The sequence below is a fragment of the Aquila chrysaetos genome, chromosome 18 (genome assembly GCF_900496995.4).
Source record: "Aquila chrysaetos chrysaetos chromosome 18, bAquChr1.4, whole genome shotgun sequence".
Lineage (NCBI taxonomy): Eukaryota > Metazoa > Chordata > Aves > Accipitriformes > Accipitridae > Aquila > Aquila chrysaetos.
The window spans coordinates 25,363,184-25,496,151 of NC_044021.1; the positions used below are offsets into that span (position 1 = coordinate 25,363,184).

Here is a 132,968-nt window from a genome sequence, read left to right on the forward strand (position 1 = left end):
CTGGTTTTCACCTCTATGTTTTCCAGTGGAGGTGAGGGGAAAAAAGTTTCCCATCTGTACATTACTAGACAGCAAAGTGTCTTAATCACCATCCATGGACTCGCCAGCCCCAAAAGCCTGCAGACCACAGGCTGGAAATCACCACTCTAAAGTTCTGCAGTCACAAACAGCTTCGGCTATCAAAATCACCTGTCCTGTCTGGTTGATGGCCCAGTCTAGAGCTTGAATGAACTTCGGTTGTTATGGCACAGGAATCTCTGTCATCAGCTTCTCTCCTGAAATGAAAATATTTAGACATGTTCTCCGAATGCAGAGGAGGGAAGGGATGTTAAGTCGTATGCATCCCTGTTAAGGAAAGGGAGAAGTGTTGATTCATGCTTCCGAGTCATGCATTTCAAAACTACGTGGGCTTCAAGATGTGAAGCATGACTGTGAAGGCACTGTGGGAGTAGCCCCAACAAAGTAAATAATGGCTTACTTTTTGCGTAAGGACAACTGCCTGTAGGGTTTTCAAGGGCAGGACCAAAAGGATGCGTCTGTGCTGGGGTACATATGGGTAGCCAGCCACACGCATGAAGGTGTCCATGTGGTAATCTCTTGTGCAGCTGATCTGGCATGAGCCAGTTTGTACACTGCTATACAGAAAAAAGTCCATGCAAAAGTATTTTCACTGCTGAAAATACACCTGTGCAGATCCATCAGTGCAAAACTAACCCCACTCATAGAGAAGGAGCTGTGGGGGAAAAGTAACTAACTTTCACAAATGATTTCTTTTTTATATCCTTTTCTTTCAGGTTGCCCAAGAAAAACAAAAATTGAGAAGCTAAATTAGTCTCTGCGATGTTTCCACTGAGGAGCACAGAGCTTTGCCAAAGATATTTGCGGGGGGGGGGGGGGGGGGGGGGGGGGGGAGATCCACTGCTAACAGAGCATTTTCAAACACAAAGAGCCAGGTGGTGTAAAAGTTGGTGACAGCACAATCGAAACTGCCTGCTGATTGATTATTGTGATGCTAAGAATTTGCATCGTCTCCTTTTGAAGGCAATGGACAACATTTGTGATAGTTCAGTGCAAGTGGCATCAAGCCCCAGATATGTGTTTTATTGTATTCTGTGTGTTAAAGTCATTCCCTGAGTTGCTTCTGTAAAAGCCAGCAGAAACCCTGGCAGAAGGTACTTGGCTGAGAAGTCAAGAGTCTAGAAACAGGAAAGGATTGCCACAATGGAAACTACCCAAACCTCTTTTACACAGGGCCCTCACGTACAGCAAAAGCTGGTCTGGTTTCTGAAGGTAAGTCCTGCCGTCTTTTGAGGAGGTGGTAAAGCGTCCCTTCCTACTGGAAATGCTCAAAAAACGGGATGAGGTTCTTTCACTTTCCCACGTGAAATCTGTCACTGGTTATCCCAGGGGATCCAATGAGGTGTCTGGGCACGGAAGAGCTCTGAGAGCTTTTGAATGTCTCCATATTTTGTTGTAATATTTCAATGTGATACTGCCTTGCAGACTTCTTGCACCGAGGAGTTATATATAAATAGCTATAAACTCCCTGCCGTAGGGACTGGCCAATCTGTGACTCTTGAACGACTTTTGCATCACTTCTGAGTAGCGCAGATACAGCTCTCACAACAACATTACATCATGTAATTGGCAACGGGGCTGTCTAGCACCAGGACGGCTGGTTCATTCAAATCCCCAGCCACAGGGGAAAGCTGAGAGTGACTTTGCCCAGCCACCCGGCACCGCAGCTGCACGCCCAGGCTTTGGGCCGGAGCGGGGTCCGCGCGTCGCTGGTGAGCTGCCGTCACGTCCTGTCTGCGAACCACCCCGCGGCTCTCCCGGGAGCGGTGAGGTACATCGCGTGCGCTTTGTGGCTCTCGCCCATTTGCAGGTTTCTGTAAGCTGCTTGTCGATTTGGGGAGGCTGGCCACCTTGTGCTCTACAGCCTCCCGAAAATCACTATGAAACAGGTATTAGTGTGGATTAAGTATGCTGTGACAGGCTTACAGCATCGAAGTCATCAGTCTGAATAGGAAATTACTCAGCCAAGTCACCTTTAAGAGGCATTCTATAATGCATTTTGAATTTTCATTAAAGCTAGAACACCCAAAGCAGGGTAACGTGTATTTTATTTTAAAAGAAGTTTTAGCTAAGCATGTTTCAACCTTAAGTAAATAAACTGCAGATTATCTCCTTTATCTTCTTGGAAGTCAGCCATACTGAATATATGTATTTTTAAAAATCTATCACTTTCAAGAAACGCTTCCCCACAAGGCTGTATCTACCACCCCAGTGCTTTCACTCGACAGTTATATGAAGCTGATATCTACAGCATATGCTTTTGTTCATGCTACGTATTCAAATACAAAGGCGTGGTTAAATTCTGATGTCCTTTTTGAGGGTAAGGCTGGGGAAAACATCTGCCTCTTGATGGAAGCCATCTGGTATAACCAGACATGAAGTCAAGCATTTTAACGCAGTGTGTTCCTTAGAATTATACTTACTTAAGAGAATTACAGATTCTTCCCCTAATGTTCTCATCACACACCATCTCAGGGGTTTTCCCTTGCACCTACCTAGGATTGATCGGTGCAATTATTTTGTAAAGCTTTGTCTCAGTGCAATCAAAGTAACCAGAAACAATAATAATTATTATGTAGATTTCTGTTGTTATCCTCCCGGCTGAGCTTTTCATCTGCACAATTACAGGTGCAGAGAAAATCACAAAAGATTTTCTGTGGAAGGAGGGGCTGCAGAGGCTTTCTGAGATCAGCAGTACTGTAGAAGCTGCAGCACACCCTCGGTTTGTTCCAGAGATAAGAGTTAAGGTATCAGGGTTGGTAAGGTGAGGCGAGCTCTTCTTACTTCATCCCCCTTACTTGTAACATCACCAATCCTAGCCCTCTGTGGCCATGCAGTGTCAGACTTCGCTCACCCAATTCTTACCTGCATCAAACCTGCTGGTGAGGGATCAAATATTGTCTATCCTGATCCATCCAAGGAGGTCTGGTAGGACAGATATGATGTTGAAATATACTAAAGCTGTGTGGTAGGCCAGCTATCAAGAAAACAGCAGGTGTTCAGAAAGCGGCATGACCTTAAATGTATGTCTTTGGGTGAGGGGGATTAGCAACAAAAAGGAAAACAGAGTAACCATCGGTTTGAGATATTTGTAGGGCAAACAAAGCCGCATTGTTTTTATGACATGGTTCCGCTCTGCTGCCAAGACCATGGTCTCCATATACAATAAGGGGACGTTCAGTACCAACAAATACAGTTTGCTTAACTGACCTAATCTTCAAACACAGGGCAAGATTACACTCGGGGACTCTGGAGAAAATTTGCAGGCTTTTCTGGTTTCCTTGAAGAGGTTACTCCCTACAGCAGAAATGGAAAAGAAAGACATTGCATGAATATGAAGCTGGTCCCTGGTGCTTTGTGTTACGCTAGGAGTGTCCTGTCACCAGTTACCCACTCACTAGTGGTTTGCCCAGGGGCCGATACTGTTTAACATCTTCATTAATGACCTTGATGATGGGGCAGAGGGCACATTCAGCAACTTTGCAGGAGATACAAAGCTGGGAGGAGTGGGTGACAGGCTAAATGGTTGTGCTGCCCGTCCAGAGGGACTTTGACAGCCTGGAGAAGTGGGCAGAGAGGAACCTCATGAAGTCCAAGAAAAGGAAATGCCAAGTCCTGCCCCTGGGGAGAAACAACCCCGCACGCCAGGACAGGCTGGGGACCAAGTGTCTGGAAAGGAGCTCTGCAGTAAAAGTCCTGGGGATGCTGATGGACACCAAGCTCACCATGAACCAGCAAATGTAGCCCTTGCAGCAAAGAAGGCAACAGCACCCCGTGCTGCATTAGGAAGAGCACTGCCAAAAGGTTTGAGCGAGGTGCTCCTTCCCCTGTGCTCGGCACTAGTGACACCGCATGGGGTGTGCTGGGTCCAGTGCAAGAGAGGCATGGGCATACTGGAGCAAGTGCAGCAAAGGGCCACAAATGTTATTAAAGGTCTTGGAGCATCTGTCATATGAGAAGAGGCTGAGAGAGCTGGGACTGATCAGCCTGGAGAAAAAAAGGCTCCAGAGGGATTTTACTGATGTGTATAAACATCTGATGGAGGTAGGGGAGGGTTGATAAAGAAGACGGAGCCAGGCTCTTGTCAGTGGTGCCCTGTGAAAGGACAAGAGGCAACAGGCACAAACTGAAACACAGGAAATTCCACTTCAACAGGAGAAAAAGTTTTTTTCACTGCAAGGTTGGCGGAACACTGTCACAGGTTGCTCAGAGAGGCTGTAGAATCTCCATCCTTGGAGATATTCAAAACCCACCTGGACACGGCCCTGAGCAACCGGCTAGTTGCCCTGCTTTAAGCTAGGGGATTGGGACTAGATGATCTCCAGACGTCCCTTCCCACCTTAGCTAGTGTTTCAGTCTTTCCTTGCCTATCATGACTACCACTCTTGATGGAACTGAGTTTTGCCAGACTTGTTAGTCTATAAAAGTTTTAACAATGGGGATATCCCTGATGAATTCTCCTGCTCCTTCAGGCTCTCTCTTTTCCTTTGCACTCTTGAGGCAGGCCTCAGCCTGCTGCCCCGGAGCAGAACATTATCAATCCGCCCCGCAAAAGAAAGAAGCCTGGGTGCGAGCTAAAACCACTGGTCAGATGAGAGTTGAGGAGAAATGCCGCAAGTCAGCACTTCCTGGTGGAACTCCGCAGTGGCCTCGTCAGGGGTCACTGGTAGCGTAAACTTCAGTTTTCATGTGCAAGAGGATGTGGACATGTTTCTTCAGTGCCGATTATTTTTATTTCAGATTAAGAAAGAGCAAATAGAGCAACATATGTAGTAGAGAGATACTACTAGTCTCCCCAGTGAGAACTGTGCAGCCTCGTAAAGGAAGGAATAGTATGCAAAAAGGAAACGACACACCTTTTATGATGTAGCTTTACTGCATGCACACAACAACATTAAGAGAATATTATTAAGAATAATACATGCTAGGGAACATAAAAATTAAGGCTTCTAGTCAAGATACAAAGAACAGCTGGGGCTCACGTAGCTAACGTTCAGTATTTAGTTTTAAGTCCAGTGTTCAGTGTGTGGCCTCTCCTTATCTCCCACTCTTCAAACCCTGTTAATTGCTATAATAACAAAATTTCTTATGCGTAAATCCCACCAATAAGGGCAAGGCGCTATTACTCTGTCCTGCAGTGTGTGAGGAGGGCGTATGTACACAAACACTTTCTTAAAACTGTGGCTGAAGACACTTGCCTTGGACAAGAACTCTGGAGCAGAAAGAGTAAACGCCATTCTCCTAAGCAGCGTCCAAATGCCTTCACCGCGAAACCAAACTATTCCTCTTGCAGTTCCTTAGTCTAACTCATAACACACCTTCCAACCTCTGCAGCAAACGAGCGGAGGACTATACAGTCAAGAGCCTCCTTTATTATGTAGCCTTGAGGCTTCCCAAAAAGCAGCTCCCTTCGGTTCACCGTACGAGAGGGATCTAGAAAGCATATGTGCTCGTGCAATGTGTCATTGCGCCAGCGCACGAGGAGCTGACAAACGATGCATGGCAACTTTCGTTCAAGAATTTCCCTCCCTCTGGCTGTGGGTGATGGTGGCTGCCTGACAACCCAACCTTTGTCGTGAAGCTCACAGCAGCGTCTTGCAGGCCAAATTCCCAACCGGTCCACGCCGTTCTCGTTTTAAGGTACCTCTACCGACACTCTGGGAGGCAAAAACCCCAGAGAGCCTGCTTTTTAGAGACTCTGTGTGCTTCTCCCGCCAAAATCCTGGCTGCTAGCAAGTCAGTCAAACGCTCTGAGGGAAGGCCCTCTCCTGAAGCCCCTTCGGCCTCCTGCTCTGAGCTCCGGGGCCCAGCAGCACCAACGACGAAGAACGAGGATCCGCTGCCCTTGCCGCGCAGGTACCGGAGATCCCGAGGCCGGGGTTGCTCCCAGCACCTCGTCCCTCCTCGGCCACCCTCCGCCTACTCGCCCGCTCACGACCCGGGGAAACGAACGGCGAACAGCGGCGGAACCGCCGCCGCCGCCGGTTCCCCGCTCTGAGGGAAGCGGCTCGGCCGCCTCAGCCGCGCCGCCACCTTTCCCGCTCGCCGGCGGGGAGTGAAGAACTACCGCCCCCAGCATGCCCCGCGCGTCCCCGCTCCCGCCTCCTCCCCTTCCCGCTCTACCTCCGCCGCGCCGCCCGGGGTGCGCCTGTCCCTTTAAGCCCGGCCGGACGCCCGGTGACCGGCGCTTGCGCAGAGACGCCGTGACCTCGCTGCCTGTCGGTGCCGCCGGTGACTATTGGGGTTCCCCCCCCCCCCCCCCCGCCTCGGCGGCAGCGCGGGGCTCCGGGCCGGCGGCGGGCGTTGCCATAGCGACCCCCCCCTCAGCCCTGCCCCGGCCGGGACGATGGAGGGGCCGGCGGGCGGCGGGCCCGGCTCGGAGGGCCCGGCGGGTGTGATCACGGAGATCCGTGCGCCGGGCCCTCGGCCGTTGCGGCTGCTGGAGTGGAAGGTGTCGGTGGGGACGGCGGTGCAGATCGGGTCGGTGCTGGCGTTGTGCGCCCCGCTGCCGCCCCCGCCTCGTCCCTCCGCCGCCACCCCGCCGCCCTCCGCCAGCGGCGCCAGCACCCGGCCGCAGCGGGCCGGCCCCGAGCGCAAGCTGAAAGCCGAACGGCCCGGTGTGGTGAGGGAGCTGTGTGCGAGGCCCGGACAGGTCATCGCGCCCGGGTGAGTGCGGGGCGGCGGGCTTGGCGCTTCTCCTTCGGGGGGGGGGGGGGTCCCGCTTTCCCTCTTCCCCCCGGGCCGCCCCTGCGGGCCCTGCTTGCGGCCGGCCGGTCCCCATGGCCTCCGTGCCGTGGAGTCGGAGCGGGGGGAAGGCACGGCTTTCTGCCCCCGGTGTGTAACGGGCGCCTTGTGCCGTCCCTTCGCGGGGGGTAAAGCCGTGGCCGTGCCTGGGGGGGGGGTCTGTGTCTCGCTGCCGGGAGGGAAAGGCCCTTCCTCCGGAGCTGTGCGCTGGGCTGCCTGCGGGAAAGAGCCCGAGGAGGAGGAGGAGGAGGAGGATGAAGCCTGAGCATCAAGGGAGGCGTCGAGGAGGAGGAGGAGATCATGCTCCAGTCCCCCGCTTCAGAGCCGAGCGCTTCGCTGTGAGCTCTGCCTCCGAGAGCCGGGCATCCCCTTCGCGTGTCTCGGGGTTCTCTGAAAACTGCTCTTACTGGCAAAAAACCACTTGGAAGTACTTTCCCCTTCGCGTGTCTCGGGGTTCTCTGAAAACTGCTCTTACTGGCAAAAAACCACTTGGAAGTACTTTCCCCTTCGCGTGTCTCGGGGTTCTCTGAAAACTGCTCTTACTGGCAGAAAAACACTTGGAAGTACTTTTTTTTTTTTTTTGTAGTTTGGCAGTTCGCTGTTAGGTTGGTGCAAAACTCAGGTAGCAAAGGGATCACTTCCTGCGTGATAGGAGGGATTCCAATGGGAATCGGCGCTGCAGCAAGACATTTTTAAATTACTAGATACCGTACGTATAATACTGGCAGCCTAAACGCTATTAATACAGTAGATGTTTGAACGTATAAGGCTTCGCAGATATAAACAAGGTGGTGTCGTTTGAACTTTCAGAAGAGCAAGCGGTTAAATAAGAGAGGTTTTCCATTGTTTAACGACGGCTTTGTCTCGATAAGACTGGATGTCAGTCGACTTTCAGACTCTTAAGTGGCTAATAGTTAGGTAGGGCCTCTCAGATTTCTAGGTGAAATTGGGCTAACAGCTTGCTACCCTGGACTTCAAGCAGATTTTTTTTTCTCAACAGGAAACCATTGAAACACTCTACTTCCTCTGTTTTATGACAGCAAGTTATTTTCTTTTATTGCAGTTCTCTTGATTTTTTTTTTTTTTTTTTTTTTTTTTCCCTGCTGTGGGGGGTGGGTGCAGCCAGGCCTAAACTTTCTTGATTGAAAATCACCAGTACATGCAAAACATCTGTGTATGGGCGTGCTCTGAAAGGTTCAGGAAAAAAACAATCTGATTCTTTTTTTATCAGTCAGTAATATAAGGTGCTACAGAGGAGATGTAAGCTGTGTTTTTCTTCCTACAGAGAGTATTAGTCTTTCTGAGATAAGACTGTGGCTTTCCTTTCGTGCGACATCAGCATTCTGCTATTGCATCTGGTGCAACATGGACAATCTTTTATATCTGATTTAGAACAAAGGTACCGTAAATGCTAGGTCAGACTAAAAACATCTTAAAAATACAGACTAAAATTTTAAAACACCATATGCGTGATGAAACTCATCTTGATAGTGCTGAGTAGAAGGGGAGATAAAGTTATCGAGTTATCTTTTCATTACATTAGCTAAGTACTTGGGAGGAAAACGAAAACAAAAAAGATTTTAAATGGTAAAAGTAAACAATTTAAAATATGCTGGGTCTGATGTAGCAGCATTTTATGTTTAGCTTTGCTCAATGTGAACTTTAGGAGTTGAGTGCACCAATTTTTATGCAATGCTTTTATTAGATTTGTCTGGTCTTGATTCACTCGGATTATAATTAGCAAGTCCTTGCTTTGAGACAATTGGAAAATAAATACTGTTCTTTGTTGTTCTTGGCTTCTAAAACACTTGTGTCTTATACCGCTAGAAGTTAGTTCTTAATACTGACCATTGCTAGACGTTACGCTTCTAGAATTCTCACTTTTCAGCCTGTGTTCTCTGTTGCGTGCTGTAATGGTATTTACCGGGTGAATGTAAAAGAAAAGTTCAAGCGAAGAGGTGGAAGAAGCATGACCTAAGGGTAGTAGAGCTGGTCAGCAGTTGGAGACATAACTGCGTTTCTTTGGTCACTTAAAAGGGGGGGGGGGGGGGGGGGGGTTGGTCAGCATTTAATCTCTCGCCTGTGGCTTCCCGTTTTGTGGAATGGAAATAATAACATTTCACTACCTATCAGCAATATTTAAATATATGTCAAGGTTGTGCAGTATTAAAATACAGGTGTGATAAAGGTAGATGACATAGCTGAAATTTATTCAGCATCTCCAGAAGATACACTTTTTTTTTTTAATCCAAACTATGCAGGGTGGTAGGTGCCATTTGCTGCCTTCAAAAAAGTGGGTTTGATCAGTTTAGCCCCGAATTCTCTGTAAACCAAAGATATGTGCAAATATTTGTCAGGCACTTAAACACTGTTTCTATTCCAAATATTTTTCCTTTTCATTAGAACATGAGAACATAAGTTGATGAAACCTTTTTATTTGAGGATAAATAATGTGACTGGCTAATTTTTTTTGTTCTATGTCAATTTGGTCATCAATATTTCTGAAAATAATGACATCTTTTAGCAAAAGTCTCTCCCTCTTAAGAAGACACATTCTAACTTGGGGTTATTTTTTCTTTTAGATCAGGCATGAGATGAAATCTTTTGGTACATGAAAGTAATTTTCCACATATATATAGTGCTTAGTTTTCTTGTAGGTTTATTACCCACTTTTTGGTATTGGCAGTGGTGTAAATGGCCCACAGGGGATGGGATGGGATGGGGGTGACAGCCTGAGGCAGGCAGCAGGTGGCTTTTGCTTAGACTAGCAGGGGTAGGCTTGTACCAAATGTCAAACCAGGACTCGAGAAAGGAAGGTGTTTGACCTGTTAGGACTGTAAACAGCAGGGATGACAGTAAGCAGTTAATGAAAGGTCTTTGATGTTAATGAAGCATAATTTCTATGGGTGGCAGGAGCAATAAATGTCAAAAACTGCTGCGCTGCTCTGTGTATTATTAATGCCAGTTGCCCATCAAGGTTAATCATTCCGAGGCTGCTACAGGTATGTCAGGGTTCTGGGTTGGGTCAGTATTTTGTTGCACGTGAATATTTACATGAGTGTTTCTAATATGAAACGATTGTCCCCTTTCAGGCCCTGCTGATGGGATAGACTACTGAAAGTCTTTTGTTTGGATCACATTGGTAGAGTCTTCCAAAATATTTATTAGCTATATGTTTAAACTGGGTATCTTTGTGTTTTACTACATAGCTTTAATAGCTAAAACTTGTGTTCTTCTACAGAACATAAAGTATATGAGTGTTGTAATAAAAATCTTGTTTAAACCTACCTGGATTCTAGTGAAGCAAAATTTGTATTTTCTCTTTTTGGAGAAGACAGCAGGAAAGAGGTGGGAATTTTTGTGTTGTTACTTGGCATTTTTTTTGTATCGGAAACTTGATTGTATATTTAAAAAACATATCTTCCTTTGGCTATATAATGTCACAGAGCCTCAGGGCCTAGTTTACCACCCAAGATGAGGACACTTAACCCTGGACCCCAATACCTTTCATCTTACAGTCTTCAAGGGGAATAAAATGCTGATGAACTACAGTTTATTTTGAAGTGATGACACTTGTAATAAACTACAGGAAAAAAAATTTGCTGTTTCAGTTAGACACAAATGTTTCATAATATCCTGTCAAATATTTAATGAGCTTATTAGAGTCTACAAAAAAACCTTACTGCCAGACGCTGAGGATTGTTGAATAACACTTAACGATCCCAGCTTACTACACCTCTCGCCTAATTCCTTTTTACCCTTGGATTCATTCCATTATTTTTTTTATAGTAAGTTTTGGTATGCATCTTTCCGAGCTGCTTCCTGTGTGTCTTTTTCCACCACCCCCCCACCTTGTTCCCATCATATACTGTGATACTAAGGAAGCCTCCTTTTTAATGCATCTGTCTTGTGTTTGGTTCAATTTGATATTGAAAAAGATCCAAGCTCTAAATGAGGGGTTTCCATCCTTCATTGCCTTCTTTTTCTCCTCTTCCTAGTTCTCCAGCACCTAACAAGTTGGGAGCTCACACTATAGTTAATAGTGCTGAATGGTAGAGTACAAGATCTCCTTTCTTTATGTGACCATCTGTTTTCACAGAACTTGTAGGAACTTCCTTATCTAAGAGAATCAAGCTGCTCAGTCAGGTTTGGTTGGAAACAGGCATCAGGCTCAGAAGTTGCCAGTAGTGTGGTTGTAGCAGCCTTGTGCCTGCAGTTCTCGGTGCGGCTTCCTTAGGCCATGGTTTCGTGATTCCTTCGGGCCAATGCAAGAGTTGGCTGGAAGGGATGCTCACGCTTTGGTGTGTCTCCAGCTTGCATTGAGCTGGGTGTTGGAAATCATGTAGCTAAAGATGGTTTGGTCTTTTTTTTTTTTTTTTTTTTTTTCTTTTTTTCCTTTCCATCCTTCCCACCCAGCCTCCTGTGAAACGGTCCATACTGATCAATTCCCTCATGTTGCTCCAACAGGAGTGTAGTGCAGGGAAGGGGAGGGTGACTTATCCTTTCAGCAGTAGCCTGTATTTAGGTCAGATCAAAGTGGTTGTGTAAATGCCAGTAGGGTCATTAGGGGGATAAATGACATGTTAACACCAGGAAATAACATTATTGAGGTTGTATATGTCCCATATGGCATTTTGTATGATAGTCTTTAGTAACACATTACTTTTATCCTTACAAGGTTTCTCTCAAACCAGGGGATTTTCTGCTGTCGGAGTTCTTAGTATAAGTTGCTCATCTTATTTGAGCACGAGGACTTTGCTGCTGTATGTGAGTGTATACAGAATCCCATGGGCCAGCAGACAGAGTGAGATAGCTCATGGAACTATTTGATGCATCCCGTTGTAGAACTACAAGCTGGTTATAGCTGTCTTTAAAAAAAAAAAAATGTGTATGTTTGTAGATGTCTGTGCTGGAAATTGATTTTGCTTTTACCCAAGTTGTAATGGATTTTTATTTAATTGCTGTCTTGTTTCTTTACTGTATTTTTGAGCTTTACTTCAATACTAGAGTTGTTTAGAAAACCACGGTCTTTTTCAAAGGCACACGTGCATGTTATTTCTTCTTTGAAACTGCTGCATGGTTTTCCTTAATTGTAAAACAAATAGCCTTCTGAAGAGAAAATGTATGGACAAAAATTCTGACTGGAGGACTAGAATGAGACCTTTAGTTTTGTGCTGCATGATACCTAGCCCTTTGAACTGGAAGGGATTGGAACAGTTTGAGGAAGGAAGAGGGAGGCAAGACTTTTGCTTTGAATTGTCTTAGAAGTTTCTATCTTGACCTAAGAGGCTTCTTTCCTTTGAGAAATCTTAATAGTGCAACTTCCATGCCTGCCTAGACCTTTCCGATTTGATGACTGCATATATGGTGTTAAGTTAAGGGCTGACCCTAGTAGGGATCCCAGCTGTTCAGATTTCCAAAGTCAGTCTTACCCAGTGGAAGACACCCCCCCCTTAGGTAATCTGATAACCCAACATTTGAACTCGCTAAATAAAAACGAATATGGGGCGATGGTATTGCAAATTCTTAAACATTACCAAAAGTATATAAAAATAGTTCCAGTTGGGACTTTCTAGCCTGAAGGTTCAGTAAAGAGCTACCAGCGTTTCATTTTGGGATCTCTTTTTAAGAATGATAATAGACAATTCATTGCAAGTTGTCACTTATAAAATATTCTTATGAATATCTGTTTTGTGTAGTTAAAATGTTAATTAAAAGTTAATATAAGGTCACCTAGCACATGTGGATAGTTGAATTTGCAGCAGTTCCCTTTTAAAATATATAGGGGAGTGTAAAATGACTTCCTGGAAAGCAGGTAGTATTGCATTACCGGTTACAGTTCAAGGATCTTGATTATACATTTTGTCTAGGTTTTGTTTTGCTGAACCTAGACTTAACGGAATTGGAAATCTCACGCTTGGACTGTAGGGGAAGGATGGATACCATCACTAACAGAAGAGACTTACTGGTCTTCAAAAGACTTCAGAAGATGGAAAGGTTCCTCTTTTTTGGTGTGGACAAGAAAGTGCTGCCATATGTAGTGTGTACTGTGAAACTTGGGTGAGAATTTCTCACCATATTTTGTAGGATGTTACAACAGTGCTCAACAACTGTGTGTTTTCCTTCCGAATCTATATACCTACTCCTAATGAAGAAGTGCTTCTTGTCTGAAAGGATGAACCATTGTTTCCAGTCAGTAGAAACTACTGTTGGCCTCAGACTAGTCTGTTGATGAAAAGGAATTAGCCTGAGTGAAATACATATGCCGTTTGTGAGAGCACACTGTATCTTTTCTGATGTTTTCTGAAACACTGGTCCTATTGAAAAAAAGAAAGAAAAAAAGCGCCAATATAAAAACCTATTTTAGAAACAAAGAGCCAAGGTTTTGTGTTCTTTCCAGTGCAATGGGAAGGGAATTTTTCTTTAGTCATCTGATGGGACTGAAATGATTTAGATTGGGGTAACTGGGCTGATGCCGGATGATTTATACAAGATACCATTCAAGAGAACTATCTAAATCCAGAAGGACTTTTCTACCTTGTGCATTACTGTATGAAAGGTGGCAGTATACCATGTAGATTACTTCTTACAGACACATCAACTTTTTTATAGTATGTCCTTTTTTACAGGAAGGATGGGATATTGCCAGGCCACTATTTCACTAATAATCTTTAAAAAGGAAAAAAAAAAAAAAAAAATTGCCTTTCTACAAATGTTTTGAGAAAAACTGTAGAATAAGGCAGCGATTTAGACATTTAGAGTAGAAATGAATAATGCCTATTTGTTTGCATTGTAGTGCTTTTGCATTGTAGTGCTTTTGCATTGTAGTGCTTCCTAGTTTAAAAATTACATCTAAAACTTCGCAGCATTCAGCTGGTGTGTAAGGCAAAAGGTCTTGGTCCAAGCTTAGTGGAGTGAACTGCGTGAATCCTCGTTCACAGGAGAGAGGGCGGGTGAGCAGTTGCAGCCAAAGAAGGCGTTGCTGAACAAGGAGGGAACTTAATTAACTTTCCAGGTAACTTTACAGCTATTCATAATACTTCCCCTTTATATGCTGAGCAGCCTTCTAAACTGTTGTTCTTTGCTTTCAGAGCATTTGTTGGGATTCTGGGCTCGTTTGACGCTGTTGGGTGTCCCGACAGCATGCGATGCCACGTGGCTGTTGCTGAATGTGGAGCTGCTGCTCCTTGGTTTGAACGCTGCTGCGTAACTTATGATGTTCTTGTTCTTAATTGCTTTTAAGGGTGTTAAGAGTTATTACATTTTCCTGTATAAGTGTGTTCGTTTGGCTTGACAGCAAGTCCCAGAGGAAAACATATGCAGAAGGTAGCGTCAAGATAAAAGTTTTTTGGATTTTTTGTTTGCCACAGTATCCAAATAGGGAAAGGAGTGGAGGAAGCTGTTAGACTTGAGGATTCCGCATCCTGTGGTAAACCTCTTCCGATTTTATTTGTTGTTTGGAAGTAGCAGACAAAGGGACAGTGATTGCTTAAGTGTCTTGTTCTAACAGAGAAGGTGATTAAATGTTTGGAGAAGGTTTAATGTTCTCTATTAAAAGATGCAGCTTTCTAAGGCAGAGGGGGAGAGATCACAGGATCCTCCCAGATTTCTTAGGCACAGGAAGAAGCCAAAAATGCATATATAGCTTTGCCAGCTCTGTGTGTGTGTGTCAAACTGTCTCTTTCTCAGTCATCTTTCTCTGCTTTGGTGTCCGGGCTGTTTTGGTGTTCATCTGTAGCTGTTTCTCTAGATGCGGGCCTGCAGATGCAGAAGGCAAACCAAGTCTGTTCAGGTAATCACAGGTGATCTTGGCTGGGGGTGGGAGGAATGCAGTGGTAAGTTGGTCTGAGATAAGGGGAATTTATGTGCCTTCACCTGAAGGAGAGGTAGGGGATTTGAGAAGTTACACACCTGAAAAGGACAGAACAGAGTCAGAGATGGGATTAGTCCAAGACTGTTGTCACCTGGCCTTGCAGCAGTTCAGCTGTGACTACTGTTCTTTAGTAACTGATGTGAAAATTGAAGTGTGGTTTGAGAAAACTGCAGTTTTAGGTTAATTATTGTTCTGTCAATTAGAAGGATGTACAGTCACCACTCTCGCACTTCAACTTTTTGGATAAATGCCAATTAGGTTGGCAGTGTTCATCATATATATGTATATATATGCCATATATAGATTTGGATGACTTAGTTTTTTGATCCTGCTGTTAGATGGATGTTGCTGAACCAAGGAACTCGTCTTGAAGTGTGTGTGTGCACGCGCTAAAAAGCTACACTTAGTGGTTTAGAAAATGGACCCTGGAATAATGTAAGCTTGTAAATATGTTTCCTTTGAAAGCTGCAAGTAGATTTTCTTAGGAGCTGTACCATGCCTCATTCTTCCCTTGCCAGCTTTTTTTGTGAGTGAAGTAGTTTCCTTTTTTTTAAACCCATATCACTTAACTGCTTTTGCCCTGTGATTCTTATACAAGCAAGTGCTGATGGCAGGGGATTCATGAAATGCTAAGAGAGGGGAAATCATGAAAAATGAAATACCTTCTTTAGTGTAACAATGAAAATCCTGGGTATTCATATTAAAACCACAGTTATGGCTCACGGTTCTTAAATTTTTATAGTTAATCTTTTACACCCTGCATAATTCCTACTTTTCTAGATGTGTTATGTGGTAAAAGGAAGCTGGCTATGATATGTGTTATGTTTCCAGCTGTAACTGGCATTGATTAGACTATTGCTGTGATGTTTGTGTGTAGAATTTGTAAATACCTCTTAGAGATGCTGTCAGCAGTTTGAAGTCCTGTGGGGCTCTTCCAATAATGCTTCTGTAGTTAGTGTAAAGTTCTGATGTTAAGTGTAGTCGAGGAGTCAAAGGACTTGTGTTCACTTTGATTGCTACTGCTTCAAGTGATAGTGATCTCTTCAGTTAAGAAAATGTAACCTGTGTGTGAACACAGAAGTAATTTTCCAGTTTTTCTGGCCGTGCACTGTTAGATGCAGTTCCTCAACTCTCAACTGGAGTTGTGCTGCATGCATTTGGGAAGTGCTGCGTGACTGCTAACACTGCAGTCGGAGAGAGGTGGCAATAGAAACGCAAATGCATAAAACAGTAATGTCAATAGTTGACAATAATGATTGGGGGGGACAGACTGCAGAATCATTTGCTGCTTCAGTGAATTACTGAGACGTGACAGCCTATTTTCTTCTGCTGTTGTTAGAAGTACTACTTAATACTAAAGAAACAAGTTAGAAAGACGTGAGCTCTTAACTCTGTACTTTTGAATTCATTCTGTATGAACTTCGTTGTTTTGAGGGGGTTTTCTATAAAAGTATGGAGAACTATATTCTTACCTTTACCTTTAAAAAAAAAAAGTAGTTTTGAATTCTCCCAAATAATAAGATTTTAGTTAAAAATGTTCTAAATAAAATAAAGTAAGTTCTAAATCATCTTCAAAAGATTTACTAGATTTTATGTAAAAGGCACTGCAAACTGATCTGCTTTTTTTTTTGACCTTTTTATTGTACATTGTTAACTTTTAACAGTGGCTTTTTGAAACACGTAAGAAGCTGCCCATAGCGTTGCGCATGGAAGGTGGGAGAGGGTCACCTCTTTCCTTGTAATGCCAAACTCTTCTCCAGAAATAAACAGAAATGCTTCTCAAAGGCTTGCAAATCATGGAAGTAGTCTTACTTTGCGCTTAAGATATCTTTTGGATTATAAACAAAATCCGGAAGTTCTGGGCCTAAGTTTCTCTTGGCATTCATAACCCACGTCTATCTAAACCTGAACAGATACCTTGCCTGAAGAGTAGAAGAAAAATGACTTTTCAGCTTTTCTTCTCTAAAATGTTTTGAAGTTCACGCACATTTTAACTCATAATTGTGAATAGTTTGTGCTTAACAGAAAAAAAAAAAATCTCAAGGCCCATGATTTCCCCATTAGCTTTGGAGAGTTGAAATGATGCCTTGAGGTGTGAACTATGCTTTCTATGACCTACTGCTTGCAGCAGTTGTTATTATATGGTTGTAATTACAAATGCGTCTTTACCCTGATGTCTGCATCATGCTAGGATGGGGTGTGGGTTTTGGAGGTTTTGTGTTTGGGGGTTTTATCAAAATGGCTGACTTGGTTGGGTGAGGCCTTTGGGGCTTACATATATTTGAAATACAGCCTTCTCTGCTTGCTTGTCCTTGAGTGTAAGTCAAGTGGCTTCTGTACAGAACTGATGAGACAAGTTTCTTGCAACATCTGGAAGAGGCTGTAGGCCACGGGTTGCCTGTAGCAGCAAGGGCCATCTGTACTTGTCATCCTTGGTATTTTTAATCAATTATTCAAGGACTCTCTCTGCTTCTTCACAGGTATTGATGAGTGTTAAATAAATAAATAACTCCAATGGTTAAATATCTTAAGGAATTACTTACTCTTACATGGTGATTTCAAGGTGATTAAGGCTTTGAAAAATCCTTGCTATGAAACTGAAGTCCTGTGTAACAAAGGCTGTGGTTTGATGTAAATTGGGCTTGAGGGCTCTTTGTAGTGGTTCTAAATGCTGCAGCCACATACCACAAAATGTTGTTCTGGTATAAGCCAACAAAAATGTCAAGTGTTTCACAAATTTGAGTAAATTTAAACTGTAGAAGCAGGCTTTAAGTTGAATCGGACTTAATCTGTCTGCCGTTCTAGTCTTATGACAGCTAAAAGATTGTGTACTTGTATTTGTTCTAGATCAGTTGGTTGATTAAAAAATAGTTGGTATTAATAATCATTGATCTGAGATGTGTTCATTTGGTATTTTTACCCCTTGACAATTTGCCAGTAACACTCCCTTGAGCATGCTGCAGAACCTGGGCAGTGGCTTTTGTTCACCTGTACACCAGAATCTCATTTTGCTGCATTAGTACGGTTTTATATCTTCTAATGCTAATTGTAGGGGCATATGGCATGAGATTGAGGACAGCGGCTTTAAGTGATCACAATGACAAATTGGGGTATGTGACTCTTGTGGTATTTGATATCTTTATCCCAAACAGATCTGAGGAAATCCAGCAGTCTCTTGGCTTTTGGCAGATACCCGTGAGATACAAGCGCAGGGCAGTAGCTTTGTCTTGTAACTTTTGTCTACTTTCCCATTCACACATTTGGAAAATTGTACTGTATTTTCTATGCCAGTGCATGGTTCCTTGAAACAGACTTTGTTAACATAATAAATGATACTTATGTATCCATGGATGGAGATGTTCAAGCTAGTCTGGAACACATAGATAAGATAAATGCTAACGAAGTGGCCTTGTTACAATGTGGGGAGAAAATGTGACTTGTTGAAACTGCCTCTGTCCTCCCCCAGTCTTAGCCCTGTTTGTAAAAACATTTGCACAGTTGGTCTTTTCCCATCTGTCATGGTTTAACCCCAGCCAGTAACTTTGGCAAGTGCTCACTCACTTCCCCCCCTACCCAGTGGGATGGGGGAGAGAATTGGGGGGGGTGGGGGTGGGAGTGTAAAACTCGTGGGTTGAGATAAGAACAGTCTAATAGAACAGAAAGGAAGAAACTAATAATGATAATAGTAACAATAATAAATTGACAATAATAATAAAAGGATTGGAGTATACAAAACAAGTGATGCATAATGCAATTGCTCACCAATTCCCCACTGATGCCCAGTTGGTTCCTGAGCAGCAATCCCCACCCCTGGCCAACTCCCCCCAGTTTATATACTGGGTATGACGTCACACGGTATGGAATACCCCTTTGGCCAGTTTGGGTCAGCTGTCCTGGCTGTGTCCCCTCCCAGCTTCTTGTGCCCCTCCAGCCGCCTTGCTGGCTGGGCAGGAGAAGCTGAAAAATCCTTGACTTAGTCTAAACACTACTTGGCAACCACTGAAGACATCAGTGTGTTATCAACATTCTTCTCGTACTGAACCCAAAACATAGCACTATACCAGCTACTAGAAAGAAAATTAACTCTATCCCAGCTGAAACCAGGACAGTCCATCAGTCACCCTTGCTGGACTCCTCTGTCAGCTGCTTTGACTCTATAAACCCAGCAGCAAACCTGGATGGGGCTGGTCAGCTCTTCTACCTCCCAAGGTACTGAAATAGTCCTTTCTGTAAGTGCCAAAGGAAGGGCTGGGCTTTCAGAGGAAATGAGAGGGTGGGGGCAAAAAGAAAGTAAGCCATTGCCTTTCTTTGGCAGCAAGCCGTTGGAGCAGTTGCCTCTGGAAGTGGAGCCAAGCTGTAATAGAAGGCCATGGCTAATGTACGCTCAAGTTAGACTACTTTTGAATAACGGAGATAACCTATCTGTTATCATGTTTTGCTGGGTACCCTTAAGGTACAGTTCTTTGTAGTTTTCTTCAGAAAAGCTATCTCATGGCCATTGTACTTGTGTGCTGCAGCTGGCTGACCCCCCCAGCTGCAGGTAGGTGTTCTCCTCCATGGTAAGCTAGCTCAAAAAGTTCTTGCTCCTGTGACTCCTGTAACTCCTGTGCTTGCTGCCATCATTCTTTGGTGCTGGAACGGTTAGATCATGCTGAAAAAACAGATTTAAAAAATAATAAAACCTTTTTGTTCGTCGTGGGTTGATTCCAGTGATCCATTTAACTGGTTGCTACAACTGAGGAGTAGCAAATTGTAGCATAGATAAGAGAACTTTACCTGCTGGCTTTCCCACTATAATTAACCTACTGGGAACCACAGCCCTAGTTGTGCTTGATCCAAAGTTCTTACATTTGGAGTCAGCACTAATGACCAGGCCTTAGAATTAGCAAAGGCATTGACTTCCTCTGTTAATAAAAGCAAAATGCTCGTATTGGATTTCATGAAAGCTTTCCTTTTTTCTTTTTTTTTTTTTTTTCCCTTTCCCATGCTGCTGATTAAAAGCAGATATTGTTAAAAGAGTTGTGTTTGAAAACGGTCAAAATGTGGAATTGCTGGGAGAACAGTGATGGTCTTATGGTCATCTGCATCCTGAGGCTGTTAGTAAATGTCTGTCCCTATCCATGGTCATTGCAACAAAAATTAAATTTTGCTATAGTGGCACACCTAGTGTCTCTGTTTTTTATTTACAAGCACATCTGGAAAGAATGTGAATAAGATCCTAGAGTGGGTTGCCTTATTTACTTGTTCAAGTTTCACTTAAATCCCATTGTATTTTGTTACTTAAAAGAAACCGTGTGGGCAGTTTCCTGTCCCGTTGCAGTCCTTTGGCTATCAGGGTGGGTATTGCGATGACCTACCCCCTCCATGGCCACCCCCCAAAAAACGTGTGCCTTTCACAGCCCGACGGCTCTTCCCCAGTGCCTGGCTCACTTGCACAGTTGTGACAGTTTGTAAAACTGGGGAAAGATTTGCATCTTTTGTGGCAGTTTTCCTTGGAAGATTATTGTTGAAGTAGCTGATGAGCTCTGCTTATCACCAAGTGGGTCCTGGAGAGGTTTGGGGAGAAAGAGGGAGATGCTGTTAATGCCGCCAGCAGTAGAATGCATTGTAATTCTTCAGATTGGGGGGTGGGGGGAATCTGTTTCTTCTCTCCAGAAATGGAGTAAATGGAGTAGGGAGTGGCTCTGCTCTTTAAGTGGGTTTCACTCATGACCCAGAGAAGAGTACAAGCAGAAACCTGAACCCCTATTTGGTATATGCAGCCATTTAAAAATAGACATGCACGCTTTGATTCAGCTTGCTCTTGTCTGATAATTGTCTTGGATCTTGGCCATTATACTTTGAAAATCCCTCATTTCAACAGTAAAAGGAGTGTTTCCACTTCTGAAATGTACAAAAGTTGTTTTACTTTGAGTTCCATGCTTCTTGTTCTACAGTATAGTCCTTTTTAGGAATTAAAGCATATGTGCTAAAATTGAAGTGAGTAAAATATTTAAGTATGCTTAAACCTTAGTAGAGTTCAGGCCTTTCTGCAGCTTTAAGTAGTATGTCAGTTGTTTGGGTTTTTCCCCTGGGAGAAGTCTGCTAAAGATTCCGACAGTTGTACTTAAAACTTGACCAGCTTAGTTGTATGGTGCTCAGAAGTCCGCCGGTGCTCTGGAGTTCTTCTTCTTGTCCTTTGGGTTAGATATCACAGAGAATGGTATGACAGCGGGCCTGGTATCATGTACTTTTTATCTCCAGCAAGCATCATAAAATTAGGTGTTCTGGTCATATTTAAATGTGCAGGGGCAGAACTGATACTTAGCAGTGCTGTTTGGTATGTGCCAAGGTATAGAGGTGCTGTTTAGGAATAATATGGATAAATAATTTAGAACTCTAATTTTCTTGTAAGAATCTCTGCTCTGTTAAAATCAAGAGGATGAGATGATGTGTACCTATACGTGAATGGAAACTCTTGCATGTCCTAATTTGAATCATACCTCAGCCCAGGAGTATACCAGCTCCTCCTGTCACATTCCTGGAGTGTGACGTTACCTCGGATCCAAAGTAGAGAATGCCTGAAGATGTTTTGGCTTCTAAGCTGGCATTGAAAGACTTTTTTCCTGAACTGTCGAAAAACAATTAAATTGGGGTAAAAGCTCAGTCATTGTAAACTCTTGTGCACATTTCTGTAGCTTGTATCATGGGGGTTTTTTGGCGTTTTAGGTGTCTCTAATTTCAGATTCATACACTGAACGCAGGTTGAAGATGAGAAATTCTGACGTGGTCCTTAGTGTGAGTTGGCAGCCTAAAAAGGAGCTTAGCAATGGATCAAGGTAAAAGACAGCAAGACAGACGTATTGTCAAAGGGAGGGAAGAGAAGAAGAGTTAAACGAAATAACGCAAATGTAGCAGGATGAGAGGAGAACTATATCAAAGAACGAATTGCCAATAGTGAAGGGCCACAAAAATAGCTTGTCTCTTGTGCAGTTCTTGTACAAAAACAAGACTGACTACTTATTATTTGTTTTCTGTGAAATACATACTGCATTTAAAAAGGAGATCTAAAATGCTTACACAGAAAGAGGAGGTGTAATTTCCAAGCAGATGATGACTGCCAGTCAGAAGGAAATAGATCTGTACTTTTGTAAATGGGAATACTGGTAGTATGATAGCTTGTGGAGACTTCTCTTTAAACCTGACCTGAATCTAGTTTTTACTCTCAAAGAGGAAAAAACCTTCCGCATGGCATCAACTGCAGTTTTGTTAGTAGAGTCATCAGTCTTCTGGTCATTGAGAAACAAATGACACACTAGAAGTAAGCAGTTGCAGGTGTCATTTGGAAAGTGGATGAGAGATTTGAGCGTGCGAAACAGTTTTCTTTCTGGTGCCGTCTGCTTATTGCAATGCAGACTTGAAGCCAAAGAGAAACACTACAACCAGTTTATGAAAGAGCTTGGATTTTGGGTTTTTTTAGCTGATTGACTTTTTTATTTTTCTAAAATATTAGAGAGATGCTGTAGCTCATGGTCACAGGGCTGGGGAAATTTTGTAGTGGTTGAACTATGTCTACTTATTAGAGTTTAAAAAAAAAAAGCTTAGTCTGAAAGATCAACTTCTTCAACTGTATTGAAGAAAATGGAGGAAGTGTCTTGTCATGACTGTTCAAGTAATTGAGAGAAAATAAATGACAATACTTTCAAGACCCTGGATTTTGAGAACTGAATTCGAACAAAGGAGCACTTTAGTTGGATCATTCAACTGAAAAGCAGACTTTGTCTTCTAAGCAGTTTGGAATAGTAAATGTCACACTTCTCTGCATTTCAAGCTCTACTTTCTGGTTTGTTTTGGCCATTGTTTGGAAGAAAGAATAAAATATCCTTTTGCATATCTTTATTTTAAAATGTGGCAATCCAAGACTTAAGGATCAAAAAATTAAATACTTTTCTGAGAAGACTGAAGCAACATATGTTTCTGCCCTGACACAAGAAATAATAAAATAAGATTAAATCACTATAGAACCTGGCCCCCTGTATTCGGTGCTGGCAAGGCTGCACCTCGAGTACCGTGTTCAGTTTTGGGTCCCTCACTACAGGAAAGACATGGAGGTGCTGGAGCGTGTCCAGAGAAGGGCAACCAAGCTGGTGAGGGGCCTGGAGCACAAGTCTTAGGAGAAGGGGCTGAGGGAACTGGGGTTGTTTAGTCTGGAGCAGAGGAGGCTGAGGGGAGACCTGATCGCTCTCTACAACTACCTGAAAGGAGGGTGTAGCGAGGTGGGTGCTGGTCTCTTGTCCCAAGTAACAAGCGATAGGACAAGAGGAAATGGCCTCAAGTTGTGCCAGGGGAAGTTTAGGTGGGATATGAAGAAAAATTTCTTCACCAAAAGGGTTGTCAAGCATTGGAACAGGCTGCCCAGGGAAGTGGTTGAGTCACCATCCCTGGGGGTATTTAAAAGATGTGGAGATGTGGTGCTTGGGGACATGGTTTAGTGGTGGACTTGGTAGTGTTAGGTTTGTGGTTGGACTCGATGATCTTAAAGGTCTTTTCCAACCTATACGATTCTATGATTCTAAAGTTTCCATATTTGATTTTCATTACTGTGTAGCTCAGTAGCATATTAATGGGGAGTTGTATCTAATTGAACGTAAGCTGTTTCTGGACAAACAATGCTTGTTTTGTTAATACGCTGAACTTCTTTGCTACACTAAGGTTAACAACTGACATTAATATATGTTTTGGTGACTTTTAAAGGTGTGAAATTGAACAATTTGAATACTTAGTGTCTTTTTCCCCATGTTGTGGGAATGTATCTTAGGGTGCTGGCACTCAAATCATAACTGGAAATTATTCTTTGAACTCTTTTCAATCTGCAGTCATTAATCAAAGTGTCTGAAATCAGCCTGCAATAAATGGGATGCCTGCTTCTTTTTCAGGGGTGTCTTGGTGAGACTGGAAGGATGCAGCCATCCTGTTGTGATGAAAGGCTTGTGTGCGGAATGTGGCCAGGACTTGACTCAGTAAGTATTCTCAGCTCTCTTTTCCAGCTTCTCCTTGCTTGTAGTTAGGGATCCAAGCTCTTCCTTCTGTCATTTACTTCTTTGCTTCTCTGTTCTCAGTTTTGGTAGTTGTGAATCATACCTATAAGGATATCTGTGAAGTTGTAGATACTAGTAGGGAGGGAGAATAGTATTCATACCGCCTAACATAAGTAGGTCTACTCAGAGTGCTACTATAAGGAAAATTGAGAGGGCGTTTCCTCTAGAAGTTAAATTTCAGCATAAAGACTCACATTTGCTTTAAAAGTATATATATATATCTCTATTGAGATTGGCTCATGAAATTGTTGTTTAAAGTTGAGTGGTCTGAATATATTAATTCTTGATCACATTATTGATAGTGTAATCATTTAATAAAGTGTATTTCTCTACTGAAAAATTGCGGCTTGTAGGCAGGAATCTGTGTTCTTTGTGGATAAAAGCAACACATGAAGAGGAAATAGGCAAGATCTGTGCTGCTGTTGCAAAGTTAATTTACTTTTGCTATTTACACAAGGCACTTGTTTTGTTACCCTGAAATTTTCAGGTATGTGCCCTCTTTCTCCTTATATGTCACTGTAGTCACAGATATATTATTTAGAATTATATTTCCTTTTAGCCATTACAGGGATTCATAACTAGGAATATGGGTGAATAAGATGCTATGAGGGTACTTGAATTACAGTTCATGTTACAAATTTATGACTTAATAACTGCGCACACTCTCTTTCTGTGGAGATAAATGTAGGGTAACTTACTACCTTAAGTAGAAAATGTAAAGAGCATGCATACAGACATAAATTATCATCAGAGTGTATCCGACTTTGCTTTCTATGTACTTATAACTGAGGTTGAGAGTTGTAAGGTGTGACAACAGTGACTTAATAAACCTAAGAGTTTTATCTGTGCAGGTGTAAATAGCTGTGAGGTAATACCAGTCTCATTTATGTGACCTTGCTTCATTTGTACTGTGTCTGAATGGGAGCTAGCTTGTCTCTAGTGCTTTCAATTTAAGGCTTCAGTACTGTTTTCAATTTTTTTGTGAAATATTCTGCTGTGGAACTGAAGGAATTTAAGCCTCTGGCCAAGAAGATAGCAAATGCAAAAGATGACTGTATTTCTTTTTTGCTCTGCTTCATTGCTAATACAGTTGGTAAAGAGAATGTTTCTTGGGCGTATCAAATTACTAATTCAACAACTGTTTTCCAAAATGGACTGTATAGTAGCCTGGATTTTAGAAATGAATGTTGCATGCTCATTTCATTTGGAAGGAAGTACTTTGGTTTCATTTTAATTTACAGTCGTTATTAAGAATTATTTTGTGAACTTTATCGCATAAACCAGCACAAGTGGACTGAATATCAAAAATGTTACACAATATGTAGCCCAGTTAATGGTTGGCTATAACCTTTAATGAAAAGTTGACTGTTAATATTTTGTAAACAAGCATTATTTGGCAAAGCAAAAAACCTAACAAAAAGCTAGGATAATACTGAATAGGGCTTTGCCTGCCCTGAATGAATACTTGATTTGAGGTTTGAATACAGGCGCATCTAAATATTGCTATACTGCTATTATTTCACTAAAAATCTAAATAAATTCAGCGTATGTGGTGAATTCAGTTTTCTCAATTAATACTACTCTACTTCAGATGTCTTCATTTATACAAAATGGCTTATACATCTGCAAGAATGTGTTAGGTCTGCTGAGCCTGTATCAGAAGACAATTCAAAAGCATCAATGCTTTTCTTGCTTGAAGAAAAGGAAGTACAGCCAGTTCACTGCCACCTTGTTGGGTGTTAGTGGTACATCCTCTCCGTTAAACAATTCTTATGCTCATTCAACAAATGGTCTGAAAGCAGGTCATCTTTTTTAAAGGCTCATTTAAAGTACCATTCAGTATTATATATAAGAAGTGTTCTGAACTCTGAAGCAAAGGATGCAAGATGCTAAAATGTGCATGTAAACTTTGGACCAAATGAAATCCGTCTTTTGTTTCTGGGTATCAGTGCTTCCAAACACTACGGTACAATAAAAGCATATCTGTCTGTGATTGTGTCTGCCTCAACACAGCTCAGTAATGTTTTTTTTCTCAGGAGCTTGCTTGTCATGAAGTGAAAACTGGGTGAAGTTTAACTCTGGCTGTAGATCCAGTACCAAATTTTGTCCTTGGTAGAACAAGTACTTGGGAGAATTAAAAGATGTGCATGTGTCACAGAAGACAAAATTTGTACAGTAGTATTTTTAATGTTGGTGAACTGTAAATAATGTCTTTAAAATTGGATATCAGAGTTCACAATGAATTGATCTATGTAAGCTGGAAGCTAGCGATACTGACACTATGTGGGGTTACTTGGTCAGTTTTCAATGAATTTCATATTTGTGTGTGTACATACACACAGACACATTCTCTCATATATATATTTATGAGGATGGTACATATTCTGTATGTATTAAAGTTTATCTGTATATACCTGCATCTATATATCTTATAGGTATGTATATGAGTAAGGCTGTATGTGTGTATAATATACACATAAATAAAATAAATACAGGCACACACGTAGTACCTCATTCTGTTTGTGCTGAAGGGAAAAGCATGTATGGGGATTTTTTTGGATGCTTTTCTTGAAGCGGCAGTCACATGTAAGTCTCTGTTATGCGTAAAGAATACCTTTGCCTGTCCTTTGCTTAAATTTATTTCATAGTCTGGCTTGGAGAAAAGTAGATAATTGCATGCTGAGTGACTGCAAAAAAAGCAAAGGAATACTTTTAAATTTTAACGGTTTAGTAGTTATCTATGCATTGATTGGCATTAGAAAACGCTTATAAGCTGTCTGTTTCATCCTAGTGTCATTTTTCTTGAAATAATTATATGGAAGCACAACTAATTACAGTGACTTTTTGCAAGGTTTTTATGGTGAGCTGCTTTGATCTCTTTCTCCGTTTTGTTCAGTAACTTGCATTAACAAGAATTTGAATTAATGTATTAGTCAAAATAGCTCTTTTTAATGATAGTTTTTTGGTGGTGACTAGTTTGGTACTACAGATTTTAGCGTGTTCAACTTTTCACTAAACTATTGCTCTCTTTTGATGATGCTTTTCCCTGCGTGGTTAGGATACGAAGCAAGAATGGAAAGCAGAATGTGCCATTATCCACAGCAACTGTGTCTATGGTTCACAGTGTCCCAGAACTGAAAGTTAGCTCTGAGGTAAGTACCATCATGCTTTCTTTATTCATACGTTTCACTGTAACTCCACAGTTGAGAAGCTTAATTATAGGAGTTTCTTTGATGTTGTATATACTTCATACAGAAAGTTTGGCTTCCCTTTGAAAAGGAATTTGGTGTTGAACATCAGTAGCCCAGGGTTTTTGTGTGTTCACCCTAACGCAGATTGGTTGCTAATTAGGTTTTATAGTGGTTTTTTTAGAGCTGTGCACTGAAAAGATGGCACTTCTGTGACAGCAGCCTGAAAACTTAGTACTTTAATGGTTTTGTCTCCAAGAATGAGCAGTTTGTGGAAAATTCAGTTTCCACTAGCTGAAATGTGTTCAAAGTTTGTAATGTCTTTGAACCCTAGCTTCACCCTTCACCTTGAAATTGGTCCCACTAGATATAGTAAAGCTAGTTTGTTTGCAACTTACCTGTATGTTAAACTTATTTCATGATTTTTCAAATATTCCATTCAGCTGAGTTATCAAAATACACTTCATCCTTCAGTTTGTTTAGAGGAAAAAGTATGTTTATTTTGACGATAAACATTTTATTTATCTTCCTTACCAACTTGATCCTTTTTTTTACCTTTTTATGTTGCTGCTTGTTCTGTTCTTTTTTTTTTTTTTTTTGTAACTCTTCAGAGAACACCAGTGAGAAGAAATGTGAAAATATAAGCAGCTAGAAGTGTCCCCATCATAGAGGAGTGTTTCAAAGGGCAGTTTGCACTTGACTCCTGCTTCTTCGTAACGCTCCACTTAACTTTCCCTTTAAGTTTACCTGCCTCATGGGTAACACTGCAGCTTGCTATCAGAAGTGGTTAAAGTGAGCACAGAGCTTACTGTGGTACTTCAAAAGTTTGTAAATATGCACAAGAGGGGTAAACTTCGGCTCAGGTTTACTGGAGTATAAGGTCTTTGATGTCAGTGCCCACATAGAACTACATAGTCTAACTATGTCTGGAGTCATATTCTTTCATCTTAGGTTGACAGTTACGGTTATTTCTGTCTTTAGCAGCTTCAGTTTTATATGCAGCCTAGTGTTGTCAGCCGTATTGTACCTAACTGGTACAAAATTGCTGAAGACAGCAGCCAAAGTTTTCAGACCTGCTGATGAACTTGTCCTTTGTGTACCCCAAAGCTACTGCAATTTTGTTTCAAGACTCTTGGCCTTCAATTAGTTCAGTGGTTACTTATTTATTAAATTTGGAAGTTGTTGTGTTGAGTTTATCATTTTTAAGAGTTACTAGTGTCACAAAGATCTGAGAGTAGACTTTGGGAATACGTTTTTTTTCCTGTAGAAAAATTGCTGACAAAGCTGCCATCACTACAGTTACGTTGAAGCATCATTTCTTATGCAGTTAGTTTGTAGCAGAACTTCTCAAGTTTACAATACACAAAAGGCAGTAAACCTGATTTCATTTCTTCTAAGCTAAGCTTAGTTGTGAATATTTTGTTATAGCAAGCTGAGCAGCTAGGAAGAGAAGATCAACAGCGACTACATCGAAATCGAAAACTGGTGCTCATGGTAGATTTGGACCAGACATTGATCCATACTACAGAACAGCACTGCCAACAAATGTCTAATAAGGTAAGTATTTGTTACTTTGGCTTGAAAGTTAACACCGATAGCAATATTTCTAACTATTTAGATGATAGTTCTTTAAGAAAACATTCTGTGGTTAGGTAAAATTGTAGTTGAAGAATAACAGAAAATGAGAAATAAGTCTTCTGAAATATGTTCCTTTTTTCTCTACATTTACATTGACGGTTTGTTTTCTTCCATTTATGCTTTCCTGTACTTTTCCATTCCAGTCACTTTAAGCGAGAAGTTTCAGGTAGCTATTGTTAATCTCTGCTTTCCTTCCTCTACGATTCACAAGCTGAGCACTCAGTAATGAGACTTTTTTTCCCTCCAAGTCTGAGGTGGTTATAGTGAATTAGTGTTCAAAGTCCCCTTTGGGATAATCCTGTGTGTTATTACGTCTGTCATTCCATGAATATGTCTAGTGAATTTTTTTTCTCTTCAGTTTTGTTTTTTGGGGGGAGTTTGGGTGTTGCTGTTTAATTTCTTCATTAAACACTTGTCATTGAACTGATAGGGACTATTGGCTTGTAACATTTCCAATTTAGAAACTTTAAAACAAGAAGCACGTTGGAATGTGTCTACAGTGTCTTGTACAGGAGGATGCAAATTCAAACTCCGGTGTCATGCAAACTGCGGTTGCTTAGTTCCTCTTTTTTTCCACTTGCCATTCTCGCATGTCCAGTACGTTCAGCGTGTGTTCACACCTGCTAGCAAAAATCAAACTGTAAATGTACTTTGCAATTGAGAGGAAAGGGAACAGTGAATATTCAGTTTAAAGATTAAAATACCTTGTGTATTTGAAAGGCTACATCTTCATCTGTATAAATGCATGGTTTGAAGAAAAACATTTTTTTAAAAGATTTTGAGATTTTTAACTGGGACCTTTATCTGCAAACTTCCTTCCTGGTTTGCTATCTGATGGTGTGCTTCCACAGACATAATATTTTTTCATCCAACAAAGTCTTTATCTGAGCTCAATATGTACTGAAGCTATCTGAGTGAAGTAGACTGAGTAGTACTGATTGGAGTGAGATCCTGAACTTTCTAAGAAATTTCTCAAGTTGCTTTTTTCAGATTGGTTTGATGTAAGTAAAGATTTGAATGAAAGTTACCTTGATCATAAACTTTTCAACAGTGCAGCTTCCTGCATTTCAAAAACTTAGTGTTGGACTGCCTGGCACAGAGCAAGAATGTGCTTTGAATTTTATTCATCCACATAATCTTTGTGGCTGAAACTTGCTTTAGCCTAGTCAGACAAAATAAAAGTAGTGGAAGTGATGGAAGAGGACACTTCTGGAATGCTGGCATTTTTGTTTGGTATTTTGGTAATATGCAACATGCTTTTTCTTCTAGGGAATATTTCATTTCCAGTTAGGTCGAGGTGAGCCTATGTTGCATACTCGGTTGCGTCCTCATTGTAAGGAATTCCTGGAAAAAATTGCCAAGCTGTATGAATTACATGTTTTTACTTTTGGCAGCAGACTGTATGCACATACAATTGCAGGTGAGTAGTATATTACATTTAACAATATTTACATAATCAGCCTTTGTACTCCTATAACTAGTTTCCTTTCTGTGGTTGTTTACAAGTATTTGTTCTTTGTTTTGTGCAAAAACACTTCCTAAATAGTCCTGTAAGCAGAATTCTTGGCTCGTTTGCAAGGCAGTGCCTGTATGGCCTGTAATTTTAAAAACAATCCATTTTTTCCCATCAGACGTGCTTTTTTTGCTTCCCTGATGGTTGCAGAATCAGATTGTGGCATGACAACTGGTGCATTCCTATTGAATCAAGTAAGAAATTATGCTGATGGGCTCTGAAAATGATTTCCAACATCACTTGTCTTAGAAATCTAAAGCAACAGTTCCATAAAAATCAACAAAATGAAATTATCTCCCCCTGTGGGGAACACTACCACCACCACTTGCTGTTTCCTTTCACCAAAGGAAGTTTGGCTGCTATAAATCAATTCACAGCACTTCTTTTTGTATCCTGGAGCCAAGATGCACTTATTTGAGAGAGAGCACAGATCTAGCAGTATTTTAACATATTCTTCTCAAGAACTTAGAAATATTTTCTCCTCGTAACTGAAAACTTGCATTAAATTATAGCAATAGTAGACTATGGTGTGGGTCACTGGCTGAAATGTTTTATTTTTTCCAACAAGCATAAAAGAAACCTACCCTGTTATGCAAGCATATGGGTCAAATTCATGTTAGGAGTGTGACCATGTGTTTAAACTGTAAAATTGGCTTTCATCCCATCTTGAGTCTTCCTTGACAGAATAGCATTTTCACCTCAGACTTTCCTTTATTAAGTCCTGTCGGACTGAGACAATATAATTAACAAGGTTTTAGGTTATGACTCTGCATGTCAAACTGTCGTTGCTGCTGTTCCATGTCTCCTAACTTTAAGTTGTCTTTCACATCTGCTTTTTTTGTGTCATGTTGCCATGCATGCCTTGAGCAACACTATGCCAGCGATCCCACTTCTTGGCAAGAAAGGAAGATTCAAAAATAGTTAGGGAGCTAACTATCCTAGTTAGCTGTAGAACAGTTTAGAAAAGAATTGTGTAATTAGAGAATTCTTTATGCATGTTAAATAAGCCACAGAAGATGTTTGTAATGGCAAATACAAGAGGCTTTTGTAATCAGAAAGTGATACCTATTTGTGGGCTCCAACTAATCTTGAAAGAAAGTTCAGGAGAAGCATGTCCTGTCCTGCCCATCCAAGTGAACATTTCTACATTAGTCAATATTTATTGGCTGAGTTGTTTGAAGAATCTTCCTAAAGCTTTGTCAGTCTCACTGCTGGATTAGATATTGTGTACTGCTAATGCATGAACACTTTTTGTACCCTGCTGTCCTTAAGAGTGTTGTTATTTCTTGTGTAGCAAAAGGCGAATGGTTTTCTAATACACTAGGTCTAAATACCTGGTAGTAAGAAATTGGGTGGGCAGTCTTCCTCACTTAGATCCATGTGCCAAAATCTGCATGTGGCCTAGGGTCAGAAGATGTATAGCAAATATGCTTTGGAGGCAGGGAGAAGAATGAGTTGCAGAGGTAGTTAACTCATGATGTGTAAGCGCTTTCCAATGGTTGATCTTCTCTCAACATGCGATTTGGTCCTGTCTTTGCTCATTTTAATCTCTGAGCTAAAATTTGGATTACCCTGCAGTCCTCATGCTGGCACAGACTGATACTTATAATGTGACAAGCCTCTTTGTGGGCATCATACTTGAGCTGCTCCTTCTGTTCCGTAGAGGAAATAACCACCAAATGGGCAAATTAGGGTATTGCTGCTTCCTGACATCCCCAGACTTCTGGATTTTTGCCTGAAGCTATCTAACCTCACCAAAAGCATTCAAACTACAAGTGGATTACTTGTACAGTGATGATGATAGGTTCAGCTGAAATATGTTGGTATGGAGAAACAGTTGATAGAGCCTTTGGTCCCCATACTTACCTGTGTGACCAAGATGCAGTAACAGAGAAATATATAGCTAATACATACAGAGAACACTTGATGGCAGTATTGGTTAAATGATTTCTCAAAGAGAGCTGTCAGTTTGGTATTTTACCGTTATCCCTATGTTACATAAAGGAAGGACTTGTAATAAAATGCTGGGAATCTCTTTCATAAGAAAAAGGTTGTTTTCTTAGGCTCTCTGTATACATCCTATATTTCTTTGTGAAATCTGAACTCTGAGCTGCTCCTTCCATGTCCTGGAAGGCTTTTTCCTCATTTTGCAAACGGATGACATTTTGTCAGTCCTTTTCTCTCTTCCCACCTGACTCCTATCAGCTGTTAAGTGGGATTAGCTGATATTTGTAAACACCATTTATGTCTGCTGAAGTCATTTATCCTAAACCCTTTCTTATTCTAACACATTTACAAAGTAGTATCTTGTAGTATGTTTATGAAGATGAGTTCTAGATTTTGTAATCTAGAGCTTCCTATAGTATTTCTCTTCTATGTAATTATTTTACCCATTGTTACTTAATTATTTTTTTTTCCTACTTTGCATAAGAGAAGTTTGGTGTATTTAATACCGAAGACAGCTTAAATGCTGGTTGTAAAAGTCCATGCCACTGTGAATTTTGAGTTCAGAGGCCACTAAGCAACTTTAATGCAATGTGAAATCACTCTTCAGATTTATAGTGGAATTTAGAAAGTAGGGCTAAGTTGAGGGCATTGATATGTATGGTTTGTTACAGCAAGTATATTACAGTATGTATTTCAATAAATAATTGACAGAATATGTGCATATACAGAATCGCTGGTGTGTGAAGGTCTCCAGTGCTCTTGAAAGATGGGGTCAACAGCTCTTTCCAGGTTCTAAAGTAGGACCTAAAATAGAACTGGAGGTGACCTGATTCTTCAGAAATTCAGGTTTAGATTTATTTTTAAAAGGACTTCTTCAAATTCACATTGGATCCTACTGTTATATCACTTCTAGGAATTGCTATTTAACTCAATCTGTCTCTAAGATTTGAGACTTCCCAAGTATGAGTTAGTTACTTTTAAGCATTGCATCTTATGATGTTTTTTTTTTTAATTTAACTTTACAAGTCTAATTTACAAGTTTGCTTTTCGAAGAGAGTCTATGTAAGATCAGGTAACACAGCTTGATAAGAGCGTATGTGCAAAGACCCAGTCTGAGATACTGGAAAACAAACAACTGGAGGGAATAGTCTCTGCTAGGTAAGTCTACTGAATAGTCTCCTTTGTAGTATGGCAGTCAAAGGATAATGATAGTGTCTTCAGTTTGTTAAAGAAACTACTTAGAGGTGTACTCAGCACACTGTCTAATTTATGATAATAAATGGAAGCTCAGTTTTGCTTTGAAATAGCAAGTCTTTGTCTTCAATCTTTCTGACTTCTACAAAAGGCTTTAATTTTTTTAAACATGCTTACAAAATGAGAGATTCATCAACGTATATCCTTCTGCTGGAATGATTTGTGCAAAGTGATGCTTCAATAAAAAAAGTTCTGTTAAGAAAAAAATCATTATCAACACTAAGGCAGCAAACTGTGACCATGATAATATTTCAGGACATGGTGGTGGGAAACGGATAGGGATAAATAAATAAATAAAATAAAGTTAAGAGGACATCTCGGGAACACTTTCATGTTTCTGTTTACTCAATGAGTTTATACACAGACCTTTTCATTGCTCTGAAGTCACACAAACTTGCAGCAAAATGCCCCCACAGAAAAGTGATGTCATCTAAACAGAAGCTTTTTTGGTGGTCTGTTTTGACTTTTCTTAAAGAAAAAGCCACCAATACTTTGGAAGGTATCATGAATTTGAAACCTTCATTATTAAAGGTTAATATCCAAAGTGTACTATCATAAAATTCTAAACCTTGCAATACGTAGGTTCTGAAAAGATTTTTATTTTGAAGGTAGTAGAATTTTTCATAATGAGGGTTTCCCATTTCTTTTTGTTACTGAAAGCAGTATAATGATTAATTTTTTTTAATATAGAAGTTAAATCTTAGCCTTTACTTAGTTTTATCTTGGAGGGTGTATTTGCAGCTACTTATTTTTAATGTAAAGTTTTTATTTCTTCAGATTTATGTTCTATTTGCAATCATAATTAAAAGTTAATGTTTTAACTAACAGTATGTGATCTAGCCACTTGTCGTCTTGTTTGCTCTTGCATGGAGTAGAAGGCGAAATAGGTTAGTGAATAGCCAATATAGCCTTTTCAAAGATGTAGAGATTATATTAACATACTGTTGAAGAAAGCGAATGAAGTGTTATCTGCCATTTCCCTGAAATGTCAAAACATTAGGATTATGTCTGTTATATTGATTAAATTGGCTAGGCAATGTCCAAAAGAAACCAAACAGTTTAAATCATGTAAAGAACTTAATTCTTTAAAAGACTAGTGCTGTTATCCATATTGCTATTCAAGTAGCTTAGCTTTGAAAGACCCAACTCTCTTAAGATGGTCTTTTATCTTTGAGGGTGCATCTCTGGTGACCTGTATCCTCACTGTATTTTTAGTGAATTATCTAGGGGGAAAAAATATTAAAATTATTAAGTCTTCACCAAAGCATTATTCAAAAGCTCCAGAACACTACTTCATCTCTAATCCCTAGCAGCCAGGGTTTCTGTGTTTGGGCTTCCTTAGTTGAACTTCCCTTTTCTTACAGTTTTAGCTAGACAACTCTGCAACTGAATGCCTCATTGTGGTTTTACCATTTAATCAGTGCGCTCCTGTCCAATTTAGTGTAGAGTCCCTGAGTATTCAGTTAATTAGTAGAAGAGAAGTCGGTTGGGCAGAGCAGCAACTTGTATGAGAGCTTATGTAGTTTGTCAAAATATCTGTGTGTACAGCAATAAACCTTTGTAGCTAATTCTCTCAATTCATTATGCCTAGGTACTGCAAGGGTCTCACTACAGGGGATGATTCTACGAGTTTGCAGCAATTCTTAAGCATAGCCGGGTGAGTTAAGGTTGAACCTCTGTCCTTAACTCGGAATTTTCTTGCTTTTATGGGTTTTAAGTTATTCCAATTACACATTAATATGAAATACATACAGGATCAACTTTTCAGAAGGGATGACTGATTTTTTTTTAATTTTTTTTTAATTTATTTATACCCTCTGTTTTTGAAGACCCAACTGAACATGCTCCTGGGAGCTGGACTTATAAAAGGAGTTGAACATGTGTTCTAGGCAAATCTCAAAGCTCCTTGAAAGAAAATTAAAGATGGTCCTTAGAGTCTGCAGTCATTTTGAACTCTGGTTCTGGCTATAAGATGGCCACCATTTAAAATGAAATAAAGTAAAACTTTAAAAAATTGTTCCCGGATAAGTATTGACTGCCGTGTATTATTTATAAGAATAATGAGAAGTTGATGCTAACTTCAACACAAATTCAGTGAAATGAAAAATTCAGATTAGCATGTAAAATGCCAGTTTCTTTCTAAGCAATTACGTGGCTGTCATCTGCTCATGAAGATGAACTTCATTATTGGAGGCTAGGTTCAGAAGCATGTGCATGTGTGTTTGTACACCCAAGTTACCATTTTCCTAAATAATGGCATTTTATCTTGATTTAAGATCAGCTAGCACAGCTTCTCCTGTTTTGGTTTTGGTTTGTCCTTTTTTTTTTTTTTTTTTTTTTTTTTTTTTTTTTTTTTTAAGAGTGCAGTCAGAAAAGCTACTGCAACTGGGCCTAAATACTTCTAGGAATCCCAGGATATATTCATTATATGTAAATATATTAAAGTAGTTGTTAGGGGTTCAACTTAAAACCTACAAATGCAAGAGCTCCGGCTGAAACTGTCCCTTAACTTGCCCATTGTGCTTAAGTATTGCAGCACATTGCCGACTCTTGTGAGACTTCTCTGCAGTCCCTAGGCATAATGAGCTAAGGAGAGCATTTAGCTTTAAAGAACCACCTGTAGAGAGATAAATGTAAGTTGCAAAAATCACGTGTATCTATCACTTGCTGTATCTCTTTCAGCCTAATTTATTCAGCTGTCACAAATTTAGTTATTTTAATTTCAATTTTGATGCTGTGTTGAAAGAAAATGTGATGGGATTTTTAAAATTAATTCCACTGCATTAGTTACAAATACTTGATCCACTGTACTTACCCTTTCCCTCATATAATATCTCTTACCTTAAAATGGTCTGTTAGTTAAACTGCTCTTGCACAGATTAAAACAGCTAAATTATATAGAACATAAACAAGGAACAAACATCTTGAACATTAACTTTTTAATTTCTTCTTTCAAAAGGATTTTTGGACCCTGAAAAGAAGCTTTTTTCCCACCGGATATTGTCAAGGGATGAATGTATTGATCCGTTTTCTAAAACTGGGAATCTTAGGTATGTATGTATGTATGTCTTTAATGCATTAAACAAAACAGGACAACAAAGACAGAATATGTTAAATATAATAAAAATTACTCCCTCTGTACTCAACATGTTCATAGTCCTTCTTTATCTGCCTCTTAAGTATCAACACCATCTCAATAAAACTGACAAGTTAGGCATTGCAGCATTTCATCTACTTATGTTCTGTGGTACTAGAACAGTAAGAATAGGAAGCAATGGCATCATGTTTTCTCTTACATTTTTTATTCTTCTAATAACCATATTTCCACTTTATGGCTTGTGATCTTGTATAATGACTTGTATGTTGTGGTGTTTTTTAATTAAACCAAAATTCTCAGTTTGAGGCTAATTAATATTATAATATCTAGTATTCTGGCTTTCAAATGTGCTATACATCTAGCAGCTTCCATCTAGAGACTTGAATTCATATTCTAGTCTAAATTCAGGTTCTGATCTTTTTCAGAGAAGAAAGCCAAGATTTTTTTCTAGAAGACAGATATGTTTAGTATTTCATAAAGCTAGATTAAAAATGATTGCCCCCTCCCCATCTGACCATAACAAATGAGAAGCTTTTTTCTTCTCTTGCTCGGTTTTCACATGCATGTGTATATCTTAAGTAGTGTACCTCCTCCTTCTAGGTAATACAAGTGTTAGTACTTTTTGCTTCCTTTGTCTTGGATTGAATGAGTCTACTCTTCAAAAACTGTTCTTGTGTCTTTTTCTTCTGTGTGTGTGTATATATATATATATATATATATATATATATATATATATATATAGTGTATTGACCATGTGATAGCTGGCTTTGGGCTGTTTGTCGACATAAACTGTGAAAACTAGACCAAAGTGTTGTAATGTTTTGTTCTTACAGAGGTTTGTTGGTTCCTACTTCTAGCTTTTGGGATAGAGATTTAAAGAAATAACTGTTTCCTTTTTTTATTAACTTAAGTTAGTTTGAATATTGGAGTTTGAATTCTGTAATTTTAATACTGCTGATTTTTTTGGTTTTTTTAAGTTCATATATAAGCATGTCCTGCAGACATGCTCATAATAAACCAGAACATCAACAGAAACTATTCTCATTGATAGTATTAATTTCTAAAACTGGGTTCATTTTATCAACTGTTTTGTCTCTTAGAGATCTCTTCCCATGTGGGGATTCCATGGTTTGCATCATTGATGATAGAGAGGATGTTTGGAAGTTTGCGCCCAATTTGATAACTGTGAAGAAATATGTATACTTTCAGGGGATAGGAGATATTAATGCACCTCCTGGATCAAGAGAAATTCAAATGAAGAAGAAAGGTAATTATATAGTTTTTAAACCACTTTTGCAGCCTTTTCCACTTTTCAAGTGTGGTTGATATAAGACTACCACAATGACTTATTAGTATTGCTGTTGTGCTTAGATGAGCAATCCTAGACTATTGTGCTCCTGCAGCATAAATGCAAGTAGCTTAGTAAAAGTGGACTATTCTTGTTGATAGCTTTCCTTTTGGTGGGTGACCACAGCAAAAGTGGAGTACTGGTAATAGCGTTTTGGCTGTTACGGCTGGAGATCTGATTTGGCAATACACCAAATTGTTCAAGAACATGTAGAGGAGGACAGTTTCTGTCTTCCCCCTCTCCATGTAAAACAAGGCAGTTTTTTCTCCTCTGTAGGTTTCCCCTCTTCAGTCCTCTTCCCCGCCCCACTTTGGAGCAATAGTTAATAAACTCTGATCTCAACATACTGCTGAAAATGAATGTTTTGATCTCTGCTTACCTCCCTGCCTAAATCATGCTCGTAAAATTAGTGTGGGATTTTTAGCATCTACTGAATGTGGTGCTCTGGCATTTGACACGAGAACCTTATGTTCAGCAGGCTCAGCAGTGTAATACAAATGGTGGATTTAGAAGGTATACATCACTATGCTAGTATTAATTTGGGGGCAAAATATATTTAAAAGAAAATGTCTGACAAAGAATTGTAGGGCTTTTTCCAGTTTAGCCAAGGGATGTTTTTTTTTTTTAAATTTAATATGTGACATCACTCTTTTTCCCTTGTCAAACTAGAGGTGTCCAATATGGAAACCATAATAATGTACTCAAAATGGATCAGGCCACTATGATGTGGGACCTCTACACTTGACTGGTATTGTTACTTGTAGGGCAGGCACATGCACACACAAGAGAGACAAAGTAGGGTGACTTCATCCAGTGTTCTGATGAATGTCTGTGTGCAAATTTCTGGATATCTACGGTTTCTTTAATTGTCTCTCTCTTCTTCTGCAGACATCTGAAGACACAACCTAAAACTGTTTTTCTGCCTTTGAGTCTATTAACCTTTTCCTTGTATTCCAGCAGACTCTCAAATGAAGCTCAAACAGCGTCTTTGTATTGCTAAAATGTACATTTTTTCAACTATTCAAATACAGTTATTTTCGCTATGAAAAATAGGAAATACATGAAAGCCATGGCGTTTTATAAAGGAAGTTTTTGTAGCTGTAGTTCTGGATTGGGACCTTCTGAAGTGAATTCAGCTCTATTTTTATTTTTTTCTTTTTTTTCCTCCTCTGCGGTGGTTTCATTGCCCTGAGGTGTAATCGTAAGACTCATGCTACAAAATAAATCCTTTAATGTTTGTGTAGTTAACAAATAATTACTTATGACCAGTGTGATTTTAAAAATGAAAAAAAAAAAAAGCTGTTTACACAGCTTCTTTACAAAAGTAAAGTTTCTTAGGTTTGCCAGTTCTTTATAGTAATCATTGACACCTGAAGTATCTTAACAACTTTGAAAAGCCTAGTTGTCACTTCTAAACAGAGTGAAGTCTAACTGCATATGTAAACTGTGTGTTTAAGGAAAATTTTAAATTTTGATTAAGCTTTAAAAAAAAAAAAAAAAAAACACTGAGAAAATTTCTTTCTTTCTTTCCTGTGTCTTAGTAAACCACTCTACAAAACCAGAGGCACTGGATTCAGCAGTGACATCAGCAAAAGATGCTGAAGAAATAAAGAATGTTATATGTGTGGAAGAACAAAGCAATGGCCTCAAGAAAGCAACAAAGGACACTTGCACTGCAAATGGAAGTACTTCTGTAAGCAGTGAAACGTCTGACTGGGATGTGAATTCTAGCGATAAAGTTAATGCCCAGGACTCTTTAAGTGATAGCACTGATCACAAAATGGACAGTGAGGTCACTAATGATTTGACAAATACAAAAGAATCTCAGATTTTTTCAGAACAAGTTGATAGAACAGTGATAGAGAAGCAGCAAACCCAAGACAAGATGACAAATGACTTGGACTTTGAACTGTCTAGTGACAGTGAAAGTGACGGTGGATTGGATACCAGGAAGTCATCCACTTCTGTATCAGATAGTGAGAATGAGGAAAAGAGAAGCTGGAAGAAATCCAAACAACCTCTTCAGGATGAAAATTTGCAGAAGGGCAGTTGCACTGATGTGAGTGAGAAAAAGGATGGTCTGGTGAACCATTCTGGGGACACGCAATCTCTACCTAGTGAAAATATTCACGACAAAACTGATCTTGAAGCACAAGAAGAAAGTGAACAGGAAAGCCTTTGTGATTTAGGAAATGGCTGTGCTGACAAGAAAGAAGCTGAAACAGAGTCTCAGAATAGTGAACAGTCTGGAATTACAATGGGTGAGTCCTTAGACCAGAGTATGGAGGAAGAAGAGGAGGAGGATGATACAGATGATGATGACCATTTAATATACCTCGAAGAGATCCTTGTGCGGGTTCACACTGATTATTACACAAAGTATGATAAATACCTGAAAAAAGAGATTGAGGAAATTCCAGACATCAGGAAAATAGTACCAGAACTGAAAAGTAAAGTGTTGGCAGATGTAACGATCATATTTAGTGGACTCTACCCAACAAACTTCCCCATTGAGAAAACACGGGAACACTATCATGCCACAGCACTTGGAGCTAAAATTGTGAAGAATCTAGTACTAAGTGCTGATGATCCTGACAAAGCAACACATCTCATTGCAGCAAGAACAGGTAGGTATATGAGATTTGAGTTTTCCATCAGCTTTTTTCCTGTTACAGTTCATTCATGCCTTGAGCTGTTTTTTTTTGTATAACCTACAGGCTTTAATGTAACTGAGATTAGAATTGAAATTAAAGGGAAGATTCTTCTAAAACAATTTAGAAGCCTTTTTAAAAGGCTTTTTTTGCTGCTTTTTGACCAAGTGTGGCTTTTAAAAATTAAAAAGAGGACCTGCTAAATAACCTCTGGTATAATGTGTCATGTCTCACGTTTTGGTTAAGAGTTGGTGATACTGAGTCTTTGACTATTAAAGATGTTGAATAGAAACTTTAACATTTGTCAGAGAAAAGTTTATAGTGGTCTTGCTATAAAGTTATATCAGTGCTTTCTTTCTCGGTTTCTCAGATTTCACCTCTCATGGGTCAGTTTCACTTTGTATGGAATTCAAACGAATTATCTTAAGAGACTGGAATCTTATTATACCCTGTCACTGCTCTGTGTGTAGCCTGTATATCTTTGTCTTGGGAGATGTAAGAGAGCTTAGCCTAGCTTGATATGTCTTTCACAAAGCTGCCTGTTTTTACATAGCTATAATGGATAGGAATGTACCATTGGGTAGCTGCCATAGAAGAGCTAACAGGGTACCCCTAGCTTCTAGTGCAATTTTTTGTGTGCACCCTGACCCTTGGTTCTCTCATTGTTGGCCTTTTGCAGTTGCATGGAATCTAAATACCTGATAATCGAACCCATGAAAACCAAAAGTAAAACTGTATGGTTTAGATCATCTAAAACTCCTAGGTAGTTTTAGGACATCTCAAGATGTCCTAAGCAAAGAAATGCGCATCTGCCACCCATTGGATTATTTTTTTCTTGACAACTTGCTGTTCATGTAAGCTTTTAGTACATCAGAAGCAGCTTTGTTTCATTGGCTTGTATTATAAAAGGATGGAGTATATTTTCACTGGCTGTAATATAGACAAGTAATTTTCTCAAAGTGTGTGTGACTTAAGAAATGGAACAAGCTATTTCTTATACAGCTGACCAGGAATCATTTCTTCCTGTTGAGAAGGGAGTGATAAAAAAACCTCCAATGTTTAGTGACTAAAAGGAGAATGTTACAGTTCCTTAATTTCTACCCCTCTGAATATCAGTAGTGTTAAAAATCTATGGATTAAAACCAGCCAATTTATCACTATATTGTGATATGCTAATAAGCTATTTTTTTATTTATTAGCCTAAATAACAATAAGGCTGTATATTTGCTAGGCTAGTGTAAACTTACCTCACTTGTCAGTTATCTCAGTGCACAGTTGTAGTGACAAAAAGCACAGGTAGCGTTTATTAAACAGTTGGTAAGGCCAACTGTAGCAAGAAGGGGCTGCAGTATTGACCTTGTCAAGTGGAATCAGAATGAGAACTGTACCAACGGACCTGCAGTGAAGTAGCAAGTTTGTATTAATTGTCCTGATGTAGATATGCATTTAAGTAGTAAAAACAACCTAAAAACCGGAAGAGGCTGGAGTGAGTTTCGTTGAGATTAGTTGGGATTCTGATTGTGATAGTTGAAATAGTGAATGGGAAGTGTTAAAATCAGTGGATGCATCAGTTTGGGACTCCATCATTTTTTGACACTTGCTGAACAGCTCTTTTAAAACTGCAGGAATAGCAATACTGTTATCAGCAAAGAATTCCACAAGTTTGTCATACTTCATTGGAGACTTAACAGCTGTCAATATAACTTTGATGTTTTTCCAGTTTCAAATCTTAAAATGCTTCATTTCAAAGTTGCTTTGTCTAACTTGCACTAGATGGCTTCCGAATGAGGTTGTACATTGGATGCAACTGTTGTGTGATGTGGTAAAATTGGTAGGATAAATGTAAATGAGACCCTCCCAAACATACGCATTTCTCTAGAGGAACATATGTTGAATAACATTATGTTAAGGTACACAGCATGGGATGAGAAGCAGTTGAGACTTTTTTTTTTTGTGCTTGTTTTTGGAATGTACAGTTTGAGGGGGGTTGTATGTTTGTATAGATACATATACACATCCTTGTGTTCTACTTTTAGAAGCAAATTCTTCACTATCTGCACATTCTTAGTGAATCATCCACTAGGGTGATCTTAATAAGAAAAACTATTTTAACTTTAGGTTTTGATTACATTACATTAATGTGCTTTTACAGTATTTGAATTGAGTTTATTAACACATTTTCAGTGTTCTTTTGAAAAATAAATGAATTTAGGGGTGGTTCATATTTTTCAGACTTTTTGTCGAGACCTAGACTGTCCTTCAAAATAGCCATGTAATGTTGGTTTTGCACTTGATACTTAAAATATATTCAAATATTGCCTGCTAAACAAAACAAGAAATCACAAGAAGAATACTGTTCCTGAATTGCTGGGGTGAAAAAACTTTATTGTCAGTATGTAGAAGCTGACCTCTGCTTTTATTAAGAAAAAAATTGCACTAATTCTAAAAGAGGTAACTTGGCAAGTCTTTTCTGCCTAATGAGCAAGACTATTGTCATCTTTCATCATCACTTAGTTAATTATTTCTGTAACACTGGCAGTGAAATAGGGGGATTTAGAATGAAAAAACTACATTCTCCAATAACCATTTTTTGTTAGATTCTCATGGATTGCTTGTGGTTCTGGTTTTGTGACCGGTTTTTGTTTTTTTCAGCCGAAGACTATACTTTGAGAGACTATATCTCTGGTTAGATGGGAGTAGTTATGCTGTATCATCCTGATTTCATGAGGGAAAATCTGAAGTTTAATCAGAGATATTAAGGATATAAATTGTGTCCTGTCACAGCTGGATTTGTAATAATTCAGCTGTCAACGTGATTTTCATACTGATTCTCATGTGGTTAGAAAGCAAATTCTACAGGTCTCTAGTACTGCCGGTAAGCCATACAAATACTGCGTCTCTGGCTCCCTTGGCAAACATCTGAAGCACTGTTTAATGTCTAATTGCTGGTGAAAGGGGGAAACAAAGGCATGTCCCTTCTTGAGTTTTATTCAGAAGTCAATGACCTAAGACCTCTTTCTCTCTTCGTTCGTGCTCTCGTTTGCGCTCTCGTTCACTCTCCCCTTCTCCAATGTGCTTTTGAAAAGGTGATTTTAAAACATACCTGTCAGTTCAGTGTTTCTGGATGACCCCACTAACAACGGCAGACTTGGGACTCAAACAAGCAAGTTAACTTACATGTTTACTTTGCGTTAGTTGAGCTGTTGTAAATGGCATATATTTTATCTGCAGCAGCGGTGGGGGTACATACTGTTAGCTTTTGAGTTTTGAAGACAGAGGAAGAATTTGTCAGAGGAAATAAAAAGGGAAGAGGTCAGTGTGAAACAGAGTATATCCCCTAGGTCTTGGAGTGATGGGTTTTCCCCCTGCGAAGTGACCACATCATAGCTTGGTGTATGGAATGAACAGCTAGTGAATACCATTTTGGATTTTATTCATAGCATCCTTGCCAGCCTATAGCAGTAAATAATTTAAAATTTCTCTTATTCTCTGTATATACTTGTCTCTCTGCAGATAGGCAGCTTGTTTCTCTGTAGGCACAAATACTCTGAATTCTGAAAATAAATAAATCCTTGTTATTAGGATTTTTTTCATTATATACAGAGGAAAATACTATCTACCTGAATTACTGTAAAACACAAGGATCTTTGTATCATCTAATCAGCTTTCAAAAATCTGAGTGACTGAGAAAAGGCTACCCTGTAGTCCTTTCCGCTTACCTATGGGCTGCATAAATCTTACTTCAGTTTTTGAAACATCTGCTGCTTGCTTTAAGCAACAGTAAACTGCACTGGATGATGAGTTGTTATAGCTGTGTACAGACTTGGCTAAGCAGTTACCACACTATTTCATAAACCTTGTTATGTTCCTTCCTGAACAGATGAAAGATACTGTCGTTGATTTTTGTATTGAGTTTTTGCTGGTGGAGCAGATAAAGCTGTTCAGGTCACTTAAAAATTATTGTAGTGGGGTAGGAGTGGAAATATGTCAGTTTAAGCCCTGCATTTTTCTTTTTTTTTTTTTTTTTCCAAAATATATTTAATTCTGTGTCTTTTGCTATACTTTGAAAGCTATATGGGAATAATTTCCTTACTTTTGGTGACTTTGGTTGCTTAATATCATAAATATCAGGTTGCTTAAAATACCGACTTTTATTATGAACTATGGCTCCTTCTATTCATCCTCATCTACCTACTTAAAAAATGCTTACTCCTGAGTCTGGCTTTGAGGTACTGAGAGAGAAGAGAAAGCTGCCAGCTGATGATGTCTTGTTTGTCTGTCCCATGACTTGGTGGGAGGTCTTCACCAGACATAGCTATGATGTGTCCACAGGTGGTTTTGTCCGAAGAATTATTTTCAAGGGCCATGTCTTTAGAGCAGTGCTTAGTTGGATAAACTCAGGCAGTGAGTAGGTAAGCTCGTTGCTTTTGCTGGTAAAGCACAGTGCAGCGTTAAAGCTGAACTCTAGCCATAGCCTCGGAACAGCACATCTATCACCATTTTGTGATCACTCAATTCTTGTAGGACAAAACACTGAGGTCTGTACAACTTGTCTTAGGCTAACATTGTTGGAGAAGAGCTTCAGGATTTGATCATAAATCAAGATTTATATATAAAAATGGTCTGAAGAAAAATCAACTTTTAGTGATCAGATTTTCCAAGCAATGTCTGGCAACCAGGTTACAAACTGCCGTAAGGATATGTTGACTTTAGTGCGTTGGAATCAGGAGAGTGTTTGCGAGCGACTCCGGTGCTCGCTCCCCATCGTGTACTTCGGTTCGTCCTGGCACAGCCTCCAGCATGCGCACTGGGTTCCTCGCGGGTGAGACTGAGTTGGAGGGCACCGTCAGCCGACTGCTCACGGGCATTTGGCCCGCAGGACTGGGCAGAGCTGATCCAAAGCAAAACTCCCCGAAATCCACATGGGGTGGGCATCGCTCCTCCAGCACCCTTTTGCCCTGCAGATCTCCCTGTTGGGCTGCACTGCTTGGTAATGTGAACCTAGCCAAATACGCGGTGTAACATTTCTTTTTAGTCTTCGTAAACATACAGCTTAGGTCTCATTTATCTATGTTGCTTAAGCGCCTAGTGTGCTCCGTACTTTGGATAAGACAAAATAAACTTGCTGTAGTGAAATTGTATGTCCTGGAGAACAGCTGTAGAAGTTTATTGTTGCATTACTGATTTTGGTCACTTTTTTAGTAATGACTTGTCAAGATTAATAGGAGGCTTTTTTTGTGTTTTCAACCTTTGTTTGCAAGTTCAAAAGTAGAATTGATGAGTCCCTTACCCAGGTTTGAAAATAACCTTTTCCTAATATTATGTGCTTTAGGCTGTATCCATCAGAGGGTAGATGTGATGAATTTGGACCCTACACGCTTCATGTGAAAGGCTTGTGTGCCTTTTTAACTTTTTGGAACGATTTTAGACTAGCATTTGAATTAAGGAAAGGTGGTTAGAGGAGAATAATGCAAAAAAGTAGTCCAGAAAAACAGTTTTTCTCTAAGTGATTCTTAGCCCAGCTAAAATCTGGATGATTCAGATGTTCCTAACTGCATCATAAGTACTATTGCTTGGATGGATTAAAATTTTTCTGCTGTTTCTTCTTAATAAGCATACTTCCAAAAGGGGAAATTACAGTGGAGAAAGGGAGAGAAGGCAAGGATATTAAGTATTGCAGTACTGTTTCTCCTACCCAGCTAAATTTGGTGTTCCACCAAATCTTGCTCTAAGAACATCGTACGTGTGAAATCTTGATTTGTGAAGATGTCAGCTAGAAATAGAAGGCAGCCCCTGAGGTGACACGGTTGTATTACCTCATGCGATTTTCAGTATGCTGGAGCGTGCAAGTGGCAGCTGTGCTTTAGAAACGGGGAGTAAGCAGAAAGCGTTGGTGCTGCAGAGGTGAGAAAGGGAAGGCTTTTGACCCTGGGGAGGTGGGTTTGGTTACACACTGGTCTTCATGTCGCCGACTTTAGTTTTATGTTAATGGCTTATACCTTTCAGAGCTATTGTTTCAGAACCATAACAGTTTCATACGAAATAGTGCCATTTTGACTTTCGTGTTTAAAAGGCTTCTGTTGCAATCCTGTTGACTAGAAGATGAATTTACTTAGCTCCTCAGCATACCTCGGGTATGAAAGGATCAGATACGCGTGAATGCAGAATGTGTATGTGTGCGGAACGGGCAGCAAGATGAAGCACCCGACAAATCATCAATGCAGAAATACGCGTTTTAAAAATAGTTGGAGGAAGCCATCTTCTCATACAACTTCACAGATTTAAGATGACATGAAGGTCCAGTATTATGGTTTTGTTCAGGTTCCCCTGATGAAGTCCAAAAGGAGCAGCAATATCTTTAGTTGGGCGAATGGATGTACTACAGTATCAGATAAGCTTTTCTTCAGGGTATTACAAGCACAGTCCATCTATGCAACTCTGGTTAACTGTTCTGTATGCTTACTAATGAAATCACATGCTATTGTATGTTGTATTCAATCAGCTCCAGAGTGGTTATGTGCAGGACAGTATTGCTAGTCATGTCTGATATTTGATTGAGTATCTAATAGCAGGCACAAGTACCTGAACTTCCACTGGACTTCTTGCTTTTTGTTGCCTTTTCCCTTATGAACCTGATTTCAGCATCCTCTTTTATAACAACTGTCGTCTTACCTCTTTGTTATTATGTTGTCATTGCTTTTCTCCTTTATTCTCAAAAGAAAGCATTTTCCAAGCCAAGTCTTTCACTTTTTTTTAATCCTTTTTCCCCCAGATCTCTTAATCTCATTCTCCTTCAGAACCTCTGCTTTCTTTCCTCTGAAACATACCCTGTGTATAAATTCAATACAGCTTTATACTTAGCTATTTCTAAAGATATTTCTACAGTTCCTACTGAGATTATATAAATAATAATAGTAATACCTCCCGTGGAAGCCCCCTCTGGCACTGTAAACTGGCTCATTTCCAGCAACTGTTGCATGAAAGTACTCTGGGTTGCTGATGACTTTTGTAACTGATGATTAATTGGAAAACAGATTTCTTGTATCGGGGGATGAATGATCTGGGTGCACTGACCTCCCTTCTTAAAGAGTTTTGCTTTTTAGCCGCTTAAAACCTCTTGAACTGCAAAGGTGTGCTGGAATTAACACGGTTGGAGTTCTAAAATTGTTCTCATTGAGTCTTTGTTGGACAGTGGTTTTATTTTTATTTCATGGCAAAATTTAAAATATGGCATTTCTAAATCATTTGTGATTTGGGAAGGGCTTTATCTTTAAATACTCATTTTTGTGCTTGTGTTTATCTTGGATTCTTAAATTAATGCTTTTTTATTGCAAAGATACTAGTGTGGAGAAAAGCTTTACATTTACTGTACAGCTCTTTGTCCTAGTTTCGGCTGGAATAGAGTTAATTTTCTTCCTAGTATCTGGTATAGTGTTATGTTTGGGGTTCAGTATGAGAAGAATGTTGATAACACACTGATGTTTTCAGTGGTTGCTGAGTAGTGTCTAGACCAAGTCAAGGATTTTTCAGCTTCTCATGCCCAGTTAGCAAGAAGGCTGGAGGGGCACAAGAAGCTGGGAGGGGACACAGCCAGGACAGCTGACCCAAACTGGCCAAAGGGGTATTCCATACCATGTGACGTTAAGCCCAGTATATAAACTGGGGGGAGTTGGTCTGGAGGGTTCGCTGCTCAGGAACCAACTGGGCATTGGTCAGCGAGTGGTGAGCAACTGCATTGTGCATCACTTGTTTTGTATATTCCAATCCTATTATTATTGTTGTTGTCATTTTATTATTGTTATTATTGTAATTATTATTTTCTTCCTTTCTGTTCTATTAGACTGTCCTTGTCTCAACCCACGAGTTTTACCTTTTTCCTTCCGATTCTCTCTCCCATCCCACTGGGTGGGGGGCGAGTGAGTGAGCGGCTGCGTGGTGCTTAGTTGCTGGCTAGGGTTAAACCATGACACTCTTAAATCCTGAACTGTGTGGAATTGCTTGCATTTGCTGCTGAAAATAGAATAAACGTATTTGTGCACAGAACATCTTAATCTAAATCCAAGAAAAAAATGTACTTGTATCTAAAGATGGAGGAAAAGGTAGTCCTACTCCTATATTCTGTTGGGTTTGGGGGAAGAAGAGTAGGGAAAGAGAGGCTTTCAGCGCTTTGGTAAAGGACAATGATCTTCTGCCCTTTCTGGTTTAGTCTTTTGAATTTACCGAAGTCTAGAAACTGAACTGTCTAACTAGTTAGGTCAATCCTCAACTGCATTTCAGTTGATCTGTCTACCCCAGTGGATTCTAGTTCATTTTGTACACAGGCCTTTAGGTATTTGCTGTTAACTGATTCCTCTCATCTTCATGATGATGGGAAGTATGATTGATGTGGAGAAGTATGGGTACTTCAAGACTTTCATCTTAATTGAAACAAGTAAAGTCATGTTATTAAATGACAGTCATGCAGATAAAACTCTAGGGAACTATGTTGAAACGATCAAATTAATTTATTGTTCTTGCCTCCTTGTCAGAATTGTTCTGAAAAGTGATTTTTTTTAAATTTTTTTTTCCTGGAGTCTTCGTCCCTCAAAGCACATGTGTGAAAATAGACAAGGGCTCATAAATTCTAACTTTAAATAAATTTTTTAAAAGTTAAAAACTTTACTTAGAATTTTTAATTTTTTTTTTTTTTTTTTAAGTTAATAAGGTAAACTAGACTGGAGTATTGTGTTTTTATATAAGCATCTGCAGGAGGAAACCCTAGGGTCTTTGTGCAGAATTGAAGGGTTTCAACAGGAGTGGGTAGTGTTTGCAATGATGTATTCTTCACCTTCAGCTCTGAGAGCTCTGCTCTTAACCTGGAGGAGAGGGCTAAGTTGTTCATAGAACTCCTGCCTTTAGTTCTTGATGGTCTCCTTTTGCATTTCTAAATAAAAAATGTAGTGCAATATTAAGGGTATTTAAATGTCTTTGCACCAAGACACAATATGGTCAAATGATTTGGTTTGATAAGCATTTTAAATAATGTGTAAATAAGATGGAATGCTATAAATTACAGGATATAACAAAAGGGAAGAGTGATGGCTTTCAGCTATGAGACAGACTGTCAGATTGATGAGAGTTCCTTTATCACGTTCCAGCTACACCAGTATTTGTGCAGTGTAAAAATACCATGTGTACGTGTCAAGCATAGATATATCAGGTCAGGTTTTTCTCTATTGCATATATATTTAATGATTTATTGGCAGATTATACAATTTTGTGTTGTCTCCAACTGTTCAGTTGCTCCATAGATCCCTCTGATAAATGCTGAAACAAGTACCACAATTGGCAATACTAATTTTTCCAATCAAATAGAAGAAATGCATTCTTGAAACATTTGGACAGTCAGCTGTTTCTGGGAACAGACTACTTCAAAGTTCATTTCAATCTTTATTTTATTCGCTTCTTTTTGCTTACCGTTTTTGATGCTTCTTGGCAAAGATTTATAGCAACTTTACTGAGTTTCTTTCTTGTTCTGTTTTCTCCAGAGGGTGGAATTTGAGATCACATGTTACTTGCAGGCTGCATTGTTGATGGTTTCATGGGGACTTTGTGCTAGCCTGACACATTTAACTTCACATGTTCCCTTTTGGCACAAAATAATCCATTTGTCTTCTTTGACCCTGCTTCTGGCAAATGGAGGTTGAGTGGGTGGCTGGCTGGCTGTTAAATGGTAGCATACTGTGTGTACAAGGGACTGTGCGTAAGAAAGTAGTTATGGCAAGTTAGCGTTAGGCTTTAATGGCATTGAAGAGTTGCTGCTGCTTGGACTCTGACAAGTAGAGATGGAGGAGATGAAATACAAAAGTACATTTGTATTGTTTGTTCAGTTAACACGGAGACGTAGAGTTTTCCATATGGATCAATTTTAGTGGGCTACTTCCACGGTGCCAGTGCTTTGAGACATTACAAATGCCTTCAGCTTGAGATGGAGGTTATTGCATCTTATTTAGAGTCTCACTTTTATCAGTTGTGATTGTTTTGTTGGATTGGGGAGGAGTGTTTTGTTTTTTCTGTAAGACTGATCACAGAATGTTCTTCTTAAACCAGTGTGTACTTAAAGTTACCTCCTCTGTTTCTGGGAACACTGTAATGTTATGTTTGACTTTGTAATAGGCACAGAAAAAGTACGGCAAGCTCAGGACTGCAAGGACCTGCATGTTGTAAACCCCGACTGGCTGTGGAGCTGCCTGGAGCGCTGGGACAAGGTTGAGGAACAGCTCTTTCCCTTGAAGGATGACTACATCAAAACACACAGGTAAGTGGGAACTTGGGGGAGTAGGGGCCATGAAAATAGGTTATTCATACAATTATGCTGATTTGTGAAGTCAACTATAAAATTGGTTTCTGACAAATTCAGAATGGTGTGCAGTGCTTACACATCTTAGGAAAGAACCCTCCATTTTTATCTATGTCTCTGCTGCTTGAACTGAAGACTGTTAAGGGATCAGGAGGCAGGTCAGCAACTAGCAGAATCAGGAGAAACCTGTGGTACTAGTAGTTTCTTTAGCAGTTGTCGTTGTTAGCCATTTTCAGCTGGACCAGTTGACCTTGTCAGTTCATCCACAAACTAACATAGGGAATGCCACCAAGCCACAGGATTGTTCATGCTGCCAAGTGAAGAAAAAAATGTACACACTCCCGCAACATGAAAAACTAGTCAAGTATGGTGCTTTTTTTTTCTGAGACTTGGTAGTGAGGAGGAAGGGAGAAACAGAAAAATAGAGCAGAAAAATCTAAGAGGGGTTGGAAGGCAGGAAGACAGAAGCACAAACTGGAAGAAAGAAGGTAGTGAGAGAAGGTCTTGGGGGGATAAGAAAAAGTGTTGAAAGAGAAAGGGTTAAAAATAATTAGTGCACTAGGATGCCAGCAGATAGAAAGGGCAGCCAAAAACTTTATTAACACAGAGGAAGTCAGAGGGCTATTAAGAACAGTCCCCTTTAGGAAAGTTCCATAGATAAAATAACTCACAACAAGATACTGTAGAGCCAGCTTCTGCTTCTTGACTTGTTACCTGTTTGGACAGACTCACACTAATACTGTCTTGCAAGTCTAACAGAGGACCTTCCCTTCTGTGTTTAGACAGGGAGGGCCATAGCATATCGGGTTTTCTGTATTAAACTGATACTGGTGTGATCGACTTGAGTAGGCTAGAGATTTGCTTTCTGCTTAGAAGACGCTAGCGCTTTGAGGGCAGAATGTGCATGTGTAAATCCTCATATACTCTGAAGACACCAAAAGTAGAAATGCCTGGAAGTGAGGTCACTTATCAAATGGGAGACTCTGCAGAGACCCAGGATCCCTAAAACTTAGAAAAGAGGTGTAGCCTACTTATGGCTTGACTGGAATACTTTGTTTTTAAAAAGTGCTATCAGATTTTTTTAATCAAACTTTGGAATATTTCTACGGGATGTTTAATTTGTCTCAGAGTCCTGATGCTGCCAAATTCTCAGTAGAAATCTGGACAGTGACTTGTAAGCATAATTTTTTGCTGTCTAGATGAATGTTAGTCTTTCTACCTATCTTAATTCACTCTGCCATTTTATTCAAACATAATGGTAATGTTTTCTACTTCTGTGTTTCAAATACAACACACCTTAACTTCATACTTTCCCTCACCCCTCCCCCAAACATCAGTCAGTAAGACATCTATCTTAATGCAAATACTTTTACTTTATTAACCCAACATGTGCAACTTCTTTGGAAAAATATTTTCCTCTTAATGAAGCTGCTTGATATAGTTATTACTGGCCCGAAGCACTTATGAACTACGGGAGGGATGAACTCTGAGAAAATATTTGCATATAAAATGAGCTTAAGAATAGCAAAAAAGAATAAGTAAACTTGAAATTGGTTGACCTTAAGTGTTGATGCTGCAAGGCTACTTCAGAAACGTCCACAAAGGCATATGGTAAAAACTCTACTTTTGTGGCATTTCTGATATCTGTTACAATATAGTTAAATTGCTTTTTCTATAGCATTGGTTTCATGGTGCATAATATGCTGGTCTATTTGATTTTTTTTTTTTTATTTATTTATTTATTTTTTTTTGGTGTGGCACTTCATCATAATTAGGTAGTATGCCATAATGGTGATTCCTGCAGACTGATCTCTGAATGTTTCTGCTGACACTTCTAAAATTATGTTTTAAAATGCAGCAGGGTGATCATAGGTGGCTTAGTATTTTAACAAATTAGTTTGGATGACTTGCAAATTAATACCGTGTGTTCATTTTCTCTCAGAGCCAATTTGGAGAGCAGATACTAAGATCTGATACAATAGCATGCTTTTCTCTTTGTTGCAAAAATGCAGATTATCATGCTACTCTAGCTGTGCAGTTGTTACTACCTGGAAGCAATTTCAGTAACTTTAATTTAAGACAATTTTTAAGGTACATTGAATAATTTTTTTAATAATGTAAATATGACATTACCTGTGTCTTTGCATTTTTCTGTTTTAAATTCAGTGAGGCTTTAATGGGGGTGGAGGAGAAGAAATGTTTCTTCAGAAATCTTCCAAACCATTTTTTTTTTTGCCCCACCCACTTCCTCCTTTAGAAAAAAGGAATGCTTGTTTTATACATTCTGGTTAGATAGCTCATTTAAATTTCTAAAGCAACTTTTTCTGAACTTCTTCCAACAGAGAGAATAGCCCTGCCACGTTTCCTGACACACACAGCACATTTCAGACAGCTCTGTTTCACCCAACACCCATTCATCCAAAGTCTCAACCTGGTCCTGAAGTTCGACTTTATGATCCTAACACTGGAAAGCTAATCAGGAAAGGCACCCAGACCTCTGGCCAGTCGATGTACATCCAGTCTCCAGCTCCTCCCATCACCTTACCAGTCCACGGTGAACACTCGTCCTTCAGGTACCTAAAGCATAGCTAAGAGTCACTTCAACTATATTTTCACATGCTGTTGTAAATCTAACTCTTGTTATCTTTGCATTTGATCAAATTGTCATCTTTGCTTTGGTTACTTTGTTTGCTTTCTAAAAAGCCAAGGAAACGAGTGGAAGTGAGTAGTTAGCTGAAGCGAAATCAGGATGTTAGTATTCCAGATGCTTTTTGTGCCTCACCTAAGTGTGACTAGAAACCTCAAAACAAATAAATGCAGCGTGTAGTTTGTGCACTCTACAGAATGTTAAAATAACTCATCTCTGAAGCAAGGCAGCCTAATGTTTTTTAACAAATCTTAGAATACTGGATTGGTTTTTTGTCTATAAATACATCTGATAGCATTTGGCTTTTGTTTATAAAATTTTCCTCTTCACCTAATTCCTTCAAATGGGACATTAGCTTTGTGTTTTGTTTTGAGGAATATCAGAAGTGGTGGAAGAGGGGTGTAGGTCACTGAGTATTATTAAATAAGGCCATATGACTGAGTGCTAGTTAATTATCCTTGGATCACTAAAGCAGCAGGAGGAGGAGGCGGCCTGCTTTTTGAAGTACAAAGGCTAGCATCTGGACTTTGTCAAAATTTGTGGATTTGGTTTAGCTACAACGACAACACTTGTCTCTTAAGGATGCATAAAATATCTAAAATTCATCCCTAAGTATCTACATAAAAGATCTAACTTTCTGGAATGCTAACAAGTTTAGCAAGGCTTGTTGACTCCAGTGGTAAAGAAGTATTCAGTCGTGAAGGCAAAGCTTTTCTCTTTGTAAAATGTGATCAAAATTCCTTTGCACAATGTGATCAGAGTATAGCAGTTGTTATAAAGCAATTCAGTTTTCCAAACAACCACAAAAATACAATTATAAACGCACACAGTTTTCTACCATTCTTCTCCCTCCCCCGCCACTTTTGCGGTGTCACTTGTAAAGGTTTTGTATATTAGTGTAGCTTGTTATGTTTCCACTCTATCTTCCTGTTGCTAAATTATTTCAACCTATGTCTTTTTCAGTTGTCATCTTTTTATAGGCTTTTTCTTATTTCAGCTTCCTTGTTTCTGTCAACACAGGGTTTTTTTAGTCTCTTCTGTTTGTGAGGACGTCTTGTTCTCAGTTCCTTTTTAACTGTGTCTTTAAAGTCTGTATGTTACTTTACTATGACATGTTAAATGAACAGGAAAAACTTTAAACTATCAAGACGCAGTATGTATCCAGAGAGGAGCTGAAAAGCTTTGGGGTTTTCGTCAGGTTTTGTGGATAGGAATTTGTCTAGAAATAAGTGCTGGGAAGGTTTTACATGTATATAATTGTCATGACACTTCTAAGATGCTTCAGTATGATGGTTTATGTTGATACTAATGCATCATTCAGTGCTTTAAAAAGAATAGGTTTTGATGTTTGTTCTACATTTGTCAACAACTTAATGAAGAGTTTTGTCCATGCCTAAGCCTGTTTTTCTTTAATGTAGAGGTGCTTCTTCACTGGAACATCCTGCAGAAAAAGAGAAATACACTTCAGTTGTCCTCTTAGTTGAGTTTCTCAGAGCCCCAGGCAGGTTTTGGGGGTGGAGTGAGACTATCTCCTTTCTACTCCCTTATTTTATTTTGCTTAAACATTTTTTTGACTGTCAATGCTCAGGGTTGAGATGCTTTAATCTAAGAAAGTGAATCCAGTTACTCACTGCTGCAACTTCACCCCATAACCAAGCAGCTGTAAGAAAAGAGATTAGCATAAGGTATATGCTAGAAAATAGTATTTTCATCATCATTTCCTGTTGATTTGGTTCTAGTGGTAAAATCAGTGACCTGTAAACACTGATCTCTTAATTGGGGCATGTCTGTATTCCTCAGAGCAGTTCCATTATCTTCAATTACGATGGTGAGGAGTGTCTTGGTAAAGTCTAGGAGGAAAGCAGCGCAGTGATCAAATACCACTTTAAGTACTTTTAATGGATAGGAAGTACAGTGCAGGCAGAGCATGAAGGCTGTAAAGAAGTAACAAAAAGCCAAATAGGAACAGCTTTGCTGTGTTTTGACTGAGCAAGAGCTGAGGCAGAAGTACTGTATCGTTGCCTTGCTTTGTCTTAATGCATACATCAGTGATAGCTTTTAAAGAAAGCTTCACATCCAATTTAAAAATTGATGTGATACTTGACTTTACAGAAAATTACCTTAGTGCAGGACAGACTTCATGTGCTCGTATGTTCAGCTCCTACAGAAAGATGAGAGCATTTGTAACTAAGCCATTGAATTCAAGCAGAGTTAGATAAAGCTTTTAACACTCACAGCTGTTCCTGTTGTGGGTAGATGTAGTCAAAGCCTCCAATAATCTTCTTTGATTAGTTTCTAAAAACTTCATCTGATCCTGAATTTCAGACAGCAGGCAACAAAACTGCACTTCTGCGAGAGGAAACCCTTGGGTAGATGGTAGCAGCACGTGGCATAGCAATGGTACTCGGTCTCTGACTGTAAGAATAGACCTTGTTGTGCTTAGAAGAGAGTCTCTTGCAAGGCTGGTTATTAAAAAGGGCTTCAAGTTGTCCGAGTACCATTTCACAAGAACTGTTTCAGTTCTCACTTTTTTATTTTAGGTTCAACATTTTTAGTTTCTTTCTGGGACTCAACTGGAAACATAATTTAAAATAGAATATGATTAGTTTAAATACCTACACGCAATTTACAGTGAAACTGTCACCAGTGAATTACAGGTGGTTCAGTTAATTTGGTCAGCGTTTCATGCGACAGGCATAAATCTTGCTATTGTGCTTGGCTCTGTGAGACTTGAATACCTGCTTTTTGTCATGGCTGTTGCAGCCTCAGCAGGAGGGTGGCAAAGAGTTTGCGGCTGTGCTGGAAGGGAAGGGAATGCGGTGCTGCTTTTGGTGGCTGCTGGCAGCAGGCAGGAGCTTTTCTCTGAGATCAGGAAGGATTCCGCTTTAAAAATAACCTGCGTGGCAGAGCTTTGACACTCTGTATGTATCTCAACAATTTGCATTTTCATATGGAAACAGTACTCTACAAACATTATGGTAAACACTACAGTTGTAACAGGTCATGAGATGTGTAATGTAGTGTTGTCCAGAAAAATGCAAATGCTAATGGCATCTTGGACTAGAATAAAGAAAAAACAGTATTCTAGTGAACGCTAACAATACACTAACAGATGAGGCAAGGCTTAAAATATGGATATAATTTACATGTGAGAAGTTAAAAGTGGCACTCTGGTTTTAACTAATGCTAAGATGCACCAAATGTTTGGTTTGAAAAGGTGTGTCAAGCAGGTGTTGTTGGCTGAAGCAATTCTTTAAGATTTGTATAAATTAATTTCACTTATAAAATTTTTGTGTCTTAATTTACATGTTCATTGTTACAATTTTTCCTACCTAATGTTATCAGTCGTGTTATGACAGCAAAAATATGAAGTACCAAATTGAAGTCATGAATGGAATTTAAATATTTTTAACATTTTCATGATGATAATGCTATTTTAGCTTTTGCCCTGATGCTGTATCAAAGAAAGTGTTAAGATGCTTGTTACTTCCACAAATGTCGAACCCACCCTGCACGTGCATGTCCTTGTGCGTTCAACCTGTGCAGGGTTGAATATGGTGTTATTTTTGAAAAAGTACTCATGAATCTCATCTAATTAGAAATAAATGTAAATTCCTGCATTTGTATGTCTTTAAATTTTAATTAACGTAACAAGCAGCTGAAAATGTAAAGCCTGAAAAATGTCTTTGATAAAATAAAAATGTTTCTTACAAACCTTAAAGAAGTCTTTGTTTTATATTGCTTTTTGGAATGCTTTGGTGAGAAGTCCCAGTGTTTTTTATCTAGTAGCAGTTGGAAAATACTGGGAAAAAAAAAAATCTGACAGAAGCCTTTAGAAGCTATTAATACAGTTATTTTACAGTTAATATTTGTGTATAATAATGTGGTCAAGGATGATATTGCATTGTATTCTGCAAAAGGAGGAGTTCTCACTGTCACCAGTATGATAATAAGTTCTTAAAAAATATACTAGATTTATTTCTAGTCTAAGAAAATCTGCTGGCTGCCTGCTACATATAACTTGTGTATAATTCTTGGCATGGTCAAGATTGTCATATTTTTAATACAGTTGTGTAAGATGCTTATCCCTTTTGGTCATTCTCTGTTTTACTAAGAATGCAAATAGCATCACCACCTTTCTCTTGGCTAGGGTATCTATTAAAAAGGCAAGGAAATCATATTTTAAAAGAACTTTTTGGAAAATATAGTGGAATGCTGTATTTTTTTCCTCGTTTACCTATGAAAATTATTGTCTGAGAGCAGTTTAATAGCAAAAGAAAACTGTGTGGTCGTGTAAAATAGAAAACATTTGGGGGGTGACGACAACGAAACAAAAAACTGTTAAGCTGTGATGAAAAACTTTAACAGAAAAGCAGTTTGGTTAGTTCATTTCCACAACATTCAAATTGTTGTTTTGGCTTCATGGGAAATTCCACTGTAGAGAAATGACAGCCTGCGAAGGGGCACGTTTCTGCTGTGTTGCTGAGTAGTGCTGAGCTGATGGGGGTCTTCTGCAGCAGATAGCGCAGTTCTGGGTAGCACAGCAATGGCTTGGCTCTCTTCCCCCACCACCCCAATTCAAAAAATGAATTCACATCTCTTGCACCTACCCATGGGATCTGAGAGGAGAGAGATGTGTATTTAGGAAAATGTGAGCCCTCAAAATGAGCTTCATGTGGCTTTCAGATTTCTTACATTCTGGGATTGAAGTACTGATGTAGAAAAAAATCTTGATATTTAGATAACCTTTTTAAGAAGCTGTCAAGTTCATGAGAGTAGAAACGATTTTGTAGAACCTTACCTATGACTGGATTACATAATTTAATAATGGCTTTTTTGGGTGGGGCTGCTGATCTAAAGCTGTTTTTTGAAAATCCAGGCTTGACGAGAAACAGCCATCCTGCGCTGAAACTCTTGTCAGCAGAGACCACACTGTACCCTTTCTGAATCGCCACCACCCACAGAAACAGCTTGATGGTATCTCACCTGGTGGTTACAACTTGAAACGGCTTGTGATTTCAAATACAGTCACTTTTATACTTGCTTGTGGTAATCATTCCCCACACACGCAATCTTATGGGTAACATAAATAATTTGAGACCCCTAAGCTTTATGACCTGAGATCTTTGAATAGGATTCTGGGTGGTGCTGAGCTGCTATAAGGTGTTCCAGGAGGTTAGTGTGACAGCCCAATATTCGTAGTTAAACTGTATGGTGTAGCAGTTTTAGCTTCTACAAGTCTTTAGTAAAGTAATATTGACAGAAAAAGTTACCCAAGAAAGGTAGAAGTCTCCTGCTGTCGTTCTAGATATAGTCTATCTTTTTATTACTATTATAATGCAATTCCCATGAAGTTTTGATTATTTTATCTATTTTTATGAACATTTTGACATTCCTTTTTGTATCTGCATGTTCTGATTAAATACAGTACCTAACAAGGTAATACAATACAAAGAGAAAATGCTACCATATTTGAATACAGTAGCCAAAAAGAAATACGGTCTGTTCTGCGTCTTGTCCAGGCTTAGCAAGTGGGAAGTGTGTGAAGATTGAGGCACAGAAGTGAGCTTTCTACTTGCAAACATCTTGTCTGTAAGGTTGAGAAATAGAAAAGTATACTTTGAAACTCAAGAATACAAGCTTAACATAGGTCAGGAAAAATATATTAGCATGTAAGGGTTGTTTCCTGAATGATAAACGTGTCAAGTGATGGACGAATTCCACTTGAGCACAAACCTTAAAGTATTTTAAGGGCAATGCATCTGCAGCTACTGAACCTCTTGGCTTCAAGAAAGGCATGATGGTTACTTACAAGAACAGTGGGAAGGCAGGAGAGTGAGTACCTTGTTAAAGGTAGAATAACAACTTAAGAAGCCATCAGGGTGAAAATAAAAGCAACCATTGGGAGACTTGATCTTTCCTCCATTGATGAATACAGAACCCTATTAAGCAAAGTTGTAGATATTCAGCAGTCATAAATTGTTTATAGGATTTTATTTCTAGAGAAGCTGTAAATCAAGTAAATCTTTCTTATGTGGGACCCCTGAAATTTTTCAGAGTTGTTCAACCACATCAGCAGCAGATGTTCGAAGAAGATGACCTACCAGCAAGTGAAAATGAGGAGCAGCCTGGTCCATCTAAGCGGAAACGCCAGCCAAGTATGTCTGAGACAATGCCCCTGTACACCCTATGTAAAGAGGATTTAGAGAGTATGGATAAAGAGGTGAGCTTAACTAATTCTGACAGGTTTCTAACATAATGATTGTTAGTTATGCATAATAGTTTAACTTCTGTTAAATTATGCATGTGTGTGAACTGACCTTGTATGCCACTACAGTAACTTCAGATAAAAGCCATAGCAGAGTAAGAAGTACAGTTCAGGCTAAAAAGCAGTTATGTTTGGCAAAGCAAACTTGAATTAAGGAGTGGGAGTACTCTTGTGTGTAAATAGGCCTTTAAAGTAGAACTTCATTTATGCATAGCTTTGTCACATGAAACGTGTTATCACATTTGCTGTGTGTTTAACTTTGCCAGGTGTCCCTTTTTTTTTTTTTCTTTTTTTTTAAGTAAATCTTCAAATAATCTGGACAAAATCAGTGGTGGGATGGGAGAAGAGAGGTCTGTGGATGTAAAAGGCACAGGCTGCAGACAGGATCAGAGAGCCAAAGGGGAGCATGGGGCCTCATTATCTGTAGACATGTAATTGCAGTGCTGTTAAATCATAGCGATCATGGTTCTGCAGCTGAAGGGAGCTTTCTGTTGGAGAGTGAACTGTACTTTTTTCATACAAAACCACATTATTTGAAATTCATTGTGAACCTCTAGCAGCTGCCTATTTGTCACTTATCCTTGTGTGCACTTTTTTTCAAATGAAGCCACCATCTTACGTAATATTAAATGATACATAGAGGAAAAAATACATATCATTGCACACCATGTTTTCATGAATTCCTTACACTGTGCGTGACTTTACTATAAAACCTAGCGACCCTGGAGCTTGAATTCATCTTTGAGCTTAGATCATTCACTGGGGTGGGGACAGGAGCGTAGAACTTCCTAGCTTCTGGCAGTAAGCCAATGACAAGGTTCAAGCTATAAGACATCTCGAGTTATCTTCAGAAAATATAATAAAAGTGTGAGAAGGAAACTGCATATTTCACCAAGGATAGAAAGAGTTTATGTATACGGCATAGCGTAATTTTGAGATATGCTGTTGCTAGAGAGGTCCTGGAGGAACTTTGAGCTGGTATTCTAGGGAAAGGTCCAATAACTTTCAACTGCTGTGGTGATCTAATCTGAATTTCAGATGAGTGCAAGCTTATAACTGTACCTGGTAACTCTTGGAGTTGATGACTTTTGATTTCTTTTGCTTTTTCATTCCAAAGTATTTTGTCCATTTGATCTCAGACTTTCACAAGAAATAGTATTTCTTCTTGTCGTGATGCCAGCCCCTGAATCCATCTGTCTCTTCCTTCTGTGTTGTCAGTGGTACTTAAAGCAAATTGTTGTTGTTATGGGTTGTTTTTGTGTACTAACATTTTTCTAATTGTATGGCTTTTGGAAAACATTTAATGAATTGCTGTTGCAGTGTGTGCACTGAGCCAAAAGAAAGTGTGCATGTTTTCCAGAATTACTGCATAAAGTATTTATTGTTCTGTTTTTAAAGATACTATTTAGGGACCTTGTTAAAAATCTGAATGTTCTGGCACTGTTCGTTTTGTGACTGATTGCTCTCTAGGCTGCTACAGTTAGACCAAAGAAATTAAAGTTTTTCTACCTATCCTGCAAATATAAACAACTTACATTGCGATGATTAAATTACGCTTTTACTTAAGCTGCATCTTATGTTTGGAAATGAGACTACATGAACTTCAGAACAAATGAAGCCCAAATTCCAATGGATTTTTTTTTCATAGTTGACTTAGCTTTGGTTCCAGGAGTATGATTTGAGGTTATAGTTGCTGCCAAAAGGTTTTCCTTCCATCAGCCTCTGTTCCCACCCCTGTCTTTATTAAATTCACATTTCTTTGATCGTGGGGCAGCTGAACCAGTAGAAACTCTTCACTTGGGTTTGTTTGGGGTTTTTTTTTTTGGGGGGGGGGGGGGGGGGGTTACATTGGTTTGGTGAGGAACGGGGTTGGGAGTTTCTGGTATTATAGCTCCCTGACATGGTTTGATCAAGGATCAAATGTTACCACTGAGACATGGAGAAGGGGGCACACGGGACATATATTGGGGAGGTTGAACTGGACACGGTAGTGCCAGCAGGTCATCATCTCCTGGGAGCTGACTGTAGAGACAGTCAAGGGAGACTAACCTTTGTGGACTAGCCTTGGGACTGCTGGCATCACCTTGGTAAAGATAATGTATTCATGTACAAGTAATGTAAGTAATAAAAGAGGATTATATGGTGTTGTGTGGGAGTACGCTTATGAAACAGAGGGAGGACGTGTGGTAACGTAGCCCATAAAATATAAAAGTTTAGTGGAGCATACAGAGGAGATTCTGCTGTCAGGAACGTTATCAAATTAAGTGAAAATAAGCTTGATAAGCATTGCTAGTTGGTGCTCAGTTCACTCTGGTGACACTGTGACTAGTTTAACTTCCACAGAAGGGTGTTTGCCTGTATCTCATTCTTTATTAAAACATGTTAAAGGGTAATAACCTTTCTGCAGTCATGTCACTAAGAGATGTGAAATTTCTGCTTTTTGCCACAAAAATGCTTTTGCTTCATTTGCATCCATTCTCGTGGCTATGCCAGCTGCAAGATCTACAGCTGATTGCAGACCACCTTGGTGGAGTGATGGAGTCTGTTTCAGTCACAACGGTGATGTCTTGCTCCACAACTACCACACAACTACTACTAGCACTACAAGGGCTAGTGCTAAGACTGTTTTGGTTAGGAGTACCTGGTCCGAGAGGAGTGAAAGCAAGTTACAATGGGACTTTGCTGCAGTATAAGCTGACCCAAGTCTCAACTGCTGAGTTCGGGCCCCTAAGCTGCTCTTGATAATCATGGGACCGTACAGCAAGCAAATTCAGGGAGCTGGTTTGGTCAGAAAAGATCACTTTCCAGGTTAATCTTCATCATCACCAGCTTCCTGAAATAACTCGCCGTTGCTGCTGCATGAGTGCTAGTGCCAGGAGCAGGCAGAAGATGCAAAGAGCTGGGAGTGAGCGGTGAAGGCAGAACTGCAGCCCTCTAGCTTTAAAACTGCATCCTCGGTATTTCTGCTGAATTCCCTGGCAAATTCAGATAAGGACTTTTACTATTCAAAAGGAGTCTTTTAGCTTTAGGCACTGGGATTTTTTCAGTGAAATAGGAAATTCAAGTGTTTATGTATACACTGTTTCTGTGGACATAACAAGCAATAAATAACTCCTTTGCACTTAACATTGAAAGGAAATCTAGCTTTTTCTTTGCAAAAATCTCTGAAAAGGCCACACAGCCCCAAGCAATACAGAATTTGCATGTAGTTTATATGTGGGAGAGTTTTGTTAGAAGAATCGAGATGGAAGCTGATAAAGAGAATTTAATTATGCTTTATTCCCAAATTAAATCCCTTTCCATCCTTAACCTATTTAAACATCTGTTTGTTGCTTTTCCTAGTAAAAAAACCAGTATCTGTTCCAATATTCCGTGGGGAAGAACTGCCATGGATAGGCATCTCTACTAAAATTTGATCTTGCATGGATTTTTACCTTATCTTATTATTTTAGCTGTAGTTGTGCTATGGATACCAAATAAGTCAAAGGAACTGAATAACATCCCAGCTATTGGGTTGTAGTTTAAGGTCATTTAGCCTTTTGTATCTTTTTCAGTGCCAAAGATCTGGGAGACCAGATCCAATGGTAGCTTCTTTTCCCTCTGACATGAGGGACTGTTTGAACCTTAGGAAAGTGCAAGAGCAAGAGTGTTCAATGTAATAGGACTGCTGTTCAAAGGGCAATTGCCAAATCAGAGTAAGTACATAAGGAATGGATCCCTACTTGAGAAATACAAAGCCTGCTAATGCTGCTGCCTCACAGTTGAGAGAACGTTTTCCTCCTTTCTTTTCTGTGCTAGCCAGACACAGAGGCTTTGCAACTGGCTGCTGCTGTTTCTCTGCTATGGCATGGTAAAGAGAAGCAGAATTGAATGCTGCCAGTTTAATTAGCTTGTTTGTAGTCATTTTTAAAGGCCTGGATAAATTTTTATTTCTAAATAACTGGTTATCTGATATATAACCTGCACAAGCTTCCTCCATAAAAATGCCGTTTATATTGGATTGTATCTAGTATGCTGTAATCTTCATGGTATGTTGCTGGTTTCACGAAAGGGCAAGGATTGAAAACCATCTTTAAAGAGGAGGTTTCCAAACAATTAAACACAGTCAGTAATAACTAACTAGAAATCTCTCTTGTCCATAATACCTGTTCCAGGATGACTTTTGTTTTCTCAAAACCAACAGTCTCGTTTACAGGGAAGGTATTTACTTTTCTTTTCATTGACTGCGTTGGAAAGTAACTGTTGCAGAAGCCTGTCCTGTAGGGAGAGCAAGCTGGGCTGTCTGCAGCAATTCCCGTCCCCCGTGACAGCAGCGGTCCCCTTGCTCACTCGCTTGCCATAGAGGTACAGGACTGTTCGTTGCGTGCTTTTGGTGCGATTGTGGGGCATCATCGTCCTTCCCCTGGGCTAGGTGGAAGCTGCTGACCTGCCAGTCACTACAACGTTGTGCAGATCTGCTGTAGTTTACTGACAAAAACCAGAAAGTGGAATCCAGGCTTCAGATGACTCTATTCGTTTCCAGAAGTAAGATTTATTAGCTAAAGCAAGTTGCGCAAAGGAAGGTAATGGCATACAAATCATGTGAAGACATACACATGTCTTTCCATTCATAATTGATTATCTCAGTACAGGGTGACGTGCAGTTCTCCCTCCCAGAGGTTACTTGTGGATCATCTTGTGAGGACATTTCTTCAGAATTCATTGAGAACTGCTCCTGTGAACTTCTAGCATCTTGATTCCTTTCTGCACTGATACAATTACTTATATGTTTAAAGAAGGCCAGCTAAAATGTCCTATGATAGATATTTAATAAATTCTGTTAATCTTGCTGGTTTAGAAATTAGTTTTATTTCATTTAAGCTATTGTTAATTCCTTTTTATTAAGGATGGTTTTCTTCGGAATTTGTACTCCTAAATGATGTTTGGAGAGAACCTTACGCAACTAGGCTAGTGCCATGTACAGTTACCTAGTCAAGTTGATCTAATCTTAACGCTGTCGTGTCCTGTGTGCTATAAATAAGCTGTGTTTGTTTTTACATACTAATTGCTTCCTGATGGACCCCAACTTTGCTCTTCTGTAAAATTTATTCTTTCTTTGTGGATATCTGTTGCAGACCCACAAGGTGATTTTTAGCCCTGTGCATTGTGCTAACTTCTTTTAAAAATGTTTACTTGAATCAGCTTCGTATAATCTTAAAGATTTTCCCTTTTGTAATCAGTCTCCCTTTCATAATTAGGTTGACATTCTTGTGTATGATAAATCACTCGTCCATGAGAAGTCAGCAAGATCGAGACTTTTCATTCCTCTCTTCCTTTTGGCTGTAAATTATTCTCTTGTCTGTTCCTTTAAGAGCTGTGGCTGGCAGTACAGCTCCTTTTTTTTATTTTTCAGGTGCTTTCTAATTCACCAGTCTGTGTAAACTGTAGAAACGCATAGAAAGATTCCAAGCTGCTCCCTTATAAAATGCCAGTGACAAACGAAAAAGAAATTACGCTCTTGTCTCCTTTTTGTAAATTATGAGCCTGTGCTGAGCTCAAGATCCTGTTCTCTCTTGCTTACAGAGAGGCTGCTGCCACGTCCATGGTAGACTGGCCGTGACGGCAGAAGACAGACGGCCATAGGTACTCGTATCCGTCACTGTCAACACTTGCAGGACCAGTCTTGGGCAGATACCCAATATGGGCTTCACTGATGGGAAGCTCAAAAAGGAGCTTCCAGGAAGGCAGTAAGATTTCAGTAAGGTTTAAGTAAGCTCAGTAAGGCAGAAAAATTTCTAATTACGTTTTGCAGTGCCTTCTCATCCAAGATGGCCTGGGATTACTAATGTCCTGGAGCGGCTGTGCACACGTAGTCTGCTTGTTGTAAGATCCTTATGCTTTTGTGTTTATTACCGTGTTTTTGTCAGGGTGTTTTAGAGTAGCATCTGTATCTTGTCAAGTGTCATCATCTCTGCCATCTAAGGTAAAATATTTTGCTGGTTTAAATTCTTGTCAGTTTGGGACTTGGGAGAGGGGAAGAGTGGGAGTGAATCTGATACCAGTCAGACCTCCATCCAGCTTTCCTAGCTCTCACTTCAGTTAGCGGAGCTGCAAAGATTCCTATCATCTGGCTGGATATGTACTTAGCAGCTGCAAAGTGACCAGATTGCAAAGCATGTTCTGTGCATCAGTGCGTTTAAGTGTACAGATTTTTCTTGAGTGGGAATTGCCTAATGAACTACTTTTGCATCAAAATGGTTCTGTTGATGTGGTATATATTCTGCACATTCTTTTCCTTTTAACTAATTTGGAATTTGTGCGCCATATATAAAGACTGAAATTACAACATTCTGCTTGTACATAAGGCCATTTTGTCACTGCATTTTGCTTTCATCATGCAGATTTATCCCTTAATTTCTGTTTTGTATTTTAAGTTAGTGGCTATACCGTGCAGTGAATTAAGAGGTGGTGTTTTTCTCCTTCAATTCAGTGAAAGCTATTGTCTCAGTAAGTGGTTAGCCTCTTGGTTAGTTTAAAAATACTAATTTAATGTGGAGGATGCGGTCTGTAGTGCAAAACAATAGCTGCCTGGGGCTCACTTGAACACTGCATTGCACATTAACAGTTCTTTGAATTTCCACAACTACATTTCTCATACAAAATTTCTTGTGCGTCACCTTAATATGTAGCATGTCATAAATTGTACAGGTACTAGATTTGGTTAGCGGCCTCTTCTTATAAATTGTAGCCTTTTCTGAAGTTAAAAGAATGAGCCTGTGTGTACACTTGCTGTCGCCAGTGATCGTCACCCAGGCACCTTGGCCCTTGGAAGTTACGAGGTCTGTTTCACGGTTGTTAGACCGCTTCCACTCGAACTGAACGTCAAAAAAAGATAATTTTCGAGGTAGCTATTGGTGAAAGTGTACATTTGGAGAAGTATCAAAGGGAAATGCGCTACTCGTGAGGCGGTAAGAGTCTGCACGAAGACAATTTGCCGGAACGCCTTGTGGCGTAAGCAGACCTGAGGACGCTGGGACTGGCCGCCCCGGGTCCGTTGCGGGCCTCGGCGCTTCCCGGCGCTGTCCCTCGTTCCTTATCTACGTCCCTCTTATCACCTTCCCTCACGCGCCGGTCCCCGCTGGCCCCTGTGCTCCAGCAGCTTCTCCCACACGGACGAGCGGGCGGCGTGGAAGCTGCAAAAAACTCCCAATTCGCCGGCCCCGTCGGCTTTTTATTTTCGGCGTGGGGCGCTTGTTACGGAATGGCGTAAGCCAGCGAGGCTGAACGTGTCGCTTGGTTTCTTCCACTCAGAGATTAGTTTTCCGGAGAGAAGCGGTGAGCCTGTGGTGCTGGGAATGCGGGTGCGGGTTTATCTTCGGGGGGCACTTGCTGTGGTGTGGTGGCTGGCTGATGCACCAAGAAATGGTACTTTGTTTTGTAGTGAACGTAGCTTAAAGCTGTTGTAAAACAAGGAAACTTTTTACTGCTTTCCCCTGTTTAAGATTTTGACGTTCATCCGTCTCTAATATGGTTAATAACACAGAAGTAATTGAACATTAAAATACTATAATGTTAAAGCAATTATTTTGCCTGTATCTCATCTGATTAGTAGAGAAAACTGCGTAAAGTTGTCCAGTACTATTTTCAATAGTTTGGTGATGAGAATCAGCAGTGTAGAATTACAGTATCAGTACAGTGGGATGGAGAGAGCAAAGACAAGCACTTAAAGGAAACTGGATATCAGTCATTTGCTTCTGCCTTTCTTTGTTTTCCTTTGAAGAATTCATTTCCCACTGAAAAATGGAAACAAGTCTAAAAAGTATCAATGCATCTCTATTTGGTTTTAATTACAGAAGATATAAACATATTTAAAAAAAAAAAAAAATCAATATTGGTCACATTTAAGTTGTAGGTAAATTATCCTGACCAGAAACATTGACGCTCTGACTGAACTCTGACACTCTGAATTCAGCTAATGCAAAGAAAATGCAGTGAAGATAAGGCTAGTGAGATTGGAATGGTTTATCATCATTGATATTTATCGGCAGACCATTTATCTATGCACTAGTTACATACAGCTGGTTATCTGCTAGTTTTTGTTTATTAAGAGGGCATCATGGTCCAAGCTTGCCCTAGCAGCTTTTTTAAGTGTTTGGAAAGAGTTTTTTATGTAATAACACGTTTTACAAGGAGACAACTGATTACCAAAATAGAAAAAGGATTTTTATCTAATTTGATATCTTAAGTAGGCAATCAGTTTTAGACCGCTTCTATTTTTCTACACTGGTTGCTTAGAAAACATTATTTAAGCACAGTTTCTGGTGTACTTGGACATCTTATTTTAATTTTAGATTTATTTTTAAGAATTTATATGCTATGAGGGAATATGGGAAACATATTGGGACCTTTTGACATTCAGATGGCACACTGCATAAAAATCTGCATTTTGTAGATAAAAAAGGAAACTACCAATATATGTAAGGATTAGTTTGATGGCACTCATGACAAGTTGTTAATTAAAAGGTGATATTATTATATAGAATTTTGTGCCAAATGAACACAATCAGTCAAATTCTTGGCTGGTCAGGCTATTGTTAGGAGGAAAAAAAAAAGAAAACGTATGATTGAGACTGATTAACTTTTATTATGCCCAGATATTTTAACAGGTAATTTATCATGAGATAAGTACAAATGGTTGTGCTACAATAGATTATTAATGGGCTGCGCCAAAAGGACATAAACGAAAGAAGCAGCCGTGCTTACTTCAGAGCTGACCTCTTTTTGAGGAATCTGATAAAATTTATAGTAATAAAATTGACTGCCTGCATTTTGTCTGGATTTCCCTGTTTATTCTATTGACAATCCATCAAAGATTGATTTTATTTACTTGCCAACAAAGGTGCTTCTGCCATCTCACATATTCTTCATCCTTTTCTGATGCAATTGACAGTTGATCCAGATCCTCTGCCATTCTTCCAAAGAGGTTCTCAAAATTGTTTCATTGCAAGTAATCTTGAGTTTTTGGACAAGTAGCTTCTTTTTATGTGTTTCTATCATTCTGCTAAGCATAGAGTAAAAATTATTATGCAAATAAGATTAAATCTAAGCTCTGTGTACTTGTTTCCGCAGATGATGAACAACTTCTTTGGCTTTTAAAGTATGCCTGGTTATATAGCAAATGTATTATTCTAATGTTATTCCATATGAAATGGAGAGTAGGTCTATAAAGCTTCCACCTCTAGAATTTAAAAAAGTGAAGGTTGGCTATTCTATAGGGAAGAAGGCTTTTCCATACATTCTGTTTGGTTTTTCTACCAGCACTGGTAGTGCATTAGGTATCTGCAGCCTTCTCTGCTTGGCCTTAGTGAAGAGAAGCTGTAAGCCCTTTTCGACTGCTTGCTTGCTCACTGAAAATGCAGCAAAAGTTCTTTAAATAGAGTTCAATAACCTCATTTTAACATATATGTCTACCTCCATATGAGAAATCAAATGCAGCTAGGCTGTCAACACTAATTGGCCACAGTTAAAAATGAGTTGTCTGAGCCATGTTAAACAATTTGCAAGCTGATCCCTAACATAATTCTGAGCAGCTGCACATAGGGCCTGACTGAGCCTCATCACAAGTCTAACATGTTTTTTACATTTAAATTCGAGCTGATATTCTCTGTGATTGGTATTTAAAAGTCTCTGCTTGAGTCCTGGTCTAAGTCTGAACTGTTTCTTCATAACTATTTTTTTTTGTTTTATTGAGATGCCCTGATACTTGTATTTCAACATAAGAATAAATACAGCTATGCAATATAGCATAATATATGTTAAGCGCTATGGAGAATCTTTACAAACACTTGCATAATGCTAGTCTGCTAGCAGATTTAATTTGTGTTTGGAATTCTGGGGTTATAAAAATGCAAGTCCATTTTGGTGACATAAAGGCCAGGTTATTTCTAAATGCAGCATTGAATGACAGTTTGTACCATTACTCTTTAATCAGCTGCTCTTGATCAGTTATCATAAGGTGACTTATTTTTAAATTTAAATTATGCATAATTGTAATTGCTGGCTTTCAAGACAACTTTGAGATAAAATATCTTTCCTTTTGCTTTGGTAGTCTTCATTGTTGTCAGGCACCAGCTTCAGGGAGCACTGAATATAGCCACTCAGCTCTGCCTATCTGTGGTAGTCCTGCAGCTGCAAGTGTTCTAGCTCCTGTGTCAGCATCACTAAGAAGTATTTCCATTCCATGTACAACTTCAACAGAGATTATGAAAAGCTACAGAACTAGAGCCCCCTACTGATGTAAAAAATTCCCTGCTGCAATGCAGTCACAAAATGCATAATTACCCAAATGGCCATGCTGCTGTAACTTTTTCGAGTCTACAGCAGGGGTATTAATTTTAGATTTTGAGAGAATGTCATTGTTACTCTATATTGTTACGGTTTTTGTATATGAGCTTGCACTTTCTCTTTGCCAGGGTCACAGCTGTAGACATTAGTGTCTCTGTCGCTCCTCGCAGCAAATATGATGATACTGCTTTCTCTGAGATGAACACAGACAGCTGCCTATCTCAGATATTTTAGTGCTCCAACATCAAACTTGCTTCATCACAGAGGTATTGAGGACTGGATATAGCTGGCATACCACGACACAGAGATCATATCAGAACCTGCATAGTATTCATCACCTTAATATTGAGCTTGTTGTAGAAACTGACCACTCTTCAGCTGCCCGGCTTATCTTTCACTGTGTTTGGGATTGGGGTTTTTTTCTTTTTTCTTTCTTTCTTTTTTTTTTTTTCCTTAACTTATTCCACACAGACAGTGCTCATTCCTTCACTACCTCACTTGAAAGCTGCGTGCTTGATTGTACGGAGTCTGTTTGCAGTCCCATTGCCCAGTTCAGCAGAAATAGTTTCTAAACTGGCCTGTCTTCACTGCCATCTTTAAATTTCTAGTAAAGCCAATACAGAAATAGTTTTCTCCAATGCTCATTATTTGAGGTGGCTTTGTCAGCTTGAGCACATTGATAAATGTCTCTTGGCTCTTGTGATAATGAGACCAAACTAATCAGGCTTACTGAAGAGGGAAGTTCATTGACAACCAAGCAATGCTTCATGAAGCCATGAAGCTTTGTCTGGCAATGCTAATGCTAAACTTAGGTTAAAATTAGTAAGTTGTGGCAGATCCAAGCTGGCTCTGCTTACAGCTAGCTTGGATCAGGGTGGGTTTACTAGCTTGTTCATAGTAAGTGTGGATAAATCTATACTGAACACAGCATATCTGTGTTTATAGAGTGGTGCTTTTGAGCTAGTAAGCCCTACTGTATCCCAATTGCTCTACACAGTGGTAGTTTAAGTTCCTTTGCAGCTGTGATACCTGCAGAAAGCCTGCACTTGCAGATAAATGAAAGCAGTTTTTTGCCTGTCTTTTGTTCTCACCTTAATATTTTCAATTTCACTTAGTAGACTATGACTTCTGAACAGCTTTGTATGCTGCTGAACAAGAAGTTCAGGAGTTCAGCCTTTGAAATGGAAAAAACCTTATTTTTCTCCGAAATATGTATGTAGCAATGAATATTTATTCAGTCTAAGTGAAAGATATGCTTTCAGTTGACCTTGGGATGGTAGAACCTAGCACTGTGCTAATAGAGTTGTTAAAACATCTGGTAACAAGCATTCATTGTGAGAAAGCTTTGAAACAGTTGAGATGCAAAAAAGATGGGGGTTTTTGTGTGCATATTATGTATACCAGAAACTCTTTGTTTATACTTGTATATATCTTCTTTTTAGGGTGAGGATTATTTGGGCTCTCATATCTATTGGAGTAAAGTCCATAGTTGTGACTGTCATTCTACAAAGGCAATGTTTTCTGATCATGACACTGTTAAATAACAGACTGCATGTTTGGTTGCAGCATTTCGGAAGTTTGGTGTTTGTCTCAGCTGAAGCACATTAGAGCCTTAAATGTAATCTAAATAATCTGTAATTGAGGTTGAAGTGATTGGAAATTAGTTCAAATCAAGCTCCCTCCCACTCTTGAATTTCTTATGTTAATGGAATTACCAAATGGGTTAAGCCCTAAATGTTTCTCAGAAGTTTTCAAGGATAATATGCTAAGTGTACTTGCAGGTTGGCTACAGCATTAGCTAAAGCCTTTGGGGATGACTTGAAAGAAAATATGTAGATTAATATCCTGGTGCTTTTTTCATAAAAGCTGAGATTTTCTGTTTAGAAATGCAGGCTGCAAAAAACCTGTATCGCTTTTCATATTTTAAAAAAAAAAAAGGATTATTTTAAACCTCTTCTACCAGTTCAGCAGATGTTGCCAGATAAAATAGTGAGTATGTGGAGAGAGCTGTCCCATCCTCTTTTTAAAACCAATTGAACAGACAACAAGCTGGATTGATGGAGGAAACCTGCCCACACCTGTTCAAAGCTGCCTCTGCGTGTCAAGAAAAATGATATCAATGGGGTCAGAGTGGCAGTGAGTTTTAGCACTTTATCCTAGTCTTTGTTATCTAGGAATAACATTGCTTTTTAGGTTTGGGCAATCAATATACTATCCTCTATAAAATGCTCGTGAAGGTAAACAGCATAATAGATGTGTTCAGCATCTATGGATTTTTTCTTTTTTTTTGTTTTTAAGTGGAACTTCACAAGAGCAGATGCTGTCAAGAGGGCACTTGAATATATTTTGATGATCAAAAGAATTGTTGTAAAATGAAGCTTATGTCCAAAGAAAACTTGCTCTGATTGGAAGCAATACGAGTAGACTAAATATTTTTTTTTATGCTAAGTGATTTGTACCCAAATATCTATTCTTTTTTTATAACATAAATAATATAAAACCAGATTAGGAGCTCAGAAATTATACAATTCCTTGATACTAATGTACTGATACTGTGCTGCCCTCAGCACTTCATTAGTGTCTTGCTACAGATGTCTCCCCTTGGCAGTGAAATGTGTCAGAAAAGATCACTCAGAGCCTAGGCACTGTGCCCTCTGAAATTGCCATGTGTCATTTTTAATAGTATGTTAAGATTTCTAACTTATTATGTCAGTGGTATTTTGTGATAGTATTTAAAACACCTTTTGCAAGTGTTCTTTCATTAGCAAATTAGATTAGTTTATGTTCAAAAAAAAAAAAATCTTGATCACTGAACTGTTTGTGCATGTCTCTTGCTAAATCTCTAGGAATAAGAAGAAAGTTATGATGGCTTCTGGCAAAACTGTGCTTCAGTTACTGGCCAGACTGACAGCTCTTAGGAGAGACTAGCAAAACTGTAAAACAGAGCTGCTTCTTGCTGCACATCAGCAAAATATACTTTTTTTTAAAGTAGAGAGGATGGCTTTGAGAACAAACAGTATCATGATACTGTCTTGTTTTAAAACAAGGGTGAGCAGTACTTCCATAAACTGTTACAACTTTTTAACCCATTGCTATAAAGGTTTACAAGGTGGGAGCTATCCTGATACATGTTTGCAGCAGGCTGAAATCCCTGAAGTGTCCGCCTGTGTTACCTTTTTTTGTTTAACAGGTATGGATACTTCTAGTCTTTACCAGGCCTTTTTGTTGGCTGGGACAAAATCACATTGATGTTAGTCGTTGTTCATTTTATACACCTGAAAGATAATTTCTATGGATTAAAGATCATTGAAGGTCTGTTTGTATAAGAATTTTCTCCTTGTGCCTTTCCCTTCCCTCTATGAGTTTGTGTACATTAGTATTCCATTTGTGTAGCATCAACAGACTCTCTAGGTTTTCCAGTCTGGATATTTAGATAGTGCTTATCTCTACAAAAAGAGCGTTACGGAATTTAACTACAACAGACTATTACCTGTGGATTCACTCACTAGCTTGTTCCTTTAAGATGAAGGTTTGTCTAAGGTGAGATCAGGACACCTAGTGAAGCGTGGCACTTAAACTTGAGCATGCAGCTTGAGTTCCATTTTGTTCCATTGCAGATATTTTGGTTTTGTTTTTTAAGATTACAGGTGTGGAAAAACTTGAAAGATTGCCCAGTGACACAAGTTTTACTATCCATAAGAGAATCTGCTCATAGTGCCAGTAAGCAGCAATAGTAGTGGATGGTTTGCTTCACCAGTTTATGAAATGCTATATTGGCCAAGAAAGAGCATATGTTAATACTTTTAACATTACTTTTCCAAGTCCTCGGTCTGTTTCCTGTTGCAGACTTCCACTATTCAGGTTGTGGCTACACATTTAAGAGAGATGCTTATCCAAAGTCTATTCCCTGTGGTTTGTTGCTGCTGTCATGTACTGTTACAGCATGGGTGTTTGTGTAGACGTAAAATGAAGTGGGACAGGGAACTAGTGTAGCTGAACAACCCAGCTAAAAAGGTAGTCGGAGATAATTAAGCTGTTACTGTCACTGAGATGTTGTTTATCGAGCAATGAGATAGTTTTGTTGCACATAGACCAATGTAGCAGCAGGATGCTGAAGGTGGCAGTCCTCCTTCCTTCTTGTTTCTGCTCATCTTGCAAGACCAGGAAACCCTGCAGTCAAATTTAAACGTACCCCCTATTTGTTTGAAGGTGTACTCATTCGTGTTCTGCTTGATGCTGGGCAGTGTTATGCAGAGTTGAAGTGCTGTTCTTGTTTTTTAGTGGTTCCAATCAAGTCTATCGTGCTGGATAGGTGAACAGCTGTATTCTGGCCATAGGTGGTGTGGTAATTTTGATTTTATTCTCAGACTTCACCATTTAAAAAAAATAAAAATTACAGTGTAGATTTCCAGGCCTATTACTATTTAACGAACTTTTGGCAGAGGGTTTCTTTTGAAAACAGAATAAAGGAAAGGAAGATTAGAGGTATGGATGGCTTTATAATTGGATAAAATCATAGCTTCCAGGCTGCAGCGATGTCAGTGACTCAGGAATTCTTTGGAGAAATCATCCCATTATCTCTGTTGAGACATTTTTTCTTTAGAGACTGAATTAAAAAATCATCGTGAATTTTACAATTAGTAACTTTTAGTCCATGTGAATTTATTTTATATTTCAGAAATTGGTAGTTAGGAACGGGCTTTTTTTCCTCTTTCCAACATCACGAAGTGTTACTAATTTAATTGAAGAAAGCAATTTTCCTTATAGTAATAATAGTGTTAATGTTTTAGAGGGACTGCCTAGAATCTGTAAGTCAGCACTCGAGGCACCCTAATTACCAAGGGAAGACTTGACCTCATGTTTCTTTTAGCTCTTTCAAGTATTTGTCCTAAAGATCTCAAGAATGTTTATGAAGTTTCTACTCAAATCTAGGCATTGCTTTTTAGATGGGAAAATCAAAGATATTAAGAACCTCTAAATGGCATTCTTTGAAGGATTAACGGTCTCACTCGATCATAAGCAAGGATACAGGATTGTTATTGGTGTTGCGTTTTAATAACGATATCGGTATGTAATCTCTAAGTGACACTTTATTTCATTCCTAGTCTAAGTATTAACTGCAGTAGTAAAACCCAAACGTAGTGAATTGTACGGCTGCAGTCACAGTTACCTTACCTTTTCAGTTGCAAAAGTTAAGTGGTCAAATTAATATAGGCAACCTGTTTGGTTTTCTTCCCCGCAGTATCTGCCTTTTAGGAGCACGCACTGTTGTCCAAGGCCGCAATTAAAGTGCGTGCTGGCTTTCTAGCCAGTGCTGTGCAGCAGCGCTGTGTACTACAGGTACTGGGACTGGCGTTGGCCGCTGTTCGTTCCCCGGCAGGGTCCCAGTGCAGCCTCCAGGGACTGGAGGTGTTTTTAAACACCACGAGGTGTTTTTAAATTGCTGTTTTTCAAATCCGAGCATAGCAGCTGTGCTCAGCATAGAGCGAAGGCTTAAAGGTTTTTCTTCTCGCGTAATTGCTTTTCATCCTAAAACTTGTAGGTCTTTACCATAGGCTGCTAATATTTCTATGTGCTATTCAATAACAGTAGATGAGCAGAATTCCAGACCGCAAGTGCCAGGAAGCACGCGTTACAGGTTTGGCTTTGCTCTCATTCCAAAGGCCCGACTTCTAATATAACTCAGAAATCTGTTCACTGCCTGAACTAAAAAAAGCTATCCGTGGATAATGCCCCTTCACAGAGGAAAAAGGCAATCACCTCCCACTCAAAAATATACCATAAGATATTTAGAAAAGCAAGGTGTATTTTAAATAATAAATTCTGAGAACGAAGATCTCTTACTCGGGGACTTCTGCTGCTGAGGAACAAAGCAGTAGTGTCTTTGATTATTTCATTAATACTGTTGTATTACAAAAACACAGTAAAATGTTTTAATGATTCTTTACTTGCTAATGAAGAAACTACTGGTTGGGGGGGTTGTTTTGGGTTTGTGGGTTTTTTGGGGTGAGTCTTTGCTGAAAGGTAAAGAGAAACAAACAAAAAAGTGTGTTTATGAATCAAAGAACAAGAATAATTAAATACAGTAGATGGTAAAAGTTATGAAGAAAAAGTAAGTTCCCTTATTTTGAAACTAATTGGGTGTTCTGAAAGCTTGTGATAAAACCATTTGTAAACCATTAAAAACAGATTCTACTTTGGTTTTTTGTTATTCACAGTGTGAATAACTGGTTGGTTGTAGTCATTAAGATAAATTCACTTGACTTCAGGTATTTTTTTTCTCTTCCTATAAAAAGTTTGTTTGCTTTTGGAATTTCAGTGGAACTCTGTATTTAGGTACAACTACGTTTTCTTTACACTAAGGTGTTGATACTGCTTCTTTTTTGCTCTTTGGCTTCACTAGAAATGAAAAAGATTTTATAGGTATATTCCTGAACTCAGTCCCTTTTGTCAGGGATACAATGTAACACAAATCAGGTGCCTTTTAAAAGATACCTAAAAAACTGTATTTGGTGGAAGACAACATTGAAATAGGCAGCCATCCTAGAAACTTTAATCTGACATACAAAGTTGCTTAACTAACACCTGATCTTGCTTAAGTTTTGCATGGGGGTAAAGTCTGTACTATGCTGGTTAGCATAGAACCAAGCAGGATTTGAAATTAAAGATGACTGCCTGCAAAAGTTAAATGACCCTGTGCTTGACTTTCTGCCGCGTGCTCAGGAAGGTGCTTTATCAGTCCCGTCACGGCCTCTCACTCTTCTTCTTGGCAAGCGTGCTTTTTTGTGTGTGCCAAGGGGTTAAACTTTCCAGGTCAGCTGCATGAATTTCATTTCTCCTGCCCTGCTCTTGATAAACCTTTCCTTGCTTTACCAAATGCCTGGTGTATGATTTGAGGAGCCTGAGGAAAGAGAGGAGAAGCACTCGTGAAAGTGCTATAACAATAACGTGTCGGGTCATTGTATGCTGTGTCAGGGTCGGCAGCTAGGCAGCCTTGCTTGAACCTGTTGAAGAACATTGCTTCTTTTAAAGAGAGTTCTCATTCTTACCTTCTTTGACTGTGATACTTAGCCAGTGAAATATTCTCAGTGACCCGCGCTGCCGTGGGACAGCGTGCGGCTTGTTTGCAGGTTCAGAAGCGTTGCTGCCAAATCACACGTGCCTTTCGGCTGGTGTCGCGTCTTCCAGGGCTGCAGCACGGTGGTAGAGCACTATGGGGTGACCTCTTGTAACCTGGGTTATGGGAAGATGACTGCACCTTCTTTTAGAGTTAGCAGTACTGTATTAATTCCTGCTAACTACTTAATAATGTGATATTATTTCCATTTATTTTGCCACTGCCAGAACAGTTTTGTTTTCATACCTCTGTGCTGGAAGGTTAGGAAGTTCAGTGCACAACTCCAGGAAGATGGAGCCACCACTGTCTCTGATTTGATTTGCAATTTAATACCATTGTTCACCGTTAATTTCACAGGCTCAGAAGTGCTTTTTAATTTGCAATTTCTAACGTCACTTTTCCCATCTACTCTTTCTTTGACTTCTCGTTTTACTGCTGTGTTAAAGTTCCTGAAATAGTCTGCTGATTTCTCTAACATTTCATGTAAAATATATGTAAAAACTCCCCTGATCTACTAAAAAGCAATAGTTTGGGACAAAGCAGAAAGGAATGTTGGAATTGGAGACAGCGGTAAAGATGATAGGATCAAATACAGAATTATGGGAGCTTATAAAAGCAAGCTTTCTGTCCTCTAGGGAAACTGTTAATATTCCACAAACAGCACGCCCACCGGTTCTGCTGGAGAAACAATAAATTTACATGGAAGAGCATCTTTTGGCAGTATTGCTAAGGCACTGCAAAGGAATTTGGATGTTAGCAGCATTTGGAAGGTGCCCATGTTTCAGGGACAGCTTTCTAATGTAGATGTGGCTTAAGATACTTTAGAAGTAATTGAGGATAGAATTAAAAAGCACTGTCTTTCATCTTCTCTGCCTGTTTATGGGCAGAGATTATGTTCTCTGCACATTTACTTGATAATTTTTAAAATACATTTAATTTTTTGCGGTATATTTACAACCTTGAGCAGTTTGTGTCCTGCAGTTTAGAAGTAACCTGTAAGACCAAAACACTAGCTTTTTACTTTTTTAATAACAAATAATAAATCTTCATATACGTCATGCAAACATGTAGGAGGTCAGTCCCAAAATATGTTTTAGTAAAAAGAGAAAATGTCAAGCAAAAACAGCCCCAAACACCGAACTGTTTTGGTTCTTAGGAACAGTTTTGAGCACACTGGGATTTCAGGATGTCAGCAATGTGTTTAAGTATATTTAAAAAGGTGTGGTATGCATTTCATGATTAATTTTTTCAAGACTACTAGCCTGTTACATTTCAAGTAATTGTACACATACAGTTTGAGATACACATTAAAAGAAGTCAGTATTGATCGTGTTTACAATGCAGGTATATCATCCTGACCAGAAACACTGAGAGTCAGACTTACTCAGCTGATTGAAAGAATACTAAAAGAAATGCAGTGCAGATAAAGCTAGTGGAATTTGAATTGACGTGTGAAACATCTATTTGCCTTTTTTAGTCCGGTATTTCTTTGCAGAGCATCAGTTTACTCACTAATTGGATAGAGCTGTTGGTCTGATAGCTTTTTATGTTTAATAACTACTAAGAGGGCATCATGGTCGCTGGCACCAGACATGGCAGCATTTTAAAGTATTTGTAAAGAGTAGGTTGAGGGAATACCATGTTTTACATGGAGATAACCTGCAATTACTCCTCTACTTAGCCATCTTATTTTCATTTCAGAGTTATTTTTTTGAAAAGTATGCCATGGGGGGGTTATAAGGTACATGTTGAAACCTTTTGGCACATTCAGATGGCAGATTATGTTGGTATCTGCAAGTTCTTCCTAAGATGCAATGTATTTAACACAATCTCAAATATGTGCTTAGGAGACACCGGCTTTATGCTGAAAATGCAGTTGATTTTTAATCTGTGCTTACTGTCAATACCAGTTCAATTGTTTCCAGTGCTAACAATGAACAGTCATTTTTGTGGCAGTGGAAACAAACCTAAAGAACTCTTTGTAAATACTTGGTTTTCCCAGAACTTGTACAATCAATTGGAGCAAAAGTATAATTGGTCTTTTAGGAAAGACTGGGGGGCGGGGGGTGGAATGTGTGTCTTCCATGCAAAACTGAAGAAAAAAATGAACAGCTGTCCATCAAACCTATTCTTTTTGTAGAATTTTCTGTAATTCCGGTGAATAATTGATTCAGAGCATTCTACTGCTTTTAGGAGAGATCATTTATGTAGTTACAGGTGTTGTCCTGCTGCTGTCTGAGGTAGTTTCTCGGTTCTGTTAAAACTTGAATTTTTAAATACTTGCTACTTTAAAAACAAGAATTAAAGTTTATTCATAGCTCTTTTTTTTTTTTTAATACGTAGTTTACATTACTGCATATATAATTGCTTCTTCCAAAAATGTAAAGCATCATGGTAGGTCTCTGTCACATCCATAATGCTGTCCCAAAACATTGCCTTTAAATTGTGTTTCTAACAAATTGGGGCTGCTGCTGACAGTTTCTTTTTTGGTGTTTTCTCAGAGTCTTGATTAATTTTGAATGTGTAAACTCAACTTCTAGAGTGAGAACATTTTCCAGCTGACCTGGTTTGTTAATACTACAGAAGGTTTTGGCTTTCTTTTTAACAAAGCTTTAGGTACTTTACAGCTCATGATTGGAGAATAGGAGACTGAAAATCTCATTGCTCTTTGGTCTGTATACTTTGTCTGCATGAGTGTATGCTGTGTTCCTCCTAAATGAGAAATAAAATAGCTTTGTCAGCTGAGGACTTTTTCTGGCTTTTATAATAGGGTGTTTAAAGGAATTGTCAGACTTTTCATTCTCTTGTTAAATGGAACAATTTGTCGTCTTCAAGGGATGAATCATTTTTCTTTTTCAATGTTAATCATTCTTGCTGTGTTATAAAAGTCTTTAAGTATTTTAAAGATAGCTGCTATGGTACTGTTTAAGCAGTAAACATCCTCTCACTGTATCTTATCAGTAAGATTTGGTATTAGCTGGCATTTTCTTCTGAAGTGTTATGTGGTCCATTTGTATTAATCATATAAAATCTAATGTTATAAGCAGAAGTTGTAGTTGGTACATCAGTATCTGTCTTGGTCTGAACCAGATTGAAAGATTCCACTGTTCTTTAAGCTTTTTTATTTATTTAAGGTTAGTGATGTGTCTAGATAGATAGCTGCTACTTAAATTTTAATGTGCTTTTTTTACCTATTAATTAGTTCAAGTGAAGGGCTTAAATCTCACTGCCTCAATGAAAACAGTTTGTTTTCCATTTTTTCTGAGAATTCTGGAAGATGAATATGGTAATCTTTTTATTTTTCAGCATGATTTGCAATTTAGTCTATAGTTAGGCAAGAATCCATATTTTGGGTGCCTTTCTAGTTAAAGTGGTTTGTAAGGACCATCCCACGTTAATTGTTTTCACATGCAGTGATTTTCAAAATCTGCTGTATTTCTGTGATTTATACATGCATTTTAAATGCCCTTCCACAGAAATGGGACATGTATGTGTACAAGTACCTTAGTAATTCTAATATTAAATGGCATTCCAGACTTCAAAAGAATAACGTCATGTTTGTGCAGAATGAAAGAAAAAAACACATGGCAATAACTAGACTGCTAGTCCGTCAAAACTGTTCACACAAGTAGATTTTAAAAGACTATAAAAGTTCAGTTTGTGAGACATCTGTAACACTGAATGTTTATCAACCGAACTTTGTCCTTTGAAAACCTTAACATGTTTTGTAGTAAGAACGTAGTTTTAAACATACGACTTTCTGGAAAAGCATTGCTTTTGGAATGAAAGAATAATTTTGAAGACTTTTAAAGACTTGCTGGAAGGGAGTTGTTAGAGCTGTAGATCTGTGCCACCGCTTGGCTGTCAGTTGCTGGCCATGTTGGGTACAGCGAGTATCTTCTAACAAAGCGATTACAGGCATGGTGTTCCTGCCATCCCATCCCAAACTGTAATACTTAAAACACTTGACGCTTTCTGCATATTCTGCACACACCGAAAAATCCCTACCCTGTCTACTTTCCACACTTTTACCAGGCTCACTGTTGGCTTATCTCTAGCCATCTTGTCAGTCTCCCTGACTCTGGATTGCGTTCTGTGATTCTTATTTTCCACACGTATGACAACTTCTGGTCATGGGAGAAGTATTTTTGGACTAATGTAATTTGATTTGATGCAGCAATTCCTACAGTTTCTACCTGAAACTGTCATCTGTGTTTACATGCACTAAGCTGGTATGTGGTTCCTTTTTTGTTATGGTCTCTTTACAGCTTTCACAGTGAAAGAGCTGGGCATTAGACAGCAATGGTTCAGGCAGTAAAAATAGACCAAGACAAGGGCCAATGGAAAAACAGCTTAAATTGTAGATCTAAGAAGCTTTCAAGGTACTTTTCATTTTGTATACAAGTCATTCCATCCAAGGATAGTATAGCCTGGATTTTTAAATCCAGTTTTAAAGCTTGAGTTGTAGAACTCCGAAACAATTTCATATTTAAATATATTGTTTTTCACAAGTATACTTTGTAACAAAATGTCCTTGCTTTCCCTTGTGCTGGCAAGTCTCCTCAAAATTATTATTTTAGGATGTTTTGAAGTACTTTGTACCTTTTTTTTTTCTTTTTCATTATTATTGTTATTCCTTCTATGTCATTGTTCTTTTGCAACAACATAGATTGGTAGAATCCTCAGTGGAAAGTAGCACAAGATTAGGAAGAAAAATTATTTGCTACTACCATCAAACAGGAATAGCTGAGAGGCTTGTAGAAAGATAATAAATCCGTCAAATCCATCTGTTTAGCAGAGGCAGCTTTGACTTTCCTTCCATGCATGTCAAGGTAAACAAAGAAATTAGAGGTGCATTTATGAAGGACCAGATATAAGTGACTTCCTTATAGCTTTCTTCTAGCGTTTCAGATTATCAGTGTAAAAGCAGTGGATAAGCAGTGTAAAATCTTTTGGTCCATGTTCATATCCAGAGTTTTTCTTCTTGATAAAGCAGATGTGGCATTAGTGAGAACAGAGAGCAGTTGTAAAGCATATTTTAACTTAGGCTGAGATAAGCTGATTTTAGGAAAAATTCTTAAATACAGTAGAGAAATACTGTCACATGGCTTCTTTCCATGTCCTCTGCCATTCACAAAAATAGAGAGACCATGGGATCTTCACCTATGTTTTCTCATGTGTTTCATCTCTTTCTGAGGGTTGAATGCCGACTCAAAGAGAATATAACCTTTTGAAGCTCAGCAGGGTAGCTTGTGAGTTTGATTTGCTTTTAATGATGGTTTCAGCAGCTCCAGACCTGTCAGAGAAAATTAGCATGTTCTTAGAGGAGTATCAAATCCCATGCTAACTTTCCAGAAGCAAAGGGCAAGCAACTATTTAATGAAATGTGTAAACGTTTTGATAGATTTGCCTTTATTCATTAGCGTAAGCAGACAATCTGTTTAGAATGGGGTTCTGCATGTTCTGTTCCATTCATACTGTATTATTTAGGAATACACTTCTTTAAAGTTACATATCTATCAAGGAATACCTGTAAATACAAGAATACTTATTAGCTAGAAATTTTTATATGCCTTGCCCAAGTGATTCGATATGTTACAATAGTATAAAGTATGTATAGTATAAACTATATGCTATTTTATGCTACAATAGTATAAAACATCTATCCCTTTAATTTCATAAGACAGCACTTTTTCAGTTTCTCGTTTACAGCTGTTCATGTTATAATAGAGTGCAAATACCTTCAAATGTGACTATGATGTATGTGAGTATGTATATCTATGTTAAGTTAAACATAGACAAATTATATTCAATTTGAATAGAATAGTTCGAGAGCTGTTACAGAAACTGCATTGAAGACATTTGGGGTTAATCTGAACTTTCACAAAGAAGGTCAAGGAAAGTTGAAGCATATTCTTAATGATTATTTAAGAGCAATCCAATAATTATGAAAGACTGATTATAGAATAGTCTGTTAGAGGGTACACTTACTCTCCACTCTTTGGCAGGTGGATGACATCTTAGGAGAAGGCAGTGATGAAAGTGATAGTGAAAAAAAAAAGCCAGAAGAGGAAGGTGAAAAACCTCAGATGAGTGCAACAGAGACTCCAGGAATGAAAACAGATCAAAGACCTGGATCGTCATCGTCATCATCATCATCGTCAAGTGAAAGAAGCTTAACAGGCAGTGTACCCAGGTATGAGTTTTTTAAATGTAAAAAGAAGTGTTAATGATGTTTCATTGTGTTTGTGCACTATTCAGCATGCTTTTTGACAATGCAGTCTTCATGTCATTGTTAACCTCTGTATGTAGGTAACTTTTTTTTTTGTAACTCTGTGAAATTGTCACGCTTACCTCTGCAATGTTTTGGGATTGATTAAAGGAAATGGTCATAGTAAATTTCTGTTGAGAACCAGGATATCGCCTGTTTTGAAAGAACTGAAGGCTGCTGAACTGCGTTTATTTTAAAGTAGTCTTGATCCTGAGCCAGAGACACAACAATGTCCTCTGCAGTGTTACTTAAAGTAAAATAAAGCATGGTTTTGGAAAGCTATGTTTTTTCATCCTGAATTTTTGAGATGCTTTTATATGGGACATTCATAAAAACGAGGTTGTTGAGATGGTTTTCTGCTTAGAAAGAAATTTAAACTTGCTAGTCTCTTCTGGAAAAATTATTTTAGTGTCCCAGCATTGACTATTGGATGACTATCAACCAATTTGGTAGTAAACTAAAACTGGATAAACTAAGTGCTTATTTTAAATATGTTAGGGAATGGTTCTCAGTCTGCAGCCTTTTAATAGCTTTTAAGCTGAACAATATAAAGAGAACAATATAAGATGGAGATTATAACAGTTTTAATTTAGAATTGCTGGAATCATCATCCTGTAACACAAAGTGCTAAAAGTGCAAACATGACTCAGATGTGTGTCGTAGCTCCTTTCTGCTCTCATAACTGGACTCCGTTCTCAGTCATAAGAATTTAAGCTCCAATAGTTTTTCCTTAATGGAGGATAATGTAAGTAGTAGGACTTAAGCGACTTATTTACATTATTTTAACTTCTGTGATCTTTCTTCTAGTGCACAGAGAATGTATAAGAGAAGTGGCAAAAAACACTGCAGAATGCGATATATAAATATTCATGAAGAGATTTTGACAGGGGTAGCAAGGTTGCTGTGTGTCAGGGGTTTATTGGAGAAAAAGCTACATGGGAAGCTTGCACGGGCCTTTTAGTTTATTGTGGGTATCTCTAATCATTGAGCATCTTCAGAAAAATGTTAGTCTAAAAGGTATGAGAATTTAATCTCTCTCAAATACCGAGAAGAAAAATTCCCTCCTAAATGAAGTTTGGAAGAGGTAGGGCAAGCCAGTGATGAATACTTCTAGAATACCATTTGAAGCAGCAAGGCATGGTGGTGGCTTGTCACTGTTAATCCATCCTAATACTGTGATGTTTTGTTGTGTAGAAAATGCACCAAATTCTGAAAAACAAAAGGCAAAAATAATTGTATTAAGAAATATTGCTTAGGGTTATTGCTAAATACTGTTCCCCATGTATGGTTTACAGTAGAGCAAGTACGTTTGTAATTAACTTTTGCTCCGTATAGGGAAGTTCGTAAGTAAGCTTGGCAATACTTCTGCTCTCAGAAGCCATGTAGAGGTAGTCATGTTGTTGCTAGAATAAAGTCTTTGAGCAGCTTCTTAAGTAACTTTTCTATTTTTGACCTTTCTACCTCTTGAGAGTTTCCCTGTCAGTTTGTTAAATTGCATCCAGGATTGAACCTGAATGGAGTGCTGGAAAACATATTCACAAAGTGCTGACCCAGTGTCTGCTAGGCAGGAAATTCTGCATGATAGATAGAAAGGAGCCCTCCGCCCATCATCCTCATTCCATTTTAAGTTTGAAGTTTTAAACTGATGTTTTTGTGGTCAGTCAGTGTTGTATGTGCTAAAGAGATACCGTACCAGAGGGGTAATGCAAGAACAGTTGTTAAACAGCAGGATTAAAATCTCCAGGAGCTTAATCCACTCTAACACAAACACCAGCTACAGTTTCTGAGGGCCACGTTTCTAAAAGTTAAGTGCTATACAAGCATATACGTCCCAACAAGATCTGAAGTTTCCGTTCTGAAAATTGGAGTCTTTACGGTGTCAGGAGCATAATGAGGCTGAAATTGTATTTAATAATTTTCAATTATTTCTGCTCCCTCATATAGCCTGAAGTCACAAGTTATTTGTTACCATGAACACCATCACCTCTTGGCACATTAAGAAAACAGACGCTTTGTGTTCTAAAGGCCAGTCGCAACTATTCATTATGTAAATCCACCCTGGACCAGCTGTTTAAATCATTATTTTGCAACTTGTTATGGTCACCCTGATGTCCATATTTTAGTTACTAATGTTTCCGGAAAAGAAAAGACGAACAAGAGGAAGGCAGTCCAAATATAATCCAGTACGCTCATGTTCTGGCTCAGCTCATTCTTAGCAGAGATGAGGCCAGCAGAGGCAGTAGCTTTCTGGTAAGCAATGCTCCATTGCTCCGTTACACCTTTCCAGTAGTTACTGACACCGGAACCATGGCACTTGGAAATCTAGCACTTCTGTTTAATGTTAGTCCTCAGTCTTGAAATCTACAGCATACCGTGATCATTTCTCTGGTTGGTGCCACTTCTCAAATTCTCATGGATGGAGAAAAAAATAATCTTTGAGAAATCTGATAGCTACTAGGGGAGGGGAAATGCAGCATCTTTCCTACATCTGTTTACTTTTATGACTTTTGGTAGCTACCATGCAGGTAGGTTGCAATTGGACAGCCACGAGATGTTTTAAAATCCTAGCTGCTTATGCAACTTAATAAAATGCTTGCCTTTATCTCACAAGTGTCATGTTAAAAGGGTACTGCATAGACCAAACAATGAATGCGAGTTTCATACTGTGTAAAAAGATGAAATAGAAATTAGTAAATTAAAAAAAATAGTTGTTTATACTATTCACATTTGATCAGCCTCTTGTGATTATGACCTGCATAACAATAAAATACATTTGCAGCTTACTTTTCTTAAGAAAATCTGAAGGAGGTAAACAAGTTCTTATTCTTAAATAATCTTGATCTTTGTGTAGTTAGTATTTTTCTGAGATGCTTCTTATCTAATTTTTCTTAAATAAAAGAATTGCTGTTTAGAGCTCTGATCCAGCTTTTGTTGAAGCAAACAGGAGCCTGACGTCAGCAGGAGCTGGACTTGAGCCCTGTCACAGTTCTACTAAAATTTTCTACTTGGAGTGAAATTCTACTTAATGTAGTTGAAACATGTCACACGTGAAATTTATTGCTGTAAGTTATGAATAAGGAGTTATAAATCATGAAAGTGCACAGGTGGTTTTTAAAGCGTTAGTAACAATTAATGGTGCATAATATGAAAAACCTTTTGAGACCAGTACAAGTAGAATTTGTTCATAAGAGAAAACTGCATGTTTAGCTTCCATAGCACAGTATATACCTAGCAACAAGAGGTATCTCATTAGTTGAGATATTTCAAGCCTTAAGTTGTCACTGCACAGTTTGCTTTATTTTTCAAGTGTATTTTGATTTCACTCTGCTGTTTCCACTGAGACTTGAGTGATAGTGAACACATTTGCAGTTCTCATATTTCCCCTTATCATCTTAAACATGCATATTGTGAAGTAGTTGCCATAATAATAAGTATTGAACAAATATATTCCATGTTGGTATGCTTTAATACTGGTCTTTGTAGGAAGAGGAAAAATCAGCTGAAAGGCTATAGCAATCTCAAAAGAATATATTTGGTAGAAGGATGGACAGGCACATGAAACAAATAATACTGTTGAGAAAATCAGTCAAGCAGTATGTCAAAGGTTGGGGTTTAGCCTCTTTCAGTTTGTAGATCCTGGAAATTTGTAGTGGAGATGTGACGCCCTGTGTAAGTGTGCTATGCATCTATTGACTTACCTATTTTCTGATGCAGAGCAGACTTTGAAAATAGTTAATGAAATGGTTCAGTTGTATTAGTGAAGCTAGGAAATTGAGTGCACTTCATTTAATAAATTGAAATGTTGAAGGAAGTGGGGCAACAAAACAGAAATTTGAGATGTGCTGTCTCTATTGCTGTCTTCCAGTGGCATGGCATATAGCTGTGGCATGTGGTCTTCTATAATACACTTACAATTTCTTTTAAGATATTGGAAGTATTTAGTGGTGAGTGGGAGTTAGCAGGGGAAAAAAAAAAATCACATAATACTAATTTAGTTTCCGAGTACTTATGTTCATGTGAGATGCTGAACTGATAGTCCAGATGAACCCTTCCATTTCTGTGTTCGTATGTTCTAGGACAGGCTTTGCAGTCAGGTTCTAATTCTTGAGGGAAAGGACGAGATGGGAATCCTCAGATTTTTGAAGGATAGCTCGTGCTGCAAACACCCCAGTATCCAGTACCTCTTACGTGCCTCACTTGTGCCTGAGGAACTGCAGTCCAAGCAGAGTGCAAGCAGTGCTTTAAACAAGGGGAAATGAGCCCAGCAGTGACACTGAAGTAAAAAATAGTGCAGTTCTTTTACCTATGCCATGATATTAGTTTTCATAGAATCAACGTGTTGTAATTTTTAATAACTTTTAAGTAGGAAACTGAACTGTTGTAGCAGTATTCTATCTGCTGTTAATAGTCACTGTGATATGGAGAGTCTTCCTTGGAGGTCTCCAGCTTCTAATAACCTTAAGGGCTTGTTATACTGTGGGAAGTTGTGGGGAAGTAAAGGAGTGCTGCTGAATTGCGGGAAAGACTATTTGGGTATTGGGACTACTGAAAGCTTCCAGGTCTCGTGTGTGAGGCCTCCCTGAAGCACTGAAGACCTGTATGGATTTTTCATTTGATTTTCATAGGTTTTGTTCAGGTTCCCAGTGCGCTGTGGTTTGGTTTTGGTTGGTTTGGGTTTTGGTTTGTTTTTTTTAATAAACTTCTTTCTGAATGCTCTCAATTCATAGTGCCAAGGCCAGTGCTTTTACAGTGTTTAGTTCCAGTCTTGGTAATTTCAGCTTGTGTAAATCTGGTGTAAGGGCTAATGGTTGCTCTGCTAAGAATTTCTTTACTTTGGAATGGAAATTTCAGTACTTGTGTTAAGACATGTTTTTCTGCTTAAGAAGGAAGTATTCTCCTCTGAATAACTAGTGAGAAGAAATCTAATAACTAGAAGTGATATCTAATCTATTAACAACAAAATTTTGCTTGCAGGATTTAAACTTCCTTTATAAAAACGTAGCTCAGTGAAATGTTTTCTTTAGCAAAACTTCTTACTGATAATTTCTGCATCAATCCCAAGTAGATTATATTTTTCACTCGTAGAGCAATTGTAATTTTAAGAACAACTGTGTAAATTATAAAAGATATATGTGAAATGGTACTTTATGCTTGGACTTAAGCTTATTTTCAGAACATCTGAAATGCCTTCTGCTTTTGTACATTCACATTGTGAGTTTCTGATACGTATTTCTTACTAAATTCAAGAAGGAAGCTTTTAAAGTTATTTTGCCACAGAGTGGTATTGATCTGAAGTCTTTCAGGGAGCCTCCAGTCTTTGAAACTCTACATAGAATAAATCTTTGAACTCTGGTTGAACTAAAGCAAATTATTTTACTCCTTTTGGCTGTCTGATCAGAAAGAGTCTGCATATTAAAGCTGTCCTTCGAGTTCTTCCAAAACAGGTTTTGTCAATGTGTCTATTCTTTGTTGTCTTAACAAATGAGAATAGTGGTTTAATTTAAAGTACAGTTGTGTTACATGATTCACAATGTAAGGTAAAACTTCAGCTATCTATAGAAAGGGCTTGCTAGTTCATAATCAAGGAAAACTGAGCTCAGAGTCTTAGAAATCCCTCAATTGTCTTTTCTGTACCCATTTACTAGACTTTTAAAAGGAACAGTGGTATTTCAATTCTTTTAAGTGTTTTATTTTCTTTCAAATATAATAGCACTTCCTTTCAACAGCCACTCTGCTAGAAGACAGAAATTATAGTTTTGCTTGCTTTCTTACTGCCAGAAAAGACTGCTGCAAACTCCTGTGCAAAATTTTGTTGATGACAGCTTTTATGCTAATTGAAGCAGTGTATTCACTGTCACTATAACTTTGTTCCAGTTCCCAGTCTTGAGACGCTCGGCTTTGAGAATCTTGGGACCTAAGTTTTCACAGCTCAATGTTTCCGAGGCTGTCAGCCTTGCATTTGTTATTCGTAGTCATCTGAAATTTTTTCAAAAACAATTTCAGTGACAATCTATTCAAAACATATTAAGGAACTAACTGGTATATGGTCAAAAGTCTTGTTGAAAGTACCCTTAATAGTCAACAGCACATCTCAAATATAGCTGACAAAATAATTGTAGAAATTCAAGCATTTTGCCAAAGAATAGTGGTCCTCTGTTTTCTTATCCAAGCAACTCATTGCATTGTTTCTTGAGTAAAGCCTTAGTGTTATTGCACTGTATGGTCTTTCAGAATTCCTCTCTAAATGGTGCAAGTATACTGTTGATTTGATCTTTACAATGTAGAAAAGCTGAAGATCTAAATTTGGAAATATTGGTGGTTTAAAGTCATCTTTTCCTGCCTTCTGGATCACTTGCTGCATCAGCATAGCTCACTTAATCGTCAAGCAGTCTGTCTGGTACAGAGCTTCTCTGTAAGGTCACCCTAGACAGAACACACTGCATGAAGTTAATTTTAAGAATTAAATCTTTCATTAGCTCCTTTCCCTTGAAGTAGATTTTATTTAAAGGGACACTCAGTGATGGCTAATTGCAAAATGAAAAGGGGATCAATATTTCTGTATGCGGTCAACACTTGGATGTTCAAGAAAACATTATGCTTAATTCCAGAGTGAACAAATCCTAAAGTAAACAATTACTTGCCATTGTAGGTAATTGGAAAAATTTGTTTGTCTGAAGAAAAATTTAACTTTATGTTGCTCTCATCGATATATCTTTTCCCAAGTAATTGCTTCAGACGTTTAATCTGAATCTCTGTGATGTGTGGTTATTCTGAACTACTTCAGTTTCTGGACCAGTAGAATTTAGTTATACATAATGCTTAGGTCCTTTTGTAAGTCTCCCATTCAGATCTCCCTCTATAAGAACGGGAGTTAATTATTGGAATTGGCCTGAACTGGAGTATCAGCCCATTTCTAAAATTGCACTGTAGTTTTGGCTGTGGGCCTGCCATGTCGATGGCTGTGGGATACAGAGGAAAACATCTTGTCTTAAAGACTGTGTTCCCTCAAAACTTAGGACATCTATCTTTGAGTTGCAGAAACAGCATTTCAGTTAAGCATTGGTGAATTAGGTTAAATCTTGCAGCTTGTTTGGGTGGTTTAAGATCTCTGCGTGGAATTAAGATTGCTGGAAGACTTCAGAAAGCAAATACAGCCCATTTATTGATATTGGCAATGAGATAATGAATACCCAATCAAACGAAATATGTTTGATAGGAGCAGCAGCTCATTATTGTTCCTTGATGGAATTTGGTAAGTAAATGTAGTTTTCCTACTTGAATACTACATTTTAATGAGCATCTCACTCCATTTTAGTATGATCCAGTATGTCTCCACACCAAAGGAGGAAACCCACTCAGCCTTTGAAGACAATGAATAATTGTTGAGTAGGGAAAAAAAACAGACCTAAACTCTGCAGAATTAAAGATCCTTGACAGGCAGCCACCTCCTCTCCTAGCTGTGGGAAAAGCTGATTTGTTTTAAGAATTTGCAGTGCTAGGTGGCATTTGTCAGCTTGAAGGTACTTCTCTGGAAATTCCCGTTCTTAAGGCGGAGCAAGTAAAGGAAGCTCAATATAGATGATGTGATGGCTCCGATTTTATAGATTGTTACGCTTCTGAAGTTTCAAGTTGTTGGGAAAAGTTTGAGTTTGTTTCACAGAGAATAGCCGAAATTTGTCTCTGTAGTTATTACCGCAGTTAGCCTAATTTCCTATAAATTCAGTCTAATGCAACATTCTAAATTCAACATCTGGGACAAGAAAACATGCTTCAGGTTAATAAGAGGATGTGATTAATATTTGTTTTATATAACAGAAAATTCTGATTAAAAATTTTGCAAGGTTGCCACAAGTACTTTTTTCTTGAGCTTAAAACTTAACTCGTATAGGTAATACAAGACCTGAACTAGCTAGCATGTTTCAAGTCTGTACAGTACTCTTGTGAATAAGTGGCTATTCAAGAGGGGTATTTTGAGGCATTAAGAACTGAAACTTCTATCAACTTCCTTTTTCCCAAAAGTGTTGATTGAATTCTACTTCCGAAGTGGGCATTTTTGTTGTTTCCTGGTGGTACAAATTTTTCCTGATATAATGATAGTTCTTCTAGTTACAGCAAGCTAAGAATATGTTTAAATGATTGAACTCCCTTGCATTTCTATCTGTTTGGAAGTAAACAGACTATTTGCTTGTAGTACACATAAGCAATTAAAAAATTCCTGCAGCTTCAGTTAGGTTTTTTTCCAGAAGCAATGGTGAAACACTCCAGACTGAAATCCAGGATCAGCTTCTAAAGACAAGTGCTCCTGTTGGCAGCACATCTTGCTGTTTTCACATGGGCCGGCTGTTCTGCAGAATTTTAATGTCACTTCTGTTTGGAAGTGACTTTGATGAAGACTCTAAGAAGGAAGAGGGCTCTGGGCATGCAAAGCATAATTTGCTTCTGTACTTAAATATCATTATTGAATGAGTGTCCACTGTAAACATTAAAGATAAGTTTCCATTTAGGAATATTTTTCCTTGAAAGATCTCATGTTATCCAAAATTTCTACACAACAAAATCAATACTGGGGCAATAACAGCTTTTTGAAGCCATTTTAATTAAATAAATTTGTTTCTTCCAAAGGTGACTCCCCCCCCCCTTGGTTTTTTGGGAGGGTTTTTTTTTTTTTTTTTCCCTTAAACGTTTCTAGTCCCAAATGCTTTACACTCTGTGCTGTGTTGAAGCAACAACTCATTTTAACTGTTTGCCAGCTAGAAAATTGTAGATCCTGGTTCCAGAGGGTTGAATAAATAGAAACAAACAAACAAAACAAGCAGAAGGCATTGATAGATCCTTAAATTAAACAATAAAATCAAAAACATACAGGAAATGAGTGTTTGATTGTTGATACTATAGGTTTTTTCTTCTCACAGATATATTTTTGAGCTTATATACATTTTGTCATGAAGAAAACTTGATATTGAAGTATTTATACTGTATCTATCTGCCTCTACACCCCACTTATTCACACTGTTTGACTAATATGTTAGAATCAGAATATATTCCCAGAATATTCCTAATTAACTTTATTTAGTGTGGTAATGAAATACTTATGGATATAAAAGTAACTGCTGATATGCACACAGTTATCTTGTGAAAATGTATTCTAGTGGTGTGAGGAGGTAGGCTGCAAAGAGTTACCGCATAATTATTAAACTGCAGCCTGGTAGAGATTTTTTCATGTGGGGCAAATATCTAAAATACTTATTCAACCCAAACTTTTTGCTGTTGTACCACCTAGAAATCTCACTGCTGTAGTGCCTGTGAGCCCATTACATTCGAAGTCCTTCTGGACTTACTTAGCTTAAAAGGGCTAAAAAGCAAACTGGGCAGAAAGGCTTTGGCAGGTGATAAGTTGTTATGATGGAAGGCATTTGTCTTTGCAGAAATGGTCTTCAGGTAAACATTTTAATAGGTGGGATCAGTAGCATTAAGTTGCCTGACACTTCCTTCTTGCATAACTCCCTTTTACTGGCTTGTAACTTTGCCAGACAAACTGCTAGAGCTAAAATACTCTCAGACGTGCTCTGTGCTTCACACTTCGTTGCTTTTGGAAAAATTAAGTAAAAAAAAGAATCAGCCATTTAAGCTGGGGGGAGAAAGTTAAAAAAAAAAAAAAAAAAAAAAAAAAAAAAAAAAAAAAAAAAAAACATACTAGCTTTCCAGTATTGAAAAAACTGTTTGTGGCTTGGTAACCCTTGATTTTTTGGAGTGCTGGATTTCAGGTGACAGGTTCTGTGTGTATCAAGGATGTGCCTTTTTCAGTCCCTCTTGAAAATTGTCCAAATAGGGCAAAGTTCCAAGTATGTGTGTTTCTCCCAACAGTTTGTTAGGCATGTGGTAGCCTATCCTTATTCACGTTTTACATGATTAGTAAAGTATTCTATACCAATATTTCCTGCTGGAGAAACTAAAAGTACTGTAATCCAGAATACTTAGGATTCTAAAGGTGAAGATGTATCCTAAAAAACAGGAGTCCTTCAGCTGTAATCTTTGTCTGATTAGATTAGGATCTGATTAGTGACCACCTTCAAAGGTTCATTAGGATAGCTTTAGGCAACTGGAGTGCATCCCATCAACATTTAACCACATTCTTTAAGTAGTAGGAACATTATTTCTTCTGGTAGTTGATACTTTTGTTTCAAATATACTGTTATGGTTAATTCTCAGCTTTTTATTTTTGTGTCTTTCTCAAGTTCCTGGTAAAATTGACCTCTCCAAATTTATGTGTATCTGAACCAGTCATTCTATCCCCCCCTCTCCTCAGAGAAAAATAGTTAGTTTGGGGAGATAGTTTATTTCACCAACTTTGAATGTCTACACCTAGTAAGGTAAATCTCACCTTTGGTACTTCTTGTCTCTGTTTTAAGGGATAAAAATTTGTTTTTAAGAGCAAACCGTGCAAAGGATAGCTATACTTGAAAAATGTAGTTATAGCCTATGCTTTGTTTTGTTTGAGTAGCTTTGTTTCATGAAAAGTAGATTTGATTAAAGTGAAATACTGTCCAAGCTCTTAAGTGATTCCTTCCCTATAGCAATCTTGATGATAAAGCTTCAGTGTATACTGGTGAGTTATTCTAAATGTGTCTTTACTTGTTGATCTGTGGAGCTTTAACTAAAATTTGAAAATTTAAGTGGATTTTTAAGCAGAAAAGTTCAACAGTATTATAATGTAATTACAAATGTCTAGAGAAGTCACTGGCAAACTCAACTGTTATAATACCATATTGGAAGCATTTTATAATTATTAGTGGAGAATTGAAAAATGCAGAAGGAAGGATCAAGAGAGCTGGAAATTTTACTTGTAAAATTGCACCTACTTGCCAGCATGCTTCTGTTTATCGCCCCACTTATTATCTTTAAACTAGAGTTCTTTTTTTCTTTTTAAAGATGCCAATCATATCATTAGGCTGTATACACACTTCTAAAATCATTCTTATGCTATGGCCTCACAAATAATATATATAACAGGTTGTGCTTCATTTGCAAGTATAAGTAACATTGCAGTTTGCTAAGCCAGTCGTTCTGTTGAAGGACTGTTTGAAGACTTCTACAATAGAAAAAATAACTATTTGAATGTCATATAAGTCTGTAAGTTTGCATGCATATTTTCACCAAAATATTGCCTCTAAAATTTCATTTTGATGATATGGAGTGTTACATTTTACCTGTGTAAACAAAGAAAAGCAATCATCTTAAACAACTGCCTGAAAGAATTTGATGTTTAAATTTTGCCATGTATTGCTCAGTAGACTTGAATCATTGTAGAAGCAAGCCTGGAGGCTTCTTAACAAATCAGGAAGGATTTCCACTGTATTTATATTATTTAAAGCTTTTTTTTTGTTTTAGTTGTCATTGGTCTGCTGTCTTTCAGCCTGTGCCTGACAGTGCAAGTACTTGTAACAGTGTGACCAGAAATATGGGGAGTTCTCTCTCTTCATTAATGAGGTTAAGCATCATCAGTTTTTCTTGTAAAATGCTGAGTTATTCTGCAGTTAATGTAAAGCTGTTACAGAATATAGTTGTTAAGCTGTTTTACCAGACAAACTGCTTGCTTTTTTCCTTCTGATTATTAGAGCAAAATGGAAGATCCAGCATGACTTCTGCCCCGAGGAAGCTGTCAGCTGCAGGCAGTGCCTGTCTGTGTGTTTGCTCAGAGGGCAAAGGCAGGGCAGGGCAGAGGGTTTGGTTTGGGGGTTTTTTTCCCCCCCCCACCATGCAAGATCATTTTGTTAGAGTAAAACTACTTTTCACGTCTGCAGCAACCAAAACGGTGAGGCTTGTTTGTTACTCGTGGCTTGGAAAACCAGTTATTATGCTGACCACTTGCTGCTCTTCAGTGTCTCCTCGTATCAGAAAATTAAGGGTTCTCTTGTGTTCAAGAGAAGTATTGTTATGGGCAAGTCAGTTAAATGAGGGGAAGGGAGTACGTCCTGTGGGGAGGGACTGCAGAAATCGATTTTTCTTTTTCAGCATAATATTCTGACGTTTTTCCACTGGGAAGACATCTACCTTCTAAAAAAGCTACCAAACAGAGTTTATCTGGAACGTAACTTTTTGCTCTCCGACAAGGTTTGTCGGGCTCAGTGAAGAGGGTTAACGGTGTGAAGGGTCCCACTAACTCCTTCGGTCCCTGGGCCATCCCTCCCATCTCCTCAGACAGTATTCAGCCTTTTTTAGAGTACTGTTCACTTCTGTTTAAAGTCTGCTTTTGTTCTGGAGGTTTTTTCTTATCTGGGCAGAAACACTGCTTCCTTTTAAAGGAGTACAAGGAACACAGATTTGGTAAAAGTCCATAAGGGATTCTCTCTCTCGGTCTACATTTCAGGTGACTTAGGGAGTTAAATATGTATTTCTATGCCTGGTTTATAGACACACGCACACCCCTCCATGAAAACGTTGAAGGATCTTACGGCTTTACATTTGTGTTATTCTTCTATTTGAAAAATATGTATGCTGAGAAATTCAGAAGCTTTCTGAATTTGGCCAAAATACATGCATAGAGAACTTAGTCTGAAAATAGTTTTTTGTTAAAGGTTTAAGGTGTTAATGCAACATGCTATTTCAAAGCTACTTTACTAATTGAGTTGTCTTTTCTTAAGATTTAGAGAAATCTTTTTGACCTTAGGATTGAATCATGTAGCTCTTTTATATACAATATTTGAAATAATGGTATTTGCAAAATAGCAACCATATTCTACTCGTTTGCTGTGCCTGAATTATGTCTTTTAGCTAACTTGTTCACTTGTCTTTTCTTTGTCAGATGCACAGGAGAAGTTATAATGTTTCATAGATTGCTTTTCACAGAGGGTTCAAAATTCCATTGCTGTGAAAGGATTATACCCAATTTGCTCTGCTTTGTTCTGTATAATCTTCCTAGAAGATTTTTACTAACAGAAAGGTCTCTGTAGGTCTTTCTGTGCCAAAAATTTGATTTTCAAGGTTTTCCTTTTTCAATATTAAATTAAATTAGGTCTCAAATCTGCTATAATGAGTGCCCTGTAAAACTAGAGGGTAGGTTTGTGTTCCTCCTTCTCCAAAGCTATGAGGTGTAGCTATGGTATGTTATGCCTGGGGGACTAACTTTAAACCATATGGAAATGTTGGGTTGAAAATGGGTATGTGTTAGTTTTATTGGGGTTTTGCAACATTGTTGTGCCAGTAGCAGGTGAAGGTGCAGAGGATTGGGTTTTCTACACCCTTGTAAACCCACAAGTTGGTGGAAAGATGCTGAAAGTTATTGTTACATAGGTGTGGTCTAAGGAACATAAATGTGTGGTGCTGTTTTCAATAAGCTATTTTGTCTGATAGTATATTAAAAAAAAAAAAAGTCAGGCATGCCTGACTAAATTGATTGTTCAAGGAATATTACACTTCTATGTAAAAAAGAAAGGAGGAAAAAAAAACCCTAAAATAATTAATTTCCATAAATGAAAAGTATCTGGGAGATCTGCCACAAAAGAGGACAACAGTCTTAGAAAGGGAGGTTGGCACTGAACGTTTTCTTTTTAGGAAGACTGAAAGGCGTGCTCTAATACAAGTAAAAAAACCTCAAAATTATCATCTCAGTGAAAAATATTTTTCCTCTTCATTTGCTATTATATGCTATCAGATTGAGGGAACTGTTCCCCAGGGGGATTTTTGAGATATAAGCTATACCAATTTGCTTGGTTTTTAAAGAGAAGTTATCTTTCTATTAATATCTTAAACCTTCAGAGCTGGTCTGTGTCCTTCACTTTTAGCTTTTGTGTTTAGTTTGCTGCTGCTGCTGTGGTAAAGAAGTTTTTTATTCTATTCCTAATTTAAAGGAAATAAGCTTTATGATCTCATATGGAAAAATTAATGTGGACAAGTCTAAAAACTCATAAATCATAAAGCGTAGTTTGAACTACTCTAGCTGTGCAGGAAACAAAATTAGCAAAAGCATAAAATAAATGGACGTATGATTTCTTTTAAATTTCTTCAGAAATAAATCAGAGAAGAAACTATAGCACATGCAGTGGTAAATGTTTGAAAGAAGTTGTGAGAAATGAAGACGCAGTCTCTGTGTATGTGGTAGGTACCCAGCTCTCTGCAGAGAAGCAAATGGTGGTAGTGGGCATGCGCTCTGGTACTTAGAGGTTGGGTCTCCATTAGCGTTTTAGCCCAGGTCAGGAGTGTGCCTTTGCAGCAGTGCTTTGGTGTGCCTCCCAGAGGGGTCTTGGAGTTCACCCTCTCCTTTAGGTCAATCTAAGCTGGGGTTTAACTCCCAGGAGCTTTCCTGCTGTGCTCCAGCCGCTAGCGCACCTTCAACTCACAGGCTGAGCTTAGAGCTCATCCAAAGTAAAACTCTATTTCTGTCTTTAATCAGCCGTATGGCCCATGTGCGTGAATGCCAAATGTATTTTCTCGGTAGATACAGTGTCAACAGGGCAATAGTAAATAAGTCGTCTGGAATGTTACTCTATTTAAACTTTTGCATGCTTTCAGGGTTGGATTCCCTTTTTTTATCACTTTTGATAGTCTCTTCTATCTAGACAGTGACCACAATTTTGTATTATTTCTTCTTGATCATTTAAATGTTAGGACATGGCAGTGCGCTGCTGTATTTTAAAATTTCAAGTGGTAAATTACTTAAATTATAAGAGTGGCACTGATGAATGGCAAAATCAGCTATATAACCAAATGAATGCATGGCTTAGTTTTTTATAAAAGCACTCAATTAAGTAGATGAGACATTCATATCTTCAAGCTCGTTAATGAATTTAATGGCCTAAATTTTCAAGCTGTTACTAAAAATATACCTACTACAACTTCAGTGAAGTTGCAGATTAAATTACAGTTGTGTTTCCAGCTGCTGATTAGTCTTGTTGGTACACAGTGTGCATATGGGTGTCAATAAAACTGTAAGAAAAATACTTGAGAAAATGAATCTGAATATTCAGTAAGTTGAGGATAGAAGTGGTTGCAGTTCACCTCAGGGTTTTTTTTTTTTTTTGAGAAGTTTTCTCTCCAATTTTACAGTTGGCTTTACTCCTATAATATGTTGTCTGTAAGAATCTACTGTCATCCAATTACACTGAAAAATTATATTAGAAAGTCTTCTCTTGGCTATGTGTATGAATTCTATTTACAGCCTGCAAGAAGACTTAAAGGTGAAAAGCTGCAATAATTAAAAGTCAGGTCCCCATAAACTAAGTTCCTCTTTAGGATGCTTACCTAGGAAAGCAAGCAGCCCACCAGAGTTTTGATGTACCCAACAGAAACTAGAAATCAAATTCATGTTGTCTGTACATAGATGGACTCCTAAGCAGATGACAGCATTGCTCCAGAAGAGAAATATCTGTCACAAATAGTAGCCATATAAGTGATTTTTGTACATTGAACTTGTAGAAGATCCTAGAATTTGGGTAAGGCATGAAACCGGACCTAAGTCTGAGATGGCAAAGAAATTGAGAATCAGTACTTTGCTCATTCATTCAAATAAATGCCTTGCACTCTTCCTATTACCAGACATCTTCTGTATCAGAAACCAGCTGGGCTGTGTCTTGAGATGAGAAAAAGACTACTATAACTTGGCACGTTTTTATAGTTATGTGCTTTTTTTTGAAGTTTACTTTTGGACAAAGCTTAATTATCTGTAATGTGTACAAACACATTTTGTTATAACCTCAGGGAAGAACCTAAGAGGCAGTTTGTATTGTCTTCAACTCTAGATATGTGAGCTGCTGCTGCATTGAGAAAATCAGAAAGCTGTATTTATTCACTCTGTAGAGTCTTAGTCATGAATTACCATAACCTCAGTGTTTTCAATGGTGTAGTGTTGTGTGCTCTTGCTTGAAATTGTGTTTTATCCACATACAGAAATGTAGGCACAAAGCTAGATATTTGCAAGAGAAGTCCAGATGAACAAAAGGAATGTTTCACTTGGAAAGCAAGCTCCTTGGATTCTGTAGGATGTTGTTCCAGAAACTTTGAGTAGCTCCTGAGAAAACTTTCTCTTTTCCAGAACTTTGCAAGGAACCCCCCTTCCCAAATTCAGAATGAGGACAGATAAGACTCTGGAAACTTTTCCAGCCACAGGAAGCCATTCCTGTTTTCAGTCTTTTCCGTGGTCTTCTGGTATCAGGAGTTGTTGGGGGAGAAGGGATTCAAATTATCAGTGGGTTTGCAGAGATAGGTCTGGTAATATCTTGTCTTTATAATGTATAGCCCAGGTTTGTTTAGCTGTAGTCCTCTTCTTCCCTGTGAGAGCTGGTGCATCAATCTGTAAAATACTAGAGACTATGCAATGATTGATTATGACTGGCATATCCACATCTGGGAAGTATGTAATGGATGAGTTTGAGTGGTATTTGAGGCAACGGAGGATGAAAATGATGGGAAAAGTAGATATCATTATAGCAAGTCATCTAGCTGTCTGCCCATCTCTGTGCTCTAGTGTTGTGGTGGAGACAGGACCAGCATGCTGCTGTTTTTTCCAAAAGATTTGGAATGTGTTTGGGTGGAGGACAGGGAGAACAGACAAGGGCAGCGGAGCGCCAGAGGTGAATACTGTCTCCTCAAAGTCTCCTGGCCCTCAGATGGGTGCCAAGGTGCTCAGCACTGGGAGCATCTCCCATAACAGGGGAGATGAATTATTTCATATCTCTGCATGTCTAATCTAGCATTTGTTTATTGTCAGTCCCTTCACATGATCATAAAGTTTCTGGTGTTTCATGACAGAGAAACTTATGTGTAAGTCAGGAGTTAAAAGGGCTAGAGAGGCAAGGTGGTAGTGCTGCAGTTTTTAGTATCTCCAAGGATGAAGCCTCAGCAACCTTTCTGGGTAATCTCTGCCAGTGCTTAGTCACCATCACAGCGAGAAAGTGTTTCCTGATGTTCAGATGGCACCTCCTGTGTTTGTGCTTGCTGCTTCTTGTCCAGTCACTGGGCACCACTGTAGAAAGCCTGGCTCCACCTTCTTTACACTATCCCTTCAGGAATTTGTACATGTTAATGAGATGCACACCCCACCCCAGGCCTTCTCTTCTCCACACTGAACAACCCCAGCTCTCTCAGCCTTTCCTCGTAGGAGAGATGCTCCAGTCCCTTAATCATCTTTGTGGCCCTTCGTTGGACTCTCTCCAGTGTGTCAGTGTCTCTCCTGTACCGAGGAGCCCAGAACTGGACACAGTACTCCAGGTGTAGCCTCACCAGTGCTGAGCGTAGAGAGGAAGGATCACCTCCCTCCATCGACCTGCTGGCACCACTCCTGCTGCAGCCCAGGGTGCCACTAGCGCTCTTTGCCACAAGGGCACGTGTTGGTTCATGAACCAGGCGTTCAACTTGGTGTCCACCAGGAACCCCAGGTCCTTTTCCACTTTTTAGCTGGTCAGCACCCACCTTGTACAGGTCATGGGGTTACTCCTTCCCGGGTGCAGGACTTTGCACTTCCCTTTGCTCGGCTTCATGAGGTTGGTGTTGGTCCATTTTCTCCAGCCTGTTGAGGTCCCTCTGGATGGCAGCATGGCCCCCCGGCCTATCCACCACTCCTCCCAGTTTTATATCATCTGCAGCTTTGCTGAGGGTACGCTCTGCCCCATCATCCAGATCACTAACAAAGATGTTAAGCGGGACTGGACCCAGTATGGACCCCTGGGGTACACCGCTAGTTACCAGCCTCCAACTAGACTTTGTACCACTGGTCACTACCCTTGGGGCGCGGCCACTCAGCCGGTGTTCAATGCACCTCACTGTTAATCCAGCCCATACTCGAACAGCTTCTCTGAGGATCTTACAAGAGACAGTTTTGAAGGCCTTAGTGAAGTATCCTCTGCTTTCTCCTCATCTACCAAGCCAGTCATTTCATTGTAGAAGGTTATCAGGTTGGTCAAGCGCAATTTCCCCTTGGTGAAGCCATGCTCACCACTCCTGATCACCTTGTCCTTCGTGTGCCTGGAAATGGTTTCCAGGATTAGCTGCTCCATCACCTTCCCAGGGACCGAGGTGAGGCTGACCAGCCTGTAGTTACCCGAGTCCTCCTTCCTGTCCTTTTTAAAGATAGGAGTGACATTTGCATTCCTCCAGTCATCAGGCACCTTTTCCAATCACCATGATCACTTAAAGATTGAGAGTGACGTTACAGCGGCATGTGCATCCCATCAGGGCCCATGGAATTAATGTACATCCAGTTTGCTTAAGTGTTCCCTGACCTGCTCCCCTGCCACCAAGGGTACATCTTCCTTGTTCCAGCCTTTCCCCCTGCTCTCTGAGACCTGGGACTCCTGAAAGCCAGTCTTGCTAGTAAAGACTGAGGCAAAGGTGGCATTAGTACCTCAGCCTTTTCCATGTCCTGTGTCACTGGGTCCCCTGCCCCATTTAGCATCAGGCTCACGTTTTCCCTAGTCCTCCATTTGACACTTATGGTACAAGACTTTCTTGTCTTTGATAACATCAGCATCTCGTGGTCATTGCAGCCAAAGCTGCCTTCAACCTTCACACCCTCAACAAGCCTCTCCTCACTTGTGAATGTGAGATCCAGCAGAGCACCTCTCCTCGTTGGCTCCTCTGTTGCTTGGGTTCAGTGCTGTGCAGCACCGTTGTGGGCATTAGAAGGAAGGCTGGGGCCACACTGTGCAATGAAAGAGTAGGGAACATGGGGTATTTGAGCAATGTAACTAAGAGCTAGACACATAATCACGGACACTGAAATGCTGAAGCTGAGTTAGTACAGTACAAATTTGGGTACAGGTCCTCCAAGCAGCACAACTTCCAGCAGGGCAGCCACTTTTAGATAGCTTATAAACCCCCCAGAACTGAGGTGGCTCCATGCAGTACAACTTAGATGTTTCCAGGAGGATGTTTCCAATGTGCTATCTCTGTGAAGGGTTTGGTTTGGTTTGGTTTTTGTTTTTTTCCTTTCCTTTATTCCACTGGTTTTTTTACCCATCTAAGAACATTCTCTGGAGTTGCAGTACAGAAATCTGGGGTCTTGCAGTGCCCCAGCTTCTATCAGTGGATCTAAATTTTGCTTGATGTTTCTTGCACTGTGCTCCCAATGCACCCGATAATACTTGAATTACCTGAGTTTTCTATTGTCAAGGATAACCCAGCTTATCCCATGATACTGATCTGATCTTTCTATATCTTGCTGGAAGGAAGGCGAGGGAAATGACCCTCAGCACAGAGTCTGGCTGCCCCTGGTTTGTACATCTGTAAAACTAAGGAGCATTGCAGTTGTATATGTTCTCTGGAAGGATAGTTTTCTGTAAAAATATTTGATCAATAGCAGCCAGTTACTAAAAGCTGTTCCCAATAAAAATAGCTTTCCCTAGATGCTATTGACATAATTTATCAAAGTATGGAAGAAAGGAAGGGAAATGTCATATTCTTCTCAGTAGAAAGGCTCATCTTCCAAAAGAGGTCGACAACAGTGACACAAATGCTTGCAAGCCTTGAAAGTTTTCCTTCACTCTACCAATTAAAATTTCTTTGATATTTGCTGTCACCTTCTGCAGAGTTTTAGCATTGCTAAGTTTTTAATACTAAAAACAACCCCGCAAACCCTTACCATCTCCTGTGTTCATTAAGTTCTCCTTCCAGCTCCTCATACGGATTTAACCTTCTTCACTGTTCATAAAAGAAGATACATAAGCTTTAACTTGATGCTTTCTTTCCGGAAGCTGAGGGCACAAGTATAATTTATAAGGTGAATATTAGGGTGTAATGCCTATGACAACCATATTGCTTATCAAGGAATGTATTTTTCTTTCCAGCAACTGAAAGATTAATGAGTTTTTTCTGAGCTTGGGATCCCTTCTCCATTTCATCACTTCTCAATTTTTACATGGCTGGATGTCTCGGCAAAAAGGCGGGTTTCTCTCGTGATGATGAGGGAGAATTTCACTTAGAGAAGAAAAGGTACAAGAAGAAGAAAATAAGGTAAAAGTTTTAGGGAAACTAATAGAAAAGATGTGAAGTGCCAGGGATGGTAGCTTGATGTAAGGAACCAGCTAGTTCTGGAGGGAGCAAAGGAAAGAGAACACAGCAAAATCAAATCCTGAAGACAACGGAGAGGAAAATATGCTCTTGTAAATCAAAATCATGTACTTTGGCTGTAAAGCACACATATCTCGCATGGCAGAGTCATCACTGGAGATTCTTCCTGCTGTGGTGCACCCTTGCTATGAGTGGTAGGACCCTTTCAGGGATAATGGGATGATTGCATTTTCTATTAGATACATCTTTCAGTGGCTCCCAAGCTGGAAGAAGAGAAGTTTCTGAATCGTACTCTTAATGTTTTAAAAGTTCAAGTACTCTAGTGCCTGTCTTAGATATTCTCTGTCAGTCCCACTGGTAGTATTTCAAAGCCCTGTATTGATCAGACTTCCTATTATGTGAAGCCACTCTTGTAGATGAAAATGCTATAGCATCTTTCTAAAAATAAAAATGTGAATGAAGAGTTCTCATGGGCTGGCTAAAGCTTTTATACTCCCTGTATTCCTGATCGCTTATTTTCTCCCTTCGATATCATCTGTTACCTTCCTTGTTTCCTTAGGCTTCAGAAAGTTGTCAGCTGTTTCCATTACATGAGTGGTAATTTTAAGATTTTTTTGAAAGGACAATTGATAAAACCCTACTTTGATTTTAAAAGGAGACTGTCAACTCTATTATGCCCTCAAAATGGCTTGCTTTTAAAAATCACAGTCCTTACTGCATATGTGTATATTTATGGATGTCTCGGTTGTCGTTCCCATCTAGGGATCATAAGATACGGGAAGGGGAGGACTTGAAACCCATGATTTCCTGGGCATTGTGAACATAAAGCTATGTTCCATGCACAAAAAATTTAAATAACAATGTCTATAAGAAGAAATTTTAGGTGATTGCTGTCTCATGTGGTGAAAATAAAGCATTTTGAAGCAGATCATTTTTATAGTGAAACTACCAGATATTAATATAAAGAGATCAGCTTTTAATATATACAGTCATACTTTCTTCTCATCTTAACCACTTATTAAAAAAAAAAAAAAAAAAAAAAAAAAAAAAGGGGTGGGGGGGGCAAGGAACTGGGCAACTCTCACCAAAAGCCAGGCATCAGTTCTGAGGGATAAACCTGGGTCTAATGGAAGGATCAGTAGTATGAAAATTAGGGCGTTTAAGAAAGGTATGTTGCATGATTAAGCAAGCTTTGTGCTTGCATCTTCATTTGGGAGGCATGCATTACTTCAGTTTTCTTCTAGTATGATTCTTGATAGTGACATATTTTTCTTATTTATGTGGTAAATTAAGAGATTAAACAACAACATTGACAGCTGTTAACCTTAGGTATCTTTATAACTTGTATTATAAATTTATGGTAGGATTCTTCTGTGAGGGAAGTAAAAACTGTAAGAAATTCCTCATGGATTCCTTACAGAATACTTAGGGGAGATGACTTCACCTTTTCCTACTGCACATTTGTGCCTACTGAAGTATTACATCATGTTTCAGATGAAGGTACTTGGCATGTATTTGACAAGTGGGAAAATTGTGTAGATTTCGCTGATCTTCAAAAGCAAAGTAGCAAAAAGAATACTGGTCACTAGAGAGGAACCAGTATGAGGAAGCACAATCAATTCAAAATATACTCTATTTTTTTCCCCTTAAGCTATCTCAGGTTTCTCCAGCTAGTTTTCAAAGAAGAAATAGAATGTTTTTAAATGAAAATAGGAAGACAACATTGCAGATGCAAAGCTACAATTCATGCAGAGCTAGATGCTACTCATATTTGTACATTTATTTTCTCCTTCACATAAAGCACACTCTTAATCCTGTGGAAAGTTGGAAACTCTTTAAATGTACATTTGTTATTACCCAGAAGGTACAGTATCAGTGGAGGAATGGAAATGATGTGTGTGCACAACTAGCCCTCTAATATGTCACTGTCCACGCTGCAATGGGAGAGATGTAAGCACAGAGTAAACTAGTTTTCAGGGAGTGATACAAACCTTAGAATGACATAGTAATTTTTTTCTCAAGTTCCCTTTTGTTTAAAAAAAAAAAAACAAAACAAAACACCAACTTTTTATCCTTGCTGTTATGTAACATACATAATAGTAATTACAGAATAAAGGCATGGAAAACATGCAGTATTTAAAGTACTAGCCTAGCTTTGAAAGTACTTTAGTATGATGAACAGATGAAAAGCAGCTGCTTTTGCCATCCAGAGTTTGCAGTAACAAAGTCAGTTTTGCAAGAGACTAAGGATTCTGACAAATGGGTTGTCATAGGTAGAAATTTAGGGGAAGTAACATCTTCATCCTATTCTTCTGGTACAAGTTACAGCTCCACAATGAAAGTGGTTGCATGAAATACAGATTACTCCAGAGCTGATCTTTGACACCTGGCCCTCACTTTTGTTTTTGAAACTTCAAGTTCAATGAAGATGTGTTTGAATGGGAGTTCTGTATCAGAAAAACATGGAAAATTATTCAGTGATGCTTTTCAAATATGATATAATTCTCTGAAATTCCAGTTTTCCGGTTACTGCAATAGGCTTACAATTCATGTCAAAATGGAGAAACAATTTTTATTTTATATATATCTCTCACGTGCGTGCTGTATTCTTGCATTAAATTCTACAAGTCTCTCTTTCTTCTTTCTATTTGTCAGAGCTGTATCCTGAATTTTTTCTTTCTCCTTGATAAAATAGTTTTCCTGTGTCAAAATTACTAATGTGAAAAGGAAGGACAATGGGATTTCACTGTGCAGGGGGATGTTGAGAAACTCAAACTGATTCTGTCACCATCTACAGGAAAATCAAAAGTCTCAAAATTACTGAAAGATTACTGAGAAAAAACAGGTCTAACTAGGTCTGTTGTATGTTCAGAGATGCATAAATCAGTAGGGAAACAAAGGTATGCTTATTCAACTGTTGAAGAGGAAGGTTCTTGTTCTAAGAATCCAGGCACGTGTATATCATTGCTATATGTAGCACAAGTGATAGATGCAGGGTCTGCTTCAGGAGAAGTCACAGAACGACATCATTCACTTCATAGCTGCTGCTTATAGATTCTGAAATACTTTGAGCTGCCAGCTGATGACTTATTGCCAAGGCCTAATACAATATCTGTTAATTAAAGAGGAACATGCATTTTGGAAAGCTTCAGATCATTAACTGGATAAGAAAAAAAAAAAGTCACAGGAGAGACCAATGAGAGTGTAAACTTTCACACATTTAGACTATTAACTAGAGCTAAAATTAACCATGGTGCTGGTTTGCATTTAGATCGTGAGACTGAAATGGTCTTGTATTTCTCTGTGTTTCCTACAAGGAGCAAGTGCACAGCTTGTGCCTGTTTGCTGAAAGTGTCAAGCTACTAAATTTCTGTTGCAGTTTTTTTTCGTCTCTAAGATGGAGATGCTCATCCTCCTAGAGCCTTTTAGAAAGCCAACTGTACAATCTAGAAGTTCTCTGGCCCAACCAAGCAAACCTTGTTGCAGAATTAATGCGAAAAGCAACTAGCTTCATTATGCTGTGGACTGCCCTGGAGCCTGGGTTAACCTCAAGGCAGCTCTTCAAGGTGTAGCCGGGCCATTCCCACCATCCTAAAATGACAAGAGTTGTAGTTACACCTGTTATATCCACGGCACCTGTGTTAAGAGAGCTGGCTCTGCTCTCTGGCGTGCGGGGTCAATGCTTACTTGCTCTCCGAGGGCTGCTTGTGCTCTGCTCACGACTGCAGCAGCAGAATGGAGTGCACGCAGCTACGCTGCTGACTGTTGTTGTATGGTCAGTGACGGTGATCTTGTCCTTACAAACTTCCGTATTATCACTAATACTCATAATATCCATAAATCTTACATGGCAGGTGCCATAGCTGAAGTTCAAGGGGACTGACTGGGTTTTGCTGGTTTCTCCTGGGATGGTTCTTTCTGGAGAGAATATTTGAACTACTTTTCTTGTACGGTGTTCCTAAACAACTTGAATAAATTGTTTCTCGGTAACATTCGTATCCACAAAACATGAGGTTTTTTCAACTCAAACCTATCAAATATAAACAGCAGTTGAATTTTTTTTTAACCTTCTTTCCTTTTTCTAAGAGATTTTTTCCTAAGTCTCTCTCCATATGGATATGATGTTGCTTTTTTGCCAAGTTTCTTTAGCATTTGGTGGTATAAGAAGTGAGGTATTCTCCACTTTAGCTATCACCTAAATCTAATAAATTTTACATTAAGAATAATGTAAGTTGGTTTAGTTCTATAAATATTTTTTTCATTGTTCACTAAATAGCTGAACGGTGGTACTTTGAACTTCTGTGAGATATTTTAACATGATTCTGTGATACCTTCACATTTCCCTCCACAATATGGAGGATTCACATCATTGCAAATTGCTAAAAGGCGTGTAAACTGCACAAGACGGCTTTTCTCACAAAGTGGTGGTTTATAATACCTAGGTGTGTGTCAGACCACATCAGGTGGGAAGTTTGAAAATGCTTTGAAATACAGTCTAGTTAGAGTGACCATCTGCCTTCAGCTTCTTTTACTGTCTGCTGTGAAAATACCTAGAAGGTGTTTAGATGCAATAAAACAATATTATCCAGTCCAGGTGTGTCTGTGTGTGCAGTTAACATAACTTGAATTGCACATGATATTGAGGTTATACCTATCAATTGACATAGTGATTATGCAATTGAGATCAGGAAGAGAAGTGTCTTTGACAAAAGTGAAAAATAGCATAAACTTTGCTTATACTAAGTGTTTTCAGTAACAGGTTTGAAACCTAGTGTGTCTTAGTTCGTTTTTAATGAATTCTCTATATACTAAGTTGTCAATACCATTTTTTCTTAATGGGTTTTCCTACTTCAATAATATGTGGCTTAACTGTGTAAGTCTACATGACATTTAAGGTCTAACAGTTCTAATCCTTCAGGGGAAGGATAGACAGGCAATTAGAAGTCTGTATGTTACTAGAATTAGGGAAGTGCTGTTAAAATATATCTTTATTTTCTCAATTTACTTTAACACTAAATAGGCTTCACTTGCACTTTCCATAAGAATTGGGCTGGTATCTGCAAAATGAGCTGAGAATCTAAGATGCTGCTTTTTTATAGTTTATACAGGAGCAAAAGTTTGGAACCGTAATGTAGGTTGTCAAGCATAAAAGTATTTGTCTTGTTCTCCTTGTCTCCTGAAATGCGCTAATAAATGCTGAAGTATATACAGGAATTGCTGTTATTCTTACATTTTTCTTTTCTAACTCTTACCATTTGTAGTGATTTAGTGAATCTGTGTACAACTTCCAGTTCTGGGTGAAGTAATGAAATTGATTTCTCACTAATGTGTCAATGTATTTGTAGTAGAAGTCTTTCTGCAGTCATTGCCTTTTATCACTGCAGAGCCATTAAATAATAGCTTCCATCCCGGGACAATGGAGTGACTAGAGCCTGAGGGAAATAATTTTCTGTAATATATCTGCAAGAAGCACCAGTCGACAACAGGTGGATTTTGTAGAAGCAGACTACAGAAATCAAGTATTTGTTACTATCAGTTTAGAAAGAGTGAGGGCTGAAAAGTGATGAGGCATTCACATGATCAGAGAGGAAGAGCAGAGAAGAGATGTGCTTTCTAGCAGAGGATTCTTGTTTAACTGTGAGACCAGCTGAAGAAGAAAGGGCAGAGCATTGGAGAACACTTCAGTTTGGAGAAGAGTCCATGTGCAGCAGGGAGGATCCTGGCACCCTTTGAGGACCCTGACCTGAAACCTAAGGAGTGATCCAGATTAGTGAGAGGAAGAAATTAGGTGAACGTTTGCCTTTTTATCTAGCTCTGTTTTTCTTGTGCTTCTGCAGTAAAGATGAGTTTGTCTCGGAATCAAGAATGGGTGTTTTGTTTGCTTTAATTAGCATATCACTGTTAAGTGAACTGTAAAATCAGCATTGCTGAGGTCAGAGCTGGAGGAAGGAATATGCATAAGCTACCTGGGAGTCAGAAGAGCCCTGGGCAAGTCCTAGGAGCCTACAGCAGAGGTGCAGGAGGTGAAAGAGGAGGAGAGCCTATGCTGACGAGATCCCAGCCTAACCCCAACCCGGGGAAATGGGAGCTGGCTGTTCACCCCATCCGAGGAGCTCCCAGATAGGGAGAACTCTTGATATGTAATGCTACCCCTTGAGATTGTTGGCTGTGGGACTGTTCGAAACAATCTCACGGATAGGAGTGGAGAGTTTTCGTAACACACAAAGGGCAGTTGTCTGATGCTGGCTCTGTAGCCCAGCTGGGAGAGGGGCTATTGCATGAAACATTTTATTTAGGTATTACTTAGATCCAAAAAATGCCAAGAGTACAATTTAAATTTGAAGAAATGAAGGCTGCAAGAAACGAGGATAATGGGAAACAAGTTGGGGGTTCTTGGCTTGATCTGCTTCAGGGTCTGTTACCTGCTCTGCCACCTTGTCAAATCAGCAGCTCCAGCTTGGCTCCCATGATTGCCAGAGCAAGAGGGGGAGAACTAGAAACCCGAATGGTTTTGAAAAACCTGAGCTCTTAGGGTTCACTCACAAGGGGAGAAGTAGGAAAACATTTCACTCTGTCTTCAACTTGAGAGCACTTGTGCCACACACAGGGGGCAGTTCCCTCTGATGGGATCTGAGTTCGGATAAGAAACTCTAAGCATCAGATTGTTTTGGAGTTTATTTCTTTTTCTCCACAGGAGCAATTAACAATACCAGGCTCCAGTATCCTGCTCCCACTCATATAAGAGATACGGTTCCCCCAGCACTGGGTGAATATTTAAGCACTTGTAGTGGTGGTAATAACCACTACCCCGTTTCAGCAGTCCATAGATATTAATGTTGTTTTGCATCTGTGGCTTTGAAGGAACAGACAGGGGTAAGGAAGACATAAGGTAGAACTTCAGGGTGAGGAAAATTAGTAACATACTGCTTCAGTTTACATGTCAGTGAGAAAGCTGGCATGAAGACTCTGAAGAATAGCCTAGGGTTGGCCCTCAAGTAATTTAGGCAGCATTTTTTCCTTTAGTCAGGCTGAATGCTTTAGTGCAATTTATAAGCTATTAAACAATTTAGGTTTTTCCTCAGTAAGATGTATGGATATCTAAATGTCTCTTGAGGATAAGGAAACAAAGAAGTACATTAACAATTGTTAGCGAAGGTTTTTAATCCTTCGTTCTATGCCACTGTTGAGACTTAGGACATTAGCAGGAATGCTGTAAGGCAACATTGTTCCAATCAGGAAAAAGAGCTGATATATTACAACCCTCTAGTTTCCCTAATGAATTCTAAAAGTACTTTAAATTTAAACATAATAACTAATGTGCATTAATCTTGACCCCTGCGAGTCTGTAATGGCTGCTAAACAGCAGTGTATATCAACAATTAAAATGCCTGCTTGAAGCATGTGCTAAAAATGTTGCTAGAAGAGAAGCAATGCTGCTTCTTAATGAGGGAGGAGGTATGGAACAGGAATTAAAAATGGGTAGATCTTCCCATTTGTGAGTAGTTTGTTAATCATATGAACTCCTAGTACATGCTTCCATTGCAAAAAACAAAGTCAGATTTTGTAGAAAACTTGAACTTATTTCAGAAGTCTGTTGTATCAAGCTGATTGTGGAGAATTTTCCCTGCATCGTTACCAGCCAAGCACGTGAAAAGCAGAATACGGATGTTTTAATTTGCCACCCCGCAGTAGATGTGCCAGCAGCAAAGGTGTCCTTTGCCATGTGGCCGGCCCAAGCATATTGCCACTGTGTTGTTCCCTCTCCGCTGGAGGGAACATCTCCTGCTCAGACCCTTGTTTTGCCGTTTCTCAAACTACCAGCGTGGCTTGAGTGTGCCTTTAGCTATCCCAGGAAATATTTATTGGAAAACTAAATTGAATGCATGACAGTATTTGTTTTGCCAGTTACAGTGAAATAACCCATCAGACAAACCAGATCGTGTTAAATGCGCATACAAAATACATTCCTGCTAGGCAGAGGACCCGTAGAGCTTGGAGACTCAATCAACAGAAATATAGAAGACATGTCTCCCAGCTGACATTGCTGTTCACTTCAGACCACCGTGTCTGGAATGGTATAGTACCTGGAAGCCTGACAAGGTCTTTAGTGTTCCAGGTGTTAACAAGGATGAGTGAACCGCACCTGAGCTGGGGGGCCAGAACTGCCTGCAAAATCTTGGTACGTGGCCGGGCTTCTCCTCTCTGCCACGGCTGCACCCGTGCGTTACCCCCATGAGGGTAAGGGGCTGTGCAGGCTAGGAAGGAGCAGGGATGTATCCGAGCGAGTCCTTGCTCGACAGTTCAGCTGTGGAGCACGCTCAGTCAGTTTGGAGAGGGCCTGCAGAGTGACTTTATTCCTGAAGTCACGCAGCGATCGCTGCCGGGCATGTCAGACCTTGCTCCTGTCCCTGCACTGGTGTGGCTCTCTCGCTCTCAGATAGCAACGAGAAAGAGGACAACTTGTTGCAGTCTTAGTTTTTGTTAAGTGTTTGAAGTCCCGTGACTCTCTCAGTAGTCATTTGGGGCCCAGAAAACACCTTTTCACACATTCCTCTTGCGTGCATCCATATATCCAGATAACTTGATAATCATACTTTATATGATCCTACGGCTGGTACCACTGCATCAATAAGACCAAGCTCAGTAGCAACCTCTTACTCTGGACTGAGAATAGATATGAAGCATCTTCTCCTTCAGATGTCTTCTTCATTAGAGGTGCGGGAAAGGCTGCAGCTGAACAATACAGTGAATCTGGTTTTTGGACAGCACCATCAAAAACATTTGCAAATGCACAACAGAAACTACAGATCAAGTATAAACTCCCTTTGTTGGTTCAAATTTTTTCCAGAAATATTGACAGAAAAAAATGTAGAGCAGACTGTAGATGGGATCAAGTACTGTGATTTGATTTGGCAGATAGCCTGGCATATGCCAGTTTGATCCAGATTGAATTTGTGATGCTCAGTGACCCAGTATTTTAGAGATCCAAATTTAATGAATGTAGACCCACTTTTTAGGGAGTTTGTTAGTATTGCACAGTTAAAGAAAGATGGATAGCATTCTGTTTTGAACGTATTGCACGTATTGGTATGCTGTATATATCATTTACACAAACCTTATAAAACTGATGTAAAGGTCACATAGTTCTGTCAGATACTCTTACAACTTTAATTCAAATTTTTCTTAACTGTAAATCAAGCCTTGACACCACTTTCCTCTGTTTCTCATGGAAACCTACCAAGTTCTAGCCCAAATTTCTAGCAAACTGAAGTTCAACATTTTTTCTACCAAGAGGTGAGTCCTGCCTTGATGTCATTTCATCTTGTAATTTACTGGCTTTTCTAAAACATCTTGAGGCATACTGGAACGTCTGAAGCAAAATGTTGACTTAAAATACAGCTTTTTAATGCTGATAAATTATTTTCTAGGTTCTTTGTAGCTTTGTATTTCACTGCTGTTGTATCTCCAAACCTGCAAGGAAAGAGTGTGCGTATTTTACCCCCTTGGACTGCAATATTTTAAAGGAATTTTAAGCCTTTTTTGTGCTCCAGTGGAGATGGCAGTGTTACTAGTACCAGTTACAAGCTTTGCCAAAATCATCTTGGCTTTCAATATAATGCAGTGTAGCCCATAACATATGTATTAACATACATATAAGATAATCTGTGAATATCTAATTTTAAAAGCCACCACATAAGGAAGAGAATACCAAATCCTACTTCCAGCCTCCTTGGTTAGCACAGTCAGTGTGTTAGAGCTCAATTATATCTTTAATTGTTAAGATGCCCAATGATGCATCATGAATGTTCTCAGTGTTTGGGTGATGCTGCCAAATCTGACCAGGATGACGGGGCAGGTGAATTCCAAGCATTACTTTGCAGCACTGGGTCTTTAAGCTGTAGTTGTACTCTACTCTATTGGCACTGGGGTACCTCCACACACACAGTAGGCTCCTGTGAGAAAAATGAAGGTAGTTTGACTTTTCTTAGAGAAATCAGATGCTGTTTCTTTTTCAATTCCTTATTTTGGTGTACGGTTTTGAATTGTCTAAATTGTCCATACATCTTACATTTTTTGCTCACTTTCCATCTTAATTTTTTTATTGCGTGCTACCGTTTTTCAAAACAATAGGTCATATTTCGATGTCTAGTGAAGAACGTTATTCTTCATCATTATCTGAGACTATGTCCCGCAGTGCTTCCTGTAACAGAAATTAATTGGAGTGACGCCATTTTCCAAGGACTTTTTTCAGACCAAATCCAGGTAGACTTGCTGTACCGTACCCATTAGGCACTGGAGAAGGAAGGTTTGCAGCTTCCTTTGCTCACTGCTGATCCTTCGTATCTCCTGTTCTGGCCTCCCAGAGCTACCCAGAATCTCTACAGAGCTACAAATCTACGGTGTGCCACTTGTTGTCAGAATGGGCAATATTTGTAAACTAGAAGAAGCTGGAGAGAGAACTCGATTCAAACAACGGAGGTCTATTTTAGCTTTAAAAATATTGATATGTTGATGGACGTGTATTTTTTGTCTGAATATTGGCTTGTTCCCCTGTTGGGAGGTTATTCAAATGCAGTCGTCTAGAAAGGGGGTGAGGTTGTTCAGGAAAGGTGAATAGATCGTTGTGTTTCTGTTTGCTTACAATAGGATTAAGAGATGATATGCCAGAATGCATCTGTGCGTTTTCCATTATGGAAGCATCAGGTAACAGTCTGGCATTCCACATATTGAAAAGGATATTTAATTTTCTGTTGTCTTCTACAAATCAGTGACAAGAGTATTTGTTATGTGATATAAAACTGCCGCTGTCGCATTTGCCTTCTGAAGAAACAGTCAATGTTGCATGTCGTAAACGTCTTTTTATAACAACTATGTGGATTATTTTTAAACAACTTGAAGTTAATAAAATAACAATATTTTAGAGGCATAGTTTATTTATCTGTGATTTAATTAAATAAGCAAAATTGTAGATTCAATTTTTCAGTTTTGCATTTTTCAATTTAATTATTATCTGTATCTAATTAGTTCAGTGCAGAGAAAATTAGTTTAGGGCACAGTCTTTCATTTTAAAGCTTTATTGCTACACTGTTTGTTTTTTAAATATCCCAAGCAAATGTTTACTTGTTAAGAAATAACCATTTTCAATGAGTTGAGGTGGGTTTTTTGTTATTAAACTTTCCCATTGGTCTAAATATCAGGAAAATACAGCCTTGCCAAATGAACGATTTAAGCAAAATTTACAAAATATCCTTGTTGACACATTGTAGTAATTTCTGAATTTATTTTAAATTTTCTATGACTTCCTGACTTTAAAAACTTTCTTTCAATTTAGATATACATTGAGTGTTTACTTCAGAGAATTATAAAGCTGCTGTTAAAATAGTTTTCAAAGTTTCCAGAATAGTTTCTCACCATTAGAATAGTGTGCAGCAGGTGTGCTAAATTTTAAAGCAGAAGGGCACTGAAGCTGTACAGAATTCTCACTTTACCGTTGTGTTAGTTAAAATACATTTTGGAGCTGTCAGTTGGAATTGGTGGATTTCTGCAAAGATGTTTTTGTGAAGAGCATTAAAAGCACGCTGTTCATCCAACTGCAGGATCTCTTTCTGCACGCCGGGGCTGTGCAATAAACATTCCCCGTGCATTTTTCTGCATATTAGATTTCTGGATCATGCTGTAATCCCACAGACAGCATTGGATGAGTTCATGAGGAAATATGTGAGGTGTCTGGCATTTGTTCCTGCGACACTAAATATTGTCCTGGTTGTCATCGCATGAGCACAAAGTAAAAACACACACTCCAGCTCGCCAGTATGGGACCAGTGCTATTTGTTGCTCTTAAGGCAGCGTGCTGTGCCGGGGCCGGAGAGGAGCACCGGGACAGAAAATTCCGCATTCCTGCACAGATGTATGGGACAAGGTGCCAGAGGGTAGACACCTGAGTTTTACAGGCCTGCTGTGGACAACTGCTCGCTGTCGTATCAAGCGTACATAAAAGATGTTGCCATGTATCCCGTGTTAAGAAAATATAACTGCAAAACTTGGAACATCTCCCTGAAAATTTAATCATCTTGTCTGTCCTGTGTAATGTGTTAACGCCCACAACGTTGATTTTCAGTCGATGTGTTCTCGCAGATCTCGCGTCCTTTAGCCTTGTTAGCCAAGTACTGGGCTGGCATCTTCAAAATTGGTTGACGAACAGGTTTCCTGGTTTACCAGCTCTAATTCATAATAACCGAAGGATATTGCCACAGAAGTAGTTTATCTAAATAAATTGTTCTCATAGTCAAATTCCGATGGAAGGGAGTCAAATTCCTGTTGCATTACCAAACTCAGCATCGCCTTCTCTCTCTTATGGAAGGAGTTTCTCTTTCACAGAAAGCTGTGGGCTAGATGTGTACAGAAATTGGAACAGACCTTCCACATCGGACGTCGGAGGTGTGCCTGGGGCAGCGTAGGCAGTCTTGCAGGGCTGTAATGCTGTTGGAAGGCAGCAAGCTGTTTCAGAGTGCCCTTTTCAAACCGTTGCCTTCCAAACTGCTTACGGCTGCTACGTCAGTGTTCTCATTAGAGAGTAACTTGACTGTATTTGGTACCAAATTTAAGTCCTGATTTATGATGTCGATGCTGTAAGCTGATTGCTTGTAAAAGACTAAACACATTTAGTCTGCAGGCTCTACTTTGTTACCGTACCAATTTTAGGAGCTATTGAAAAAAATCAGGTCAATTTGCAATAATTTAGAAGTTTACTTCTTATCAGAGTAGGGATGGGGATTGTGGGTATTTGGAGTTTGAAGTATACGTCAACGTTTATTTAAATACTTGCTGTAGTTTTCTTTTGCGAGTTTAAAACAAGGTTTGAAAAAGGTTTAGGTTGACTTTGTTTAAAACAAGGGCTATGTTGCCCTTTGAGTTCCTTTGCTTATTAGATGTTTCTATTTTAACGCAGTACTGTATTTCTTACAAGGGTGCCATTGGGATGCAAAGCAGACGAGAGACAATCTGCTTTTCAATTAATAGAAAAAAATGGTTTTTCCAGCATTATTTATTTTCAGCTAACTATAAATTAAGGCCTTAAGATAATAGAAGCAACAAATGCTGGACTTTTTTTCACTGCTTTGTTCCCCATGGCTCTTTCAGTGAACTGAATTTAAATTGAAAATATAAGAATGAAGTTTTCATTCAACCTACAGCTGTACTTTGCAATCATATTTTAGTGATCATTTTAACAGATCAAGAGCTGAATAAATTTTTATTTTCAATAAGTTTTCCTGTGCTATTTTTCACATGCATACACCATGCTCTATTGCAGCTTTGTAATGTCTTCTCTTCCTGTCTCTTCATTCGGAATATCACGAAGTATATTTCTCATTAGCATTCTGTAGATTAAATTTTCCTAAAAATAACTTTTACAGATGTATAGTGGGTTTTTTTATTTTTCTATCCTTATGAATTACACTTGTAGTTTATTTAAATATCTTGATAATTCATTTAAATATGTGGTTTTTTAAAAATGTAGTTCCTTTTTAAAAAGATTTCTCCATCACATCAACTGGTGGGCCTCCTAGTACTGGGTATTACAAAGGAAAAATATTTAATGCAAAGGCAAAGGAAATATGAATTGTACAAGTTTTTTCGCAGAGTTGTCGGATATTTAAATTTCTACATTCAGTCTTTTGGAAAGTTTAATTGTTCGTTTATGAGGTTAAAGATATCCAGTTGTTATCCATATGTTTGTTTTTTAATAGCAGTCAAGCAAAATTCCTTTTTAAAATGCAAATCAGGCTAATGGAAGCCTGCAACATACTGCTGAATCATTTTCTCTAAATATTAAGAAGGAATCCTGTATGTGCTTAACTTTTCCACTCAAAAGTGTTATGCTCTATGGCTCTGAAACTGGAAATGACAAGGAGTGGGCACAAAATAATGAGGAAAATATACATTTTAAATTGTTTGATATGTTAATAGATATGCTGCCATGGGGATATACTGCTTTTCTTTGAAGGTAGAAATTATTAATGGGATATTATCTCTCTTTTCTGAATTTGCAAATAGAAAATGCAGCGCTATGTTACTGATGTTCCTCCTCCGTACTTCTATCAGAGTTAGCTTTGCATTTGATTTCATAATACTCATTTAAATGTTTTGGAATAGCTATGAAGCTGCAGTTTACGGTACACAAATAGCAAAAGGTGTTTGTATCTTAATAGGAACAATACTCACATTCTCGAGAGATTTTTTTCTTTCTTCTAGCAAAGGACTAATACTTAGCTGTGTTTTCTTTTTTAGTTTTGACGGTTTTTTCCTTCCCCGTGAGTGAGGAAGTTTTCATATCTAGATTGAATAGAGCTGTCGTTCTAGCCTTGCCAAAAGAACAAGAGCTGACAAAATAGATCACGTTCAGTCTTTTGCATTTCCAAAGGTACTGTTTAATACAACTGAATGAGGGATGAAAATATGTCAGGACTGTCCCTTAAAGTTTACTGGAAAGTATTCTTGTAGCCTGGAACACCATTCTTTACTTAACTAGTTACACTGAGTATTTCAGGTCCCTGTATTTTGTTGATTGTCCTCACTGAAATCTAGTTGCTATGGAGTAGATTTAAATAAAAAGGTGGCTTTGTTGCATAAATTAGTAATTTTGCTAGTCTTTGCCTTAATTATTTAGTAAATGAGCTGTTCCTCACTTTTAAGAAATAATCAACTGCCAGTGACATACTGCTTCTTCATAGACCTTTTTTCTACAGGATCTTTGCTATTGATTTAGGTCCCAGCAAACTCAAGAGTATCTGGGCTGGCTCTAAAAACCTGCTTGTCTTGCCATGTTCTTTAATACATCATCTGCAATGGTTGCATGCACATGTTTCATATGTGTAAATTATAGCTGTCAAGCTGTTAATTTTATTTTTCAGTTGGTAGATACCGTCAGTTTCCATAGATGCAGTGTTACAAACAAGTGAATGCGAATGTTTTCAGCTGCGAACATGGTGCTGTAGGTTCCCCCCATGTCTGTCTTTATGTCTTATCTTTATTTCTCAGTTAGCACTACGTATATACTTCTTATCCACTACTTGTTAAATATGCACAACTTTTTTCTTCTTCTGCTGAGTAAGACTCTTTCAGCTTTCTTTAATTCCTGATTAGCTTTTCTCTAGCTAATAGTATCATTAATGCCTAAAATAGCGCTGTATCTCTGAAGGCTGAAATCATCACAAAGTGAGCAAGTGAAACTCAGGCTCCATGCGTTTGTATAGCTTGTAATGGAAATGTGCTAAGATTTCGTCCAACTGGGCACGTTTTGTCCGAGTGCCTCCTTGTCCAAACTGCGTGCTAATGTAGGCTGCATGGAAATCAGTGTTACGCCCAAGAAATTGCTTTTTATTGTGTATTAGGCTGCATTTAGTGCCCTGTAACTCCCTCAGCAGGGCACATTTGAGTTTCAGTCGCAAAATATTCAGGAAATGCTTTAGCCTCATCCCATTTTTCCTTGTTAGGGAATCCCAGGGCTTCAGCCGTGCCTCCCTGGAGTACTGCTCCTACCACCCTATACCGAACAGAAAAACCCAGCTAACATCGCCGAGGGGAAGCGCTGGTTAAGCAGCAGCAGTGGATGTTTTGGTCCCACTGGTGCAGCAGGAAGGAAAAAAGAGGGTTACATAGTACTGCTCGCTTCCCGTTTGGATTGAGACTTCCCTCCTGCCTTCGTGCCCCATCTTGTCCATCTCCCTGAAAAGCTGAGAAAGGGGAGGTCAGGTGTCACTCAACCAGCCTACGAATCAAGCAGTCTGGGCTCCTGAAAATTAATATTTCTGGGGAAAATGGCAATAAGGATGTCCGTATAAATAAAAGTTGCTTTGTATTTCAGCGTTGCTCACAAGTTTGACAATCTTTGTATTTATTTCTTTCGGATATACATAGTTCAAGTCAGTATTTATCAAAGGTCTTTCTTGCTATATGCTACTTCTCTATACTCTCAGAAGTAAAGGGACCATTGTTAAATTACTGCTTTTTGCTAAAAGATAAAAGATCATTTTATTAATTGTTCATGGTTGCAAGTGGATGCATCCTCTTCTTAATGAAACCCCACCTAGCAATGAAAAGGACGGTTATTTAAGAGATACCCCCTTCGCGTGTATTTTTCTGCTTGAAATTGGATCAACTGATCGAGGAAAGATTTTGAAGGTGTTTCTACAGCTCATTATGAATTCTGTGCAATGCAAAGTCTCAACTTTATTTTTGTCTCAGAAGTATATGTCTGATATAAAATTCCCTTTTGGCAAGGAAAAGAGATTTTAGGATTCCACAAATCCAAATTCTTTTGCTTATGGCTATGTCCCAGTTGAAACGTTAGATTTTTCCTTGGAGATCTTTTACAACCAGGAACACGATTCTTCCAACAGGGTATGGTGCACACCAGCTTCCTGTTTAAACTGGTTAATTCTCCGGAGATGCTAAGAAATATGTTGTTCAGCCCGGCAGTACTAATCCAAAGAGACATAAGAGGGAAGAACGAGACCCCTATGTTTGGAAGCGTGAAAGTGTAGAAGCTGGTACAGTGAGATTTGGTTAATCAGTTAAGGTTTTATTTTTATAAAAAAGCAGAAACTTGAATATTTCAAAGTCATATAACAACTTATAATGTATGTTGATAATCTCTTCATTCACACGATGGATTTCTTCTTTCTTTTGGGATGCGAGAGGAAAGTAAATCAACTCATTATTTTCAGTCTTATACTTTGTTTTCATTCCTTGTCCGGAAGAGTGGGAGAAACAAAATTAACGGTACTTTGATCTTTGCACCTACAGCTGACAGTAAATAACAGCAACTAAAAATTCAATTGTGTGAACTAACTACTGTTCATTCATTTAAAAGCAAGTGCTGTACTTCTTGTCTAGACCTGAAAAAAGGTTGAGTCCTTTAGCCCCGGTTTTTTTCTCATGTTAAATAGTGTTCTGTGTTAATAAGCAATGAGATGCCTTGATTCATGGACGTTATCTCTGTCTACCCTTCCAGGGGTCATAAGCGCAAACTGGATGAAGATGATGCTGCCAGTGAATCCAGTAAAGAATCTAGCAATGAAGATGAGGAAGGGAGCAGTTCTGAAGCGGATGAAATGGCAGCAGCGCTTGAAGCCGAATTGAACGACTTCATGTGACATTCACGCAGAAGACGGAATTTGTAATTATATTTTACTTCTCATAAACAGATCGGACTTCAGATGAGTCCCTTATGTCAGTACTCAATGTTTTTCCAAAATGTGTGTGTATATTTTGCAAAGCAACACAAGAGGTGACACATTATTTTACAAAATCGGAAATAGATGTTTTTAAGGTGTTTTACTAAAGGAAAATATACTTTTTTAAACAAAAAAAGTATTAAATGGGACTTGGTGTGCTATGCCAAAGACATGTTAGGAGCTCTGCAGAACCTTCATATACAGGACAGTGATACAAAGATTTGTGATTAAACACACAGCAACTTTTTAAAAATATTGCAGTCTGTGGTTTATGGGTAACGGTCTTCAAAAAAAAGGAGGAGATAAAGGAGATGGAATTGTCTGGGTAGTACAGCAGGAACCTGATGAACTGGTCATCCTTTTCCACAAATAAATGCTATAAAAGGATTTTTAAAATAAAAAAGAACGATTTATATTTGTATAGAAACAGAGAATGTGGTATGCAAGCTTTGTGAATTCTGCACTTGACCCACCTGTCATTTGCTTCTAAGAGAATACATAATGATCAAAACTCATGTTTTTAAGTTACTTTGTGGAATAGTTGGGTTCTTTAGGGACATCGTTTAGATTTTTAACTTTTCTTCTCTGTAACCGGAAATTTAGCACAGCATACTGTGTGATCCTGTACTGCCATAAGAAGCATATTCACCCATTCGTGTTGTCTTGGAAAGAACGAGTGCTACTTCAGTCTAGATAGGATTTAATTTCTTTGACAAGAGATCTGATGTAAAGTTTTTGTATATTCTATTTCATATTTGACCCACAAAACAGATTTTCTTTCATTTAATAAAAATTCATTTTGTACACTTTGTTTCCCTTTCCTGTTCATTTGCTTCCATCAAATACAAGGCACCTTTCCATATTATCTTCCCTTTACTCTGCATGAAAATAATGAAAAACATTGAAAGCAAGTGCAAATTTGTAGATTTTGGCAAGTAGCTGAGGCAGAGAAGAGAAACACTGGCTCAGAAGATTCCCTTTTCTTTGGTATGTGAACTCTCACATTCTGACATTTTCTCAGGTCTCTTTGGCCTCTGAAGGTACTGTAAGAGTTATTGCTCTGATAATGAAATTCTGAGGCTAGAACCATTGTTTATTCTCAATTGTTAGCAACGGGAGAGACAAATCCCTTTTAAAACATGTTCGCAAAAGAAGACTCATTAATTCAGATGTCACAGTTAAAAGGAAGTACTTTCTGGTGCAGAAATACTTAATTTTGCCACTTTGCAGTAAAACAGAATATTTCAATAGAATCTCAGCTCGTTTACAAATAACAGCGTAGTTTTCAAAGCTTCATAATGGCAATAAAAGGAAGACTGAGAAATAGGAGAATCTTTTCAGATTAATACCGCTTTTCCACTTCAGAATGCAAAGTCAGCATCCACGAGACAAAAATAGTGTTTTCTGTGGGAAAATGTTAAACTTCCTGGACTTTTACACAGGTACCACGTAGCTGAAGTCTACAGTGACCTGCCTGCTGTAGCTCTCCATGAAAACAAGCAGGATGTCTCCAAGTGAGTTGCGTTGTATAACAGAAGAAAAAGACTAATACTTCTGGAACGGGAAGTCAAAATACTTTTTTTTCAGCAACTGAAATGCAGCCTCCCCAGCTATCAGAGGATGACTCCTGGCAATTAAATATTTAAATGTCAGGGGTTGGGGGGTACGTTTTGTGTTTTCTTAAAGTAAACCTAGTTGAAATAATACCAACTTTTGGGGTCACCGTGATGCTGCAAATGACTTGACAGCACGAATTTCAGCAGAGGCTCGTTCTGGCTGAAGATCTCTGCCAGTCACGGCAGCTCTGTGGCAGCATTCAAGCTCTGAATGTAAACACAGCCAGCGAGCAAAACTGGGTAGGTTGCTCTTAGCTTAGCAATGTTCCGCTTTGGTTCAAGCTGCTTGTTGGATGCTGCGTCCCCGGCACGGCAGCTGTCTCGTCGTGCTCGTGGAGCGATTCCATACGTGTAAAGTTTGAGAAGCTTTTCGGTGCGAAAGGCTGTATCCTCTTCCCAGTTTTATTTTATGGCTGACGCTTTCGGTGTTGTGTGTGTCTGGGCAGGAGTCCTAAAAGCGATCAGCGCTCCGCTAGACCCAATATCTTCTGGAATCCCTGCGTAAACACCGAGCAGGGGCTCTCCACCAGACTGCGAGCTGTGTCTATCTAGGGGTCTGGTGCCAGCGAAGGCTCCTCTGCCTCGATGGATGCTGCAAAAACCTGCGACGGGTACTGCACACAGAGGCCCCGGGAGCGGGCAACGGGCTGGCAGAATTCAAGCCAAGCAGTCCTCTAACAACCGTTATGACACAGACAATTCTTATCTTGACATTAATCACTCGGGTAGCTCTAACGACCCCTGCTCTCCTGTCCTTAGGGTGGAGGGACCTGCTGCGGGGGGGTCGAGAGGCACCAACCCATCGCTCACTGCCAGAGCAACCCAGAAGGCGCTGAGCCTGTGTTCCGTCTAGAAGTAGACTCCTGCTCATCCAGGTAGCTGTATCTAGTAAACTGGTCACCAGCCTCTCTCTCTGCACGGGCAGGAGAGAGAAATGGAAACGGAAAATTTAATAGATGGTAAGTTAAATGCCCTGGCTAACCTGCCAGCGAGAAGTCTTTTGATGTATGAAGTTGTCACTCACTCCCACTAACTTCTGCTTTTTTCAAGATGCAGGAGCACCCTAGGAAAGGCAACAAACGTGCTTTGTGAAACAGCTTTTAACTCTTTAAAGTGACCCACATCTCTTGACTAGTTGTTTTATCCTATCTTCTTGCCCTAATTCTGTACATTAGGTAGCTAGCAAGGACCTGCTGCCGAGAAGGGCTGTCTCGGAGCAGAAGCAAAGAGCAGACTCCCACTGAGGCCGTTGAACTTACTGGGCAGCGCTGGTTTCTGAAGGGGTACCAGGCGTGGAAGTGAGCACAAAAGGGGCATACAGCGCACCTTCTTCGTTAAGCTTTCTGACCCTGTACTATCGCTGCTGTCCAGGAAAGATGGCTCCTAAGGTCTGATGGTTGTTTAAGAACAGGTAAGAGCAGTCATTTCAAATTCAAGACCAGCGGTTTTACTTTTTCCATCTCGATTTGCCCTCAGCAGTTCTTAAGAGAATGGGGAGACATCACAGCTCTGTGTAGGGGATGTAGTGGGACCCATGACAGAAGCAAAAAGCATCGGGTAGTGGCCAAGCTTTTCTCTTTGTGCATGTGCTGGGGAGGGGGGAAGACGAGGGAACGGTGTCGCTTAGCGCTGAGATGTGAAAAACTCCAAGCATGCAAATACTTTTCAGTGTCGGGTTTTGTGCATATGTGGTGTGGGCCCTCGTGTCTTCTCAGTGTTAGATAGTAACATCCTCTGCGGAGGGTGGAAAGTCTCAAGTTTCCTTCTTGGCACTACCGCTTGCAGAATAGGTGACTGTCTTTACAAGCGTGAAAATCCACACACACAAACCTGGAGCGGTACCTAAAGATTTCTCAGCTCTGCCTAATTTTACTACAGTGAACATTGCAGTAGATGACAAGTCGGAGAACGAATATATAGTGGTCCTGTTAAGGAAGTGGATCTCTTCATGTAGCTGAAAATTCAGCATGAGAAGTCTCCCATAAATTATTAAATCAGGCTTAGCCAAAAGGAAAACATTCGTGAATCATTTTTAATTAAAAAACAAAAGCGCACATAGAAGTTCTTAAAAACAGATTTTTGTTCAAGTAGAAATGTTCCCTGGTAGCTAAGCCTTCAAGCCAAATTGATACCGCAAAAAAAATAGGTGCGTTTATGTGACACAAAAGTTAAAATAGGAAGAAGGCTGTGCATTATTTCTTTTGCTTCTCTCCTCAGCAGAGCCTCCAAATCCTCTTTCTTTTCCTTGTCCAGTTCAAGTTTATGTACACCGTGTGGGCCACTCCACACCTTGTCTTGGCTTGTCTCCTTTGTTTGTGTTCTTCAGTGAACCCTAGCCATCACGCGCCCGGTTCCGTCACTGAAGTAACATCTTCCCGTCACTGTCTTTAGTCAGTAGGTCCCAGTTCTCACTATCTGCACTCAAGCTTTTTATACATTTGGGTTTTGTATCCAATACCACCTTCTGTTGTCGTTTCAGAGGTGTTTGGAGCCCGGCGCGTGGTACAGCCTCGTCTCCCCTCGCTCTCGGAGGAACGGGAGGCAGCAGTGTCTGATCCCCCAGGCAGCATCACCTGCAGCAGGCTGGTTTGCTGCAGCTCCATACCCTAGGCTCCTCTGTTGACCTGGCTGGGTTTTTTCTGCACTTTCTTTCTAATGAGACCTTGCTTCCTACTCACACATCATTAATAGTTGTTATATTATCATACCGTTCTGATTATATCAGCCTTTCCCCTCCCCGTCTAAAGCACACCAAAAGAACATGCAGCTTAGGCAGCGCCTCTTCTTGCAATCACATCACCTACCTGATCTCCCCATAAAAATTCCAAACCCAGCACTAGAGGTAAGGTTTCCTCTGCTGGCACAGCTCCGTCAACACGCTCCTCCTCATCCTGGCGTGCTGCTGCTCTCCCAGCTGCTGGCCCAGCAAAAGCCTTGTGTCCCCCAGCCGGGAACCCAGCAGATACAGAGGCAGCTCTTGGGCACGGCCACACAGGTAAGGTATAGAATCATAGAATGGTTTGGGTTGGAAGGGACCTTTAAAGGTCACCCAGTCCAACCCCCCTGCAATGAGCAGGGACATCCACAACTGGATCAGGTTGCTCAGAGCCCCGACCAACCCGACCTGGAATGTTTCCAGCGATGGGGCACTGACCACCTCTCCGGGCAACCTGTGCCAGTGCCTCACCACCCTCAGCGTAAAAAATTTCTTCCTTACATCTAGGCTGAATCTCCTCTCTTTTAGTTTAAAGCCGTTACCCCTCGTCCTATCACAACAGGCCCTGCTAAAAATCCATCCCCGTCTTACTTACAGGCCCCCTTTAAGTACTGGAAGGTAGTCCTGCTCAGGAGCGGCAGGAGGATGGAGGACCCGGTGCTCCGCCTGTTGCGCACACAGTCATTACCTGAGGTGCTGGAGGCTTCACAAAACCCATCTAGGTGAGTCTCCGTTTCATCCAGGTGGGAAAGTAGCTACCACAGTTGTTTTAAGAGTCTTTGACTGGCTTTATTTTATATATATGAACTATAGTAACAGAGCAGTAACAAATAGTACGGACAAGTGAAACCACCGCCTTTCTGTAGGCTGGGTGTCAGTGCTTCCGTGTGGAGGGAGGAACATGTTTCATCTAGGAAAACTTTATTCCTCGGTGCCGTACAGCTCATAACCATAAATGTTGAAACTCACCTTTGCCTCTGGTCTGGGCTCCCACGTAAATCTCTCAGTTGGATCATTCCCAGCAGCTGTAGGGTCATTTTCCCCGAGAGCTAGGCCAGCTGCTCTCCTGGATCTCCACGGGGCCCACAGGTACCCCTGTGAGCTTTCTCCTCCAAGGAAAAAAGAAAAACCGAGTCTTTTGTCACCAATATATGCAGATAAACAGAGAAATTCACAGAACCACAGAATGGCTGAGGTGGGAAGGAACCTCTGGAGGTCATCTAGTCCAACCCCCTGCTCAAGCAGGGAGGGCCACCTACAGTTGGTTGCCCAGGACCATGTCCAGTCAGGTTTTGGGTGTCTCCAAGCATGGAGGCTCCACAGCCTTTGGTCCGTCACCCTCGCAGTAAAAAGATTGTTATTTTTTTTAAGGGGATGTGCAAGGGGAAAAAGAACGAGCACAAGGGGCATGCTTGCTGTTGCGTATGTCATACAAGCTCCTTAACTATTCCATGCTGGCTAAGACAGAGGAGGCATAAGGTAGGTGTTGTCCTCACTCCTGGGTTTCTCCAAGAGCTGAAACTTTCGGATGAACAATTGCCAGAAGCGTGTTGCCTTCCAAGTCCAATACTAGCCACTGTACTGGAGAATTCCCTGCCACGTGTTAAGGAGAGAGTGGATTTTAATATATATGTGATGAGGTTTTTGAGCCACTTGAGATTTTCATTTGGGAACAAGGTTTGAGAAGGATGCCAAGCACTTGGACTGCAGAGTTGCTAGAACTGTGGAGAAGCAGAGATGAGCTAAAAGCCAAGGCCCTATTTTGCACAACTTCTGTTTCTGGTAAAGCCAATTATCCCTTCTGCACTTCTTGTTCTTTGTCACTTTCTCGTTTTGCTGGAGGAGCAGAGACGACCTGTGGTCTGATCCCTGGGCATGATGGGGTTGCTCATATACCCCAACCCCAGAACACTGAGAGCATTTACTTGGCAAGATGGGGGCTGATTTTGACACAGATTCTGTAAGAGTGTGTGCTGAGCAGAGGACAGGTTTGATGTGTTTGCATTACTCTACACTCCTGCCATGCACTGGCAGTTTTTAACCTCCCTGGAGTTCTCTACAGGTCTCATGCCCACAGAGCCTGTGCTGCCACATTAATGAAGCCAAGCCACTGCACGAGACAGAGCTCTCTTGGCAGAGGATGTTTCCCCTGTGATGAACTCTTTGTTCTTTCCACCCTCCGTCCTAATTCTGCTTCCTGACAAGACAAGGAGCCACATCTGGTAGATACAAGCATGTATGGCACGTCTAAATACCTCCGTCCCAAGAAGGAGCTAGACTGATTTAGCCATTGGGTAGGTTAAGAGGCATTTTAAAGGTCAAGCAGATGCTAACCTGTAACACCAGAGGTAAGAAAAGTGCATTTTGCCGCCGTACCTGTGGGATGGGCAGCTGCGTCCACAGCTTGCTACGTGCTGCCCTCTTCCACTGAGCTGTGAGTCCGTGTGTCTTGCCAGGAGACTGGGAAGAGGAACGGAGCCAGACCTTCCTCCTGAGTCACCACTGCTCTCTTCCTGAGCCAAACTCTCCCCAGAGTTGGCAGACAGTAACCATATTGCAAAGCCATGTATGTTTAACAGGTGATGACAGAAGGTCTGTCCTTCTCTAAGTCTGCTGTGGGACGTGAGCGATGCAGATGTTTCTTCTCCGGCCCTTCCACATCTGCCACAGGAATTCTTGAAAAAGCGAATCGCGGTGACGGGTCTCTGCTCACAGGAACCATAAGGGTGAAACCCCGGCCAAGGACCCCCAGAAGGGCTGTGTCCTCCTCCCTTTCCCTTCTCTACAGGAGACCAACATCTCTAAGGCCCCAAGAATGTGTGCCTGCCTTGTCTGTCAGATTTTGGATGTTGTCACTCTTTCACAACAGGCAAGCTGTTCTCGCTAAAGCATAACCTACCATTGCTATTGATCAACTGTCAGCGGCAAAGCCCGCAGGCAACAGCCTCCTCCTCATCATGCTGCCTTCAGACCAAGCGCCGGTGCTTTTTGGCAGGGAGTACAGCAAGAAGTTGGAAAAGCTTTTTATCTTTTCAGATCTACCGCTATGGATATGTATGACCCTTTCAGGACATAAGTATTAAATGTGTCACTTAGTGCCAATATAAATGGTCCTTGGGAAGTCCTCTGTTTTAATTAAGTGGATGCGTTTGGTCCTTGGAGAGCTCAGCGTGTACTTGGGTGAATAAATGTTTTAATAATTCAACTTTGTCTCTCCTAATCTTATAGCTGCAACCCACAGAAAAGCTTTCTTTTCCTTGACACTGAATTCCAAATGAAGAACGCTCCATTTTATTTCTCTGTTTTTTCACTTTCTGTCCTTGGATCCAACTTCTCAGCCAGCCTCTGAGACGAGATGGGAGCCCCACCGCGGGACCCACGTGCGCCGCAGCCCTGTGCCAACTCCAGAGGACGCGGGCATCGGCAGGCGTCCTCCTCGGCTCTCCCTCCCGGGGCTGCCCGAGGAGGAGATGCCACCTCTGAGCACATTCAGAGTGGCGGCTGCGTGTCTTCAGCATCCGTCCGCTTCACTGACCATCACCTTTCCCTCGCTGGTGGAAATGGCGTTTCGGCTTGCTCGCATGAAACGCTCCCCGCAGCAGCTGGCTCCTCCTGTCAGTAATTCAAGCCGCTTTTTGGCACTTTGTTTCTGCATGGTGCTTTAAATCTCTCTTCCTTTTTAAAATTCAGAAGGCAGCTAAGGAGGTGAAAGCAGGCCCCAGGTGGGCTGTGGGATGGAAAAGAAAGGAAACTCAACAGTCTAAAAGTTGTGCGTTGCCAGAAGAATTCATCTCTCACGACAGCGGCTATGCTTGGCGTGCATTTAATCCGAACGTACCCGTCAGGCAAGGAAAGGTATCAGTCAGGCATTTTTTCCAGCTCATGGTACAATCTGCAACTATTCCTGATGGCCCTGAGCGGTGCATTGGATTTAGCGCTGCAATTTTGTGATGCTGGTGTTATTCTGTAAGGTTGTACGGTTGCGATCTGAAACAGCCTGTCTGCACAAACTGGGTTTTTCCGGGGAAGTACGGAACACGCGCCCCACTCCTCCGCGCCGTGCCCACCCGTGTTTGTAAGACACCACAACACAGATGTCTGCGTGTTACAAACCTGGGATGCTTTTAAGGACGGGAGGAGGAGGAAAAATCTGGGGAAGCGAACAAAGGCTGGACAGTTTCCTTACATGAGAGGGTCATCGGTCTACAAGGGGAAGGAGCGCGGCAAAACAGCAGATCATGGGATTAGACGTTGTCCTCTACAGCGTGTGCCCGGGGCTGCTTGCAGCTCGGTGAGACCGTACCAGCCCAGCCCAGGCCATCGAGCAGAGGCCCCTCGTTTGCTTCATTACAGCTCTGCTCATCTGCGTGCCCTCCGCCTGCCAAGGGGTACGACCTGCCGCACGGCAGGGGTTAACTTCAGCTGCGGCCTCAGGTAACTCTTATTTTAATTGCCTGCCTTTGACACCTGTGAGGCTAAGGCACTAACAGCTGCAGTGGAAGCGCCGAGGAGTAAGTCCATGAGTAATTCCTGGTTTATCCCCAGCTTCTATCATTTACCTCATTACGGTACTGCCCGCAGCTGCTCTTTGCTTACTCAGAGTTAATAGATTTCACATGCCTCGGTGCCGCCTCGCTCTCTGCGTAGACACACCAAATATCTTCCCCCGTGTCCGCTGCCGGCGGGTTAGCGTGAAGACAACCCCAGCGCTCTGTGACTGGGATGCAGCAGCTGCGCGCCGAAAATTTAAGGCGTCCAAAGAGAAACCCCCGGCCGCAGCGTTTCGCCGTGACGCGAGCGGCAACGCGGAAGCAACTGCCGCTTTCGGAGGGCAAATGCCGAAAAACTCTGGCCGTGCCGGAGAGGACTGGATCGCAGCCGAGCTGCAGCTCGGTTACCTCGGGCTGTGGCTGCCCTGGAGCAACCCCAAAAGCCCCCGTGCTCTGGTCTCTGTTGGGCTTTGGGTGAGGCAGGACCTCACCGTCAGCATGAGCCGCACGTTTCATCACCCTGAACCCCCATCTGGAATCCAGGTCTCGGTATGATGGGCACAATATGTTGCTTTTTTTTTTTTTTTTTTTTTTTTAGATTTCCCCCCGTTGCTCGTTGCCTTCGTGCGTGCCCTTAGTGCCGCAAAGGGCCGCGGGACGCCACGGGGCTCCCAAAGGGGCAGCTCCTGCCTGGTGGAAGCTGCTGTGGCTCCCTTGGCGTGAACCCCGAAGCCCTCCAAGGAGTTCTCGCTGGCTGAGGAGGTACTCGCTGGCGTCTCTGGAAGTCGTTATGGACTACTTTCTGGATGAGAAGTAAGAATTCAGAACTAATTCAGGATCCTCTTCTGGGTCGTTGTGGAAGCATGTGGTATTTGGAAACCTGGAGAGCACAAAGGAGAAAAACACCTTCGTTGCTTAGTTTCCTGATGTGACATTGAAGGCTCAGTGCTTGTAGCTCTCATGTTGTGATGTTCACTTGGCTTTCTTGGAAGATATTTAGCTAACCAGTAGAATGTAATACATTTGTGTCTGTAAATGTAGCTGCACAACTCTCGTGACGTGCTTTTGCTACAAAGCCGGCTGTTACAACCCTCCTTCCATTTAAAACTGTCGTTTCTGGAGTCTGCTAACTACAGTAATTTCAATTTGCACTTTAAGAAAATGTAAATTTTTTTCTGTACTCCTTCAGGTCATGAAGCAAAATTTGAAAGTATGTCTTGGCTGCAGTGTGAAAAAGCACAGCACCAACAAGCATACCTGGTGATTTTTAAGCTAAGCTCATGGCTTTGTGAGGTTTACATGCAATTTTGAATGTGAGGGGCTATGAATAATAATAGTGGTCTTGAGGCAATGAGGTGTAAAGGTGTAAACAATGTGAGATTTCCCCACTGGGTTGAAATGAGACTCCTTCGAGTCTTTTGTGAAATTTCAACACAGCTCGAAGAAACATTTTCTGAGCAGCATGTGGGCTGCAATATTGGGAACAGGTTCTTCCAGTGTTAACGAGCAAGGATCCTGCCTCAGAAATTACATCCAAGCAATTTCAGAGCAGAGTATCTTATAAATATATTCTTTATGTTCTGATATGTGAGATCGGGCACTGGAGGATGCATCTGTTTTCCAGCAGAGAGGATCTGAACGATGTAGTTCGAAGAGAGGAGTTAGAGCTCAAAAATAATGCCTTGCTATGAAGTACCCTACAAAACAAGAAAGCTAGACCAAGATTCAGAGATATTTGGGGCGAGAGGCATGCAAACCACCCCAGAGACCAATGACTTCAATGTAGCGGCATGAATAGGAGTCCCTCACAAAACTCATGAGCAGCCTTCATCTTTCAGGCAGTTTTTGCCCCCATAAAGACTACCCGAGATGCAGGTTCTGAGCGAAATTCGTCTGGGGCAATTAGCCGAATTTCCACTTGCTATTTGCTATCCATTACTCAGGTATTTGGGGCCAAATGTTTTAAAATATTTTTAATGTTCTGTCTTGAAATTGTCAATGTGCAATTCTTCGTCGGTGCTTTCAAGAGGTCCAAGTTCAGCTGGCTAGCTCTGTGCACACAAACCGACTAATTAAAGGAATGGTATATTCTTGTTTGTACCTGCTGCTCCTCGGCCTTTTCAGGCCCCAAACTGGAAGTCCAGTGTGGCCAACTGTGTTAAAAATTGTGCAAGGTCCTGCACCTGGGTCGGGGCAATCCCCGGTACCAACACAGGCTGGGGGATGACGGGATTGAGAGCAGACCGGCAGAGGAGGACTTGGGGGTACTGGTGGGTGAAAAGCTGGACGTGACCCGGCAATGTGCGCTCGCAGCCCAGAAAGCCAACGGCGTCCTGGGCCGCGTCAGAAGCAGCGTGGGCAGCAGGTCGAGGGAGGGGATTCTGCTCCGATCGGGGGAGAGCCCGCCGGCGGTACTGCCTCCAGATCTGGGGTCCTCGGCGCAGGAGAGACGCGGACCTGTTGGAGCGGGTCCAGAGGGGGGCCACAAAAATGATCAGGGGGATGGAACACCTCTCCTACGAGGACAGGCTGAGAGAGCTGGGGTTGGAGAGTTAGAGGAGAGAAGGCTCCGGGGAGACCTTATTGCCGCCTTTCAGTACTTATAAGAAAGATGGGGACAAACTTTTTAGCAGGGCCTGTAGCGATAGGACAAGGGTAATGGTTTTAAACTAAAATAGGGTAGATTCAGACTAGATGTAAGGAAGAAATTTTTTACACTGAGGGTGGTGAGGCACTGGCACAGGTTGCCCGGAGAGGTGGTCAGCGCCCCATCGCTGGAAACATTCCAGGTCGGGTTGGACGGGGCTCTGAGCAACCTGATCCAGTTGTGGATGTCCCTGCTCATTGCAGGGGGGTTGGACTGGGTGACCTTTAAAGGTCCCTTCCAACCCAAACTATTCTACGATTCTGTCATTCTATGAAAAACATCAACCCTGAAGCTGAGCTGCTGCACCAAGTTGATTTGAAGCCTAAATTTTGAAAATATAAAAATAGGCTTTTAGCAGCCTGCCTGACAGAGGCAGAGACATTGTGTGGGCAAGCTGTTCCAGAAGACGGCTGTGCAATGGTTATTAAGAGCTGTACTTCCATAATAACAGTGCTGGGAGGTTTTCTTAGTAAAGAATGATAAGCAAGTTTCAGCTTCTTCCTCGCTGAGACCTGGAGGCAGCACTGTGTTTGGTTAGCTCTGGTGCATTAGCCTTTAATAGCTAAGCAATATACTTCACTTGAAGGATGAATAATGGAGTGTTTTCTCTCCCCGCCCCCTCCCCCCCGCAACTTCTCTTTCAGAATAGCATCTTCCATTGTTGGTTATTGTCATTATCAACTAATTTCCCCAACCACTGCTTTAACAATCGTTTCCTAGCTTCTAGGCATTAAGCAAAGATTGCTGCAGCATAATTGGATTAATTTAGAGACTGGCTTTGAACAGCATAATTGATTTGAATTTTATTCTGTTTTCTCTAGCCACTTCTTTCACTAAAAATTACAACGTGGCAAGGTCTGTGAGCCCAGGCGTGGGCTCGAGTCTTCTGCA

General features: G+C 39.8%; 1 protein-coding gene across 1 annotated transcript; it reads left to right on the forward strand.

The window, feature by feature from the left end:
• Window positions 1-6,278: 6,278 nt before the first annotated feature.
• Window positions 6,279-121,414, forward strand: CTDP1 (CTD phosphatase subunit 1). Its single transcript, XM_030041921.2, has 13 exons — window positions 6,279-6,744; window positions 23,611-23,694; window positions 26,831-26,924; window positions 28,389-28,517; window positions 29,868-30,018; window positions 36,272-36,362; window positions 37,510-37,676; window positions 39,299-40,384; window positions 50,564-50,705; window positions 53,090-53,320; window positions 59,452-59,617; window positions 83,111-83,298; window positions 120,386-121,414. Exons 1-13 carry the CDS (start codon window positions 6,425-6,427, stop codon window positions 120,525-120,527), a joined length of 2,991 nt encoding a protein of 996 aa, XP_029897781.1. The 5' UTR covers window positions 6,279-6,424; the 3' UTR covers window positions 120,528-121,414.
• Window positions 121,415-132,968: the final 11,554 nt, after the last annotated feature.

Excerpts from the sequence above, each read along its gene's own strand:
- CTDP1 (XM_030041921.2), top strand. The coding sequence starts at position 6,425 with ATGGAGGGGCCGGCGGGCGGCGGGCCCGGCTCGGAGGGCCCGGCGGGT. Across the intron at positions 26,925-28,388 it reads AACTGAAAGTTAGCTCTGAG|CAAGCTGAGCAGCTAGGAAG; the intron begins GTAAGTACCATC and ends ATTTTGTTATAG. Across the intron at positions 36,363-37,509 it reads TCTAAAACTGGGAATCTTAG|AGATCTCTTCCCATGTGGGG; the intron begins GTATGTATGTAT and ends TTTGTCTCTTAG.